General features: G+C 47.1%; 1 protein-coding gene across 1 annotated transcript; it reads right to left on the bottom strand.

The window, feature by feature from the left end:
- Nucleotides 1-21,979: 21,979 nt before the first annotated feature.
- Nucleotides 21,980-95,239, bottom strand: Tmcc3 (transmembrane and coiled-coil domain family 3). The gene is given in 5 exon segments (XM_028880252.2): nucleotides 21,980-26,341; nucleotides 30,271-30,406; nucleotides 33,115-33,580; nucleotides 33,583-34,030; nucleotides 95,017-95,239. Coding segments are annotated over 5 exon segments (1,431 nt in total). The 5' UTR covers nucleotides 95,095-95,239; the 3' UTR covers nucleotides 21,980-26,038.
- Nucleotides 95,240-144,179: the final 48,940 nt, after the last annotated feature.

A 144,179-nucleotide genomic window follows, 5' to 3' on the forward strand; every position in this document is an offset into this window, starting at 1 on the left:
TAACCACCCAACACAGACAATATTAGTCTGTCTTGAAATATCCTCTGCCAACACCATTAATTAAAAAACTCTTTAGTTTTGCCTCAGGCAGATTTTTAGGACAAGGGCAGAAAGCAACCACATTCTTTACCAAAATATCACAAGAATGGTCACGATTCTATTTGCTGTGAGGAGACACCATGACCAAGGCATTTAATTTGGGGTTTGTTTACAGTTTCAGAGGCTTAGTCCATGATCATCATTTGTGGGAAGCATGGGGGCATGCAGGCAGGCACTGGAGCAGTAGCTGAGAGCTACATCCTTACACACACACACACACACACACACACACAGAGAGAGAGAGAGAGAGAGAGAGAGAGAGAGAGAGAGAGAGAGAGCCTGGCATGGGTTTTTAAAGCCTCAGAGCCCATCTTCAATGGTACGATTCTTCCAACAAGGCCACTCCTACTCCAACAATGCCACGTCTCATAATCTTTCTAATCCTTTCAAAGAGCTCCACTCCCTGGGGTCTAGGCATTCAAACATATGAACCTCTTATGCAAACCACCACAGTGTCCTATTCCATGACCCCAGTTAGTGATCCTGCTTGACCAGGGGACTTTGCAAATGTGATTAAGTTAAGATTCTTAGTATGGGAAGATTATTCTGCATTATCTGGGAGGGCCAACGGAATCCCAAGAGTCCATGTAGGGAAGAAGAGGAAGGGGAGTCAGAGAGAGAGGGAAATGTGAGTGAGGCAGATTCAGACTCATGTGGGCTACAAGCCTGGGAATGCTATGGAGCTTCCAGAAGCTGACAGACGTACAGGAATAGACCCAAATCTCCTCACTGCCATACTTGATGTTATGAACTTCTCCCCTGTCGGCTAACCCCTGTGAGGACCCGTGATGGTGGCCACAGGGAATCAACACAGGTACCGAGAAGATAAAACCCACGGCCACTGTGTCCCTCCCGTCCCTCCTGTCCTTCCCATCTGTTGTGAGCTGAATCTCTTCAACAATTCCCATGTTGAAGCCCCAACCATCTGGAGACGGCATCATTCCAGACACAGTTAAGATAAAACAAGGTCCTGTGGGTGGGCCCTCGTCCAACACGACTGCCATCCTGTAAGAAAAGAAGAGTACAGAGGAAGAGGGCATGAGGAGAGAGAGAAGGAGAACCTCTCCAGGCCGGGCAGCCAGGCCTCAGCAGGTAGCCCTGCAGACACCTCCACGTTGGACTCCCAGCCTCCTGAACCGGGAAGCAGTGGACGTCTGTTGGCGAAGCTCAGCCCTGATGGACACATCAGCTTTCACGTCGTAGTGAAATTCTACCTCCTTTTCCAAAACTCCTGATAGGCCCTTGTCTGAGAATACCTCCTGGCTGAGACTGAGGCTGTCTAGCCAGGACCATAGAGCCAGATACCTGGTGCCGGGGCGGGCAGGAAGGGTCGCGGTTAGTGTGAGGAGCGGTGCCTGCCGGTTAAATTTTAAGCGGCATCTCTCGGTGTGTGCTGGCCGCCAGCCTTCCTGTCGGTGCCTGGTTCTCTCCGCTTTCGTGGAGGTTAGGTCTATGAAGCGGCCCTCTTTCTTCCTCACTGTGCGAGGGAAAGCAATATCCTGGCGGGAGAGGCATTGCCCCGGACCCGTGTGCAGGAGCCCATGCGGAGAAGCAGTGAGGCTAGCTGGATGCGCAGACCCTGCCCTGTGCCAGGGACGCAGCTGCTGCTTGGCTCCAGACACTTGTCACCAGGGGCAAGTGCAGGCGGAGGCCCACCAGAAAGAGCTTTAGAATCTCTCAAATGAAGTGGGGGATCTGGATTAGACACAAGAAAACATTAAACCCGATCTGTAAACATTAGCAACTCCATAAAAAAATTTTTTTTTTTTTTACAAACTGCTGGCCACTTTATACTTATTATGATGGCTACTGTCAAAAAAGAAAAAAAAAAGAAGCTAAAAAGTGTTGGCAAGGATGGAGAGCGATTGGAATCTTGCACACTGCTGGTGGGAATATAACACGAGGCAGCCGCTGTGGAAAGCTGTGTGCCGCTTCCTCCAAAAGCTAAAACGAAGGGAAGGTGACTTAGCGACTTCGATTCTGGGTATTTAGCCCCAGATTTCTGAAATCACAGTCTTGAAGACTTATTTGCACACCTGTGTTGCTAACGGCATTAGTCATGAGAGGTGACTATGGGGAAGCAGCCTCCATGTCTACCGCCAGACGAACAGGTAACGAGGGACAATGTCCACAGGCAAAGGCACTACTTAGCCTTAAACGGGAGAAAATTGGGATACAAGCTGCAACACAGACGAGCTCAGAGGACTGCTCAGTGAAGCGTAAGCCACAAGAGGATGCATGCGGTGTGTACAAGGTTCTCAGAGTCACAGGCACAGGGATGATGGAATGATGGCCGCCAGGGCAGGGGAGCAACAGCAGCTGCTGCTGAATGGAGGTAGAATTTTGGTTCTGCAGGATGCAGCAGTCTAGGAACAGGAGGTGGGGATGGTTGCATAGCAACATGGATGCACTTCAAGCCACGGGACTCTGCACTTAAAGACGGTCAAATAATACATGTTATAACACAATTTTAAATTTGAAAAAAAAAAAAACCCAACAACACCTGTGCCAGCCAAGATGCATTTAAGGGCTCAGGCCACCATAGGCTCCGGCTCCCAGCCTCCAGTTTAACCACTTTCTAGTTGCTTCATGTGTTTGTGTCTTACGTAGCCAATTAGAAGGTAAAATTTCATGAAAATGGGAGCTCTGTCTTGAAGCTCTTCAGTGTTCTTCAGGAGAGTCATTCAGAGCTCTGAAGAGGGCAGCAGATTGCAGATATTAGCTAACACACACACACACACACACACACACACACACACGTGCATGATCTCTCACTAACCCATATTCAGTCACTCACATGCACATGCAACCACACACATTTGTGTACACACACACACCTAGTTGTTAGAAAGTGCCATGCAGTCTGCAGAGCTGAGACTAGGTGAGTCTGACATGCAGTCTTAGGCAGGACATTGGAAACCGAGAGAATCCACTCTGGCAAGAACATGGAATCGGGCTCAGGGGAGCAGAGGTGGAAGGGGCCACGTTACAGAATTTCACCTTCATCCAAGGTGATGAAAGTTGCTGAGCACTCTTATGTAGAGAGTGATGGGATTGGATTTGATCTTGAGATTAAATCATAAGAAACCGAGAGCCAGGGAGACGGTTCCCGGTCAAGTGCCTGCCATGTGAGCACGAACACTTGAGTTTAATCCCAGCAGCCATGTTAAATAAATAAACAAGCAATGCAGCCGTGCATGGCTGGTGAGTGGAGACAGGGCCTTCCAGGGCTCTCTGGCCAGATGATCTAGCTGAACTAGCAAGCTCAAGGTTCACGGAGAGACTGTCTCAAAAGAATAAGGTAGAGAGTATGGAAGGAGACACCCAGTATTGACTTCTGAACTCTACATGCCTGTACATATGTGTGCATGTGTATATGTGCATGTGTGTGTGCACGCACACATGTGCATACACACATACATGCAAGTGGAAGGAAGAAAGAAGAAAAAAAGGGAAGAAAAGAAAAAAAAACATCCTGGAATCTGGCAGGCGCTACTGACAGGCACCGGAGAAAGCTGAAACCCCTCACCACATCCCTACAGGGTTCCTGTCGCTGTGTCTGGACACCGACTTGCTTAAGATGAGAGGAGGAGCCGCAGCAGCCTCGGAGACTTCAGGGAGGGAGGTGATGGGAACGAGGACCATCAGGGCAGGTGGCTGTGCGCTTGCTTCATTGTGTGCGCACACACTGAGAATGGGGGCAAATCTTAGCTGCGCTCAGTCAAGACCGTCCACAGGTGAAGCCTGTGCCCCTGACACTTTCTCTAACCAGTCCCAGGCTCCTACCAGCCAACGGTATAGCCTGGCCGAGGTCCCACCATGAGACCCTCTGGGGTCTCTGGAGACACCTGGAGGGGATGTCTAGAACTTCAGCTTGAAAGATCACAGCCGAGGTACCAAGTACTCAGTAACCCATGGCAACCCCTAGAGGCTGCTAGAGCCTCAGCAATGAGGAGCCTCGTCCCAAGGAACCTGCCAGTTCCCCTGAGATTGGCCCAAGCTGGGCGATCTTAGGAGGGCCTTCAACCGTCTACGCATCATGGAACAACACTCATAGCGACCGTGTCTGAAGGGGATAATACCCACCCCTCTAACACCTCCCATGGTGTGAGCCCTAGTAGAAGGAATGACGTGAACAAAAGGTACAACTTCTCTAGCAGCCAACAGCTATGGATACTTCTCTATTTGCTTACCTAGTTCAACCCAGTTCTTTAACATCGAACCCTGACATCTCAAGTTCAGACGTCACTAGCCAGCCATGATGGGCAAAGTCTCTTATGGCCCGGGCAATACTCTCAGTAGGTCTCCCCTGGGGCAACTTGGGTAAAGGTGGCAGTAAGGACGTCTTTGGGTAATCTAGTGATTTTTTTTAACTGGGAGATTCTGGGTGGCTGGTCCTAGGGGTTTGTACTTGGTAATGGGAGCTCAATTCTTCACTCTCAACCTTGACCGTTGGTAAAGACACCAGAATTCTACAGGAACATCGCCAACTGTGCTCAAATCAGCTTGCTCTTCTAAACATAGGTGGGATGCTTTCAAAGGACCCAGGGCCCCCGTACTGTATCTCACTAGCCTCCGGGACCTCTAGTTTCTCCCTTGTCTAGACCTTGTCTTTCTGCTTGCTCTGTGTGACATCATAGGCAGTTCCTGTGGGTGGCAGGCAGCAGCCACCAGAAACATCTCCAGCTTCCAGACAAGGCCAGTCGTCTTTTCCGCCCCGTTCTCACACCTACGCCTGGGCTCTGAACCCCTCAGCCGTGGAGTCCACCATGCTCTCAGGTAATGGGGCGTTCCCAGGCCTCCAGGAGGGCTTCGAGCAGGTCTCTGAAGGCAGGGCTGGATAGAATGGAGGCCATGAAGACACCCGTTGAAGAAGTGCCTCCAGGAGAGAGGAAGGTCCCTAGTCCCACATCCCCTGTGGACTTTATATTTTACTTGTAACTATCAAGTCACCTACCCTCAGAGTCCTGCTGTACTTATATAATTGTTGGAGCCCACTAGGTTTCCTAGTGGCTGCACCCAGCAGGACTGCATGGGAGGGTGACTGGACCACGGGCCTGGGGACCAGGTGACTGTCACTAGCAAGGGGGAGGAGGTCTTTTGCTCCACCCCTTGGCATTGTTATAAGTAGACCTTTGGAATAAAGTTCTGGGCCGGTTTGGATAAGGATCCAGGCCCCCTGGAGTCTATCCTGTGTTCTCTCTCCTCACTCTTTCTAACTAAGTCTCTTATCCCTCATTCCTCAAGAGTTCTGGGGTGAATGAGTGTGGGGGCTGGTTCCCCACATACATCCCACTTAGGATCAAGACAGTGCACACTCGGGCGGACTGGGCTCAGTTCCCTTACCCACCCCACAGAGACCTTCCTCCCACACCTTTACTCAAACAGGTCTGGGGGGGGGTGCAGGGACCCACGTGACTTGGAGGTGTCTGAGGTGACCACCCCAAGACACTTGCCATGTGAAATCACTTGAAGCACTGGTTTATATTACACATTTAAAGCAGTTGGGGGTGAGGTTTTGTGATGGGTACCTGCTTAACATGCCCCAGTACCTAATAAATAATAATAAATAATATCAACCCTAATATGATGATGATAATAGCAGTCTTCATAATAAAAATATAATGTAATATTAATATAATAATAATACAATAGCAGTCCTAAGTTAAAAAAAAAAAAAAACAAAGGAGGATGGATCTTTTTGTACAAACAGATGGGCATAATATCTGTTGAACACGTTATGGGCAGCAACAACAAAAAAAGCTAAATTTTAGTAATTTGTCTTTTCCCCCTAAAATATGTCCCTCACATTAAAATAGCTGCCTCAAGATCGTCACACTAGCCTGTCACAAATTTGTTCCTACTGCGTTCTCCATCATCCATTCAGCAAGGAGTGTCTGGTGGCACCATTAGCAAGGGCTTAGGAAGGACAGACATTTCTGACCTCACGTCACAGGCGGGTGATGCAGCGTTGACGCGTCCGCTCCACGGGGCCGACAGGGAAGCGGCTTGCGTCCACCTTCCCGCTGCCGTCCTTAACACAGCAGCATTTTTAGCCATCACTCTTGTCACCTCTTGGTTGCCAAGTGTCTGGCATGGTCGCAGGCATCATATCCTCCCACAAAGAGGAACAGAAAGGAGAAGGCGATGGTTAGGGACCATTGGAGAGAGAGCGGGAACCAGGCAAACGTAGCTGTGGTTGAGATGGCAGGATGAGGATCCTAGGGTGGAGTTAAGAGGTAGAACTGACCGGCCTGATGTTGGCGATGTGAGGGCGCTAGCTTCCGTTCCAGGAAGGTGGAGGTGGACGGAAAGACCAGATTCGGTGTAAGGGGAAAGGAAGGACCTTGATTACCCTAAGGTCGCACGCGTGCAGAGATGTTATAAAGAAATTTAAAATGTGGAGTTGAGTAACTGGGAGCGGCCGCACGCGCCTTTAATCCCAGCATTCAGGAGGCAGAGGCAGGCGGATCTCTGAGTTTGGGTCCCAGAACCCACATGGCATCACACTCTGTAATCCCAGGACAGGGGCAGCTCCCTGGAGTCCGGGGGACAGTCTCGCCCAATCGGTGGGCTCCACGTTCAGCGAGCGGATTTGTCTAAGAAATAAAAATAAGGTGGAGCATGATATCTGATGCTGATCTCTGGTCTCTTCAAACACACACACCCACACATGAGAATCACACACATATACACAGTCTCACATACACACACACACATACATACATACACACACACACACACAGGGTTCACACAGAGTCACACACCCACACCCATATGCCCACACATACACATCCAGTCTCATACACACAGAGTCACACACACACACACACACACACACACACACACACACACACACACAGAGTCACAGAGTTGACACAGAGTCCCACACCCACACATACACACAGTCTCTCTCTCTCTCTCTCTCTCTCTCTCTCTCTCACACACACACACACACACACACACTCACACAGTCACACACAGAGTTCACACAGAGTCATACACATATATACATACACACAGAGTCACACAGTCAGAATTCACAGAGTCACACACACAGTCTCACACACAGTCTCTCACACACACAGAGTCACATACACACACACACACACACACACACACACACACACACACACACTGTAATGTAGATGAGGGAGTCACAGAACCCTGAAGAGATATGGAGAGCTAGGAGATCTAGAAAAGAAGCTCCCTGTGAAGAGACAAGCAGGGCCTCACAGAGCAGGAAGAGGCCTGCAGTGTCCACAGATTTAGAAATCAAGGAAGACCAAAGCTGTGAAACCTCGCACCCACTTGGGCACTTAGGCCACTGATGACCTCGCTGTGGGATCAGTTCACGGGTGCAGACTCTGCTCTAGTTGATGGTGGCTTCAAGAGTCTTAGGAAATAAGGAAGTGAAGACGTTCAGTAAATGTGTCGGAGGGGTGGTTAGGCGGCCAGCTCTGGCCCCAGGTCACAGGTGGGTCTCGCTCAGGGACTTCCCTCTCTCTGTACCAGGTACAGAGTGAGTAGTGCCCGCAACTATGTGCTTGGGTGAGTGAGCCTGCAAGGCCTGGATCTCTTGAGGCCAGGTCGGGGAAATGTTGCCAGAGTGTGACCAGGTTGGGAAACGCTGCTGCCAGGAGAGAAAAGGACAGGTGCAAAGAAGCTTGGGCCTCACCTTCACTGAGCCAACAGACCGGGCTTGCATCCACGGGACTCCCAACTAGAGTTTAGGAGAGAGAAGCAGATTCCCGTGCTCACTCCATGCTGGCTCTGTGCTGAGAACCACTGACCAGGGCAGCCAACAGCCAACCTCCTGCTGTTTCTCACATCCCCGGAAATTCCTCGGGACCTAAATCTCCCTACACCCGGGTGAAAACTCTCCAGATCCATGACTTCATATTGGGAAATGAAGTCACGTTCCGTCGCCAACACAGACACAATTCTGGAGTTAAAAATTGGCCAAGTCTGGGTACAGTGGTGCAACCTTTTGATCCCAGCAATCTAGAGCCTGAGGCAGACATAGTCCTGTGAGTTCGAGGCCAGGCTGGTCTACATAGTAAGTGCCAAGCCAGTCAGAACCACATAGTGAGACTCTGTCTCAATAAAATAAAATAGCCCAAGACGAATAAAACAAACAAACAGACAGACAACAAAACAAAATCAAATAAATCACGAACCTGATTTTCGCATCCAATCTCCCATCCACCTCCAGTCTGTTGGACTCTGAGGTGGAAAGGGAGCAATGGCTGGCTTCATGTTTGGTAGTATGTTCCTCCTGTTTTCCTTAACTCTTCCCAGACTAGCCTGCTTGGTCAAGGTACACATGATGGGTAGAGTCTTTCTTGCCCATCACTTGTACTTCTGGCGTGGGAACCGCAGTTGCCAGCCTAGGCTTTCTAGCTCCCACTGATGGAAAAGCTGACTTCCCATCGTGCTTCTGGGACTCCTGTGCAACACTGGAGATCCTTTCTTGCAGTCTCTTGGTTGAGGTTCTGGAGCTCTGTCTCAGCCTCATGGAGATGCTGCATCCATCATCTGGCTTCCTGCTGCTGGGATCCCCTTTCCCTGCCTACATTACAGACACTGGATGTCATCCACCGCATCCCACCCACATCCTCTCCTGTGTGGTCCACATCTGCCCAGCAGAGACACTAGGCATCCTAGGGGTGGTCACCAGCACACCTTCTTTCTGCCAAGTCCATGACTATACAAGTGGCTTGAGTTTTCTCACTTGTTAGTCCAGGAACCCCAGCAAAGTACCGACTCATTCCTGCTGGGGGCGGGGGAGGGCAGGAATGCCAGCCAACTCTGTAGAAACCCAAAGAGAAACAAATTCAAGAATCCTTTCTTTCTTTCCTGTCTCTTGATTCTTTCTTGATCCTGAGAAGGATGAGGGGTTCCAGGACCCAGAGGAGAGCCTTAGTCATACTCTGTAGACTCAGGTTCAGAACCTTGGTTTAACCACCCACTTCCAGAAAACGCCTTAGGGAGCAAGCACACTGTTTCAGCCAGTTATACACAGCTGAAGAGTCATTACCAGCCATGAAAATGATTGACCTGCTTTACCACACTGAACACTCCTGGGGTCCCTTGGCATGGTAAGGCCAAGTTTGATCATTTATGGTAGTAAAAATGACGGTCAGGCAACAGTTGGTTGTATAGATCAAACATGTACATGATGGGAAACTATGACATCACTTAAAATGATACTGTGGAAGAACCCAAGGGTAGAAACACATAGGGAGCTCATCTGTTGTGAAACGAAGCAATGTTCATAGGAACTACACAAGACAGGTAAAACTCTGGTTGTGTTGAGAACTAGGGCACACACGTACTACACACACACACACAGGAACTAGCAAGAAAGGCCTGGCAGGCACAGGTGTGGCATCTGGGAAGGGGTGGGAGAGACTGTGACCTCTGAAGTGTTCAGTCACGACAACATAAACTCCTTTTTCAGCAGGAGAAACTAGCGGCTTTCCCTTCTACCCGTTTGATTGTTTATGTTTGACACTTTCTGCAGGGAAAGGGACAGTAATAGTGGAAGACTCTGGAGGCTTTGAGCTATTTCTTTAATCCCTCTGTATTTTCCCCGTGTCTCCTTGTCATTTTATAATACTACCAGGAAAAAATATGCATGGTGAATTTACCCTTCCTGTCCCCATTTCCTTCCTATCCCATCCTGACCAACATTGTTCTAAAGCCATTATTGATTAGTGGAGCAGAGCTAGGTAGGGGCCTATGGAGGGGGAGGGGAGCTGGTAGCCTAGAGAGAGGGGCGGGGCTCAAGGAGTTGGGGGACACACAGAGGGAAGGGATTGGTCGAGGAGCAGAGAAAAGTGCTTCCTTGAATGGAAGGTCCTAGGCATGGGTGAGCCAGGGACAGCCAAGTAAAGTTTTCAGAGGCCCCAGCAAGGTAAGGCGGGTGGCCAAATGCAGCATCGGCCAGGCATTTCATGGGAGTTACCAAATACTACCCTCCTCAGGGAGTTGTGGACAACAGAGGTGGATTGTTACTTACATGGGTGAGCCCAGATGGGCTCTAGTTTCTGAGGTTCCACCTACAATTTGTCAATACTAAATTGGCATGAAAGCAACATGCCTCCAGTGGACCTGATACTCCTGGATCATTCTCAGCCTGGATCTTTTCCTGGGCGCAGGCTGATGTTTTCTAGGTGAGGGGTATGAGACACATTTCAGCTTAGGGTCTTTTTCAGCTCAGTTTGGGTTGATGGGATTAGCATAACACAACTCCTCCATGGAAATCAAGAAGCTCAAAAGTCATTGTACGTTAAAACAGTAGAAGTTAGCAATTGGTTGCAGACATGAGTTTCAAGTCCAGGAATGAAGGAAGAAAGCTGGAATAAAGTTAGAGATGCTGGTTGGTATCGGAAGTGTGCACCCTTGCTTGCCAACATATAATCAGATGCAGCAATAAGTGTAGGCTTAAATGTGCATCTGTGTGAAATTATATATAAACAAATATAGATATTATCTTAGTCATTTCTGGTTTCTATGACAAAAAAAAAAAAAACACCCTGAAGATTATGAGGCTTTAAGGACAGACATGTATTTCCTATAGCTCTGGAGACTTAGGCCATCCAAGATCAGAATATTAGTTAAGTTGGTTTCTGCTGAAGGCCATTTCCTAACACATAGTCTTCTTACTGTGTTCTTACATGGTATAGCATGGTATAGACAAAAAACAAGTTCTGATGTCTGTTCTTATTGTTTTTAAGGTTTAAAAGATTTATTTTATTTATTTATTATGTATACAGTGTTCTGTCTGCATGTCATGCCAGAAGAGGGCATCAGATCTCATTACGTGTGGTTGTGAGCCATCATGTAGTTGCTGGGAATTGAACTCAGAACCTCAGGAAGAGCAGTCAATGCTCTTAACCTCTGAGCCATAACTCCAGCCCCTAAAAGATTTTTAAATGTGTGTGTGTGTGTGTGTGTGTGTGTGTGTGTGTGTATACTCGTGAGTACGGGTGTCTATGAAGTCCAGAAGAAGGTGGCAAATCTCCTGGAGTGAGATCTACAGGCAGTTGTTAGTCATCAGTGTGAGTGCTGGGGATTGTACCTGGGTCCTCTGCAAGAGCAGTATATGATCTTAATCCCCAAGCCATCTCTCCAGTCCCTGCATCTCTTCTTATAAGGCTATTGATGGAGAGACCACCCCAGTGACCAAATTTTTAATCACCTCCTTCAAGGCCTATCTCCAAATACCACCACACTGTTGGTAAGAGGTTCCATGTAGTCACTTTAGGGAGACACATTCAGGCCGTAACAGATGCATTTTTGTACACACATACATACATACATACATACATACATACATACATACATATATATAATATATTATGCACAAATGTATACATCCATACAGACACTGCATGTTCCCCTACCTCCGTCTGCTGGGAAGGTCTGGGAGTGCTGAGAACCAAGAGAAGAACCTAGCACGAGACACTGGCTTTTAAATACTATTTTTCCACTAAAGAGACTCTGAGCTCCTTGCAAGAATGGGCAGCTTGGGGCCAGAGAAGCACATGAGCACGGAGTACTTTGTGTCGGAAAGCAAGGCAATGCTCAAGGTATAATGGTGGCATGCCAAAAAGTCTACTAAAGACTGCCGGAATGAGTCCATGGCTTCATGTTGATCTAAATAAATACACGAATAAACAGAAAACATGAGGAGGAAACACAGGCCCAGAGTCCCTTTCCCAAGACACTTAGGATCATGTAGGTGCAATGTCTCAATACCAAGGGTCATCAGCGATGGGACAGATGGAAACTGCCCCATCAGAGAGAAGGCAATGAGAATATGGGGTCACTTCTGCGATTCTGGACAAAGATAGGCAATCTACAGTTAGTCATGACAAAACATCAGATTGAAGAACCTGATACTGAAGCCTGGCCTAGAATCTTTGAAAATGCCAAGGTCATGACCATCAAGGAAAGGGTGGGGAACTGACCAGAGAGAACTAAGCACAGCTGTAATTCTCAACAGCTTCCTTTTCCTGCAGAGGACACTGTCAGGACAACCAGGGCAATTCGAAAGGGATCTGGGGTCAGTAAGACATCTGGTGTGTGTGTGTGTGTGTGTGTGTGTGTGTGTGTGTACAGAGGTCAGGGAGGATGTCTAGTATCCAGCTCTATCCTGCTGCATCTCATTCCTCTGAGACAAGGTTTGTCTTTGAACTTAGAGCTAGACGAGCAGTGAGCAAGCCTCAGCAATCCTTTGTCTCCATCCCCACGGTCCTGGGGTTGCAGGTGCACCATGACTAGCTTTTTATACGTGTGCTGGGGATTTGAACTCAGGTCCTCACGACTGCATAGCAAACACTCTTACCCACTGAGCCGTCTCCCTGGCCCACAGAAGATGGTCTTTAGTTTTAGGAATTGCACACTGAAGTAATGAATTATACCAGTGAGGTAATGAATTATGCCAGTCAGGTAATAATCATGCCAGTGTATAATCACCTATAAAATATCAGATTGGACAACAGATTGGCAACTTAATCTCAAACAATTGTTTCATAAATTGAGCCTGCCTTGCCCCACCCCCACCCCAAGCAGGAGTTTTCTTTTTTTTTTTCTTTTTCTTTTTTCCCCCCGGAGCTGAAAACCGAACCCAGGGCCTTTACCACTGAGCTAAATCCCCAACCCCAGGATTTTTCTAGTTATGGAAGGTTGACCTCCAACTCACTTTCTCTATGTTTTGGCTGCAGAAATGTGGTCAGCATTTTGATAAGAGTGAAAATTAGCAAAGATGACAATTTTTAGCTACAATATACTTCAAAATAGCTGAGGGATTTGAATGTTTGGAACATAAAAAAAAGATAAATATTTGAGGCAATAGATAAACCATTCCCAACCTGATCACCACCCAATGTATACGTGCCTTGAACCATCACACCAAACCCCAGAAATGTGCCCAATTGTCACGTGTCAGTTAAAAAACAAAACTTCCGGGAAAAGGCCGAGAACACTGGGTGGTTCTGTGCTGTGTCTATTTTAGCCAGTGTGAGATTCCAACTTTGTTTACTGCTTTATGACCCCAAATTTCCTTCTAATTTTGGGGTGAGGAGAGGATGGGAAGGGCAGGGTGAGGGAGAAGTCAGTGTTGGGGGGAGCGGAATTGAGGGGGCGACACTAGTCGGGACCTTTCTCCTCTGCACCAGGAGAGGTTTCTGGCTGGAGGTGTGGGAGACACAATTCAGACCCGCTGTTCTCGAACACCAACCCATGTGCCAGATGAAGAAACAGTCCAGGGCCCACCAAGTCAGTGGTTCTCAACCTGTGGGTCGTGGTCCCTTTGCATGTCAAATGACCTTTACATGGGAGTCGTCTAAGACCATGGGAGATAGCAGATACTTACATTATGATTCATAACAGTAGCAACATTACAGTTATGAAGTAGCAACACAAATAATGTTATGGCTGGGGGTCACCATGACACGAGAAACTGTATTAGAGGGTCACCGCATTAGGAAGGTTGGGGAACCACTGCTCCAAGTGCTCACAATCTAGGGGAGCAGGAAAACAGCTGTGCGGGAGATTTGCTCACACAGTACATGGCTCATTACGTGGATGGAATGCTACCTACATGTCTGGCACTCGTCCAGGTCCCGGGAAAAGCCAGGTGAGTCAGTTGTGACTCTGGCCACTAGGAGCTGGCTATCTATTCCAGGAGCAGACATCCGTCATCTCCAGGCTGGGGAGATTGCTCAGCTGGTAAAGTTCCTTCCATGCAGTCATGCAGACCTGAGTTCAGATCCTCAGTACCTGTGTAAATTCCCACTGGGAGCGAAGCGCTTCAGCTAAAGGCGCCTCACGACAGCTCCCATGCAAAGCATCCGGGAGACAGGAAAATGGACCACTGCGGAGGATATACTAGGGGAGGCGAGGGTACGCTGCTGTTTTTAGTGGATCAAGAAATCCAGAGGTAGGGAATGGAAATTATTTCTTTAAGAAACTTGGTAGTGAAAGGGAGAGGGAGGAGGAGGAAGAGGAGAAGGAAGAAGAGGAGGAAGAAGAAGGAGAGGAAGAGGAGGAAGAGGAGGAAGAGGAGGAAGATGAGGAGGAAGGGAGGAGGAGGTGGAGGAGGAGGAAGGGAGGAGGAGGTGGAGAAGGAGGAGGAAGAGGAGGCAGAGCAGGAGGTGGAGAAGGAGGAAGAGGAGGTGGAGGAGGAGGAAGAAGAGGAGATGGAGGAGGAAGAAGAGGAGGTGGAGGAGGATGAAGAGGAAGGAGGAGGAGGTAGAGGAGGAAGAGGAGGAAGAGGAGGAGGTAGAGAAAGAGGAGGAAGAGGAGGTGGAGGAGGAGGAAGATGAAGAGGAAGGAGAAGGAAGTGGAGGAGGAAGAGGAGGAGGTAGAGAAGGAGGAGGAAGAGGAGGAAGAAGAGGAAGAGGATGATGAAGAGGAGGAGGAAGATGATGATGATGAGAGCAGTGATGTTCTTCCTGGAGAATTGAGCTTCCTTGGCAGTATGTGGGGGGTTCTCTCCTTTTTTCCAGTTCAATTTCACTCCCCGCCGGATGGGTAAGTCCCGCCCGCCCCATGGAAACATTTCTAGGTCAGAAACAGCCCGTCAGTAGGCCTCTGTATGATGTGGGGTGGTTCTCTTTGGAAAGGGGAAGGACACCCCTGGCGGTCTTGCCCCCTAGGGCTTGAAGGGAGTAGCATGCAAATGAGCACCTGCCTCTGAGTCAGCCGTGAGTAACCCCTCGGCAGGATGCTGGGCCCTGCAACCCTGAACACAGACACAGAGGCCGGCCTCTCCCAGCTCCTCTGCAGCCCGAGGAGCTATCTCTGTGCCCTGGTCCCCGTCACCCTGCCCAGTCATAACCCTGGGTGACGCCAGGGGCTCGCTGAGTGATCCCATGGGTGTTTTTGTTTCCTCACAGGGATCCTCGCGGACTTTCTCAGGTGACGGTTTCTGGCTAACAAGGGAGGACAGTACAGATAGCAGGAAGTCACCTCCCTGACACTTTCCACTGTGGAGGCGGGGGCTGGTCATCCTGGGTTTGGCTCCTGCTGGCTTGAGTGTGTGCATGTGTGTGCGTGCGTGCGTGTGCGTGTGCATGCGTGCGTGCGTGCGTGCGTGTGTGTGTGTGTGTGTGTGTGTGTGTGTGTAAAAGTGAGAGAGACAGACAGACAGACAGACACACACACACACACACACACAGGTCTGTCTCTAGCTTTGGGATCTGACTTCAAAGCACAGGGAAGTATGAAGAAGGAAGAGAAGTCAAAACACTGTGGGGAGGGGACGGCTTTGGTGGAAAGCCGGGTAGCATCATTGCTAGGATGCGGACAGTTAAAGAATCAGCGAAGGGTCCAGGCCTCTGATGGTTCCTTTAGCTGAAGGGGGGGCCCCTGGCTGGTCACATGACCACGGCACACCGTGCCTTGCTTTCTATGATCTCTGCTGCTTATTATTATTTTTTTTTTTAAAGCAGAGCTGGGGTGGGAGAATCGTCCAATTCCCAGTGCTAACGCCAGCAGAGAGGAACTGCCACCAAAGCAGCTGTTAACATGGCTGAAGCGTGTTCTTGTTAACTGCTTGAGTCAAGTTAGAGGCCTGGCAGGGATACATTCTGGCTGCTTAGCAGGGAGAGAGATTTCAGAGGTAGCCACCACAGATGGTAGCAGATGTCGAGAAACTCAGCGGAAGCCATCAGGGACTCCACTGTCTTAGAATGAAGCGGGGGGGGGGGAAAAAAACGCCAAGGACGGTTTGACTAAGCCAGCCACCAATTATATACCCTCAAGAACTCTAGGAAGCCAGGGAGGGTACTGGAGTTTCCTTAATTGATGGCTTTTTGCTTTCTTTATGCACAAACCTGTCAGCCCATGCTCCTTAAAGATCCCGCACGTCAACTGTGTGAGCCTGCGTGTGCATAACTGACCCTGACAGCATCGGCTGAGCGAGGCCTTCGGTTTAGAGTGATTCCCTCCATGGTTTCAGGTACCAGGCGTGACAAGTAGTGGGACCCTATAGAGGCTGGAGTCACACGATTGGGGCTGAACAGACAATTCTACCATCACCCACTAGCGGATGCTGCCAGTTACTTAGCCACTGAGAACCTAGTGTCCACATTGCTGACTCGAGAAAACAGCCCTTGTTTCATTGAGCATGGGGATGGTCACAGTTGACACTGTATGGAAAACCCTTGTGCAGTGCACACTGAATGTTGTAAGTATTTAAACAGTGTTGGGCGGCATCCACACCCCAGCTTCTGGAACTGTAGGTGAGGATTCTTCATTAGGGTTTCTATTGCTGTGAAGAGACACCATGACCACAGCAACTCTTATAAAGGAAAACATTTCACTGGAGATGCTTATTATCATCATGGCGGGAAGCATGGCAGCGTGACGACAGATGTGGTGCTGGAGGAGCCGAGAGCTCTACATCTGGATCTGTAGGCAGCGGAAGAGAGGGAGACGCGCACTGGGCCTGGCTTGAGCATTTAAAACCTCAAAGCCAGTGGGGTGGCGTGCGCCTTTAATCCCAACACTCGGGAGGCAGAGCCAGGCGGATCTCTGTGAGTTCGAGGCCAGCCTGGTTTACAGAGTGAGATCCAGGACAGGCACCAAAACTACATGGACAAATCCTGTCTCGAAAAACAAATAAAACCTCAAAGCCCATCCCCAGTGACACGCCTTCTCCAGCAAGGCCACACCTCTTCCAACGATTACCTAATTACCACTCCCTGATGATGACCAAGCACTCAATCTATGGACTTATGTAGCCCTTCCTAGGCAAACCAGCACAGACCCAATGGGGTCATGTGACTGAAGTGTGGGTGTTCCCAAAGACTGGTAACAGTAAAAGGTTTCTGAAAGCGGAACCACCAGAAATAATTCCACTTCAAACGTGTAAGGAATCTGGGGTGTCTGGCAGTGCTTTCCCGTGTTGCAGCTCAGGGGTTCACTGCAGCCTTGGTTCTGAACACTCAACACCCCTGCTTTTCACTATGCCGTCCACTACCTACCAGAAACACCCCTGTTTAGATTCACGGCATTTTGCGTGTTGGGAAGTGCCATGGGTACATGGTACATGTTGGTTAAGCAGTGGGCGCTCTCGAGGTGGCCCTGCCGATGGAGGAAGAGCACTGGATGTTGCGGTGGCGGAAGAATCACAAGCCATGGTTACCTTTCTAGAGCTTTATTGGGAGAGAAGGAGAGAGAGAGAGAGAGAGAGAGAGAGAGAGAGAGAGAGAGAGAGAGAGAGAGAGAAAGACCGCGCAGAGGGGAAGAATACGGAAGGAGAGAACTCGGAAAGAGAGGGCACAGAGAGGGCACTCCCGCTTTTTAGGCCAGGATGCCATCGCAGGCTGGTGACGTAATTAAGGACACAATCCTTGCGGTACACACACAGTTTTCTTCTACAGAAGCACAATGCTTCCATTATGAAAACAACAACCACTGTCTTTCTCCTCTGTCAGTCCTCAGCGTGGATCAAGGGAGCCTGCCTTTGGGTTGTATGGTGATGGAATGTTTGGTTTCAAGAACCGTGTTTTGAGTTGCTGATTATATCGTCTCATAAAACATCATTAAATGAATCTTGGCTTGAGATGAGGACAGAATTTCCAACCATTTCTCAAGTGGCCTTAAATATACTTCCACCGTGTTGTACCAGCATTGGTGATTATAGAATCAAAATATCGATCAACTCTGAAAAACGCTGAAGATGCTCTACATCCTGCCATTTCAAGGACTCAGCCAAGATTTTATCTCCCTGTAAAAACAAGCACATTCATCTCATTAGTATGCAAATTTGCCTTAGTCTTTAGTAAGTGGTGAAATTAAATGTATATAAAAATTGTTTTAAAATAATTTGGGGGGGAGGGTTGGGGAAGTGGCTCCATGGGTAAAGTGTTTGTTGTACAAGTGTGAGGACCTGACTTCAATTCCCAGTACGCGTGTAAAAGCTGGGTGTGGGCAATGGTCGCCTGTAACCCCAGCAATGGGGGTGAGGTAGGCGTGGCAGTGGCAGGGATGGATGGATCCCTGGAGCTCACTGGCCAGGCAACCTAGCCAATCAGTGTGCTCAGGATTCAGCCCATGTTCCAAAGAATAGGGTGAAGAGCAGTGGAGGAAGATGCCCAAAGCCAATCTCTGGCCTCTGTGAGCATCCACCCTTTGCACACAGTGCATAGAACACACACACACACACACACACACACACAACAAACAAAGAGAGAGAGAGAGAGAAGAGAGAAGAGAGAGAGAGGGAGGGAGAGAGAGAGAGAGAGAGAGAGAGAGAGAGAGAGAGAGAGAGGATAAAATAAAAACTATGATTTATTATCAGTCAGTGTTGGGCTTGTATATCTAGCTTATGTGCATATATACCTGGGGGGGGGCGGTAACAGAACAAGTTTTCAGACAAACAGGAATTGCTAGTGTAAAACGTAAGAAACTCTAATCTATACCGTATCTATTTGGTATTGCCACGGTCCTGGTGCATCCCACAATCTTCTGCCTACATTACAGTTACATGTAAAGTAGCTGGATGGGGAGAGGGTGGCAGATACTCTGCCACCTATGATGGCAAACCCAGAGGCTGTTGCACAATGCTGTTAGACTCCATGACTTCACTACACGTGACAGCGGACATTCTCAGATGCTCAGGGCAGTGCTCCTTTTACATCTGAGTGCATGTGTGTGATGGGTGGCTTTTATTGTCAATTTGACACAACTGAGACTCACCTGGGAAGAGAGTCTCAATGAGGGTATGTCTACACTGGGCTGGCTCGTGAGCATGCCTGTAGATATTGTGTACAGTCAATTGGTGGAAGTCTCAGCTCTCTGTGGTCTCACTGTTCCCAAGGCCAGGGCTTCTGAACTGCCTAAGAGTGCAGAGACTGGGCTGGGCACAAGTAGGGAAGCCGATGGGTGTTGTGGGAAATCTGCACACTGTGTGAAGCTGTATTGCTGTGATTGGTGTAATAAAGAGCTGAATGGCCAATGGCTGTAGTAGAATATCTTAAGGTGTGTTACTTTTGTTTATATTGCATTTGTTGAACTCCGTGAAGCTGTGTTACTGTGCCTGTCTAAAACACCTGGTGGTTTAATAAAGAACTGGCCAATAGCAAGGCAGGAGAAAGGATAGGCAGGGCTGGCAGGCAGAGAGAATATATAGAAGGAGAAAAGTGGGAGAAGAGATCTAAGATCTAGGAGCCAGAGAAGGAGGAGGACTCCAGGGACCACCCAGCTACACAGCAAGCCACAGAGGAAGAGGAAGATTTACAGAATAAGAGAATGGGAAAAGCCCAGAGGCAAAAGGTAAATGGAATAAATTAAGGACAGCTGGCAAGAAACAAGCCAAGCTAAGGCCGGGCATTAATAATTAAGAATAAGCTCCCGTGTGTGACTTATTTGGGAGCTGGGTGGCGCCCCCCCAATAAAAGAGTAAAAAACAAACAACAACAAATAGCTAGGCAGGAGAGGATAGGCGGGATTTCCAGGGAGAGAGAGGAAGAGGAGGAAGAATCTAGGCATGTGGATTTCGACAGCGGACTTGGACCAAGTTGGATGTGCCCTACTGAGGAAAGGTGAAAGCCACGTGGCAGAACATAGATACATAGAAGCAAGTTAATCTGAGTTATAAGAGCTAGCTAGGAACAATCCTAAGCTAAAGGCCAAGCTTTCATAATGAATAAGAAGTCTCTGTGTCCTTATTTGGGGACTGGCGATCCAAAGACTGTCCGACAAGAAAGCTTGCTACAGATAAGCATGCACGCATGCATTCGTTGTTCTTTGCTCTTGACTGTGGACGGGATGGGATCAGTTCAAGTTCCTGCCTTGACTTCCCCACATGACGGACTGGAATCTGGAATCATGGGCTAAAACAAACCCTCTCTTCCCTACATCGCTTTTCATTGGAAGTGTTTTATCGAAGCCACAGAAATGTGAAACCTGGACATGTTAAAACCAGAAAATAGTGCTTTAGTCTTTAGCCTGTTCATTATTAGCTAGAAATTGACGACTAAAACTGCCCCCCCACACTTTTTTTTCTAGGAAATGTAGACTAAGAATATGTTGGGCCACACACACCCCATCTTTATAGCATTCTCTATTTCCTACTATATATATATATTATATATATTTATATATTATAAATAGAGTGAATATATATATATTCTCTATTTATATCTTTAGACATCAAGTTGCAACAGTCCCAAAATAATGGTTGTGTCTCTATGATTTCCAGAGACACAGTATTGTCCAGGACAGAGAATGGACTCATCTTTCAAAGCTTTAGCATCACCTGGGAAGTCTAGTGGTTTTGTTTGTACAGGATTCAGGATGGGCAACCAATGGAGAAAATTGCCTGCAAACAGGGAGCTAAAAGGTCAGGGTGGTGGAGAGGTCAAGGCAACATCCTAAATCCTACACTTCCGGGTCATGACCTTGGGAGAAGCGCCTATGACCGAGTTCTAGTCATGCACAGGATGGGGGTAATGAAACCCACATCACTGGTCCAGCTGAGTTCATGCAGCATCAAAGCGATGCCTTGCGAACACTCAAGGCCCATGCCACAGGAAGCCTTCAGAGCAGACTGCTCACAGTAGAGGGATCTGCTCACTCTTGGCCTTCCCGACAGTGTGCACACCTCAGCTGGCATCACCCACATCATTCCCGTCCTCCTTGCTCCAGTTTGTGTGGACTTGGCTTCCCCAACCATCACTTCCTCTCTCCACAAGACTAAGATGTATTTCCTAGCATTCCAGTTACTGACTGAATAACCACCCCTCCCCTTGGGTTCAAGAAACAGGCCACACTTCACACATCACCAACTTGGCTGGTTTTGTGTGTCAACTTGACACAAGCTGTTCATCAGAGAGGAAGGATCCTCAGTTGAGGAAATGCCTCCATGAGATCCAGCTGTAAGGCATTTTCTCATTTAGTGATCAATGATGGCACCAGCCCATAAGTGGTACCATCCCTGGGGTGTTGGTCCTGGATTCAATAAGACAGCAGGCTGAGCAAGCCATGGGAAGCAAGCCAGTAAGCAGCACCCTCCATGGCCTCTGCGATCCTGCCCTGTTTGAGTTCCTGTCCTGACTTCCTTCTGTGTGAACAGCAATGCTGAAATCGTAAGCCTAATAAACCCTTTCCTCCCCAACTTGCTCTTTGGTCATGGTGTTTAGTTACAGCAATAGAAACCCTAACTGAGACACCAACTTTCTACAGAAGACATGAAAACTAGTTTTAAAGTTGACTACAGAGGATAAATAGGTAAGACACATGATGTTTTGAGGAATGAAACCATTTTGTATAATGCTACAATTAATGCATGTCCTTATGTATTTGTCTAAAGCCATAGAATAAAACCAAGAATATCCTAATCTGAATGATGACTCTGGGCAATAATAATGTAACAATGTTGGTTCATCAGCTGTTAACAAAGGTATCACTCTGAGGTCTGGAGGGTTGGTCCAGTGGTTTAAAGCACTTGTTGCTCTTGCAGAGGAGGACCTGGGTTTGATTCCCAGCACCCACATGGTAGCTTACAACCATCTGTAACTCCAGTTTCAGGGAATCAGACATGCTTTTTTGACCTCTGTGTGCACCAGACACACATATGGTATACATATATGTGCAGGCAAAACACTCATTCATACACATTAAAAACCAAAGGTACCACTTTGTGGGGAATGTTGATACTCAGGAGATAGGGTGTGCATGTGGGGGCAGGATATTCAAGAGAAATCTTTATACATTTTTTCTCAGCTTGGCTCTAAATCTAAAGCTGCCTTTAAAAGTCTATTTTACACACACATGCATGTGCACATGCGCGCGCGCGCGCGCACACACACACACACACACACACACACACACACATTACAGAGATGGGCTCTGGCACGTGTGAAAATTTAAGAAATCTAGTTCTTTTATTTAACACCAAAGCAAACATCAAGTGTTTAAAAAAGAATGGCACCTGCTTTGAATTCATTGGTGACACCACCATGGGGAAGATCTACAGAGAAATTACAATTTTAGGCAGATACAAAACTATGTAGCATCCCACAAGATGGGAATTCTGCAACAGAGGTTACAATCAGCATTCCTGACATTGTAGTCAGTGTTGCTGCTACTGACCCAGAGCATCTTAAACACAGCACGTTTAGTTGAAATGTTCCTTTTAGGACAAACACAGTAGACATGCTTTAAATATATGAGAAGGGCAACATGTAAACCACCCTCACACACTCAAGGTGTTATATCACTTCTGGCCTCTTTAAGTGGAGAGTTGAATCCATGGCAGAAAATTGAATTTTTTGCTTTATTTCTAATGAGTTACCCAGTTCCTGTTAAGGACATATTTTTAAAAGCTCTTTATTTTTGATACAAACAGGCCAATCAAATTGTTTTCTGTGATTTATCTTTTTAGACCTGTTAAAAGTTACATGTTAACTTTGAACCACCTCTCTAAATAAGCCCATATTCATTGCCTGGTGCAAGGTCAAAATTAAGGAAACATGCAAAATAGGTTGTTTAACCACACACCTCCTTATCAATAAGCATACGTGTTTTTTTTTCTTCTCTTCCAAACCTCAGACAATCTGGATTCAATACCAAAAACAACAACAAAAAACCCACTATACATTCCCATTCGACACAAAAACAATTTTGGCATTTAAAATTCAACCCAAAAGAACCAAAGTAATTAGTTGCTTGGGGGAAACCAGCTTCCTTACCACATTCTAACCTGTAATTAAGCCTGCTGCTGGGGAAGAGGCAGGGCAGTTAAGTCCACACAGAGGGCCATACTTCAATAAAACAAGAGGGACAGGGTGTTAACATGAACGAAGGCCAAGAACCCTGAAAGCCACAAGGCCACAAGCCAGGAACTTGGGGTGGGGAGTCCCAAAATCAGTGAAAGTTCGTTCAATTACCATTGCATTGTGAGTGGTTGCTTTTTTGGAAGGGGGGGTGGGTGGGGGTGGGATTATTCCAGTTTAATCATATACAAAATATAAGCTGAAAAAAATTCAAAACCCACAGAGAGAACATGTTTAATATTTGCTACTCTTTTATTTTAAAGTTCTGTTCTGTCTTCAATAAACACTCTTCCAGTGATTGATGATGATCATGTCACCAAAGCTCCAGAGTCCAGCATCTAGAATCCCTCACCAGTGTCCCGAAGTGAGCAGGTATTTGCCTACTCACCGACCACTAGTTTTCACCAGGAGAAATGTGCGAGATGTTTACTGCCAATGTAAAGTGCAAAACACGACTGGCCGACCCAAGTGTGCATCAGTGCCAACCCTAAGGTGTGTCACAGTTGTGTCACAGTCTCTAATTGTGCATTTATACAATTCACTTCTTCAGTGTGTACGTTGCGTGTTCCAGAGAACACAATGCGCGCACGCGGGGGTGGGGGGTGGGGGGGTGTTATAGCCCTTAAGAGAATAATGAACTGTAGAATCAAAGTCTCCTTGAACTATGCAATCTTCTTAAAAAATAAAAAAAAAAGCTTCATGGACTTTCCATAAGACTGAAGCAAGGATGCCCCATGGGCTGCGCAAACCCGGGTAAAGAAGGGACTTGACATCTAATGGGAGTCGATGGAAATGCGAGTTCTTTAGAAGGGATTTGTGATTTGGGTGCCACGTTCCCCCCACCCCACCCATTAGTTTAAGACGGCGTCAGTTTCTAACAGATTCTGTCCAAAGCTCAGACTGAAGGGCGTGGTGTGTGCTCTAACTTCTTTCCCTACTCGGTCACCAGGGAGAAGAAACTGAGATCACAGGTCTGAGAAGTGTCCATCAAGAACAGCCTTGCTAGGCTGTGCGGGGGTGGGGGCGAGGGTAGGGGGTGCTGGCATGAGACTAGGCCTGCTCTTCCTGGGTTCTCCTGGAGCCCTAACCGAGCCTCTAAGGCTATATTCATACCCATTCTGTAAACTACCAGCAGCATTCACAGCCAACCTGGCCCTGGCATGTTCTAAGTGCCACGTGGAAATAGTCATAAATGGGAACGGGAGACCAGCTTGCTTCAAGGTGTAGGCAGATGGAGACTGATATCTCCTCCAGGTAAGAGAGCAGGCCATTAAAATAAAACACTAAAGAAAGATCATGGTTCTCTCTTCCTCCCTGCTCAACTAGAAACCTCCATCCGTCCCGTGTGGGGACACACAATCATGGATACACACCCCCACCCTGATTTCAAAGTACTCTGCATTTCATGTGTATTTTTTTTTTTTTTATTTCTAACAAGCTTGACGCTGGAACTGTTTAGGGTAATGGCTCAATACTTTATGCATTTACTAACATTGCTGAATTATTGGTTTAAAAGTTGGGAGTCCAGGGCAGAGGCTGGAGTTGTATGAGTCCCGCTCACAGAAGCTGGACTTTCACTCAATTGCTACTCCCTTTCCCCCATGCCCACCTTCAGAAGTCATCTGCAGGTGATGGTACTTAGATCTTCGAGAGTATCTTCTGGAAGAGAGTAAACATTTAACAGCTGCTTTACACCTTCAGCAGGCGTGGTGCGACCAGGGACTGGCTGGCAGCATCCAATACAACCTTCTCTCTCCCGTTTGTGGTGGACACAGAAAACCAGCCTCATCGGTGAACGGCACCCCGCGAACACAGCGGCGCTGCCTACTGAGTTCTGCTCACTAGCAGTGCGTGTGTTCTGTGACCTCCCCCAGGACTTGTCTTACTGCGTGCCTACAAGATGGGCGACGGCAACTTAGCTTTGGCGCTGGACTCAGTCCATCTTATTCCTGCTGCCCTTCACGTCCCTAAGTGGACCCCCTGATCTCATCTGGGTATAAGGCTCCCACTAACCTAGCCACCATCCATCCTCCGACTAGACCAAACGTCCAATCCCTCTTCGGCCTCCCGTGTCCCGCCTCGGCGCCCATGAAGCTTTATGAAGTTTGATTTTTGTTGTCTTCGAGAAAAATAAAAAAAACCGAGCAACGGGAACATCATTTGTTTGCGTTTCCTGAACAAGCTTCGCAATCTGATCTCCGCAGACCCGAGAGGAAAGTGAATCGCGTGAAAGCGCACCCCATTCTCTAAGGGGATGTATCACAGTTGACAACTGCCAGAGCATAAGCCTCCCCAGGGATGCTGGCAGCACCCCGAGTTTTCAGAGCTACAGGGTGATCAAAGCCTGGCTACGTGCTCCGAGGGCAGGGCACTGCTCACCAGGTAGGATGAGCTCAGGGGTGCGGTTCCCTGGGCATAAGGAGAGCCCGTTAGTAAACTCTAGTGCCTACTGGGTATAAAGGGCAGGCGCTACTGGTTAGGCGGACTTTCGCCGGAGAAGCAGCTATAACATGTCCATGTTACAAGGACAGAACACAGTCGACCCATGTGAACACCACCGGGTACATAACATGACACAGGGTCACCCGGGGGCGAGTGGGATGGATCCCAGGGAGACTGAGCTGCCACAGACCACCCCCCAAGAGCTCAATGCTGCCAAGTCTTGTGTCTGGCTCACTTTCTCTGAACCCTACCACCATCTCCCTGCTGGTTGGGGGGTGGGGGTGGGGCGCTCAGAGAGAACACAGCTGTTAGCAATCACGAAGCTCAGTGTGACAGAGATTCATGGGAAATAGAGGGAGGCGCCTCCCTTTCCTCGGGGTCACCCTTTATGCCCAGCACTCCACGAACGGGGCTTTATCACCCCGGGCTCGCCAGGTGGGCTGGAGATCTGCTCCGATTAAGGCGGTGAGCAATGTGGGGAGAACTCTGGGACAGTTTCACGTTAACCGCGTACGGGGACCCGTGTTGGCAACCGCTACCGGGTTAAGAGATTCTAATTATTTACACCACACAGCTTCAGTCCTCCTCGCCATCTTTGGCACAGCCGTTCATTCAGGAATTTGGTCGTATGCACAGAGTTTTCTCCAAAATAAAAAAAAAAAAAAATTTGAGAGAGACCGTGAAGGCAGGAACCAGCGGGCTCATCTTGGGATTATTGTCCTTTCTATGGCACACAGAATATGGTCCCAGTTTTTACAAAATATCGCAAGGAGAGTCACGGCAAAGAAGGTGCCCAGAATGTGGAAGCGACTCTTCATCATGGGCGAGACGAACTTGGCCAGGGTGGACACGCACACCAGGATGACGGTCATGAAGGCCAGGACCACGTTGATGCATTTCCCCAGCAGCACCTTGGCGTTCACGGCATCCGTCTGCAGGGTCTGCTGCTCCTGCTGGTGCAACTCCAGCTTGGAGATGCGCGTCTGGCAAGATTCCAAGGCTTCCTGTGGGGCGGGGGCGAGAGGAGAGCAAGGATCAGAGGCCGGCGGGAACCACAGGCCTTGTGGGGGAACACATGCCCAGATGTGCCGGAAGCCCCAGCTCAGAACCCCTGGTGCCTGGGCAGCTTCAGATCTCCAAACTGATGGTGAGGGACCAAGCTACAAGGCAGGAAGCCCAAGACTCATTTTACCCTGTCCTGGGTAGTTGTACACATGTGCATGCAACCATAAAACGCCATAAGTGAGCGCTATGGTGATCTACTTTTGTTTGCTTTTGGTGTGAGGTCTCCTGGGAAGTAGTCCAACCTGGCCTTAAACGTCTAATCCTCCTGCCTCAACCTTCCCAAGCGCTGGGACCTGAGATTTGAGCCACATACTATCATTCCCGGCCACATCCACTTCAGAACATTTATTTATACAGGACATACAGTGAGGCAAAACATTGGCATCTGTCAGGAACAAACTGAGAAGAGGTGGAGCCAACTCCGAACCCCACTACGACTCTCAGGACAAAGGCCCAAGAGCACCCCTTGACACGGCGATTGTCCAACCATCGGTCGGCTCCACCAACGCAGCACCCACCATGTATCTTAATCCATTTTTCCTCTCACACAGTCCCCGTTCCACTGGAGGTCACCAGGACCTCTTGCTCGCCGCGATGTGGCATGAATGTCACACCCCATATGCTCCACCATCCACATTCCCTCTAATAGTCCAAGCGACCTTGGAAAGACACACACATCGGACTCCCCTTTTCATCACACTTTCTAAATCCTTGCTAGGCCCGACCTATGCTCAGCCATCTTTTCCTGCCTTCCCACAGTGCTCCGGCCAAACCGATTTCTTCCAGGTTCGGAACCTGCTGGGGGACTCTGTCCACGCAGTGCACACTGCTGGAAACACTGAAGCGCCCCCTTCTCTTCACCCGTGGATCGCCCACGTGGATCTCGGGGGTTTCGTCCTCAGGGACATGGCCGGAGGGAAGCCCTCCGCGACCCAGCGAGTCTCCAGTCAGCCTATCTGCAGGGCTGGGAGGCACTCAAGTTGCAGACAGACAGACAGTCCCACCTTGCCCTCATTGTCCACCTCAGGGCAGAGCGGTGCTGCATTGCGGCAGGTACCACTTACCGGCCGCAGAGCCTGGCGGCCAGTAACAGGATGTCAGTTTCCAGAGGCAAGCCCAACCGAGCCCCTTGGGAACAAAGAGCCTCCCGGGAGGTGGCGCGGCATGCCCGCTCCCCCTCCAGCGCGGTGGCAATCATTTGCCAATGTGCTTGTGCAGCTGGGTACGGTCACCTTTCCAGGCTTTAAGCAAGTATAATGGTTCCAACATTGATTTGCTTTTCTCCTGCTGAATACACTCTCTGGGCCAGAGAACAGGGCTCTCTGTTACTATAGCAACTTTCATTACACTAGGCTACCGACCAAAGGATAAAACTTTTTCAGATCTTCACATTTAAACGGCGCTGGCTGACGGCGCTAACAGGCATGTGCGGGAGGGTGGGTTTGCTTTCAGCGTCGGGGCCAGGATTTTTTTTTTTTTTTTCCATTTTAGGCATGGTATGAAAAGAGTGACAGACCAAGACGGAGGACTGTCATTTTTGGCACTTTGACTCAGTTTAGGGCAGAGAAGTCCACATCTCCTCGGACTAATCTTAGAATTCACCTTAGAACCGCTACCAATTTCTCACTAAAAAAGAAAAATCCAAGAAAACGTAGGCAGTGACTTGCAAGTCAGTTTGCCCACGGCGGGCATCGGGAGATGCTAAGCCCCACGGTGGCCAGGACGTCCTTGGTGTAGTATTTAACTTGTTTTGGATGCAGACAGAGGAAGCGATGATGTCCAGTAGTTCAGACTGGATATTCAGGCTTTTAAAGGGGTGTGTGTGTGTGTGGGGGGGGTCAGCCAGTTAAAATAACAGCAAACATTGTGTGGGTCTGTGGGCACTGGCCACGTGCACCATCGTAGCCCATCCCTGTTGGAAGTCCAGCTTACAAGAACCAAGGACATAAGCAACAGAGGAAATCGGAGAGGTTGGATGCTAAGAGCCTTGAGGAATGTTGCTGCTCAACAGTGAGATAAAAAAGAATAGCAGCAGCGACTTCTTGACTGTTTATTACGCGCCTGGCGAAGACTCTGGCGCAATAAACGCCTGAACACTCTCTTTCATCTTCTGAACTTTTTGAAGACGAGGGATCGGAGGCACACGGCACTGACTTGGCCGGGCTCCCACGGAGACTGAGGAGTAGAGCCTGCTTTGAGGCTCCGTGACCCTTGTCATCTAGCGAGACGCTCTTTCTAGTTCTGACTAGAGACGGGAGCCGGGGCATGTTGAGATGAACTCTTCTGAAGTTAGAGTCCCCTCGGCGGAGCCCCTCCCGAGGTCTGACCTCCTCACTCCCAGAATGGGTTTCTTAAGAAATGAGGACAATGCTAATCCAAGCCATCTCCTAAATGAGGAAACGGCACATCCAGACACCACCCAGAGATATCCCCGACCTGTTCTAAAGTAAGACGGCCTCGCGGCTGGTCAGACGGCCCAGCGGGCGAGAGAACTGGCTGCCAGTTCTGATGAACCGAATTCGATTCCCGAGACCCACAGGTAGAAAGGGGAACTGGCAAGTTCTTCTGTAATCATCATATATGTGCTGTGGGGCGCACACACACACACACACACACACACACACACACACACACGAGTAAATGTAATAAAAAATGTTTTAAATAGAGTGACTTAACAGAGGATGGCTCCATTCCCCACGCCAGTCACTGGGGACGCTGAGGCTCCTCACTCAGAGAACAGCCTACGTCGTCCTCCAGTGTCCCCTGATCTCTTGGGGACCACGTTTCCCGTCAGCTCTGAAGCTCTGCTTCCCAGCACTGTCCGAGCAGACCTCTGGGATCAGCAAACACAACCTCCACCAGGGCAGAATAAAAGCCACAGCCGAACTGCTGCACGCACACCAGGGAGAAACCGCCATCTTTTGTTGGGATTCAGAGGGCCGACGGCCTTCCTTCCGCTCACACACAGACTACAGAGGATCTGACAAGGTGAGACTCTCCCTGGTTGTTCTTACCATCTCTTCAGAAAGGTGATCAAGAAGCGAGGCTTGTTTCATAGCAGCCTGGGGGCTGCGGGAGGAAGCCCTGCAGCTGGCCTTTGCTTATGACACGAACTCTCTGTGGATCTGCTCATCCCTTCCTGTCCACCTTCCGGGTCCCGCCTAGCCCTCTCAGTCCAGCCTTCTTAGCCATTCCCAAGGGACGACCCGTGCGGCCCTGTTCGGGTCACGTCGCCTCTTTGTGCCTCGGTCTCCAGATCTGAGAAATGGGGACAACGATAGGAGCCACCTCCGAGGGCGATTGAGTAAACAGAAAAAGAAAAGCCCTGGACAGCGCTTTGGTGGAGGCTGGCAGTCAAATGCTTGACATCCTTACAGATACAAAACAGTTGCTTTACAGATGAAGAGACTCAAAGCTTGCTCAGAACCACACTGGGTAGATATCAGACCTGGGACTCAAATCCAGTGTTCACCACGGAATGCCTGACTGCCAGCTAGTGGGGTACGGCAGGACTGGATTTCTGCACTATGGAATGCGGCTCTTGGACACTCCCTGCCTACACAGGAAGCTTCCTGAAGGCAGGGCTGCCCAACACTTGAAATTTTGTAAAATTCTGGTGGGGTTGGATTTAGCGATAAACACTTGCCAACTGAGTTAGGCAACAGGAGCGGAGGGTAAAATCTCTCAGTTAACACTGTCAACGTAAGCCAGGAGGGCCAGGAGGTGGATGGGAGACGTCTGTGTAGAGAAAATAAGTGTAGCACCCACATGCATTGATGGCTTAGGGAATCGCACCAAATTAGAATGTCTCATGGGCTAAGGCCTGGCCAAACCCTACCCCAGGGTTCAGTCAGGAGGGGACCCGTACCTGGATGTCCCTCGAGCGCTCATAGGCCTGGTAGGCCACCTTCTCCTCGGCGCTGGCGAGCTCCTGCTTCAGGTTGGCCGTTTCATGCTGGTGAAGCTCCGTCAGGTCATGCAGCTGGTCTTCCAGTCGCTCATACCTGAAAGAGACAGGAGCCCACGCTGAGCACATCCGCACGCGTCCCAACAGCATGTTCTAGAATGACGTCTTTTTTTTTTTTTTCCTTGGGGCCCCTGGCTTGTTTTCATCCCCCTCAAGACATTTTTCTGAAAGAGTGAGTCTATTTGTGGGGAACATGATGTGGGTTACCCGTGAATTCCAATTCTAGAAGGGACCTGTCTCTACAGTGTTAACTGCTATGTCCTCATCTGTGAGGCTTTACCAAGATCAAACCTGTTTTCTTTCTTTCTTTCTTTCTTTCTTTCTTTCTTTCTTTCTTTCTTTCTTTCTTTCTTTCTTTCTTTCTTTCTTTCTTTCTTTCTCTTCTTCCTTCCTTCCTTCCTTCCTTCCTTCCTTCCTTCCTTCCTTCCTTCCTTCTTTCTTTCTTTCTTTCTTTCTTTCTTCCACCCATGCCCGACCAGCACCTAGACTGGCTGCCATGCCTGACAGACAGACTCTGTCAGGGCTGCAGCTGCCCCTAGCTAGGAGATGGCTATGTAGCAAGGACAAGCCAGGACCGGCCACATCTGCAGTGGCTTCTCCCTCTCCTGCCCATCAGTAATTGGGGTCTCACAGCCACACAGCCTGTGAGGAAAAAAAAAAAGTTTTTCACTCCTGTAGTCAACCCCACCATTTCACGCTAAACACCCCAACATGCTTTTCAGCTCTTTTAAGTGCTAATAAATAATCAACCTCAGGGCTGGAGAGATGGCTCAGCGGTTAAGAGCCCAGGCCACTCTTCCAGAGGACCTGGGTTCAAACCCCAGAGCCCACATGGGGGCTCACAACTGTCTGTAACTCCAGTTGTAGGGGATCTGACGCCCTCTTCTGGCCTCATGGGCACTGCACGCACGTGGTGCCCAGATACACACTCGGGCAGAATATTCATATACATAAATAATAAAAAAAATTTAAAAAAACTACTTTAAGCTTAAGCACAACACAAATTATAGAAGGCTTATGGGATAGCATATCCAAAAATCCAAAAGTGAGGGAAAGACAGATCCTTTCCCACACCTACCTCTGAGAAGAGGATTTGGGTCTTATCTGAAACTCTGTCCTGCCTACTTTAAAGAGGGTGCAGTATCTAGGGAGGATGTCTTAACCTGGAATGACTGGCCCACGCCAGTTTTAGACATTTATGTAGGCTATCTGACAGGATCTTTTTTTTTTTTTTTTTTAAGTAGGTGAAAAGTTTAATTCAGATTTTGATTTTGATCTTCAGGCTCAGCTTCATGGGTGGCAAACGTTATCACTGTTCTAAGCAAGCCTTCTGAAGTCTCTCAGGTAATTCACCCAAGGATTATGTCGCCAGGATCACAAACCAGAGGACACATGGTAGCAAGGACAGCCCAAAGCTCACACAAGGGAGGATTTGTGATTTGGGATAAGACATACATCCAAAAGATACCGTCTCTCAAACTAGCTGGATAAAATTAAGGTCAACACATTCTCGGAAAAGCCACGGCTTGGAAAGCAGTTCTCATGGGATGAACACGCTGAAATCCAAGACGCATGCGTAAAGTTAAAAAATGGTTTCAGGGCTGGTGATATGTCTCAGTGGTATAGCACACACTTAAGATACATGAAGCCCTGAGTTCAAATCTTGACATCGCAATAAAGTTTCATAAAAATGAAAAAAGAGCCATATTCTAAATTATGACAAAATTATATATCAAGTATAGAACAGTGTGTAAGTTAAATGTGTAATTAAAATTTAAATGTTTTAGTATGTAATAAACATTCATAATTTACTTTACATCTTAGAAGTTGATCCATTTTGTCTGAAGCACTTTGGGAGGATCTTTTTAATGAGCAAAATGGGGCAAATAATCTCACATTTGGTTATCTATATTCTTTATTAAAAAGCAGTAAACATATAAACGGCAGCTTATAAAACACATACTTTTACAAACGGCTGAGAGACCCCAAAAGATTTGGATTAGTATATTAATCTCAAGATGGTGACTGAGACCCACTCATTTACAGTAAAATGCTTGTGTGTGTGTGTGTGTGTGTGTGTGTGTGTGGTACCTGTGTGTGCATATTAATATCTGTGCTGTGGGTGTGTATAGAGGCCAGAGGCTGATGCCAGGTGCTTTTCTTTGCCATTACTCGACCTTATTTTCTGAGACTGGGGCTCTCACTGAACCTGGCTAAGCTGGCTGGCTGGCATGTTCTAGGGACCCGCCTGTCTCTACTGCCCCCTAGTGCTGGGGTTCCAGACCTGCGCTGCCTTGCTGGGCTTTCACAGTGGGTGCCGAGTATCTGGACTTAACGCCATCATTCCTGCGTAGCAAGCACTACCTCGCTGTCCAATAAATTAGTTCCACTTGACTGGTATTAGGGAGGGAAACAGGTCTCTAAATTAGCGTAATAAGACCATCACAGAAGTCTGATGAATCAATGTCTTAATGTGCACATGAGTCACAGCTTGGATAATGACGTTTTAAGAGACCCACGCATATAACGTCTGCCTCTAATTGTCAGCCATAAGCCAGAAATGATGGAACGTCAGAGGTACGAAGGGTGGAAAGAATTATCAGTTTTTAAATGCCTCTGCACCCACATCCCTATTTACGGCCAACACGTTTGTTAGCACGTGACTTTCTAAGATGCAGACAGCCTCTCCGGCTGGTAACTCGCGTGTCTAAAGGAATCGCAGCGGGGTGCTCCGACGGGACGTACCTGTACCTCTCCTCCTGCAGGGTCTGAGAGATGAAGCCATACTCCCTCTTGAACTGCACCTTCAGCGCCTCGATGTCCTCGGCCAGCTGGGCTTGGGTGTCCTTGATCTCCCTCAGCTCCTCCAGGATCATGGCCAGCTTGCCCTGGCCGTCGAGCGTGCCGGCCCCCCCGGCCCCGAAGGACTGGTTCCCGTTGCTGTCCGCCGAGCCGGAGGTCCCGCTGGAGCACTCGTCATCGCTGCCGTACTTGGGTTTGTTCACGATGGTGGCGCTGCCCCCGTAAGCCCTGGCGCCGGCCTCGGGCCTGAACTCGTCCAGGGAGTTTTTCAAGTGGGCGATGTTGTCGGCGCTGCCGAACTTATTCCGGATCAGGTTGGCAAACTCCCTGGACTTGTTGAAGACAAACACCGGGGGCGTGAGGGACACCCCCGGCATGCTCGACTTACTGCTCTCCAGGCAGTGGGGGCAGTTCGCGACTTCACGTGGGCATCCTTCAGCGAGTGGTGTATCTCCTTCAGGCTGTCCTTGGAAATGTCCTTGGAGCTCCTGGAGGCGCCGTTCTGCTCGATCTCCCTCAGCTTTCTGTGGTACTGCTCCAACTTCTTCTGCAGCTGGGCGATGGAGTGCGCCGACTTCTGGTTCTTCTTTTCGAAGACTTGCTTGATGCGCCCGGCCTGCTGCTTGTCCGCGCTGCTGACCAGCTTCAGGTACTCGGCGACGTTCCCATCGCGGGACGTCTGCTCGATTTTGATCTGCTCCGTCACCTTTAAGATCTTTTGTTTCAGGCTGTCCGTGTTGGGTTTGACCTTGTGGAAGTCCAGGATACCATCTGGGACATCGAAGTTGAGGTTGGTGTCTGAACCCCCTCGGCGTATGTTCAGGGGTAGGCTGAGGGTATTCATGTCATGACGTTCTACCTGCAGGGACACGAGAAACACGTTGACACCTGAAGCAAACGAGACATTCAGTGGGACAGAATTTGTTCACGCACATGGGGCACACACATTGTCCAACGGCCTGTGTCCACAGGATGGGCACTCTGTACTAATCCTCCCAAGCTTAAGAAGGTAGGTCAGCCCAATTCCTTCCTCCATCTGTGTGTGCTGTAACTGCCTGGATGTGAAATCCTATCTCCAGTGTAGCCCATTTGCCATCTGTCGGGGGGCCAGGGTAGAAGGCGCATAATGGAACGAGGAACCCAGTCAGTTCTGGGTTCTCCAGTACTCATGTAATTTGGGAGGCTTGCTTCATTATGAGTGGTGCCTCTAATACAGAACCAAGTCATTTAACAAAAAAGGAAGAAGAAGAAGGAGGAGGAGGAGGAGGAGGAGGAGGAGGAAGGAGGAAGAAGAAGAAGAAGAAGAAGAAGAAGAGGAAGAAACAACTTTAGCAGATACATCCATCGAGAAAATTATTTTTCAAATAGAACCATTAAGCAGATGTGACAGAACTGTATGGTGCATGATTAACTTTGATAATTGCATAATGTAACAGTATCTCTATAAGGAAACAAATAACTCCAAACTACAACCACAATGATTAAAACAAGCGAACAGATGATCATATAGTGGTTCTCAACCTTCCTAGGGCTGTGACCCTTTAATACAGTTCCTCATGCTGTGGTGACCCCCAATCACAAAATTATTTCATTGCTACTTCATAACTGTAATTTTGCTACTGTTATGGACCATAATGTAAATATCTGATATGAAGGATAGCTGATCTGGGCTCCCAGGTTGAGAACCACTGTGATAACACAAAGATAACATGACGCTGCTTTTACATTCGCAGGTTGTCCAGACTAAGAACTATAAAGCAGTATTGGGCATCGTGGTCAGGGTCAGAAGTTTGTGCTCTACAAGGGAAGGTCAAAATCAGACCGCACACTAAGTGTGCAGATGTGTTCACAGGGATTATCTTGTTCGATCCTTATGACCAAGCTAGGCATGGATCATGCCAAAGCCACACACACGTAGAAAAAGTGCTGCAGAGCCAGGGTTTGAATCCAAGCTGCCTCTCACCCTACTAATCTGACACTGTCCTCAGAGGATGAAAAATGAGCCACTGGAGAGGCTGACTGCATCTCCAATTACAATATCTAAACTAGAACATCTCAGTCGTTAACATCCCCTCGATAAGAATAATGCCTTGATGTTACCCAACAGGAGACAAGGCAATATTTGAGGAAGTTACTCCTTCCCACCCTATAAAAGGACCAGTAAGCTAGTAGCAAAAGGTTAGTAAGGAATGAGACAGACAGACCTCACAGTGTCTGAGTGACCCCAGACAGACCACGTTCAACATGAGTATGAAGTCGGCCACCGTCCTAAATCCTGCCCTGGTACCTCATCAGGAAGAAGCAATTCTGACAGGAGGCAAAGGTCAGCATATGAAGTCTCTGACAAAATCTGTACAAATTTATCAGTGTTCCCTCTCGGCCCCTCTTCCTACACACAGGTGCCCTTCCACATTGCTTTTTTCTGGTGGGAGAGCATCATGAAGGGTCACGAAAGTCAGGCTGGAAGGAAGTAAACGCCAAATCACTGTGAGACTCGAAAACAAGATGTGTATAAAAAGAGAACAGAGAAACCTTGGCTTTGGTTGCTCAGGAAGGAGGAGTATCCGGTACACGGTGATCTTCGAGGTGGTCACGGGAGAGCCCTCGGAAGCCATGTACCCATGGCTCATTACCGAACCGGAACAGCGACGGGTCCAAATGAGAACAGCAGCAAAGATGAAACCCAGAACCTGCTGATTTGCCACAGACAGGGCAGTTCACGGGGCTGTACGGCCACGAGGCTGGGAATTGAACGTCACAGGAGATAACAGATCTGATCACACTTCCGAGGCACAGACTTGGACTTCCGAAGACCCTCCAGCGGAAACCACACCTCCCAGCCACTGCGAGGCCCCAGCTCACCTTTGAAGCCTCAGTTGACCTTGAGGGATGCCATGTATCCCAAGTGAGCCAGTCCGCAAAGAGCGGAGAATGTGAGCATCCTATGGACGGTCTTACAGTGTCTGCTGCTCATCTACCTCTGATCAACATCCTACCGTGCTTCTGAGGGCCACTCAAATGCCTTTTCCCTAGCTTCCCCAGGGCCGGGAGAAGCTGATTCATTCTGCCAGCCTTCTTGCTGCCCTTTTATCCTGTGGTCCTACTTAATCCTGCTCTTATTGCTCATCGGCAGGAGAGTGGAGCAGGAGAGATGACGTCACCGCTGTACCCAGCCTTGGCCAGCACTTCCTTTATTCACAAAGGGTTGTCAACAACAGAGCCACTAAAATGACATCATTCTTTATTTCAAGGAGTCTACACTGAAGTCATTCAAGTTACCGATTCATAGAATAAAGAACGTAGCCTCAGGTGTTCTGGCCATGTAGCCCTGACATTTCCAGGTAGAACTGTTTCCCAGAACCCTGGTCGTTCCAAACAGATTCAACTAAAAAGAAACCCGAATATCGCCGTGTGACAATACACACACACATCCAATAAGGGTTTTCAATCTTTAAATGAAGTGTAACTTATACTTAGGTAAGATGCCAGTATGTAAAACATGAACATTTACAATCTGAACATGTTGTGGACTTGTTGTTTAAACTGTTAAAATGAAGTTTAAAGCAAGCAGAAGCACTCCTGGGCCCTGTCAATCAAGGCTACATTACTCTTCCCCCCAGAGGAATCCCAGCAGTGTCCATTGGCTTGGTCTATTTACACGACATTCTTGGTTTTTTTTTTTTTTTTGCCCAACCCTGTTTATGATTCCGTAAGCACTTGCTCTTGCTCTCTTAGAATCCACAGATAAGATCAAATAAAGTTATATAAGTACATAAAACAACTGACATTCTTTTTTGGGGATTCCCTTACTATATCTGAAGAGAAATGTTTGATGGTTTACCTGGAAAAACTCATCAATAAGTCACCACCTGCTCATCCTTCTCCAGCTCTCCACACCCCTGGGCTGGTCAGTCACCGAGGTAGTCCCAAGGCAATGGGCCGGGTTCTTTTAAAGGCTGCAGATCCGGGGCAGCCTTATCTACAGAGACTGTTGTTTACTCCCAGGAGGCGGATCGACTTCTGCCTTACTTTAAATTTGTAACAATGTTTGGCATGTCCTCAAGACTCTGGGTTGGGGAAAGCCAACAACACTTACAGCTCAAATCTGTCAGCCTTAACTGCCTGTCAGCAAATCTCAGTTAAAAAATGTCTGAAGAGGGGCAGAGCTGTTTGGGGGTGCACATTTTGGTCTTTTATATAAAGCCTGACCATTGCGCAGATAACTGAGGGCCAGGTATACATTGCTCATTGCCCACAGATTTCCTGGGGGTCAACTGAGGCAAATCGTATGTGTGAGGAAGAGAGCTGAAGCCGGCCAGCCCTGCATGGCTTATCTTGGAATTGGCCCCGGCCCCTGGATGATGCAACTTGCTTTCAGAATTAGTGGGAGGAGGTCAGAGGTTCCCAGATCACCTGCAGTTAACATGTATATGGGCTGTGTGCATGAGGGAATGTGGGTTTGTTCCAGCACTGATGTGTACTAGCTACATGCTTTTGGGTAAACTAAGTCACACACGTGGGATTCTATCACCCAATCTGCAGAATGGGGCGGCGGATAGAAACAAGGGTGAACGTTGCATCATATGAGGAAATACGGCACACTGCAAATTGAAGTTGGCAATGGTAGAGTCCAGACTGAGGGCCCTGGAGGCAGATTTTACTCCTTCATCTTACCCCTTTTCCTTACAGACTGCACAGCCTCTGAAAACCACTTAACCTCTCCCTGCCTCCATCTCCTCCTCTGCAAAATGGACTTACAGATTCTCTAGAGAAGGGCTGGGGAGATGACTTACTGGGTAAGGGTGGTTGCTGTTCAAGTGTGAGGACCTGAGTTCAAATCCCAAGCACCCATTCAAAAAAAATGCAGGGTAGGGCTGTGCACATGCATATACCCCGTGCCGTGGAGCGTGTGGAGACTAGGAGATACTGGGGCTCCCTGGTGTCTAGCCTAGCGCCGGGTTTAGTGAAAAGCCCCTGTCTCAAGGGAATACAGTGGGGGAATAAATGAGCAGGATAACCAAAGTTCTCCACACATGCACACGCATGCGTGCACATGCACACACGCACACACACACACACACACACACACACATGCACACATGCACACACACACACACACATGCACACGCACATGCACACATGCACACACACACACACACACACACACATGCACACGCACACCCATGTGCACATGCAGTATTTTCCAGGCGCTGTGAAGAATAAATAGCTAGCACACAAAGCACTGCAGAACCCTGGTACACAGAATGTCTTCCATCAGTGTTTTCTGTCCATCTCCCCAATTTCATTTAAAAGCATACTTTTATGTAAAATGTGCAAGAAAAACAAGCACCTTTGTATTAACAACGGCTATTTTTACAACGCGGGGGTAGGAGGGGTCATTCTTTATCATGCTCCTTCTGTGTTATCCCATTAAAAAAAAAAAATTTCAAGCCAATGTAACATTGTTTTGGCAGGAAGAGTGGCTGTTTTTAAAAAGGACGGCTGACTCTTCCCGTCCTCCCACAACGCCCTGGCCGTTATTGCTTGGATAAAAGGCAGACCACCGAGCATCCTCGTGAAATACCATTCCTAATTGTGTTTTCTTCCGGTGGCGGCAGCCGAAACATGTCCACTGTCACCCTCAGCGTTCTGGAACAAAGGCTGAGGAAAAGGCGAAGCCCTGGACAGACGTCAAAACCTGACCCTGAGTCATCTCGGCAGCGAATCAGGCCTCTTGAGCAGCGTCCCAAGGTAACTCACATCCACCCTGACTTCTGGTACAACGTGGTCCTTAGGCGTGAGCTCAGCACTTAGGCTCGCTGCTGCACGTTTACCTCTCTGGTCCCTACAGGAAGAGAACGGATGTGCAAGGACACCCTGGAAACCCAGGCAACAGACCCAGAAGGAGCAGGGCGCTCCTGTGTATCCTCTATAGTTAACATGTAATTTGTCCCAGAGGTCCCCAGGGGTCCATGTCCCGGTGCCGAGGTGGCACAGCCATGAGAGGAAGCCTTTGTGGTTCTGCTGTCATGGACAAAGTCACAGCTATGCTGACTTCTCAGAAGTACGTTTCCTCACTTGGGAGCGAGTTGTTAAAGGCAGGGCCACCCGGAATTCTCGGCCCCTTCTGCACACGTCGGGTTCCCTTTCTGCCCCTCTGCCTGCCACCTTCTGATGCAGCTGGTGGTGGCGGGACTCACCAGCAGGATGCTGGGGCCACGCTATTTGGACTCCTGATTTGCTCCATTATCACGGACCAAGCAACCAACCGACGATGGCCTAAGAGATCCCTAAGAGACATGGACTGAGGCTCAGAATTGCAGATACCTAGTCAGCTCAGAAAAACAGACGGCTAGTAACTGTCTATTTAGTCCCAAGGCCAGGCACAAGAGACCTCTGCCACAGAAAGGTAGCCTGAATTGGGACACACAAGGAAAGGGGCAGGTCCTTCCGACAGGCAGCCACTTCTACAACAATGGGTATTTCAGGGCACCTAAGGGTGCAGATTTACACCCAGGCCACAAGGGGCAGCATGATCAGAACCCAAGAGTTTTGAGGAGCCCCCCGTGGCCAGGTATCTCATCACTCTTAGTGTTCTTGACTGTTTTTAACTTGGCTCAGCTGACTTCCACGTTTCCGGTCTAGAGTAAAGGCTGTTCCTACAGTGTGCCAGCCGGGATATGCAAGCCTTTGCCATGGCAACAGTGTCAAAATCTCAGCGGCTCCCCCCTCCTGCACCCCCCATTTCTTTCTCTCTCTCTCGGTCTATTTCTTGCTCATTCCAGCCGCTCAAGTCAGCTGTAAGACCCAAGCAGTGCTGGAACCTATACCATCTGGGGTGCCATGGAGTTGTTCACCACCAGCTCCTTACGCGTCTCCCAGAGAGACACGCCGTCGGTGTCTTGCTCCACAAATCACGCGTCTCTATGACTCCTGGGGACAAGGAAGCATTATCCCACTTCAAGCCAAAGAAGGACAAAGTCACCTCAGTGACACATACAGGAGCTTATCTGTGAAACACTCTCTGAGGTAGATTCTACCGTTGATACTGATTTCGCAAACGAGGGAACCAGGCACCGAGAAGTTAAGTCAGCACCGAGAAGTTAAGTCAGTAACAAGACAGAAGTCCAAGCCTTCTTCCTCTCGAACTTGTTTCCCTAACAGGACTGAGTACGTCTGTGTGAATTAGGCACAATGCTAAAGCTTCTTAAGCGCCCATATATCTTTCACGCTAGCCCTCTTTTATGAGAACACTGAGGCTTACAAAGAAAATATATGTCGCTTGAAGCCCATGGATAACACACAGTTTAACTGGATCTCAACTTGGATTTATGAAATACTCAAAGCTGATTGTATAAAAAAAATAAAAAACTTACTCTGCAGTGCTGTTAACATGGCTGCCTGAGCTTGTGTGGCTGGGCTTCAGTGAGAATCTCGTCAGAAAATTTTCCTTCATCACCAATTCTGGACCTGTCACTTTCCAGTAAGAGGTCTGCCAGAGCCCTGGTGTGGCTTTCTGGCATGTCCCCATCTCAGGCTGGACCCATGTCATAAAATATGAGCAGTGGTTTAGGCCAAATGATTTTATGAGGACTAAAAGTTTATTGCTTTTATGGCAACAATACCTGAACATTTATAGTCACTGAGAGAAAAGGATGAGAAGTATAAAAGAAAGAAAGGAATGTAAGGGATGTGCTGTGGAATAATGCTCTTGTAAACTGGTTTAATAAAAACGCTGATTGGCCAGTAGCCAGGCAGGAAGTACAGGCAGGGAGAGCAGATGAGGAGAATTCTGCGAAGAGGAAGGCTGAGTCAAGAGACACCAGCCCACCGTCCAGGGAGCAGCATGTAATGGCACACAGGTAAAGCCACAGGACACATGGCAACATATAGATGAATGGAAATGGGTTGAGTTAAGTGTAAGAGCTAGTCAGTGGAAAGCCTGAGCTAATGGCTGAGCAGTTATAATTCATGTAAGCCTCTGTGTGTTTATTTGGGTCTGAGTGGCTGCGGGCCAGGCTGGACACAGGACAACTTCAGCTACAGGAATGGAGGTGGATAGGGAGAAAAGAAGATTTAGGAGTGTCTACATGCCCAGCAAGTGAGGGCCTGGCATCTGGAATGGCACCCAGTGCAGGCCTGGAGGGAGGGCAAGGTTCCTCTCCTGTGCAGAGTGATTCTCCTGAGGGATGGAGGAGCTGTGCCGTGTGGGTGGCCCTGAGCTCTCCCTCCGCTCCACTTGTAAAGCATTCTGTACTAGGTCACCTGGCTTGACATACACTTGAAAACTGTCCAGTGAGGCCGTGAGCGTGGCACTTAGGGAACTTAGTTAGACAAATGCCAAGCACTTGGCCCCCAGTCCCACCCCCAAGACGGATTCTCTGTGTAGCCCTGGCTGTCCTGGAACTCGCTCTGTAGCCCAGGCTGGCCTCGAACTCAGAGATCCACCCGGCTCTGCCTCCTGAGTGCTGGGATTAAAGGCGTGCGTCACCGCGGCTGGCTACACTTGGCTTTCTTGCTAATGGAGCCAATGCACTAAAAAAACAAAACAAAACAAAAAAAAACAAAGCCACCACAACCACAACCACCACACCACCACCATCTCCATTACCACCACCACCACCACCACCACCCCCACCACCATCACAACCACCACCACCCACCACCACAACCACAACCACACCACCCCCACTACCACCATGACAACCACAACCACCACCACCACCACAACCATAACCATCACCAGCAGCAACAACAACAACAAAAACAAAAACAAAACCGACCGAAGCCTTGGCAAGCCTCCCGTCTCCTGTTCCTAGACACATACGGCTGCCTTCACACGGACACCTGCTCAGAGGACCTGATAGCTTCATTCTCTGGAAGCAGGCCAATCTCTCCCCACACGCCCCAAACCAATAATCCGGAGGATCGTCATGTGGCACCCAGAAGGACGTCTTATTAGGGAAGTACCTCTGTCCGGTGTTTGCCTCCAGTTTGCTTGGACAAGGACATTGCTTCTGCTCACCCCCATCTGGCAACCAAGAGCACTGTGTCCAGCACTGGCCCTGCATAAACACTATCACTTAGTCTTTCCTCCTAGCACTTTGCCCTCTCCCTTACATCACTGGGAGGGGACTCTCCCGAGCGTCAGAGTTGCACCTGCCTCGTGCCCGGAAGGAAGGCCCCGTCCGTCACTCTGTAGTGAGGGACCATTTGGAACCACAGCTAGTGGGACACACACCTCCGACGGCCCCAGCCTTTCTCCACAGACGCCACAAACTATCGCTGTGGAGAAGATGTGTGAGGCCGTGTTTAAGGCTCTCGAAGGCAAATTCTTCAAGCATCCTCAAGCACTTACACGCACTTGATACTGTAATTATAAATAATTATCTTCTCATTAAGCCTCTACCAGCCAGCGCTGCTAATCTACTTTGAATTACATGCACAGGAAAATACACATTTCTTCAAAATGGCTCATAACTCACACGTCGAATTCACACAGACCAATCTGTGCAGAGATTCATCCGACCTGGTAAAGATTTACTGTGTGCGAGACGTACACAAGACTGATGTCCGAGTGAGGAAGATGACTGCCCCAGAAGGGTAAGCAGGGAACGTGACAAAAACTCACCACCTTAGACAGAGCACCGAATTCCGGTGAGGACCAGCCTGGGCCTGCCTGCAGAGGCTCATGGACAACACCCACAGAAACTGCTTCTAGGAAGAGCCTCCGGACACCCATGTACCTTGAACTCAAGCAAGTCTGGGAAAGGAAGCGAGTAGAGTACCTGGTGCCTGGCCCTCACCTCCCCAGGCGCTGGCACTCAGAGCCATCCTGAGAGAAAGGCTCACAGCTCCTCTCAGGGGATGGTGGACAGTCAGTTCCCATCAGAGGACGCTGGAGGCCACACTGGGCACAGGACAAATGAGTTCTGAAGCTTTTAGTGCCTGACTCAGCACGAGGGGAAGGATCCGATGAAAGGCCCTGGGCTCTCACTTAAGGCTGGGGGTGGGGGGGGGGGGGGGGGGGGGGGTGGGAGGTCTGGAGCCTTTCCCACCATGGCTGCACATGCGCCCTGGATTGTGGCCGTCAGCAGGGGGAGCCAGTGAGCAAGGGAAGGTGGGAACAATCATGTTCTACTTGTAGACAGGCGCCCCCACGAAGATCGGAGGAAGCAGCTGTTTCAGCCAAGTCCTGCCTTCTGTTAGGTAGAAGTCCTGCCCCTTTCTCCTGTAACATGTATTCACACCCTCCTTTACCCTCAAACACCCTTGGGAGCGATCTGTGCTTAAGCCAAGTTCCTGAATGACAGCAACACAGCGCCTGTCCCCAGTCCTTCAGCATCCAGGACCTCAAGGTCCCGGCAGGGTCTCCATGCCTTACACACACCCCACAGCACAGCCATCCATGGTGTGAGACCCGAGCACACCTCTGTACAACCGCTGGAATAAGGCTGGAGTGGGTGGGACACACACGGCTTGAGTCCTCACCGGTCCATAAGCAGCTGTCACGGGCTCCACTGTATGCATCCGAACGCGGGAGGCATCAGATAACTGTGGCTATGGCTCGAAGACGCAGAGCCGAGATCTTTACCGAGGTCTAGGTGTCCACCTTCACCTTCTTCCATGTATCTGGTGAGCACCCAGCCCTGAACACTTCGTGCACGTTCCCCCTTTCTGTGCTGGCTCCCCAGCATGGCACGGCCTCCCATGCCCCCATCCCAGCTCACCTTCCAAGGCACAAGCCTAACCCGGGCTTGTCCGGCAAGCCCCGCCCACAACTCACAAACAGCTGGAACCGATCACGTCCATGGCGCTGCACCCCGGATTTGCAATCGCCTCCTTCGCGGCGCTTATTCGGCTCTGTGTGCCAGTGTTTGTGTAACATTTGCTCCCTCCACATTGGGAAGCCTCCCTGGAGAGGAGGCTCTTGGCTAATGGGGCCACCTGCCTGCTCACTCAGACCGTTTCCTCAACAGAACCTCCGTGTTTGTCGAATGAATCAGTGCTTGACAAACAGCCAGCTGGGCTGGGGCATCCAGTCGGCCCTCTTGTTGACACCGGTTCAGTTGTTTGCCCTGAAATCAAGAAGAACCTGTGGCTGTGAGGACAACAAGGCTCTCAAGCCAGACTGGAGAATTGCGCATGCTCAGATGTGAAGGAACCCGGCAACTCCCGTGGCTCCAAGCAGCGTCTAGGTAGGTGGTCAACTACCAAATGACACTTTTTAAAATTTTTTTTTTAATTTATATGTATTTATTTATTTTATGTATACGAGTGCCCTATGATTTTATGCCAGAAGAGGGCATCAGTTCGCACTAGAGATGATTGTGAGCATCATGTGGTTGCTGGGAATTGAACTCAGGACCTTTGGAAGAGCAGCCAGTGCTCTTAACCTCTGAGCCATCTCTCCAGCCCCTAAAATAAATTTTTAAGACTTAATCTTAATTCTGGGAATGTAAGTGTGTCTGTGTGTGGGTATGCAGATGTGAATGCAAGGGATCGAGGAAGCCAGGGGCATCGGATTCTGTGAAAGTGAGGTTAGAGGCAACTGAGAGATGCCTAAGTGGCTGAAGCGTCAAATTCAGGTCCTCTGCAAGAGCAGTGTGTGCTCTTAACCTCTGAGCCATCTCTCTGGCCCCAGAAATGCTGACTGTTAAGAGCCACAATGCACAAAACATGCAAATAGGACCCCTCCCTTCCTAAATGGCATTTCCCTGGAGGTACTGTTATAATTAATGCTGAGAACTCAGGTGCCTGCCATATCGAATACATCTATATGTTTTGACTCTGATCTACTCTCTGTAATAAGGAAGCAGTCTTGGATTAACTAGTCAACTTTCAACTTATCTAGTGAACCAGAAAGACTGTCAAATGTGGTAGCAACATGGAAGCACCCAGAGACACTAATGTTATGTGAAATGAGCCAGGCATGGGAAAACAGATGTGTGTGTTCATTCATATACGGAATTCTTTAAAAATCTGAGTTCATAGGATTAGACGAAAGAGGCCAGGAGATGAGAGACTGGGAAGAGACTGCTTACAGATACAATGTTACAGTTAGACAAGAGGAATAGGTTACGTGTTCTATTACACAGAGGGTGATAATAGCAAACAGCAGAGTCCTACAGGGAAGATAACTAGAGAATTTTGAATGTAATCACCGCAAAGAAGTAATACAATTTTCAGATGAAAACCCCATGCATTTTGAGTTATCATTACATAGACTGAAGTTTGAGTTATCATTACATAGACTACATCATACGACTAGACATATCATTACATATCCCCTAAAGACAATTAGTTCTCTGTCAATGAAAATAGAGCCATGTATGGTTTCTAATTTCTTTCTTTTTTAAATAGGATTTATTTATTTATTTAGGTTTTTCGAGACAGGGTTTCTCTGTGTAGCTTTGCACCTTTCCTGGAACTCGCTTTGTAGACCAGGCTGGCCTCGAACTCACAGAGAACCGCCTGGCTCTGCCTCCTGAGTGCTGGGGTTAAAGGCGTGCACCACCAACACCTGGCGGTTTCTTATTTCTTAGTAAGCATAATTCAGTTGAATATGACCTAAAAGACACAGGTATCCTAGGGCTAAGAGTGAAGTTTAGTGCTCAAGTGCTTGCCTATATGTGTGAGGCTTGACAAAGCCCAAGACAGTTTATCGATATCTGTTTATTTATTTAGTGTGTGCACATGCCAGAGCACTGTGGAGGTCAGAGGGCAACCTGTGGCAACCCGGTTTTTCCTCCGATTATGTGGATCTAAAGGACTGAACTCAGGTCATCAGGGTCGGTGGTAAGTGCTTTTGCTCTCTTGCCATACTCCAAATCCCTTAAATTATCAGATTATTTATATCTGTCTGTCTGTCCATCCATCCATGTATCTCTCACAGCCTTCCCCCCTCCTAAATCTAAGACGGCAATGACATGTTTAAAGGAGAAAGGCAGAGCTGGAGAATGGCTGAGAGAGGATGGGATCTTAGAGAATTCAAAGTTATTTTTTAAAAAAAATGAAAGGAAGACAAAAAAAGAGAAAGTTCTGATGTCTTCTAAGAACAAACCAACTTTTTGTTTCAGTTTTGTCCTCAAGGACCTGAGGCTAGACCGTAGACTCCCACTTTCTGGGTGGAGAGAGTGACCAGGGCTCGTGTGGAGTTTGCAAGGTGGCAAGTGGCAGAATCGTGGTTGCCATCCGGATCTGCCTGGCTCTGACCACGGTCGCTGACAGCCAGGGCCTGTGCTGAGCCCCTGGCTGGGCACATACATACACACAGCCCGCCTCAGTTAAGATCGTCCTCGGTGCCACGAGGCAATTACTGGCTCTGTTTTCGATCTGATATTTACAAGGGAAGCTAGCTTAAACCCCAAGATATCTTGCCTAATGAAAAAACGCAGGCGACTTCTGCTAAAAGCCACCGATAATGACTGTCAACACCAGGCAGGAACTCCCTCCACTGGCTGAGTTCAGACAGGAACTTCCACAGTCACTAAATGCTCGCCATCAGCTGCAGATGAGCACAGGCTTCCTGCTCCCACTGTCACTGCAGATTAAAGATACCAGAGACGCTTGTTCCAGAGGGAGGCGAGTGCTCTAGAAACACTTTATAATCCGGGAGAAGAGGATCCGCAAAGAAATAAAAGGCATGGTGAATTGCGGTTTTGAAGATAAACACCCTATCATGACCCATCTTAAAATCCAAGTCTATATTTGGGTTGGACTGTATTTCCAAAACAGGGGAAGCAGCCTGCCCGGGCCAACTCACAGCGCATGCAGCTCGCAGGCAGCTCAGATTTCTTGGGATTCCATAGCCATGTGTCCTACGGAGAGGTCAATGACCAGGTTGGGGCATAAGCGAGGGCGTGAGGCACAGATTTCTGACCCAAACCAGTTTGATTCAAGCTGCAGTTTTGTCATGTTGTGTTACTTTGTATCAGTGATTTCTCTGTGTGCCTAATCTCCTATGTGTAAAATGAGGACAGTGTGTCTATGCCACAGGGTAACTGGAAGGTCATTCTGAGCGGTGCTCGTGAATGCTTTAACTGGCCTCAGACAGAGCAAGGGCTGAAAATGTTGGTTACTACATACTAAACCCAATACACTTTAGGGAGGTAGAAACTTTATGGGTTAATGTCCAAAGCTAAGGGCAACAATAAGAACACCCCACCGCTACATTGCCAACACATGAACATACACCCCACATGAGCACACACACAAACATAGATGCACACAAACACACAAGTATGAAATTTGCCACTATTGACTTGGGGTAAGTAGATGAGTATCTGGTGTGATGTAACTCCCGCTTTTCCACGTGAAAATATAAAATACTACTTGCTATTCATTCCATTAATTCCACGACCAACTGATGGTTTGAATCCCGCGTGAAAGTGCTTTATAATTGGAAAAAGACAAGCTCTCCCACCCCACCCCACCCCAGTTTGCTAACTATATCTATTTTACTTATTGTTATTTCATGTGTTTGACCTGAATGTATGCCTGTGTCAGGATGTCAGATCCCTGGAACTGGAGTTACAGACGGTTGTGAGCTGCCATGTGGGCGTTGGGAATTGAACCAGGAATCTCTGGAAGAGCAGCCAAGGCTCTTAACCACTGAACGATCTCTCCAGCCCTGGCTAAGTATATCTAAAGAGACCCTAACACTCTGGAGAATGCGCTGTGGTTACTCCCTGGCCAGTGGGTCAACAAAGGATTGATTTCCCTTTGCTATAAATCCACCAATCTCTCCCCTTCAGAATTCTTTCTATGAAACTTTCTGTGACTCACTGCTGCCCGGGCAGGAAGGTTTGAGATTAAGGATTTGTTTGTTTTTACATGCAGAGACCACAGAAACAGAATTTATCCTAAGACTTCCCATCCTAAGAATAATTCTGTGGTTTTTGGTGTGTGTGTGTGTGTGTGTTTAATCAGAGCTTAGAAAGGATCACATTCAAGAACACAAAACATTCAAGATAATACCTTGAAACTAAAAATGCTACAGAAACACAGGAATTAGTTAAGTGTTCCCGCTTCTTTAATGACCGGTTTCTCAGACAGTCAGTTACCCTTCATTTCACTGATGCTGAGAGGGAGGTGCGTGTGTTCCAGATGAGAGACCGAAGCCTCTGGATAACTGAAACTTTTGCCAAGTAAGAGTCAACACTGTCAAGTTCGGGCAGTATTGTGTTCCTGTCGACCAGGGCTCTTGTCATGGTTTGGGACCGGAGTGTACTCCAGAGACACAGGAGCTGAATGGCGGCTCCCTAGATGGTGGCACAATTTAAGGACGTGGGGAGATGAGGTTTAGCTGGTGTGTATGGCAAAAGTTTTTTTTATTTATTTATTTATTTTCATTTTATGTGCACTGGTGTTTTGTCTGCATGTATGTCTGTGTGAGGGTGTCAGATCCCCTGGAACTGGAGTTACAGACAGTTGTGAGCTGCCATGTGGGTGCTGGGGATTGAATCTGGGTCCTCTGGAAGAGCAGCCAGTGATCTTAACCACGGAGCCATCTCTCCAGCCCCTATATGGCAAATTAAGGAGCCTCTGCGGGTTATAGCCTGGCCCTGCTTCCAGCTCAACTTTGTGCTTCCTGTCTCTCAAAATGTGAGGCGCAGCGACCTCACACTCAGACCACTGCCCCGCCGCCGTACCTCCCTGCCACGATGGACTGAGCACCCTCTCAAAGCAGGAGCTGCACTAAAGTTCTCTCCTTAAGTTGCTTTCATCACCACAGTGGGCAAAGTGGTCAATACAGTCCTCCACAGACTATAACACGAACTGTGACGCCACACTGTTACCTCGGGAAGACATCGGACCCAGGTGGAATAGGTGTCTGTGCAGGAGCTAACTTCAGGCCTTGGGACCCTTGTGTGAGGGAGCTGGGTGGCTGAACTCTACCGCCCGCAAGGTCTCTGCAGTCCTGGACTGACACCCAATAGCCAGGGTCTTATTAAATACACTGAGTTATTAGCAAGTTGCGTATGTGTCCTTCTGCAGCATCCGTGTGGCCAAAGTGAAACCCACACAAGTGGTTTAAAGGCAAAGGAGCAAACGAGTGCTGATACATAATACCACAGAGCAGCAGTTCTCAACCTGTGGGTCTCCACCCCTTTGGCGGTTAAATGACCCTTTCACAAGGGTCCCCGAGGACCATCTGCATCTCAGATACTTACATTGCCATTCATAACAGTAGCAACATCAGTTATGAAGTGGCGGTGGAAATAATGTTATGGCTGGGGGTCACCACAACATGAGGAACTGTATTAAAGGGTCGCGGCATTGGGAGAGATGAGGAACACTGTTGTAGAGGAAGCTCCTGCATATAATACTTAAAAAAAAAAAAAAAAAAGCATAAAACATTCATGCTGAGACTAAGCACAGTGGTTACCCTTGCAGAATTTGGGAGAGTGAATCACCAGAAGGGGGCGCTGAGGAGCACCAGGCCACCAACAAGACCGACCCAGAGGACAGTTACTCCACCCAGGGTACGAATCATCCAACCATACATCTAAGATATATGCGAGTTACTGTAAGTTATATCTCAAAAAAAAGTAATATAAGAGGTTAAAAAAAAAACTTAAGACCATGAAAACCCAAGAGCTGTCAAAATCATTATTTTACAGTAAGACCATTAATTAGTCTGCAAATGTGTACTGCATTTTAGTTTCCAGCACTCCCGTGATGCTATCTGATAAGTGTGTGTGTGTGTGTGTGTGTGTGTGTGTGTGTGTGTGTGTGTACACGCACATGCGCGCGTGTAAACAGAACATAAAGTATAAAGCAAAAGTATTGGAAGTGGATAAGGTCTACAGCTAGGCACTAATATCTGGGGGGTAAATGAGTTGCATCTGATTTGGACATGGAAATGCTTCATTTTTAAATTCCGAAACACAGCAATCCCTAAATACCACGTTGACATACACTGGGCTGATGTCTTGCCTCATTACATAATGGTTACTTAGAGAGCCAATGTTTCTCCAAGAGGCTGGATTTAACTGAAAAGTACACCGAGTACAATTAGGGCTCACGTACACAGACCGCATTGTTTCTATGATAGCTGACAGAATTGATTAAGTTAGGTTCCAAACCAGCCCACCCAAATTCAGAATTTCTATTTGGAAAATGCCCTCCCCCTTCCCCTCCCCCTCTTCTCTCCCCATCTGCTTCGTGAGCCAAGCAGTATGCTACGAGTTCTGAAGTCACAGACGGAGAGGGACCTGATAAGCTTGGCCCTGGGAGTGTCCGCCGTTTGGGTGGAGAGGCACATGAATTACATGTGTGTAGGAGAATGCAGTACGTGTTTCGGAGAACGGGACAAAGAGGAAGCTGTGAGGAAGCCCGATGACTCAGGGAGGCCCTGGGAACGAGACACCTGATATGGACCTGGGGGCGGAGGCTTGACAAGCTACCCAGATGCGTGCGGCAGCTCACAGCTGTCATCCTAACCCTCAGGAAGTCGAGGCAGGAGGATTGCCGTAAGCTTGAAGGTAGTTTCAAAAGGAAAAGAAAAAAAAAATCCTCAAACCAAAAGCAAGGAAAGAACCCAGCTAAGACAGTCTAAAGACAGTCTACCCAGAGAACACCACATATGTGAAGTCTATTACCAAGTGCAATGGTTAGGAAACAAAAGATTACTTAAGGTATTTAAAGCTGAGTTGACCGATGGGTCATTCTGTGGGTATGAATGCAAGATGAGGCAAAAAAAGTTGTGATTTATTTTTACTCTTATGTTTTGGTTTCAGTTTTTTGTTTGTTTGTTTTGTTTGTTTGCTTGTTTTTTTTTTTTTTTTGTTTTTCTCTGTATAGCTCTGGCTGTCCTGGATCTCACTCTGTAGACCAGGCTGGCCCTCAACTCACAGAGATCCGTCTGCCTCTGCCTCCAGAGTGCTGGGATTAAAGGCATGTGCGGCCACCACGACCCAACTAAAAATCTTTTTTGAGACCAGTCGCCCTCTGTTGCTCAGGCTGGCCTTGAACTAGGGACTTTGCACCAGCTCCTGTTTGCTGGGACTGCAGGTACACTACGATGCTCAGCCTCTGGTGTCAGGGTCCTCAACCTTCCTAATGCTGTGACCCCTTAATACAGTTCTTCATGTTATGTACCCCCCCCCTTTTATTTGTTATGGTGACCCGCCCCCCAACTATACAATTATTTATTTGATTTATCTGAGTGCTCTGCCTACATGTATGCCTTTATGAAATAAGAGGGGCATCAGATCCCACTACAGATGGTTGGGAGCCACCATGTGGGTGCTAGGAGACAAACTCAGGACCTCTGGAAGAGCATCCAGTGCTCTTAACTGCTGAGCCATCTCACCAGCCCCCCATAAAATAATTTTTACTGCTACTTTCATAACTGTCATTTTGCTACTGTTATGAATTGTAATGTAAATATCTGATATGTAGATGGTCTTAGGCAGCCCTTGTGAAAACGTTGTTTGACCCCCCCCCCCAAGGGGCTGTGACACACAGGTTGAGAACCACATGGGTCTACTGTCTTACTAAGTGCACAAAGTTCCAGAGCTGTGACTAGACTGTATTTCAGGGGTTTCATGTTTGGTTCATGTGCTGTGAGGTCACAGAAGACCGCACAAGAACAGATGTGTCTGATTTAGTCAATATTTATGTGTTACTGCATACCAAGGCTAAGTAGGCTTGTGTCTGGGAGTCAGGGATCGTGTAACTAGACCTACTATTAAAATATACACACACACACACACACAGACACACACACACATACACACACACATCACACATATACACACACACTTACACATATATCCCATCACACACATACTTACACACAGACACACTCTCACACACAACACCCACACACACTTACCCACACATACACCACACACACATACTTACACAGACACGATCTCTCACACACAGCACCCACACAGCACCCACACACTTACACACACACTCATTCATACATGCACACACACACACACATACACACACACACACACACACTTGAAGCTAAGGCTAGCTAAGTTCTTATCTAAGAGAATATTATCTATCACGTGACAGACAACCAATCATTTTGCTTCTAAAATGCACAGCTGGTAGTTTAGGGCATTTCCACCAATTTCTCCCCTGGAGACCTTTATCAATACTAGACAAACTCAAGTTATCTTCGGTAGCCGTGGTTCTTTCCATCAGGGGGACGGACAGATTACAAAGGCGCTGTTTTCAGACCAAAAGAAAAGGCAGAAGTTAAAGAAGATTCTCTGGAGGGAACAGGTCATTTCCTTATGGGCTACAAAAAAAGAATCCCGTGGCATATCACATCCTACTTTCCCTACAGTTTATCAGCATGGTAACACTGTGGTCACCTATTTCCTCAACCAACTAGGTACTGAGACAAAAGTTCTGTCCAGAAAAACCAACAAACCCTGATTAGATTACTAAAGGGGGGGGGTCTCTTATGGGGGAGATGTGATGGCTACTGTTACCTGAGCAGGATCTGAAGCCACCCAGGAGACAAGCTTCAGGCACACCTGGAGGGATCAGGCTGGCCTCTGGGGTTAATTAATTAAGTTAATCGATGTGGGAGACCCACTCTAAAAGTGGGTGTGCGTCTTGGCCTGCGAGCTGAGCAATGGACTTATCGCTCTCTCCTTCCCGCCTGCTGGCATGATGGACCGTCCCCCTGACAAGTGAGCTGCTCTGTTCCAGGCATTTTTAGTACAGCATCAAGGAAAAACTACCACCACCTAAGGCACTGGTTGGGGAGGCAGCTCGGGAGTTCCAATGCCAGATAATGTTCTTCCTCGACGAGGACGGTGGATCAAATCATGTGTCTGGAACCCCACTTAGAGCCCTCACGCCCCCTGCCCCGCCCCCAAGACCGTGAGAACTCAGACGGGGCACCTGCTTTGAGCTTATCACAGAACTGCCTTTGTTCAGAACCATGGCTTGAAAACTCACTGACTGTATGCCCAAAGGGTCAAATAGGCTTCTTAATAGACTTTATCCATGCTGGTTCCTTAAGATATTTGAACGGTAGGTTTTTCTTCTTCTTCTTCTTCTTCTTCTTCTTCTTCTTCTTCTTCTTCTTCTTCTTCTTCTTCTTCTTCTTCTTCTTCTTCTTCTTTTTTTTCTTCTTCTTCTTCTTTCTTCTTCTTCTTCTTCTTCTTCTTCTTCTTCTTCTTCTTCTTCTTCTTCTTCCTCTTCTTCTTCTCCTCCTTTCTTTGGCCTTGGGAAAGCTGATGAACTTGACTCCAAGGCTTTGAACAATGTCACTTTATCTACAATATGGTAATGCTTCATTAATTCAGCTCAGTCCACCTACTTTATTCAGCATTTCAAAATGTTAGAGGACCATCTGTTTGATATTCATCAACCAAGAACATTTTGAAACCTCATTCAGCCCGAGATATTAGCCTGAAACTGATTAACTAAGGTTTCTTTGGTCTCTATAATTCAGTGGCTCTGATGCCCTCACTGCTTTGGTCTCTACACTTCAGTGGCTCTGATGCTCACATGTTGTCACACTTGTTTTATTATTAAGGCCATTGTGGATATGCCTGTAAACACCTCAATCCTCTGACAAAGACACCAGGCTTGACTGTTTTCCATCCTGGGTAACCATGAACATGACAATTGGTGAACACATACTTCATATCACAGGACTGACTCCAAGTGTCCAATCACATGTAATCAGAGACAAGGGCATGTTTATTTCACATTATGGGGTCCATCCTTCAAAGGAACTAACTTAATATTCACAAACAGAGGCAAAGTGACTAATTAGTGCATAATTAGGCAAGAACTAAGTGACAAGCAGATTTGGGTACAATCATCAATCTTCCACTCACCCAGCATCTTTCACCAACAATGTCAATAAATCTTTCCAACTGTTCTTGCCCTGACCCAGATACAATTATCTCAAGATCTGACCCATCTATTCTCAGCGTCATGCTATGGAACTAACAGTTCCCTCAGTCTTTGGGGGCTAATCTCTCCTCGCCCTCGACCACCATACCCACCACGTTCTTTTCCCTTACCTTCGTTCAGCTCGCTCTCCCTTCTTTACATGTCTAGCTCAAATCTCTTCTACTGCATGCTGGATTACTGCCATGGTCTTTACTCATGTGTCCCCAGGCTACTCCTTTCAATGGTCACACACTGTCTTCGGGATGGAGTTCAACTTCCTCAAGTTGGACTTTAAAGGCTTCCATGCCCTGACCCAACCCCGTCTTTGAATACATTCTGTACTTTCTCCCTCTTTCCCAGAGCAAACAGCCTGACCCAGTGAACCTTGTCCAGGCTCAGTGCGCCTGCCTGGATCCCTTTCATCTCTTCCTTCGCCTTTGTTTGGAGGCCCCCGCAGACACGCAGCCCCACCACGCCTTCCCTTAGGGTCTACTCCGTGCGGGGATGTTTGCAGACACACTAAGGCAAGGCTAAGCTCCACATCAGGGAATCTCCCACGTCCAGAGAGATCACAAGAAAAGGCTGGTAATGAGGTTACCACAAATAGTTCAGTGGCCACAGGGATGTAGCCACTACAGCCAAGGGAGAAGACAACTGGAACACCCAAATCTCTAGCCACTAGGCTGTAAACACAATTCCACTCTTCACGTTTTTTTTTTTTTTTTTTTTTTTTTTTTTTTTTTTTTTTTTTTTTTTAGCTACACATCACACTTTTCTTCTCCACAATCATGACCACCATGAGGAGAAGGGAAAAATATTCTGCCCACCCCCTCTCTTTGGGGGAAGTATGGAGGATTGAATGTGGGGTCTTGTGCATGTAAGCAAGAACTCCACCAATGAGCCACACTCAGCTCTCAGCCCTTTCTCTTTATTATTGATTGATTGATTGATTGATTTACTTTTTTTTTTTTGAGACAGGGTTTCTCTCTGTATTCACTGGCTGTCCTGAACTTCTTCTGTAGACCAGGCTGTCTTCAAACTCAGAGATCCGCCTGCCTCTGCCTCCCGAGTGCAAGGATCAAAGGCATGCGCCACCACTGCCTGGCTTTACTTTTATTTTGAGATCAAATTGTCCAGGCTGGTCTTGAACTCACTCTGAAATCTAGGTTGACCTTTACACTTGTAATTTCTGCCTTAGTTTCCTAAGTAATTGGAATTACCAGGCCCAGATATCTAGCTCCTTTGAGTGTCCACATAGTTTTTTAAAAAAACAGCTCCTCGGGAGTCAGAGCCAGGTGGATCTCTGTGGGTTTGAGGTTAGCCTGGTCTACAGAGCGAGAGCCAGGACAGGCACCAAAGCTACACAGAGAAACCCTGTCTCGAAAAACCAACAACAACAACAACAACAACAAAAAACAAACAGCTCTAAGAGATGTGAAGACGAGGAATAAAAGTGAAGGCGTGTGTAAGTCTTTGCCTTTTCCAATCCCTCGCTAGTGCTTCTACTACCACAGTCTGATTCCACCTCTGCCGCCGCCACCACCACCACCACCCGCTTCCAGTTTTGGAAACGGCACAGACAACCATCAACAGTGAACCACTTCAAAAAAAAAAAAAAAAATACGCTGCACCAGAAGACGATGCGGTGACTGAAATGGAAACGGAGCTGAATGCCGACCACGGGAAGCTGTCCAAGGCAAACTGTGAAGAGGGAAAGGCAAGATGCTGAGTTATGCCTCTGGTGCATCTCCATCTGCGCTTCAGGAGGGGGTGGAGCGGGCTATTGTAGATGAGTACAAGTGTACTGCATGTGCACTGGGATTTTCTAGAAGGATAACCTAAGAATGTTACCTGTGGGGTAATTGACATTCCTTCTTGCTATTGTTTATATATATATGTATGGTTTTCGAGACAGGGTTTCTCTGTGTAGATTTAGTACCTCCTGGAACTCACTTGGTAGCCCAGGCTGGCCTCAAACTCACAGAGATCCGCCTGGCTCTGCCTCCCGAGTGCTGGGATTAAAGGTGTGCGCCACCACCCTCTGGCTTAGTTTTATATTTTAAAACAAAGTCCACAGTGCCTCTGCTTTCAAGTGAGACTAACAGGCAAATACGCAAGAAACTTCATTAACGTGTGCAAGACCCTCTCTAAAGACTTTTTCTTTTTTTAAAGGTTTTACTTATGTTTATCTTGTGTATGGGGTTCTGTCTGCATGCAGTATGCATGAGTCCTATCAGGCCATAATGAAGCTGGGGGAAAAAAAAACCCTCACCTGGTGACATCATAGCTGTGTTAGTATCACAGAACAACCCATTACTCATGTGTCTGGGCGACACCCATGTAAACAAACCTACTTCACTAGCAGTCATAGAAAAGTGTGACACGTACTTATGTAAGCGTATTTCATGTTTGCACAACGACATCACCACATAGTGAAGCATTTCTCAGAACCTAACCACCCCACCCCCCACTCCCCCAGCCCAGCCATCCCTGGCATCATGACACGTGACAGTGTCACTTGGAAATAAAGGATCATGTCCTAGTGTAGGTACTCAGGGTACTTTCTATCATTACTTTATCTTACCCTCCTTCTACAGGTCATGAAAAGCAAAACAGTTAACTCTTAAGACAGCCACCAAGCCGGTCCTTCAGGAGGCCACTGAGAAGAAGCCACTGTCCCCGTATGGTGGCTCTGTGTGATTTACTGCTCCTGAAGACCTTGTCTGGTGGGACAGGACGTGGGAGAAGTCACCAGTGTGGATAACCTCCATCATGGGAAGGCCCTAGGTGAATGTGTATGTTTCAGCCTCAGCTTTTTTTGTTTGTTTTTTTTTCTTTGTCTTTTTAAAGTTCAAAGAGTATAAAAAACGAAACATTTTAAAACAGAAGAAAGCTTACAGAGTAAGAAAGTATTTTTTATATGGCTCAGTGATTCTCATCCTGGGGGTCACGACCCCCTTGGGGTCAGATATCAGACACCCTGCATATCAGGTATTTACATTGTGATTCACAGCAGTAGAAAAATTACAGTTATGAAGTAGATAATTTTATGGTTGGGGGGGGGGGGTCACCACAACATGAGGAACTGTGTTAAGGGGTCTCAGCATTAGGAAGCTTGAGAATCACTGGTATAACTAGACAACGTCTCTTTGAACTGGAGTAGCTAGACGATGTCTAACTGTTATTGAAAAAGCCACAAAGTTGAAGAACTTAAAGATTTTTAGAAAATAAAAAGTGATATTAAGATCAGTTTACTATTGAAGAAAAATGTTGTTGTTGTTTTGTACGTTTAGTGGTGCCCAAGAGTCCGGTCTCTAAAAATAGCATCTATAGGACTATCCATGAACGCCCCAGGCCCTCACAGTCCCTCACCACTGAGTCACCCACTGAGTCACGCAGGGAGGCGTCAGTCCTGGAAGCGCCATTCACGGTTAAGTGCTCTACACAGGTGCACCATTAAAGCAAAAATCCTTGGCATTTTATTGTTTTCTCCGTGTTTAGAAGCATACACACAAACCCTGCTTATGTTACAGCTGCTCACGGTATTCAGCACAGTGATACGCATTCGGGTTTGTACTCAGGAGCAAAAGGCTGAGCCTTGTACTCTAGCTTTGCGGCAGGCTGGACCCCGCCGCCGCCGCTTAGGTAAGTATATTTCATGATGTTTGTATAACGACAGTACCACACAGTGAAGCATTTCGCAGAAGCTAGCCATCCCCCAGCCATCCCTGGTGTCACGACAGAGGACAGTGTCACTTATCTTGGGATGGCTAAAGAGACAGACTGGTTACACAGAGCTCATGCAACTTCTGAGGGCTCAACTGTTTTGTTTGTGATTCCTAGTCTTTAATGTTTCGTCTGGACTTTCAAAAATGATTTCTGTAACAATAACTACCAAAAAAAAAAAAAAAAAAACCAATAAAGCCATATCCTTAAGGTTGAAGCTACTTTCTCAAAAGCCAAAACAGAACAGAGCTTTGAAAGGAAGCGGTGCTAAAATCAGATTAAGACAAAGTGGACATGTTTACATAGAATTGATTCCTAAAATATTGAAAACTGGCATTTGAACATGCACATGCCTTGAAGATTCAGAAATCTCACTGCTCAGACAGGAGAGTACATTAAAAGTACTCACAACAGCATCAGTCACAAAAGCAGACCCCAGGAAAAAACAAGAAACATCGCACAGATAACCCAAAGGCCTTGGCGAGGGGAGTGTACATTCACGCTCATACGGACGCGCGTGCACAGTGGAGTCACGCGGGCTAGAGCTGTGCTAATTTAGAAGACTGAGTGTGAGATAAAGCAGGTTAAAGAAGAACACACCCAGGGACAGGTGACGCTGAGGCTGGAGCATCATCAGTTCGAGGTAGCCTGAGCTACACAGTGAGAGCCTGGCCATTACAGCTACCTAGTGAAATTCTTCCAAAAAAACAATACTCCCCCCCCACACCAAACCCAAACAAACAAACCAAAACAAGCAAACAGGAACATATTCAGAGTGAAGCTTTATAAAGGTCAGATGCCAGCTCCCCATAGTATAAACATAAAGGTGGTAAAAAGGATGAGGTAAGGCGGGATAATGATTAACAGAAATCTTAAGACAGGGCTGGCATCTCAGGGCTGGGAGGGCTGTGAAATGATCACCTGGTCAAGGAGAGTCACAGGTCACGTCTGTAACTGGCATTGGCTCTTGGGCATTCCACCTCCTTTTTTCTTAGTGCAATATTTCTTCTGCATAATATTTACTACTTTCTGGTCATTTTAAAAAGAAAAACTGTGGAAGAAAGTACTAAACTGTGTGAAGTGATAGAGCAAATAGCATCGCTTCCTAATGCTCTGTCCCTATAACTTTACTTTCATTTTAAGAAAAAAAAATTTTTTTTTTTGAGGCAGGGTCTCATTATGTAGCTCTAGATGGCCGAGAGCGCATACTATGTAATCAGGCTGGTCTTGAACCCACATAGATCCACCTTCCTCTGCCTCCCAAGTGCTGGAATTAAAGGCGTGTGCCACCATACCCACCCCTTAAGGTTTAAAAAGTTACAAGGAAGAAGAGTTTTCACCGTACCCGGCATTGTGTAGCAGAAGACCTTTTCATATCCGTATGCTATAGATCGCTGGCTGAGCATATTCCCTCCACGGCCCCTCCCCCACTTTGTTCCTGGTTTTGCTTTTACTTTCTGTGACATACATACATACACACATGATTTGACATATCTGTATAAAACCCAGGAACTACAAGAAGGCATGGTAACTGCCCTCCTAAGACAGGCTCAATTCACTTAATATGATGATCTCCGCTATAGCTTAACCTCTGTGTAATATTAAAATGTAAACTATGACCTGGATTTAAAGGCCCTTAGGCCGCTCTGCATGCAGTCCTGACTTTCTGATCGTTGTTCTTATCAGGTCACACCCAGGCAAGTGAAGGACACGGTCAGGAGAAAGTCCCTGGCCACGGCGATGGCTAACCCCGATAGTATAACTAACCCACCGGCCCCCACGCTCGTTAGAGAAAATGAAGGGGTTGTAAGGGTGGGAAGGGGTGCCAACATGGACGGGGCACCCCCAGAATGGCCTGTCCACCAATCAATGGCTGGATAAGGCCACACTGGATCTTTGTGAGCAGCCTGGCACGAAGCGGGGGTGGGGGTGGGGGTAGCAGCTGAAACTGTTTTAAAGGCAGTCTGATGTGGGGAGCAACTTCTCTTCCATTCCCACTGACACCCTGCACGCCAAGCTCTGTGACCCATGCCCCTCACAATGCTGAGGCTATGGGATACTCTGCTGGCACAACTGGATCCTCCAGTTTTTGTCCTTCTAAATAACAGAAATTTAACGTGCGAGATTTAAGGGGTCAGCATCTCTAACCTGCCACTCCCTCTGACAACCCCAGTTCTTGTGGTTTCTAAAGACCAGAGGAGGGCTACCAAGAACATACCCTTTTAAAAAGACATTCTAGGAGTAGAGGATTTAGCTCAGTGGTAGAGCGCTTGCCTAGCAAGTGCAAGGCCCTGGGTTCAATCCTAAGATCCACCAAAAAAAAAAAAAAAAAAAAAAAAAAAAAAAAAGACATTCTAGATAAACCTGTGAAGAAGTATCAACCAGAAAAAAAAAAGACTGAAGTAAAATTAAATATTTTAATATCACCAGGCAGTGGTGTCATATATCTTTAAGCCCAGCACTGAGGAGGCAGAGGCAAGCTCTAAATTTGAGGCCAGCCTCGTTACAAAGCGGAGTTCCAGGACAGCCAGGGCTACACAGAGAAACCCTGTCTTAAAAAACAAAAAACCAGCAGGGCGGCAGTGGCGCACACCTTTAATCCCAGCACTTGGGAGGTAGAACCAGGCGGATCTCTCTTGAGTTTGAGACCAACCTGGTCTACAGAGCAAGATCCAGGACAGGCTCCAAAGCTACACAGAGAAACCCTGTTTCGAAAAACCAAAACAAAAAAAAACCAAACAAACAAAAATGGAAATATCTAATGAATAAAAGGCCACTTTTTAAAGCCTTCCGCAACAGCCGCACACAGCCACATGAATGCTGACTTCCTGCGTCATCAGCAGCTCCAGGGGAGGATGCGCATGTTTCAGACCCTGTACTTCTGCAAAGTGCACCACATCCCACCAGAGACGTCCCAGGATGGGCAAGGGAGCCCCGACTCAAAGGCACACTGTACTCCGTCCCCCCAGTCTGCTGCCCCACCCACCCACAGGGCAGTGTCCGCCATGCCACGCCCTTCCTTCTTGCCTGTGGTGGCCCGAGGTGACACAGAGGTGTCATGTGGAAGTTTGAGTCTCCAAGGAAAGTGGAATGATGGATGGACACTGTGGGAAGACGGCATGCCAGAGTGGGAAGTTAGCTGCCAGCTCTGAGCCTGTCAGACCAGGCAAGTGCAGGGGGGAGCCCCCACATTCGACCTCTGGTGTCCACCCCTCTCTTTCACATTCTTCCCGAACTTAACACTTCTCAATAGGGTGAATGGCGAAGGAATTTGGCAACATACTAGGAGTTTGGGTATTTAAAGACCTAGAAATCCACTTGGGAAATCAGAGAGGGATTCGAGAAAGCGCAAAGACAACTAGTTAGAAGAGAGTAATTTGTATTTCTTTCAAGCATCTCGCAGGATATTAACTACAAAAGGCCAGACAATACATATTTGCACGCAGGGGCTTTAAAAGACTTACCAACCACAGGACAAACGGGAGCAGAGCAGCGCGCCTCTCACCATTGTGCCCACGGCAGCAGCCAGCCGACTGTGCACGCAGGCAGGCTGATACTCTCCACAGCACCTACTGATGACTCACCCTGGACTTTGGAGATCAACTCACACTATCTCTGGATATTCCTGTGTTTGTCTCGGGGGAAACTCCACGCCCTGTACTGTGCCCAGAACAACTGTCAGCAATAATGGGATGGATTCAGCCCCCTGCTGTACAAATGGGCTCTTTGTGCTGATGGCCAAGCCATACACTGTCTCGGCAGGGAGGCCCACCAGGGCAGAGGCCTGCCAGCACACAACTCTGGGAGGCAGGACAATGCACAGGCAGCCTGGCTGGTACGCCTGTGTGCCCACGAGGAAAAGACCTCGGTTCAACAAATCCAGGTTGGCAGAGCAAATGCAAAGTAGCAGAATGCACACACACACACACACACACACACACACACACACACACACACACACATATGAGCGCGCGTGCACACACACACACATACACAGCCAGCTGTTACTTCAGTTTAACAAATCCAGGTTGGCAGAGCAAATGCAAAGTAGCAGAATGCACACACACACACATACATACACACACACACACACACACACACACACACACACACACACACACAGCTGTGACCTCAGTTTAACAAATGCAGGTTGGCAGAGCAAATGCAAAGTAGCAGGACACACACACACACACACACACACACACACACAACACACATACACCACATAGAGCCAGCTGTGAAGTGGCCACTCAGGGCCGAGGCTGGAAAGTGAAGTGGTGTGCAGGCCACGTGCAGTCAGGAGATCCCTTCCTCTGTTGATTCCTTCCCAAGGCAGATGCTCCGGGTACCTGAGTGTCAGGCACAACCGGCGAGGCAAAGGCCACATACAGCCCACTTCTTGTCTCGTGGCCACAGAGGAAGGAACAATGACAGCCCCTGATAAGTCAGAGGACAGGCGTACTTGGTGCTGAGGGAGCCCCAGGGAAGAGGCGCCAAAGGAGAGGAGCTGGGCTTCTTTTCTTTCTGCAGCAGAAAGGCGGACTTGTTCGTCTAAAGTTGTTCCAGATTAGCAAGCCGAGAGATACAAATTTGGAGAAATCATGGTCCGAGAAAGAGAAGCATGGAGGCCCGAGGCCGGCAGGGATCAGACCCTGAATGCCTCCACTTAAATCAAGCTGAGCTCATCTGCCAGGCCCCCGGCAGCCTGGAATCCTGGCAGTCAGGATTGAAAATGCTTGGGTAGAGGGGATGCAAGGCCGCATTAGTATAGCAGAGCAGAGGCCAGGGGTGGTCAAAACTGGAGGATGGTACCCCAGCTCCAGGGACAGCATTTGCCTCTAGGAAGAAAAGGTAGAATCAAAAGCCAGCAGCTGAGTTTGGGGGGAGGGGGCGCGTGTAGAGGGCAGAGACAGGAGAACACCATTTCTGTTCCAGTCTCTTGGAGGTTTAAGATCATCCACACAGTAGGCAAGAGGGTCGTGAACAAGAGGGTTCAGCTTCAGACGTGATGAGGTTGAGGTTTTCTAGAGGGTTAAGCATAGGTGTCTTGGTGAGTGCTCTGGACTAGTACCTGGGGCCTTTACTCCAGGTACAGGGCATGGATTGCAAGGGTTAGCCAGAACCACTCAGGCCCCCACCCCGCTCTGCCTCTTGTAACTGTGCGACCCTGGGCAAGTGAATTCACCTTCTCGAGACGACTCTGCTTTCAGCTAAGGAATTTTCTCTCGAGATTTTAACGAGCTCAGGAAAGGACCTAATATCCTGGCTGGTAGAAGATATTTCCTACATTCCTCTTGCCCTTTCTCGATCACGTATTGCTTTGTTTTACCATTTGAGTTCCTAACCCACGCTGTCAGTCACCCCATCTTTAATTCCCTTTTGACCTTCCATGTACGCGCGCGGATTCTCAAATATTTGAATTGCCACAGGTCATAAGAAAGGCTCGGGCCAGGGTGGGCCAAGGGAACCAGGAGTTTCCTGCCCTTTCATGTTAAATAACAAATGCAAAGATTCCAAAATTGCTGTGTGGTTTCAGAGGTATTGATTTAACTGTTTAGGGTGGGGAGAGGAAAGGGCAATGGGGTTTAGAAACAGAGAATTTTGCCAGTATAATAAAGTCTAGCCCGCGTGTAACTGCACTGTAATATTTAGGAAGAAGCGTGTCTCCTGGAGTTAATATTGCATGGTCTCTCTCTGTGTCTTAGTTCAAATCAGGGCATAAAAGTGCTAAATCATAAATGCTAGCAAATGGGTCGCACCTCAAACGAAATGTTAAGTCAATGGAACAGTCCATAAGAAAAGCATGCTTTTTTTGAGGGGGCTGGGCTTATTCTGCTTATTTTCAATACAAATTTAATTTTAAATTCAAATGAGCACATCTAAACTACAGATGGCCCCTGACCTGACATGGGAGGATCACCGTGAAAATTTTAAACTTTACGATAGTATACAAGTAATGTGTGGTCAATAGACACCGTGTCTCCAAATCTCAAGCCTTTTCCTGGGCTAGTGACGCAGGGTTCGAAATGCCCTGGTGGCGACGGCAGAGCGGCCGCTTCCTGTCGGTCATGTGCTCACGAGGGTGAGCCAGAGCGCTCCTCAGCAGCGGGCTGTGTGGTTCCACTCAGGTCAGATGCATTAGACACATTTTCAGTGGATGGTACTTTCGAGTTTATCAGGATGAAAGCCCGTGAGAAGCCGGGAACAGCTGTACGCTGAAACTCTTAACATCACACTGTCCACCAGCAGCCCAAGTTCAGTTCCACTAAACAGGACTCAGGATCTAGGGGCGCTGGGACCTTATGACCTCAAGCCCTCAGTAAATTCAGCTAACTACCTGTCCCTCGAGATTGTTCTCTCTCCTCTTCTCCCTCACAACACTGCAGGGATAGTCTTTTTTCTCACCGAGTGCTCACTTCATTCTTTCAAGCCGGGGGTGGGGGTGGGGGTGAGGGGTGGGGGGTGGGGGTGGTCTTGGGTGAAGAAGTCTCAGGTCACAGACAGGGACCTATTTTCCTGCCTCAGCAGCAGCCAAGCTAGGAGATCAGGCTGCAGATAAAAGATGGCATCAGCACCGGGCGGTGGTGGCGCACGCCTTTAATCCCAGCACTCAGAAAGCAGAGGCAGGCGGATCTCTGTGAGTTCAAGGCCAGCCTGGTCTACATAGCGAATTCCAGGACAGTCAGCCCCTACGTAGGGACCCAGTTGAAAAATCAATCAATAAAACAGACAGATAAAAAAAGATGGTACCAGCTTTGGGAGGACAACGATTTGTATGTATCTTCGGCCCAAACACTTTTACTTTAGTAATACATCTATCTATGTGGGCAGTTGGGGGTTGGGGAGCAGGTGGCGGTGGGGGGGGGTGTGTGGAAGCTGTAGCTTGGTAGGTCAGTATTTTCCTAATATGTACAAAGCCCTGGGTTTGATCTCTCTCTCTTCTCTCTCTCTCTCTCTCTCTCTCTCTCTCTCTCTCTCTCTCTCTCTCTCTCACACACACACACACACACACACACACACACACACACACACACACACACACGAGATTGCTTAATCCCTATGAGGTTTACAGAAAAAAAGGGCAGAGATTTGAAATATAGCAAGTCCAAACAAATACAGGGAAAACAAAGTCTGGCCACATCCTGGAAGGAACTTGGACAGTGTGTATGTCAATGGAGAACGGGTTACATGGCGGATGCGTCTGCACAGAGACTGTGTCTGTGAAGAAGCACAGCAAATATAACCTCGCTATGCGGGGTGCGGGTGGGGGCAGAGGCTTTAGTTCTCACCTCAAGACCTTTGGTACTATGGAATTTATTGTTTCCAATGAACTTTCACTTAAAAATGTTTTTTTTTAAGCTTTATTTTACGTTTATGGGTGTTGTGTGTGTGTGTGTGTGTGTGTGTGTGTGTACACCACTTGCAGGCAGTGCCCATGGAGGCCAGAAGAGGGCGTTGGATCCTTTGGAACTGGTTACAGGTGGTTACGTCACCACGGAGGTGCTGGGGATTGAACCCGGGTCCACCTGGAAGAGCAGCCAGTGCTCTTTCAACCCCTGGGCCATCTTGGCACCTCTGAACTCACACTTTTTAAGTTAAGCTCCGTGGGAAAAAGGCGAGCCTTCATAATCCAGAGGATTCACTTAATGATGCCATTTTATCTTTGCTCAGCAGGAAACACACGACCTAGGCGCGCACAGAGGAGACACACACCGGAATGTGTCTGCGTCAGCAGGTAATGATGCCATCAGTAAACGCAGCTTCTCAGACGAGCCGGCTGCTCACTGACGCCCTGGCGCTGTTACATGTACGTCCATCATTTAAGTGGCCGAATTTGGTCTTCCTCATGCTAAACATGTGTGTCTGAACTTGAAGTTGGTTTTACTCAGGAGGTCTGGGGAGGGGCACTGGTTTCTTTATAGTTTAGTTTCAAATCTTAAAAAAGACGCCCCCCCCCCCTCAAAAAAAAAAAAACCCTTTCATGTTAAAAACAATAAAAAGATGGATGCCCAGGCTCTGGGCAGGTTGGCCCTATGGAATCTTTAGGGCTCAGAGTCACTGTTTTCAATCAACCCCCCCCCCTTCACGCACACTGGAAGTGTGAACACTTCTAACCAACACCACAGCGAGCAGAGGGTGTGTGTGCACACATGTGTTCACGGTTGCACTGCTCCAGACCTCGGTGGGTGCACCAGGTGGACAAATTGGACAGGCTTCTCATCGGCGACGCCCCTTCTGGCTCCTTAGACAGGTTGGGGGCATGCATGGAGGAGAGCCCCAGCTGGGAAAGTGGGGAGCCCTGTTTCTGAGCCTGGCTGCCATCACCTCATCCCGACCAAGGGCAATCTGTATAGAAGAGCGTCCCTTCTCCCGGAAGCTCTCTCTACCCCCGTTCTCTTAATTCCAACTACAGTCTGACATCATTGAGCTGGATGAGTGGTATTTCCAGAACATCCACTTGTAAGATCACCTGGGGCCTTCCCTCCTTGCCCCACCCCAGACAATGAATCAGAATTTCTAATAAGGTTCTGTGTCTTAAGCTGGAGCCCAGGTTGTTAAGCGCCAGCGGGGAAAGTCTGGGAAGCATCAATCCAGGTCAGACCCATTGTGAGAAAGGAACCAGGCCCCGACTGAGTTACATAATTCCCCAAGGACTGATTAACTAGGGCTGGGAGACCCGGGACGTGCGCGGTGAGCTAATTCTTCCCTCACGGACCAATACTACCTGCTTCGTTTAATCATCAGGGTCCGGGTAGCCCGGAAGGTTCTGATTCAGCATGAGGCAGCCGGCCGGTAGGTACGTGACTAATGAAGCCTGCCTTCAAGGGCGCATGTCAGAACGTGTTGAGAGGGTAAGAGACAGGATGACACTGTGGCCTTTCACTGGCCCCCACCCCACCCCCCCATTTCTTTCACTTTCAGTATCAGCGGGAGGCGATGAGGTGGGGGAGGCGGACCGCACCCTGGGGAGAGAGCAACAGCAGCCTGGCAGGGTGCATACAGGTGAGGCGGGAGCTGACTCAGCCTCCTCACCATTTCAGCCCAGCAGCTCCGCTGGCCACACACTGGATCCGGAGATCGCCAGCCAGCCCCTTGCGAATTGATGGCAACTCCCGTGCAGGCTCTGTGTCTGGCGGCCTGGAATCAGCATTTCTGACTGAGGAGCAAGGATGAGAACCACCCCGCCCCCAGCCCACCCCCCAAGCCCCAGCTTGGAAATCACAGAGCCAGCTTTGACTCAGGGAGAGCTAGATCCACTTATAATTGCCTCTAATTGGCCCTCCCACACGGTCACACAACTTACAGCTGTGATCAGTTCCCCCAAAGGATGCCACCGATTCCCTTTCTACCTTAGAAACCAGAATCCTCTCTGGCTAGGTTCTTTACGGAACTGTTCTGATTTTTCTTAACATATTGAGAGATTTAAAAAAAAAAAATGCAAAAAGCAACAGATGCCAATGAGCTTTAAAGAAAGAGGCCCTTGTCTCTGTGACCTCGTGGTAACTACGGGATTCACGCTCACAACAAAGACTGATACCGAACGGGAAATCTTTCCCATTCCAGGGTGTGTGGTCCTTAAGACACACGCGTTTCTTCGGACGTCTTCCATGTCCTGATTTTTATCTTTCTTGGCATGCTCGACTCTCTTTTTTAATAAAGCCACAACCCTTGGTTGCCATGGAACCCAATCAGACATGAAGCCTGTTACTATGACTTCCCTGCAGGGCTAAAAAAAACCCAGTGACCAAAAGACCAGCGTTTTCTTTTAAAAAAACAAAACAAAACAAAAATCAAGGCAAGGAGGCTTCAGAAAGGATCCGACACCTTCCTGTCTACTAACACTTGAGTTTCATATACGGTAGTCTGAACTCTGAAGCTGGTCAATATTTTATTTTAAAAAATTAGGTTGGGACCTTCCAAAGATGATTTTTTTTTTTAAACAAATAAATACCTGGCAAAGAGGCTAAAACCGTTCTTAGGAGTCTTCCAATTCCCCTCTCCTAGGTGAGCTTTCTCAAGACTGACGAACTGTTTAGCAAATACGTGTCACTCAGCAGCCACCAAATTGCAGTATCCATTTCCACTGGCACTAAGTTTTTGTCAAGAGCTTATTATTTCTCTGCGAAGAGAAGATATCTAAACAATACAATCAGTCCTGTGTTCTACCACACAATCTGAAGCTGGACTCGATCCGTGGAGAAAAATATCTGACGCTCACAGCAGAGCTGTATAAGGAAGAAAATGAACATCTGTTGAGTGCCTACCACGAGCCGGGCATCTCACATCTCACTGTGAGACTGAGTACTACCACCAGGGTTCCGAGAGCCCCGAGTAGCTCGCTCAGGCCGCCACGCAGCCACGCAGCCTTGGTGGCTGGTGCCCAGACCAGTCATTCGTTCCTTCCACCTGCCTTTATCTCTGGCTCGGGCAGGGATGAGCATTCTTCATGGGGGAATTCACAGTTGCTCAGCTTTTCTCCAAAGAGGGCATGGATTCATGGATTCGATCTTGACTGCCGGCTGGCTAGGGCGAGAAGATGTTTATCATACCCACGAAGCAGCAGCTACCCCTTGGGGAAATCAGGAGCAAATATCCTGTCCACTGGTCTAGGATGACTCAGGATGAGCATCCATGCTAGGTGTACTGGGCTAGCCACTGCCCCAAGGCTTCCAGTCCTGGACCCCATGGTGGGAAGGACCACAGGGCTCTGTGTGCAGAATCAGCAGCAGAACAGAAGTCACAGGATTAAACCCACAACAGCTATTCTAACCTGGACAACAGCTTCAAGAAGTGACTAGAAGTAACACAGGGAAGCAGAGGTGCTGATGTTGACGTCAGATTGTTGGCCTCTAAGTTAAGGCTATTTTACCTCGTAACGTGTGTAACCAATGTAGCAACAACTTTCATGGAAAAAAACTTAATACAGAACTGCTGTGCCAGACCACTGGGCAGACAAAAGGGATCGCGGGTGATGGTGAGGACACGGGAAACCGGACCCATGTGCACTGCTGGTGGGAATGTATGTTGGAGCAATCGTTCTGGAAGACTCTGGCACTTCCTCCAAAGGTTAAACACCACGTTACCATGAGACCTAGTAGAGATCGCGCTCCTACTATATACCCAAGGGGAAGAGTCGGTAAGTCGCAAACACTCACAAGCCCAGAGTTCACAGCGGCATTATTCCAGCGACTATCAGGTGATAAAACGTGGCCGTAGACTCTCAGAATATTTTTCATCCCTAAAAGCAACACAGTACTGGTTCATGTTACAACATGGATGAACCATGAAAACACGTTAAAGCAGACAGACACACAGGTCACAAAACACGTAGTTTCACTTTGGGAAAACGTATCGACTTGGCAAATCCTAGAGACAGGAAGCGGGCTGCCAGGGCTCGGGGTTTGAGACGGATGGAGAGTGACAAGGACTGGTTATCCTTTTGGGGTGATGCGAACTTTCTAAAATTGATGGCATGGTGACTGCATGGCTCTGTGAACACATGACAACCCATTCAGTTACACACCTTAACTGGGAGGGTTGTACAGGATCATAATTACATATATATGAAAGTTTTGCAAAAAGTAAAAATACAACATACTATTTTTTAAAAAATTTTTGTTGTCTGACAACAAATATCCCAACTTATAAGATGACCAGCCCTGAGTGGGCTTCTGTTGATTTTTTTGTGTGTGTGTATGTGTGTGTGTACATATATGTGTGTAGGTCTACATATATGTAGATGTGTATGTATGTGAGTGTGTATATACACACGTGTGCATATGTATGTATGTATATGTGTATGTATGTGAGTGTGTATATACACACGTGTGCATATGTATGTATGTATATATGTGTACATGTATGTATGTATATATGTATGTGGGTGTGCGCTCCACAGCCCATCTGTGGAGATCACAGGACAACCTGCAGGAATCAGTTCTCTCCTTCCACGTGTGGGTTCTGGGACTTGAACTCGGGCCATCTGGTCGGCAACAGGCACCTTTAAAAAAAGCCACCTCGCCAGCCCTAAGCTGCTTGCTCTCTTATTTCTACACTCGGATGCTGCACACTGGAGCCATCATGGACATTTCCTGGGGTTCCACGGGTTTGCTACCAGCAAATTAAAATGCCGGGTTTGCTTAGATGGTAAATAATGTAACTACCATAGAGGGGCCACAAAGAGCCACGTTCCAACCAAAAACTGCCCAGCCATCGGGCCGCTTACATTTGTACCTGTAGCTGAGCCAGGAAAGCGTTAGTTTACTGGGTCAGCGAAGGTGCCAGCACATACCATGTGACCCAGTTTGAACCCCAGAATCCACATAAAGGTAGGAGAGAACTCACTCCACAAGTGTGCTACAGTAAGAACACCTCCCCAACACACCAATCAAGCACACACAATAATAACAATAAAATTGAAACAAGGAATCACCGTAGCTGGCCACATCCATCTCCTGGAGCTCCTGTAATAAGTTCGACAGACTCAGTGGTTTAAATCAGCAGCAATTCCTTTTCTTGGAGCTCTGGAGCCTGGACCCAAGAGCAGAGAGCAGAGAGGGCTGAGGGCCTCTGGAGACACCAGACCCGGATGATCCCACGCCTCTCTGCGTGTGTCTGAGGCATCATTCCTTGGCTGGCATGTAGACTCATTGCCCAAACCCTTGGTCTTTACGGGCCTGGTCTCTGCATCAGGTCCCTAGGTGCATGCCCGGCAATGTGTCCAAATCACCCTTTTCACAAGGACACAGGTAGGGAACACTGAATTCCAGTCTACTCTACAAACCGCCTTTTAACTCTACAAAGGCTTTGCATCCAAATAAGGTCCCGCTGTGAGACACTGGAGGCCTGGATGTCAACAGATGTTTGGGGGACATTCAACCTATAAAACCCGCTTTAACTATAAAGAACACAGCAGCTCCCACGAAGATCAAATTGTTTCACAGTGAAAAAAGGTGTCACAGGCAGAAATTTTTTGACAGAGGAAAGCTATGCTAGAATTGAGCCTTTCTGTCAATCCAGTGGGCGAAGTCAGCATTTAAATGCACCTGAAGGGGCTGGAGAGAAAGAAGGCTCAGAAGTTAACAACGGCACACGCTGTTCTTCCAGAGGACCCGGGTTCGATTCCTAGCACCCACATTCAGGTCTTGCAGTTGCCTATGACTGCAGGTCCAAGGGATCTGATGCCCTCTTCTGACCTCTGCGGACACTGCATTCACATGCAAAACCCCCATACATACCCATAAATAAAAATAAATCTTAAAAAAAATAAAAATAAATAAGGGTAGCAGACTGTAGAGCAGTCACCACCTTTGTGAGCACTGACCTGGGCTATCAACTTGTGATTTACATCATTACTGTCGTACGTATTTCATTTGCTTGAAAACATCATGACAAAAAAAAAAATTGAGGGAAATTTTCCTTGGAAAGTTAATGAAATCTGCTTTAACAACAAGAAATTCTTAAAGTAGGCCTAAGCAAAAAAAAAAAAAAAAAATGCTAATTAGCATCTTGGAACAAATACTTTCCACAAGCCAAAAGCAGAGAGAAGATAAAATTTAAAATATGGAAATAAGGGTATATGCCTTCCCTAATTGGACGTATTTAAATAAAAACCACAGCCAAGTCCTTAATTAATTGTTTGATGTACTTAAACAGGGAACTCTGAAAAGACAGACCTTTCTGGCTTGTTGGAAGGTGTGAACTCAAATATTATAGTGCTATCTGCTATCTGCGTGTGAAACTCTCAAGGGACGATTTCCTTCCTTCCTTCCTCGCTTCCCCCCATTTTCCATGCAGCACACATCCATTCTGCGTCGGAGGCAGTAATCCCTCCTGCCTGGGGAAAGAAACCACAGGGGGAAAGGGTAGGTTGGCCCAGGTTGGATGGAGGGGCACCCAAGCCAGCTGTGAGTTGAGAGAGGGAGTCAGGGGGAAGGCCCTTGGTGTGCGTGAGCTTACGCAAGCTCCCAACATCCTTATGAGGAAATGGTTATCTCTTACGGGAGGAACCTGATGCTCAAAATGGGCTGATTTCACACAGCTGTAAGAGGCCCCAGGCCAGCGCAGTCCCAGCCCTGTACTGTCCCCTCACTGCATCATGCAGAGCTCGCTGCAGGCTGACAAACAGCTCTGTCTGACCTAGGCTGGATTTAGAGTTGACTGCTCACCACCTCAATATCTGTATTTTAGCCTAAGGCATGTGACCACTCCCCAACGGTCTCCCCCGGGTCCACCTCTCTGCCACCCAGCAGCCAAGGCTGTGCTTGCAAAACCCTGAGTCACGAACTGGCTTCCCCGTAACTTGTCAGGTCCCGAGGCCCTCGGCTCCACTCACTGCCCACCTGGCTCCAGCCACCGCATCTCCTGGTGTGCCTGGACACAGCAGACCCCTGTCTCAGAGCATCCATGCTTGCTATTCCCTAGCCAGGAAGGCTGTTCCTGCACAGCACGTCCACAGGTCTTGTCTAAGAAAAGCTTTCCCGAGTCTCTTTTTTAAACGGCTCCTCTCTGGAGCCTCCCCAACTTCTGCTTTATTTTTAATTAATTAATTAATTGGTTTTTCAAGACAAGGTTTCTCTGTGTTACCACCCTGGCTGTCCTGGAACTCACTCTGTAGACCAGGCTGACCTAGAACTCACAGAGATCCGCCTACCTCTGCCTCCTCAGTGCCATAAGAGACACCTTTCCATGCTACATGTTGGGGACACATGGCTGCCACTAATGTCAACTTAACTGCCAAGGACACACTCTCCATCTTCTCTTCTATTGGAGTCAAGAGTGCTAGAACAAGAAAGCTCCAGGCATGGGTTTGGGGAGGGAATTCCACAGGCCAAGACCCTAGGGGAGGAAACAAAGAGACGGGTCGTGCCTGCTAGTTCTCTCCTCCTTTCCTTGTGGATTGTAGAACATTACTGTATGTCTTCATTACTTTTCTACTGATGTGAAGAGGCACCATGACCAAGGGAACTAGTAGAAGAGTTTATTGGGGGGCTTAGAGTTCCAGAAGGTTAGAACCTATGACCCTCATAGTAGGGACCATGGCAGCAGGCAGGCGGGCATGGCACTGGAGCAGTAGCTGAGAGCTTACATCTTGATCCGCAGGCACTAGGCAGAGACAGAACTGGGAATCACGGTGTGGGTTTCTGAAACCTCAAAGCCCGTCCCCCAGTGCCACGCCTCCTCCATCAAGGCCACACCCACCAATCCTTCCCAAATAGTTCCACCAACTGGGGACCAGATACGCAAATATATGAGTCTATGGGAGCCATTCTCATTAAAACTACCACACTGTATAATAATTGTACAGATTAATGTATTTTACCATGTCATATCCATCCATATATATATAATAAAATAATTTTTTGCTTTCTTTTTATTTATTCTGTGTCTTTTACATCATGCATCTTGATCCCATTCATTTTTCCATCCTTTTGTATCCGCCCTCTGCTCCTGCAACCCCCCTCCCAAATAAAACAAAATTCAAGAGAGAAAAGAGGGGGAAAAAAATCTCATCATGGAAGTTGCAGTGTGTCACCGTGAGTCACGCAGTAAACCTCCTTATCCATACATCTTTACTTTCAAGTGTTCACTGCAAAGATTTACCCCTCCCCGTTATCCTCACTCAACCCGCCTTTCTCAACCTCAGAAGGGTCAGCTTCTCTGTTCCAAGTGTCTGTCAACAAAAGCACGCTCCTTGGGTACCAAAAAACAGTCTCTAGTTCCCCTGGGGAGGCTCTGCCTGTTTGCACGGAGTTTTCTTGCATTACGCATGACCCTAGAAAAACCTCACCAGAGCCTCCAAAGGAACTCACAGGGTTAATTCTTTAGCTGGTCTCAGGCAGCTAACAGTGGTTATGAACTTGCCTACGCAATGCCTGATAGGCACGAGGTGTTCCCGGCATCCCAGCCTCGTGGATGGTGAAGAAGCAAGACGCTGTAAGTTCGGACAGCAAGAACAAACCAACAAAGCCAAACAAAAAGCTACAAAGCGGGAAATGGGACACTTTTCCAGGGAGGAGCCTGTGTCACAGAATACACAGCGTCGCCTGACTCTGATCCCCATTCTGAGTCCCCTGTGGATCAAACTGGGGGTTAAGGGGGATGACATCATCATAACCACAAAGTACCTAACTTTACAAAAATTCTAGGCGTGTAAATGAACGGTGCCTTCCGATTCTGAAATTCTAGGAAGGGACTGACATCATGGTAGGACTGTTCCAAAGAGCAAATAAAATCCCGCTGAGGGATGGTTACTATAATTTCTTGAGTTTGCGTCAGTCTGTTTTCAGTAGTTAGCAAAAAAAAAAAGTGACGGATTTGGGTTACAAAGGCAGTGTTCCACTATAAAAACCTGAGGTTGCCATGACAACAAGCATCCGCATGCCTCCCTTCCCGCAGCATCCTTCTCCCATCTGAGTCAAAGACCGTACCTGTGCACCCATGATTTAGCAATTCCCTTTGCACAAGGCTACAAAAAATTCGTATGTACACATATACAGAACACACACTGAACGTCCGATCCGAGGTAACCAGATCTTTGGAAAATTGGTACCATCTGTCCTCCACCCCCACCCATGTCCTACAAACCGTGAGACACCCCGCAAAGAGGGGTGTGGTAGTACCAAGGGAAGGTGATGCTCCTTCTCTGACCCATGGTCTCTCACGGTGGACCAGGGTCATTTCTTCCCAGAGGAGATCCCGTGAAGCCAGGGCTCCCTGGAGAACAGTCTGAGCCACCACCTACAGCATCCGTATTCTCCCACAGACCTGCTGTCCCAGCTCCAGGAAGGATGACCTCAGGTCTCAGACAGAGCTGGGTGCAGAGTGAAGTACCAAGCACAATACATGGAGTTCAGGGACAATGCAGCCCCTCCTGATGATGTTTTTACTAGGATTGGACTGGACACTGCTTCAAAAACATCCTGTTGGCCGGGCAGCGGTGGCGCACGCCTTTAATCCCAGCACCCGGGAGGCAGAGGCAGGCGGATCTCTGAGTTAGAGGCCAGCCTGGTCTACTGAGTGAGATCCAGGACAGGCACCAAAACTACATGGAGAAACCCTGTCTAGAAAAACCAACTCCCACAAACAAACAAACAAACAAACACCAAAAAACCCATCCTGTCTGGGATGGAGAGATGGTTCCTGGCTGCTCTTCCAGAGGACCTGGGTTTGATTCTCAGCACCCACATGGTGGCTCACAGCCACCTGTAACTCCAGTTCCATGGGATCTAATGCCCTCTTCTGGCCTCTGCAGGCATTAGGCACACAATGTGGAGAACAGACATACATGCAGGCAAAACACCTATTAGCAGAAATATAAACACAAAATGATGATGATGATGATGATGATGATGCCCTGTCTGAGAGCTAACTGAGAATTCTAGAGTTCCACTCAGGGTGTTGGTGGGGGATGAGCCAGGGTTGCCTACAACAGAGAGCTTCCACCTGAGGCTGCCCATCATGAGCACTGACCCACACCTGGAGTCAAAGGAGGGATCGATCAGTCAGGCAGCTGCAGCATTACAGATGTGGCTGCTTCTCAGGACACAGGCTGCCCCTCCAAATGTACACAAAGGTCAGGGGAGACATTCCTGACTCCGCTTTGCTCAAAATTCCATTCAAGTACAAATGCTTTCCTGTTGTGCCGAAGCAGAGCACCTACTTATCTGTGCCAGCTTCACTGAGAATATTCTATTTGCAGGTGTCATTTTAAAAACAAAAGTGATACTGTATAAACTTTTGTCAACTTTGTCAATCTGTAAGCATGATCTTTTGACATATCATTAAATACATGTTTTATATCAATGGCAATAAAAGCTTCCTATGAGGTAAAGCAATTCTGAGAGCAATACCAGACAGACACAGTGGTACTCAGGCAGTGGATGAAGATCTGAGGCTCAAACAGGGGTTAAACGTCACGGCCAAGATCACACTACTAAGTGGAAAGGCTGTAAATGGAGCCTAATTTGATCAGTCTAAGTCTTTGCTTCCAACCAATAGGCAGAACTTCCCACATATCTCAAGAGCACTGACCCAGAAACCTAGTTGTAAGCACCCGATGACTGCTGGGTAGTGGAAATCTGGGTGTTTTGTTTTCTTCCCGAGCCTTTGCACTCATGAGACAGAGGCACATGGACCTCTGTAACTCAAGGCCAATCTGGTCCACAAAGCAAGTTCTAGGCCAGCCAGGGCTACATGGTGAGACCGTCTCAACAAACAAACAAACAAACAAACAAACAAACATCACTTGAAGTCTTAATCCCCAGTACCTCAGAATTTCACTATTTCAAGATAAGGCCTATTGAAGGAATAAAACAGGATGGGTCCTACTCATCCAATACGAAGGCGCCTTTTAAAAGAAGGGAAAATTTAGACTCAGACATAGAGAAGTGTCTTAGTTAGGGTTTCTACTGAAGAGACACCATGACCACAGCAACTCTTATAAAGGAAAACATTTAATGGGGCTGGCTTACAGTTCAGAGAGAGGTTCATTCATTATCATCATGACGAGGAGCATGGCGGCCTGCAGGCAGATGTGTTGGAGCTGAGAGTGCTACATCTTGCAGCCAACAGGAAGTCGACTGAGACACTGGGCGATATCCTGAGCATAGGAAACCTCAAAGCCCGCCCCCACAGTGACACACTTCCTCCTACAAGGCCACACCTACTCCAGCAAAGCCACACCTCTGAATAGTGCCACTCCCTATGAGATTGGGGGGGGAAGCAATTACATTCAAACTACCACAAAAAGGAAAATGATGTAAAGACACGGGGAGGAGGGGGGGTGGCAACCTCATGAGGGAGGCCTCCTCACAGAGTCCTGTTGATACCATGGCCTCTGACTTTCAGCTGAAATATGGTACTGATCTGCTAGAATGTAGCTGGCAAATTAGTAGACTAGATTAAGACAGAACGTGGCTCTCCTCTCAAATAGTACACATAATAATACTTAATGTATGCTTTCTATATGCCGAAGTAACAGAATGAATATGGGGGGTATACTGTATCACTGAATTCTGGAAAGGCTGAAGGGTAAGGTCAAAGGTCAGATCAATGGCTGCCAGGGCTGGGGCAGCAGAAAGAACACTCACTGTTCACTAGGTGCTTCTGGAGGTGTTGGAAGTAAGCCATATCCGACTCTGCATTTATTAGCATTCCCAAACACTTGGACATTTTACTTATGGGAATTATGTCTCAATAAATAAAATACTGACATCAATTTTTATAGATTTTAAGGGGGGTAGAGAAGCTGGTCTTGGCCAGATCTGAAAACTGCCAGTCAGTACACCCAGAACGTCTATATTTGCTTTTTGGCAAAATTGAAATACATAGATTTGAAATAAGTACTATCCAATACCTAGGCACACAATCTGTAAATACAAAAACTTCCTGTTAAAGATATTTAAAAACAGTTTAATAATCGCTGCCTAAGTACCAGCAGTTGGGAAAGCTACTGAAGAACAGACGGCAGAATGGTGGGACGGCTTAGTGAATAAAGAGGCTTGCTGCCAAGCCTGATGATCGGAGTTCAAATCCCGGGACCCACACGATACAGGAAGAGTTGTCCTTTGACCCTCACATGATGCCCCCCATAAATAAATGTCATGATAAAAAGCCCCACAAGAACGGACGGTAGGCTGAAGACGTCATTTTTCTCTTGCCCTAGCTCTGCCTCTCTGAGGCATCTCTCCACAGACACTCTCCCCTAGGGATAAACACCTCAGCACAACCTTACCTGCTCACCGCCAGAACTGCTGTGCACACACTCTGGTCCCTTTTCCTTTGCTCACTGAAGTAATGCATGGCGGCTTATAAGTGGGGAGGGGGTCAAAGTGGGAGAAATCACTCATAAAACCACACTGCTGAGAAAGAGCAAGTTTCAGGAGATACTATGTGTGTGAAAAACAGTACCGTACAAGCATCAGTACACTGTTTATTAATCCATTCAATGAGTAAAGACGTGCATGAGGGCAATGCAGAAGAGCTTGCAGGATGGAGACCTGGGAGGAAGCGGAGAAGGAGACCACACCCACACAGCTGCACCTGGGGCCACAGGTAGCTAGACTCTGTGGGGGAGGTTCAACCAGGAGGTAGGGCATAGGGATCGCATTTTCTTTTCCAAAAAAAAAATTTCCCACATCTGGACGGTTTAGTTACCATGAATAATTCTGCCAACTTCCTATTTAACCAACAGCATTGGGTCAACAATTTGATAGGCTCCTCATCAGATTTAGATCGTCCCCCACCCCCAGGCCCTTGTATTCCTTTTACAATAGCTGCTGTTTCTGATGGGCCACTTCATTACCTTAGAATTCCAGACTCTGACACCACTGCATTTACATCCACAGGGCAGTAACTTCAACCTTAAATTAAATTCAACAAGCAAAGCAATCATAAACACCAGAAAATTAAAGTCCGCTGAGAGTTTAATAAGTTAGCTGCCAAAAAAAAAAAAAAAAAAAAAGAAGAAGAAGAAGAAGAAGAAGAAGAAGTCAGGCTTATCTTAGACTGTTGTGTAAACAGACTAAGCAGCAGCAATTACTTCAGAGTGGTGTCTACAGACAAAATGTCTGAGATTTCTGAAATGCCCCAAGTATGAGAAAACAAAATAGTTCTTGAATTTAGAAGTAGCTGCTTCATCTTTCAATTGTTATTTATCAACCCCTTATGCTCAAAATCACTCCAGATATCTAAATTATTTCAAAATGGGCAACTTAAAGGAAGCACATTTTTAAAGGATCCACATCTGTTGTCATCCATCTCACAGAGTTGGTCCAATTTCTCCACAGTAGGAGAAGGTGTTCCCGCCCGCCCGCCCAGCAGCAGGGCATTTGCAGGTGCTAGAAACTGACAGGGAGTGTGAGAAAGCACCCCCAACTGTTCCTGGGGGCGCCTAAGGGAAGGAAGGCTCTTGCTGTAAATTTGGGGTCCGTGAGCCTAACAAGTACCAATTCAGTGAGTGTCCCTCACCTGCCCAGCACAGGAGGAAGGCTTTGGTTGGCTTTATGCAACAAATACTATATGATGATGATTTATTTGCTTGTAAGGGAGCTTTTGCAAATCCAGGACCTTTCCTACACGAAAGCACGCACAATAAAAACACTCCATCCAGGGCTGGAGAGATGGCTCAGAGGTTAAGAGCACTGACTGCTCTTCCAGAGGACCTGAGTTTAATTCCCAGCAACCACATGGCGGCTCACAACCATCTGTTATAGGAATCTGGTGCCCTCTTATGGCCTGTAGTCATATATGCTGTATACATAATAAATAAATACATCTTTAAAAAAAAACAAAACAAAAAACACTCCGTCCAATCCTGAATATGTTCCTGGTCATCTTATCAGGTTATGAGATGTAAATGTTTGTTTCTGGGCACAGACAACAGTTTTAACCTGTGTGTCAGACACAAAGGCAGGCAGACAGCTCAGAGATGATCACAGGCACACAACCAACCCCTCAATGTTTAGTTATACTGAGCAAGGTGTAGGAGAACAGAACATAAGAACAAAGTAAGAAATAAGTAAGACAATAGCATACTATCTCCAGATCTGAAACCTTGGAGTGTCTTCGAATGCTAAACAAACCTGTTCTTACTGTTTGAGCGTGAGAGGACCTCACAGGCTCACGTTTGAACACAGGGTCACCAGCTGGTGGCACCGTTTGGGGAGGGCGGGGACCATTTAAGGGGTGATGGACCCAGTTTGGGAAGTGGCTGGCTGGCTGGGAGGCAGGCCTGAGACACAGCTACCTCCACTTCCGGCCTAAGCTCTCTGCTTCCTGGGTTGTGACCATAACAAGCTGCTGCCTCAAGCTCCCGCCACAGACCAAGCTGCTCCCGATGCCTCGACTTCCCCGCCATGACAGACTGTGGGCCCTGTCAAACCAGGAGCCACAGTAAACTCTTACACCTTGAAACGGCTTCTATCAGGTGTGCTCTATTTTATAGCCCTGGTGGGACTGAAACTTGTTGTATGGACCAGAATGGCTTCACACTGGCAGGAATCCCCCGGCCTCTGCATCTCCAATGCTGGGTGGGGTGACAGGAATGTGCTACACACCTGGCCCCATCAAGTATTTTATCAAAGCAACCAGAAAAGTATTACACTTGAGAAGTTTTTTATTTTATTCTGTGTAGGTCAGAGGTTGTTGCTTTTTCCCACTGTGGGTTCCAGGGGCTGAATTCAGGTGGTCAGGCTTGCAAGAACTTTGACCCACTGAGCCATCTGACCGGCCCGAGGGGCAATTCACACGTGCGCGTGCACACGCACACACGCACTCACGCGCGCGCACATGCGCGGCACACACGCACATACCCCTTGACTATCCCCACCCCCATTTTTGGCTTCTCACTGTGATACTGGAACTGTGCCTGCCTGAAAACTTCTAAATGGATGAGCTAGAGTTCTCAAAAATGCTCACTTCAACTCCTTGGGGAGGGAGGTGGGAGGATGAAGGTCCAGAAGAAATGCACCAGAAGTACAACCAGCTGAGTTTATTAGTTTTAAAACTCACAGAAAAGGTTTAAAAAAATAAAATAATAAAGCTCAGTCCATATGGGAAGCAGTATATTTTTAAAAACAGGTAACTATGCAAAAAAAAAAATGCTTAAATGTCTGAAAAGCAGCCAAAATCCAAATGCAAGAAAACGAAAATCCTAAGAAGTCCCAGGAGAACATAGGCAACCCCATCGCAAAAAAAGGACAAAGACTGTTTCAAGCCTCCAAGGCTAAGGACCTCCAAATGTCTGCATGGCAAAGCCTGGTACTATTACCTAGTGTTTTCTAGAAGCTCTCTCAATGCTCCCCCGCCCCATACAGAACATAAATTAGCATGACTGGCAGAATTCTAAGACAGTCTCCGAGATATGATCCTGGCCACCCTGGATACCAGCAAGACGAGAGCAGGATGGGATTCCACTCCCATAATCAGGCTATCTTCTACGGCAAAGGCGAAGGAATCATCCACACATAATTAAGACTCCTAATCAGTTGACTTTAATAAAAGTGTAGCACATGTTGGGCCTGGCTTAATCAGGCGAGCTCTCTAAAAGAGGGTCTGGAGGTAGGAGAGACCATGGAATGGAGACTGTGGAGGTCTTAAAAGAAGCAAGCTGCCAGGCTGTGAGGGGGCCATGTGGCAGGGAATGGCGGGCAGCCTCGGAGGGCCTGTCCTACAATTGCAAGAGACATCATTCAGTTAGCAACCAGAGAGCTCGTGAAAGGATCAGAGCAGTCTCCCTTGAGACTTCGGTCCTGGCTGGCACTTGGCTTGCAGACTGATGAAACTCTGGGAGTGGAGGGTGTGGTTGTGGCGCACCTGGCCTTTGAGTCAGAGAAACCATGCCACACTGAACAGGCTTTGTTTCGAAGATGCTCCTTTTCAACTGTGATATAGTAAGAGAAATTAATATGGTCAGGAACAAGAAGACTGGAGATCTACGAGTGCACAGCAACTTCTTTACTAGAAAAAGACTCCTGCCAGTCTAGTCAGAAAATGAGCGTGTACATGACGAGAATAGACAGACAGAGGGCTCACAGACAGACAAACACTTGCTCTGAGTCTATGAAAACACAACCTGTTGTGGTACCTCGTTTTCTGTAAGACTTAACCATGGGGAGAAACTGGCTGAGGGGTACAGGGAGACATCACTACTGTTCCCAGAAACTTCTTGGAAAACCAAACATTTTGCAAAATTCAAAACTTTCCAATAGGATTTGTCTTAGTCAGGGTTTCTGTTGCTGTGAAGAGACACCATGACCACGGCAACTCTTATAAAGGAAAACATTTAATTGGGTGGCTTAGAGTTTCAGAGGTTCAGTCCATTATCATCATGGTGGGACATGGTGGCGTGCAGGCAGACGTGGTGCTGGAGAAGGAGCTGAGAGTTCTTACATCTGGGCCTGCTGGCAACAGGAAGTGGTCTGAACCACTGGGCATGGCTTGAGCATATATGAGACCTCAAAGCCCGCCTTCACAGTGACACACTTCCTCCAAGAAGGCCACACCTACTCTATCAAAGTCACACCTCCTAACAGCAGCACTCTCTCTGGGGGCCATTTTCTTTCAAACCACCACCCTGACCCACCTCATTTGAAACAGAAAAAATTAAAATGAGCTACCAGTTTTTACCTGGTGTTATCAGCAGGAACCAAAACCCCAAGAAGACCGAGTGGTCTCGAGGTATGTGAGCTGAGGGTCACTAATGCCTTCCCTGGTGGGTCTATAAACTGTCGCTGGTTTGTTCTCTGTGCACGTCTAGTGTCTAGTGTTCTACACAGCAAAGGTGCACATTCAGTGTGGTAACATCACAAGCTACAGTGCAGGTGTTCTTTGGCTCAAACCACTTTCTCTCCCAGCCTATGCTTTACGCGTGCCAAAAGAAACATGTGCACGTTGTTGATGTATTTAAATTACCAAGGACTGGAAGCAGTATAGGCCTTCGATACAGCAAAGGTTAAGCGCATCCTGGGATACGCACACACCGGTATCCCATGCAGCAATTAAACCAAGGGCAGTTCGTCTACATGGAGAGGAACTGAGATCAGCACGTGCTTCTCCGCCTTCCCAGTCCCCAACACACCATCTGTACTCCCTCATTCAACACTTACAGTCTCATCCGTGTGCCAGCCTCCGCGCCCAGGTGAAGAGGACACAGCCACATCCCTAGATAGTACGGGATGGGTGTCCACAAGCGTGGGGGAGCTGGCAGGACACTCTGAAAGGAATCAGAGCCAAGTGCAGGACCTGGTGAAGGACTGCAGTGATTTGAGAGACTCTGGGTATCGGGTTAAGAAGCTGGGATTCTGTGCCATACACCGACAAGACACGATGAACACATACTATTGCAGTTTGAATATCCAATGTTCCCTCACTGTTAAATAAATGCTTGGCACCCTAGCTGGTGGGACTATTTGGGGAGAGTCTGGAACCTTTAGGACAGGGGTTCTCAACCTTCCTAATGTTGCGACCCTTCAATACAGTTCCTCATGTTGTGGTGACCCCCAACCATAAAATTATTTTCGTTGCTACGTCACAACTGAAATTTTGCTACTCTTATGAGTCGTAATGTAGATATCTGTGTTTTCCAAAGGTCTTAGGTGACCTGTGAAAGGGTCCTTCGACCCCAAGGGGTCACAACCCACAGGTTGAGAATGGCTGCTTCAGGAGGACCAGTCTGGCTGGCAGAAGTTACTGGAAACATGTTCTGGGAGACGGTCCCTGGTCCCTAGTCCCTCCTTCTGTTTCACTTAATGGCCACCATGAAGTGAGTACTCTCTGCCACATATTCCCACCGACACGATGTTCTGCCTCACAATAAGCCCAGAACCAAATGCATCAGACTGAAACGTCTCAAACTGAGCAAAATCAACCTTCCCATCTTTTAAGTTGTTAATGTCATGCATTTTAGCACGGTGATGCAATGCCTACTACACATCCTTGCTATAAGGATAAAGTTGGAGAACGCCATAATCCCAGGCCATCTCTGCTTTCATTAGAAGTGCCTTAAGAGGTTTCTGCTCGAGCTCCTATAGTAAGGAGAGCCACCCAGGGCCTGCCCCTTCCCTGTGCCTGAAGACGAGCGGGCATGCATCAAAACACAAGGTCCTCCCGAAGCGAGCCAACTCGTCAGGGAGAGTCCAAGGCTGCACAGGAGCACTTCTCCTCATCTTGAGGAACATGTGCGAGCACCCCACGCCAGCACCTGCCCATGCTACGCAGAGCCACGGCCCTCCGAGAGCATGGAGCTTCACATGGAGACCCTGAAGTACACGCAGTAGCGCATGTGGCCGTAGCCTTCTTTCTGTCTCCTCCGAGTCCTCCGCGCTTTTTCACTGGGCCTCGCCAGCACCATGCCCGATGCCAAAACAATCATCAGCTCTTACTGAATGGGCCTCATATTGTCAGATAAATGGAAACCCGTGCCAACCAGTGATTCAGTCGCAAACAGAGGCCACCTGTTCCAATTAGTGAGATTAAAATAGTACATTGCTGCCTCTCTGAAGTCAAGTTGGGGCCTTCACGATGATCAGAATAGTCTTATGAGGCAGACAGAGACTTTTGACCTCAAATACAGTTGCAAACACTGATGTCAAACGTTTTACGTGCTACAGCATGGCTTACAGTTAGAGCATGATTTCTGGACCACACATTTGTCAGGGGCTGCAGCTCTAGGAATCACTTAACTGCCTCACATTCCAACTCAACACACACAGCATAATTATGTTCCATCTTACTTCAAAGGAAAAAAAAAAACCCACACAACTTAGAATTTCCCCATGCCCCACAATCTGAGTGTGCTCTCTGAACATCCTAAAGATATGTATCTCCTGGGAGTTCTGCTCCTTAGCAGAAGGTCTTCCACTGCCTGCCTCCATCTCTCGGGTCACTAGAAGACTAACGAGAACATAATGAAGATGCACACAGCCAGGAGTGGGCACAACATTCCCAGTCTCCTTCAAGGATTCCCACCCAGGCAGACTACCATCCACCTACCACGGTGGAACTGGTTCCCCCCAAGTAACATTTATGCTGAGTTAGAGAAACTGGTCTATACCTTGTTGATACACAAAGGATCTGAAAACTACAGAAAACATACATGTAGAAGCTTCTCACTTATGATGGTTTGATGCAACTTCGAAAGCGATTTGCATGCCCTAGAAACCAACCTTAGGATGCTGACATTTTTCCTCCACGTCCACAGAGGTAATTCACCAACTACACCGCATCGGGTTCCCTCCAGATAACCCCAGTGCAAGCTGAAAACAATGGAAGAAGAAAAATGCACGGGACCTTCCCAAACAGCCAGAAAAAATGCATGGGACCTTCCAAACAGCAGAAAAATGCATGAGACCTTCCAAACAGCTTAGCCTTGGGACATGAACATGCTCATGACCCTCACAGATACCTACGGGGAGGGGAACTCATCTCATGAAGCCTATGCTGAAAGAAACTGCCGAATAGCCCGTGTAATCTACTGGACACTGTGCTAAAAGAGAGACCAGGATGGTTATTTGGGTATGCTTTCATTCCACTGTAAAGCTGAGAAACCTTGTTGAACTACTGATGGTCAGTGTATGTAATACAAACACAAACACACAATCAAACCAAGGCCACAGGAAAAAAGAAACACACACACACACACACACACACAGAGAGAGAGAGAGAGAGAGAGAGAGAGAGAGAGAGAGAGAGAGATTGAGAGAGAGAGAGAGATTGAGAGAGTGAGAGAAAGAGAGAGAGAGAGAACAATCCAACATCTTAGTTCCACTGAAATTTGGATTTGAGTTAAGTTGGGAAAATGCGCTCTAAGATCTACTAGGTCATATGTCCCCTAAATGTTTCAGGCAGGGGTGAGGGGCCAGCTGCAGAGTCTAGAGCTTTCCTTAATGATTCTGAATTCCTTCAGACGGCCTACGACTAAAGCCTTAAATGACAGGGTAGGAGTGAGGAGGTTTCTTTTTTCAAGCCTCACCCCAATCCAGCTGATCCAGTCCAGGATAAAGGCAGGTGGAGTCTCCCCAGAAAAGCCCCAACCCTTGCTCATCACTCACTCTTGGGACCGAGGGCCTCAAGTTCAGGCAGCGTTTAGCTAGCAGAGTCACATTGATATTTTTTAACATAAATGTAAGTTTTTAAAGAGTCAGCCGACTGGGAAATATTAAGTCAATAATAGTGCGGGCGGTATTAAGCTGTGTGGGGGTGGTGTGGGGAGGATGGAAGTCTGGAAACGAGGTGGTAGACCGTGAATGACTGAACGGTACCTGTCAAAGTTCTCTAAGGCCACGCCACTTCTGGGGGCTGCTCACACAGTTGGTAGGTAGGGGTGACATTCCAGTTTAACTCAAGTCCACACTTTCTTTTTTTTTTTTTTTTTGGTTTGGTTTTTCGAGACAGGGTTTCTCTGTGTAGTTTTGGTGCCTGTCCTGGAACTCACTCTGTAGCCCAGGCTGGCCTTGAACTCACAGAGATCCACCTGGCTCTGCCTCCCAAGTGCACCACCACCGCCCAGCTAAAGTCCACACTCTCAACCACCCTTTGAGACCTGCCGGGAGAGCGGTGTCCCAGCCAAAGAAGAAGTAGGTGGGCATTTAAGAAGTGTCCCTCTGATGCTGTGGGGGAAGTAAGGGGCTGAGGAAGTGTGCCAGGAATGTGGCCTGGAGACTGACCGCCTCGGAAAATATTCACTGGGAATGAGAGGAAGTGAGAGAGAATTACATCTGACAAACAGACTTGGAGGTCCATGGAGGTGTGGCACTTAGGTAGAAATGTCTGGCTAGGTTGGGGCCCAGTCAGTGTACATGGCAGAAGTCACCCAGATTCTCCCTCAGAGGGTCACTGTGGGCTGACACTGCATGTGCCAATCTCAACAGGCCATTAGATGCTCTGCCCATCCCCCACTCACCATGGTGCAGGGGATGCATTCCCCAGCCAAGAACCAGATGAAGGTTTCGATTTGGGTTTAGGGCTTGGCTGCGAAAACAGTTAAAATGCAGGTTGAATGTTCCTAATTAAAAAATACTCTAAAAATCTTAATTTTTAATACCAACATGATGCAAGAAGCAGAAAATGCCATACCTAAACATTAAGTGAAGGGTCACTGTCAAAACACAGGAACATCAAACACGACATGAAATGATCTTCGAAGTGTATACAGGTGTGTGGGAAACCTAAACGAATTTCGAGTTTAGACTTGTTTGCCACGCCCAAGGTGTTTTATGTTGTATACACAAATATTCCAGAATCACAAGAAAACCCAAACTCCGGACCACCTTTGGAGCATTTCAGGCACCAGACATTCAGTCTGTGTACTGGAAACAGGAGGCGCTAGAAGGTTCTCTGGATGGGAGGCTCACGGAACCAATGCTTCCGAGGAGACCGTACTCGGACGGGAGGGATCTCCAATGGCATGCCTGCAGAATGCAGGGCACACTAAACGGCCTGTGCATCTGTGCATCATTCCCTACTTCCTGTCCCAGCTGGCTTATGCATCTGTGCATCATTCTCCACTTCCTGTCCCAGCTGGCAGAAGGCCACGATGAGGATGAGCTCATTTCACAGAACTTTATATTGAAAACACAGTGATCCTTGAAAGGGGCCCCAAGAAGGAGGGTTCTTAAGTGGCGAGAATCCAGTGCAGCCACGTGGCTCTTCTCTATGCATTAGCTGCGGCTTCTGCTTCCCCCAGAAACTGCAAGCAAACTCAGCAGGGTACTGATCTAACACTCACTCATTCAAACACTTACTGTCACCTAGAAGAGTCCTGCGGTTTTAAGTCCATTCAACTAATTCTTCACTGAAGAGAACTGTGTTTGTGGTGGGGTCTATGCTCATGTATGGGTGTGGGGGTGGGGGGGGGGGGTGGGGTGTGGGGTGTGTGGAGTATGGGGGTGTGGGGGTGTGGGGTGTGGGGGTGGGGTGTGGGGGTATGGGTATGGGTGTGGGAGTGTGGGGTGTGATAGTGTAGGGTGTGGGGTATGGGGTGTGGGGTGTGGGGGTGTGGGGTGTGGTGGTGTGGGGTGTGTGAGTGTGGTATGTGGGGGTGGGAGTGTGAGGTGTGATAGTGTGGTGGTGTGGGGTGGTGGTGTGGGGGTGTGGGGTGTGGTGGTGTGGGGTGTGTGAGTGTGGTATGTGGGGGTGGGAGTGTGAGTGTGATAGTGTGGTGGTGTGGGTGTGGTGGTGTGGGGGTGTGGGGTGTGTGGGTGTGGGGGTGTGATAGTGGGGTGGTGGTGTGGGGGTGTGGGGTGGGGTGGGGTGGTGTGGGGTGTGGGTGTGGGGTGTGGGGTGTGGGGTGTGGGGTGTGGGGGTGTGGGTGTGAGTGTGGGGGTGTGGGATGTGGTGTGGGGGTGGGAGTGTGAGGTGTGATAGTGTGGTGTGGGTGTGGGGGTGTGGGGTGTGGGGGTGTTTGGTGTGGGGTGTGGGGGTGTGGTGGTGGGGGTGGGGGTGTGGAGTGTGGGGTGGGTGTGTTTGGTGTGGGTGTGGGTGTGTGGGGTGTCGGGGTGTTGGTGTGGGGTGTGGGGGTGCGTTTACAAACAGAGAAAGACCTGTTAAAAATATATATTAATTAATATATTATAATTAATTGTATTGATTATACAATACATTATAAATAATATATAAATATATTAATTACATTTAATTAATATAATTAATTAAAATATATAACTTGAGCCAGGCAATGGTGGATGCCTTTAATCCCAGCACTTGGGAGACAGAAGCAGATGGATCAGATCTCTGTGAGTTCGAGGCCAGCCTGGTCTACAGAGCGAGTTCCAGGACAGGCTCCAAAAGCTACACAGATAAATCCTGTCTCATAAAACCAAAAAATATATATATTTGAAATATATTTGTTTTAAATATACATATACACTTTAAAGCAATTATTTTTTAAGGGATTCCCTATCAAGAAAACAGATGGGAAATGGTAGTGAGTCCCAGTCTGTATTAGTTATATAATTTTACTGGTTATAGTTTGAGTGACATACTTTTCTACTTCTGAGAATGGAATGGTCTGGAATTAATGTCTAAATTCCCTTCCAGGGTCCTGGGTTGTGTATGTCAATGGCAGAGCATACACAAAGCCCTAAATTCAATCCCCAGCACAAAGTTATATATATATATATATATATATATATATATATATATATATATATATATATATATATATATATACACACACATACACACACACATATGTATATTACACACATATATAATTTATATGGGTTCTCTTCAAGCTCTAACATGGTGAACCTTGGAGTCTAAACTCCCAACCTTGCACCATATAAGAAGTATGGGCTACACCAAAGTAAAGGACCCCATAAAGGTCCCAGTGCGGTCACTGGGTCCCAGCTAATCTAAATGGCCCTTCATCAAGCGCCTCACACACCCTTAGAGCTGAGGCATGAGAGGACCGACCCCAAATGCAATGCATTTCCAGGAGCCATCATGGAAAAGATCCGGCCTCTGCAGAGTGTGCAAAGTGCTGGAAATCCCACCTGTGGCCTCCACACAGAGGCGGTTCCCCAAGCCACGGTCAGCTGTAGCTGCTACTGACTGTTTCGTGGCCAGCTCTCTCCACCCTAGCACTCACTGATCACCTAGCGGTTCTTGGACCGGATGCTGCTGGTTCCTGCTGGAGCATCTCATTTACGCCACAGTTCCCAAGGGAAGTACCCCAGCAGCTTCCGTAAAACGGTAACTTGGGGAACACGCCCACGGGGTACACTGTGGAGGTTCCACCAAGGTGGAGACCCCAGAACCAGCAGCCAGAACCACTCTAGTATGCTTCCCCAAAGTGTGGTGAGGAAAACACAAGAGGAGGTGACTCGTTCCGAGGGACTTCCCAGAAGATTGCCTGGCGACCAAATGTACGGCGCAAAGAACAGGGGTGACCATACTCCCCAGTCAGGAACCACAGATTTGCAGGCACCTTCTGAACTCCATGTTCACAGGAACAACCACTTTTCACCAAGCACGTCAGTGGCCACCCTCTGAAGATCAAGTATCAGGCTAAAATGCAGTTCCCTTATTAAATAAATATATATATTTATTTATTTATTTGTGTGTGTGTGTGTGTGTGTGTGTGTGTGTGTGTGTGTGTGTATTCGGTATGGGTGTTTTGCCTGCATGCATGTTTGTGCCACACATGTGTGCAGTGTCCTTGGAAGCCAGAAGAGGGTGTCAAATCCCCTGGAACCGGAGTTACAGGTGGTTGTGAGCTGCCATGAGGGTGCTGGGACTCAGACCAGAGTCCCCGAAAGAGCAGCCAGTGCTCTTAACCTCTGAGGCATCTCTCCAGACCCGCTCTCGTGATCTTAAACCATGATCTTACTTTATGCCCTTTAAGACATCTCCAAACTCCTAAACAAAATTCGTAGCCTCGGCATCATAAGAAGTAGTCTACCAATTTTCGTTCCATATCATTCACTCAAAAGTTTACTTGGAGCTGAGTGGCGGTGGTGGCGCACGCCTTTAATCCAAGCACTCGGGAGGCAGAGCCAGGCGGATCTCTGTGAGTTCGAGGCCAGCCTGGTCTACACAGCGAGTTCCAGGACAGCCAAAAACAGAACAAAAAATGTTTACTTGGAATATAGGACTCGGTACAAAAGACTAAACTAGAAAGGAGTATGTCATAAAATTCTGGAACACACAAGTGAGGAGGCGTCATACACATCTGTCCCAAAGCCGCCAAATAGTCCATCAAGACTGAGCTGCTTAACACATTGATTGGGTTTATCAGGACCAAGCTGCACTCACCCCAGGGGCCACCAGGAAAGTACTTAAGAACAAGCTCCTCCAGTTAGAGGATTAGGGAGAGCTTAAAACTGAAACACTTAGTTCTGGTGTCTATGAAGCCATCAGTAGACACTAGCTATTGTTGTTACTACGTTCTTTTCACGCATGTTTTTTCCTCCTTGAAGAAAAATGCTCAACAAGTCCACTGTTTCCCTTCAACTCGAACCCCTTCCACATCCACGCAGTGGCTAGATGATGCGCCTGGCCTGTATCCTGATGTTCCTTTTAGAGGGAATGAAAAGTCCTAATTCTGATTCACGGTACAGTGATTCATAGCTCTCTCTTCCTTTTCTCTCACCACCCCCTCCACTGAAAACACAAAAACACAATTAAGAAACAGTGAGGCTAAAAACACTGCAGCTTCTCCTGGAGATGTGGGTAATTTTCATCCGAGACTCTGGGCTTTGGCTCCGGGAGGAATTCAGGAAGTGTCTAAAGGAAAACATATTCCGAGATCCAACTTGGTAGCAGCTGTCATGGTGCTGTGCAGCGGATGTGACAGGCATGTGTGAGCTGCTGCTACTGGATGGAGGCTGGCAAGCCTTTCTTCTCTAAGGGCGAGCCAGTGAGCCTGCGGAAAGCATAGCTCAAAAACAAAAACAAAAACAAAAACAAAAACAAAAAACAAAAAACACAGGTGCCATCAACCTGCCCCCTCCTAACGTATACACATCCTGACTCCAGACACTCACCATCCCTCAGTCTCTTTGCTGAACTCGAGAATGAAAGAACTCACTGGTTAAAACAGTCCTCGTAAACTGCTCAGTCTGTCACCTCCCTGGGTCAGTGGCACCTACAAAAGTCTGCTTCTATCTGTCCTACTTCCTGCCCGGGAAGAGCACAGGCAATCAACTCCACTGTGGGAGGGGCCACGACACCCTGGCAGCCTCTGGCCATTACTCATCACCCACTGGGAATGTTTCCAATCTGCAGAGCCCTTCAAAATACGTGACAGGTGGCCTTCAGGCCCCACACAGGTTTCCTTTAGATGTCCGATACCTTTGTGTTTATTAGGACCAATTCCATCTGTGAAAGAGAAGGCTATATCGCCGCGGGCCACGGTATAAGGAAGATATACTCAGGGCAGCAAGCAAGCTACCAGAGAGCCCAGACTGTTAACCGGATGCCCAGGACCACAGCTGGTGGGCACAAAAGATGCTCCGTGAGGGTTTGTCACAAAATTAGGAGTCTTTTTCCATTTCCGAGCTTATGGACCCTCCTGCTAACATTGTATAAGTACACAAATAAATAAGCGAAGTAAGCTTACCACCTACTGGGTTCTTATTATGCGCCTCGCATTTTATAGGCATGACTGCGTCCATGCCTTAGAAGATCCCTACTGTGGCGCAGAATGATTACAGGGTCCAAGTCCCAGAGTAGCCATCCACACCAGAGTGGGGGTAAGCGCAATGAAGGTCAGTCTGGAGGAAAAACATTCTGGTCCTTCCTTGGAGGTCCTAAGTGGCTCACCGGCAACCGCAGAGAAGATAAAGAAAGCCCAGTGGCTGGCAGTGTCACAGGGAACAGAAAGAGAATAACGCCAAATGGCAAGAAAAAGAAAAATCCTTTTACATACAGATGAAAACAGTAACATTTGGATCACATAACTCTTCATGTAAAAAACAAACAAGAAATTCTGTTGTTGTTGTTGTTGTTATTGTTTTTCGAGACAGGGTTTCTCTGTGTAGCTTTGGAGCCTGTCCTGGATCTCACTCTGTAGACCAGGCTGGCCTTGAACTCACAGAGATCCGCTTGCCTCTGCCTCCCGTGTGCTGGGATTAAAGGTGTGCGCCACCACCGTCCGGTGGGAAATTCTTATTTAAGAGTCATAGTCGCTAGGTGAAGAATGGACTGACTGACCTGTTCCATACAGTGGAGACTGGAGTCTCTGAAAGCTGTCAAGGGCCTTGCCCTGGTCATCACCCAGGTGGGAACTGTGTCTGCCCCAGAAGTTCACGGCTGCAGCCAGTGGCTGAAGAGGTGGCATTGGGGAACACTGAAAGTGAGAAGCAACTCACGAAACAAAACAAGAACTGGACTCACTCATAATCGCCGAAAACCAGTTCAGGTGCGGAAGGCAGAACGCCTATAATATTAATATATAGGCTTGGACGATCTAGGACACACACACGGAATACAAATGCAGGCTCTAATTACGCATGCTCTTTCTTTCAAAGTGGAAAGGTGTTAGTTACGTCTGTCAAGTTAAGAAGCATCAGTTTTTGAGTTTTTTTTTTTTTTTTTTTAAAAAAAAGAAGTTTTAAAAATGTGAGTGACTCTGACTTTTTAACTTAGCGACAACCAGAAACGTCATTAGTTATACCACATTTTTGGAAGGGGGGAGGGTTATGTAGCTTAGTCTCCCTGGCTGTAAAAACAGACCTCTGTAGTATTAGTCTCAAAGGCTTAAGAAAGCCCAGTATCAGTGTGTGTATGTTCTTCTAGCCTCGATGGGTAAAAGATTTTGAATCTTTTAAATGACCATTTGTTAATCAACAAGGTGTTCTTGGGAGGAAACTACAGATTCCTGAAGGGTTAGTCACCTCCACACATCCACCCCAGTAATTATCAGCATTTTAAAAGAAAGCTAGTTTGCCAGAGGAGACAGGGCTACAGGGATTCTTTTTAAATCCTAGTTTATTTCCAAGGAGAGAGAGAGAGAGGAACATCAAGAAATTAAGCCCTGATGCCATTTGGTGTTGTCTTTTTGCACAGCTTACTTCTCTGGGTGTTAAGGGGAAGATGCTTTTTTTATAGCTACGTCCAACTGAGTTCCGCAGAGGAGCAGCTAGATCACCTAGTGGGGTGGTACTTTCTGCAACAGCAAAATTGCTTTGGTTGTGCCTTCATTAGAATCAGACTTATTGCAGCCTTGAGGAGGGATGCAAAATTACACCAGCCCCACTAGAGAAAAGTTCTTATATTAGTTCTCCGGATACCTTGATATCGCCACAGGAAAACAAAAACACCAGGCCGGGCAGTGCGGGCCTGTAATTCCAGCACTCAGAAGCCAGACCGGAGGATCACGGATTCAAGGCCAGCCTGGGCTACACAGTGAGACCTTGTTTTAAAAACAACCCCTAAACATCAGCCGCAACAACAATCAAAAACTAAAAGCCAACAGTCTAGAAGGCTAAACTGGGATCTCTGGGATGGGCGTTGAACTGTGTGTGATCTGGGCCTGCTCAGCTCTAGCCCCCTTCCCTCTGATTATCTTCTAGTCCTCACTAGATTTCATCTGCCCAATGGGCTAGTACTGTAGAACAATCAGTACACGCAGCATCGCACTCAGTTTCACTACAGGGTTTCCAAATCGGGCATCTCGTTGATAATGTAACAAGTACGATCCTAAGCACCATTTAAAAGAAAATAAGCAATTCCCCTTCACGCGAGGTCTGGGACACTTCCTGAGAATGGAGTGGTGAGGAAAAGACACTCCAGTCTGCAGTTCAGCTCCTTTCCACTTCCCACCCAAGAATGTGAGCACCCGTGTTCCCATCCATCTGGCTGGCAGCAAAGCTTGAACCTTGGGGAGCTCATCCCATGAGTTCTGTTAAGAAGCTCACCACCCTCCCTGAAACATTACTAACTCTGCTGCTTACGGAGATCACCGAGTTGTGACAATCTAGGCTCTCAAATTATTTTCAGGTTGCAAGTTCTCCTGCCAACTGCAATATTAACTTTACCCCCCACCACCCCCAGGACAAAAGCTTTAGAAAAAGACCTTTCCTTCAGTGGGTTGTGTTCATGAGCAGTCACCCTCCCAAACACACTTCTGGCTGCAAGGTCACCAAAACCCGAATTATTATTTTTTTTTCTCCAAATGGAGTTTTTGGAATACTTGCCTAGTACATTTGTTATGAAACTTTTAAAGAAACTCGGCAAGAGTCGGTCGATGCAGGAGCGATTCCACCAAACACATTAAATTTGTGTAAAAAAGAGAAAATCATTTTCTTACATTGATTAAGAGGCGCTAAAGTGAAGAGAGAAAGGCTAGCGTGCCACTTCTGGGGCAATCGATTGCGCTTTCAAATTATGACTGCACACCCCCATTCTGTATGAGGGACCTCGGCACACGCCTGTCACCTATGGCCGCGATTTTGATCTGGCTGGTCAATAGATCTTGGAGGTGATGGGGTAGAAACTCGACCTACTTTATACAGGGCAGCTGACACTGAAATGCCCACTTCCTTGGACAAGTCAGAAGTTGGGACGCTCAGAGAACAACTCCAGGTATCCCCTGCCAGAGTGGAGGAGATGCCGTTTCAAATGGCACTTGAATCAGCCAAGGGGAGAAGGGATTTGGGAGCCCCCTCTCGCCTGGACACTTGAGCTGCCCAGGAGGGAAAGTGTTCCCCAGGAGGGCCCAGGGCTGGGGCTGCGGCCTCCGTCTTGATACTGAAGCCCTCCAGGGCCGGTCTCCACAGCTTGCTCAGAAGAGCTATTTTCGCTCACAGCCAAAATCAGCAACAGCAAATTACGCTGCAAAGCGCGGCGAAGGCGCCCGCTCTGCACGGCTCCCAACTCCGGAGCGTCCGCGCAGCCGAAACGGACTTTTGATTTTATTATTATTATTATTGGCAGCGTGTCTGGGGCGCACGGTGCAGGGGACTGCTAGGCTGGGGATGCAGCAGCCACGCCGAGCCCCGCAGGTGGCGGTGCCCCAAGCCAGACCCTGGGAGTCCCGGGGGCCGGCAGCGTGCGCTCCCTGGCGGGGAGACGCCGTCGCGGAGCCGGGGTGGCAGTGTCGGCTGGCCAGCCTCCCATTCCAGCGGTGGCCCCCGGGTCCCCGGGCCGTAGGTTTCTTCCGACCTTTCCCGGCCGGGAGAAGCCGGCGATGGGTTCCGCGGCTCGGCGTCTCCCCGGCTCGACCCGCGCCCCCTCCCCACCCACCGGCTCGCACCCCCGCGCGCCCGCCCGCCCCGTGCGCGCCCTCACCCGGCTCTTGCAGCGGTGGTGCCGGCCGGGATCCGAGTAGGTCCGGTCCACGGTGAGCGCCGTGTCGCTGCCCGGCATGTCTGCGCTTTAGACTGGGCAACTTTGCGTTCAGTACGGCGCCGGGTGGCAGCTGCCCGCCGCGCTCGGCTCACCCTCGCTCGCCCGGGAGCCGCGGCCGAGGGGGTGGCGCGGGCGGCTGCAGCTGCTTGCCGACACCCGCGGCCCTGCGCCGCCGCCGCCACCGCCGCCGCCGCTGGGGGGAGGCGGCCGACAGTCTCCGCCCCTTCCCCGCTCCCCGCCCCTGCGCCCCGCGCGGCGCCTAGACCCGCTCCAGGTGCAGCTGCTGCTGCGACCCGGGCCCACGCGCTCCCACGCCACCCCCACCCCCTGCTCAGGGTAGCGACGTCGTCGTGGGCACAGGTTGGGGACCCATTTGAGTGTGATAGAAGATGGCTTTGAGGACAGGAGGTTGGCGGCTGCCTTAAGGGCTTCCTTTTAGTACACTCTTCATGCAACAGGCTCACTTGCTGGGCAGCCGCCCTGGACCTGGACAGTGGGCTGAGGATTGCAGGAGGGAGGGGCGTCTTCCCACCTAGGATTCCACGGAGCCAAACTTCCACCGTGTTGTGTAGCTTAATTGTGCTTGTGTGACTCACTGGGTCGTAAACTACCTTGATGTCCGGACATGTCTTTTCACTTCAGCGTTCTCTGGTCCCAGTGGAATTTGGAATCCAATAGAAAAAAGTACTGATTGGTAATGGATTCGGTATCAGTTGCCTAACCCCAAATTCACCGCACAAGATCTGGTTATGCTGGACAGCACACTGAGACTAGGTTGGCGGGTTTAAATCGCTGATCCGACACAGGCCCAGTGTGCCTCCAGGGAGGGGAGGAGGTGTTTATCCCCTGGGTGGCCAAGAGAAAACTGGAGTGCTCCTTTGGAAAAAAACCTCAAGGCTCAGAGGTATGAGGTAGCAGAATGGAGACTGTGTGGGACTGTACTTTCAACATGAAGGAGTTCAGCTTTGTTCTGTGGGTGTTTGGCAAGCTGCTGGGGTTCCTGAACCAGGAGCAGGATGGAAGTCTAAGAGGTCTGGTTGCCCTGGGAAAGCATTGATGAACTGATAGGTAAGGGACAGGCTCGACCATGTGTGTCATTCACAAAGAGAGCAAGTAACCAAGGCATGTCCACCCGGCAGAGTCATTGGCAAGTCTAACTCACGTGATGACCCCAACCATAGGGTCGTTTCTAGTTAAGTGGGAAAAAAGCTAGGTGCAGAATAATATATGGTGTTCTACCATTCATTAAAAAAAATGCAGTATGTATCTGTGAATAAAGGTACACACACACACACACACACACACACACACACACACACACGGCTTGTTTCTGACAAGATAAACAAGAACTGCAGAAATAATTGACCAAGGAACTGAAGTCAGCAGAGGCCTGGGTAGCTAGAAGACAGGTGGCTTTTTGTTTGTTCATTTTTTTTATTATATACGCATCTTAAATGTGTGTCCCGTGGTCACATATTAACTATGCGAAAAGTAAAGTAAATTCTTAAAACTTAAGAAGAATCAGAAACCTAAAGACATTTTAAAAAACTTACACACATATTCACATACACTCACTCACATCCCTACACCAGGCCCAGAGAAATTTTCAGGTAAATTCTTCCAAGCATAATATAGAAATATTTGTGTGTGTGTGTGTGTGTGTGTGTGTGTGTGTGTGTGTGTGTGATTTTTAGTTACGATGTCCAGAGAAGATTCTGTGATAAGCCAGTATTTGAGCAGAGACTTGGGCAGTGAGGGAGACAGTAACACAGTATAGTTGGTTTGAATGAAAATGACCCATAGGCTCAAAGATTGGAAGGCTTGGCCCCCAGGGAGTGGCACTATTTGAAATAATTAGGGGGTGTGGTCTTCTTAGAGGAAGTGCATCACTGGGGGTGGGCTTTGAGGTTTCTCAAGTCCATTCCAAGCCCAGTGTCTCTCTCTCTCCCTGCTGCCTGTGGATCTAGACATAGAACTCTCAGCTCCTTCTCCAGCACCATGTCTGCCTGCAGGCCGCCATGCTTCCCGCCATGATGGCAATGGACTAAAACTCTGAAACTGTAAGCCAGCCCCAATTAAATCTTTTAGGAGTTTTATAAGCCATGGTCAGTGTGTCTCTTCACAGCGATGGAACACTGACTAAGATAAGTAGGAATTTAGAAATTGACACAGACAACAAACCAGTCAAGAGTCTTACAGCAGGTACATCTGAATGGGGGTTCAAGGAAGAGCAAGGAGGACCACGTTCCCTCAGAAGCATCGGAGATGAGGTGGGAGGGGGCTGTCTGAGAGGATGAGATCCTCCAGGGGCTTCCGGGCCACTTTCAGAACTTGGAGTTTCACCCAGATGAAGACAAAAGATTTGGAAATTCTTGAAGACATTGTGTGGCATGATTTGCCTTTCACAAAAGAGGAAAAGACAGACACCCCCCCACACCCCCACAACATACACAAAAAGTCAGTGCTAGGCAAGATTAAAAAAAAACAAAAACAGCAACAGCAACAAAAACCAAATCAAAACAAAAACATGAGGCTTGGAGAATAAACGCTTATCAACAAGCCAGATGGTCAGAATTCAATGCCTGGAACCCACATGGTGGACAGAGAGAACCATATCTCAAAAGCTGTCCTCTGGCCCTCACACTGTGCACCTTGGCAACTGTGTGTCCATCACGCCGAGGTGGTTTGAATGGGTATGGCCCCCACAGACGCCTGTGTTTGAATGCTTGGCCCATAGGGAGTGGCACTATTAGGAGGTGTGGCCTTGTTGGAGTAGGTGTGGCCTTGTTGGAGTAGGTGTGGCCTTGTTGGAGTGGGTGTGGCCTTGTTGGAGTGGGTGTGGCCTTGTTGGAGTGGGTGTGGCCTTGTTGGAGTGGGTGTGGCGATGCTGGAGGAGGTGTGTCACCGTGGAGCGGGCTTTGAGGTCTCATATGCTCAAGTCTGCCAGTGTAAACACAGTTGCTGCCTGCAGGTCGAGATGCAGAACTCTCAGCTCCCTCTCCAGCACCATGTCTGCCTGAATGAAGATAAAGGACTAAACCTCGGAACCTGTATGCCTGCCTCCATTAAATGTTTTCCTTTCTAAGAGTTGCCACACAGCAGACTTGGTGGCGCATGTCTTTAATGCCAGCACTCAGGAGGCAGAGGCAGGCGGATCTCTGTGAGTTCAAGGCCAGCCTGGTCTACAGAGTGAGTTCCAGGACAGTCTCCAAAGCTACACAGAGAAACCCTGTCTCGAAAAAAACTTTTAAAAAAAAAAAAAGAGTTGCTGTAGTCATGGTGTCTCTTCACAGCAAGAAACACACACACACACACACACACACACACACACACATAAATAAATGTAAAATTATTTTTTAAAGACAAAGGAAAAAACTTCAATCCCTCAAAAGACAATTGGAGATCATTTTTATCTCAAGTCATAAAAAGTAGGTTCCTAAAAGCATAAACCATAAATATTTAACAGCATGAAAAACATGCTTCCATCTATGAAAAGCAATAGTAAAGAGAGGACATGAATCACAAACCAAACCCCTGCTTAAAAAAAAAAAAAAACAATTTGGGTGAATTTCACAAACAATCCTGGGAAACAAAAAAGCAAGGCACAGAATCCTGCAAGCATTCTGTGTTCAACATACAGAGATTAAAAATACTAAAAATTAAAGTATAGGGAAACAAACAACTTATTTCTTTAAGAAAACAAAGTTATTCCATGAAAATCATTGAGAAACACACCAACAATGTAAACCTAACTTTCAGGGTAGTTCCTGATGGGGAGACGAAGAGGTGGTATAACACTCTACTTTCTCTAACAAGTGACTATCTGTATACACACACACACACATACACACACACACATACCACACACACACACACCACACACACACACACACACACACACACACACACACACACACACACTTTCAATATTAAAAATTTAAGGGCAGTAGCCAGGCATTGTGATGCACACCTTTAATCCTAGCACTCAGGAGGCAGAGGCAGGCGGATCTCTGTGAGTTTGAGGCCAGCTTGGTCTATGGAGTGAGATCCAGGACAGTCAGAGCTATGCAGAAAGACCCTCTCAAAAAAAAAAAAAAAAAAAAGTGACAGTTTTATCCCTAAGCTTGGAATTCAAGTCACTAGTACCTTCTCCAATAAGCCTTAGTCACACTTTGCAGATAATAAAGCTTGACTGATGGTCCATTACTGTCAAGTTATTATAAGTCATCATGCCAAACTAATCTTTCAAAGATCCTTCTAAAAAACCTAACGGATCATCTGTGGGTTTTTCTCCTCATCATCATCTGCCATCTGATCCTGGACTTGTCCCCCCAGCTACTTAGAACTATAAGAAGTACGTATGTAGGCTGTGTGTGTGTGTGTGTGTGTGTGTGTGTCTGTCTGTCTGTCTGTCTGTCTGTCTGTTTGTCTCTGTGTGTGTGTGTGTGTGTGTGTGTCTGTGTGTGTGTGTGTGCATTTAGAGAGTCCAGTATACTGTGACAAGCCACAGAGGGGTCTTGGTCTGAGCTCTAGCAGGCATCTAATTTTGATTTCTATGTCCAGGTTGGTGTTCCTCAGAGGTCCATGATGGAATGTTGACTCTTATTGAGAAAGATGAATCAAAACTATCTGGCTCAGCTGGGCAGCGGTGGTGGACGCCTTTAATCCCAGCACTCAGGAGGCAGAGCCAGGCGGATCTCTGTGAGTTCGAGGCCAGCCTGGTCCACAGATTGGGATCCAGGGCAGGCACCAAAATTACACAGAGAAACCCTGTCTCGAAAAAACAAAAACAAAACTATCTGGCTCACTCACATCTCAGTCGACAGAACATGTTATTTATTTATTTGTTTGTTGGTTTGTTTGTTTATTAAGATCCTTTAGGTTTATTTCATAAGCCAGTTGCCCACGAGCTGTTCTGCTGGGCACTCATACAAAATATTTCTTTTTAAATATATAAATTAGATAGCACAATAGCAAGCTCCCCAGGAAAAAAAGAAAGAGGAAAGGAAGAGAACAAGTAGTATTCATTACCATCTGGCTTTCCTCTGGGGGGGAAGACCCAAAGAGAAAATAGACCATCCCTTCCTTTGGAGGCAATACCAGCACCTAAGGAGAGGAATGGTTTAGGTGAGGCAGGCTCCATAGGGTCACATGACTTAGCCACAACCAATCAGAGTCACCCATGAGACTGGCTGGCCCTGGGGAGGCGGGGAGAAACTCACCTTCAGTGGATATGGCTAAACTGGGTAAGTATAAGCCGTTGCCATGATGAACGTTCTTGCTACTTCACAGACACAAGCACCCTCCCTGAACAAGGAGAGCCAGGGCCTGGAAGAAGGCTCCTCATTGGCTTGATGGAGTACCAGAGGCTGCCTTTCCCATCCCCTTCTGCCGGGTGACAAACTGCTCTGGAAGGACTGGCCCGAGATGATAACTGCCTTTCATTGGTTCACAAGTGCGGTTTGGCCAGCCCTCCTGGGGAGGTGGCTTTCCTCAGTTCCCTGTGGCATTGCTGGGACTAGAAGGTTCGAGGTAGCTCCATCTGCATCAGGTGAGTGTGGGGGGAAGCGAGGGCTGGCCAAACCCCTATCCCAGTTTTTACATATATATATATATATATATATATATATATATATATATATATATATACATATACATATACAGTCTCTTACAACAATGACCTCTCTGCATGAGGCTGGTTAGATTCCTTTACATGGTGACTAGGTTCCAAGAGATCCAAATCCAAACTGCCAAATCTCCCAAGACCTTATCGGGAGCTGGTGTAAACACCGCCATCACATCCAGCTGGCCAGCCAGAAGTGGTCTGTTCAGACAGGTGGGTAAGAGGCTGCTGGCGGCCATCCTGACAGTGGCTCCGCCACCCTAGCCATGCCTAGACCTTCTTTCCAGAATTGCGGAGCAGTGCGCTCCTCTTTTTGCTTAGGTCCCTGCCTCATAGAACCTAAAGAATCCTGAACAATACAGCCTTCAGTGTTGAGTGTGGGCAGAAAGAAGGAGAGAAGGGCATCTGCTTGAGAGAAAGCAAGGTCTGTGGGTGGAGGACACGCGGACACAGAACGCAGGTAGGGACATGGAGTAGTCTCAGCTACTCCATTGCTGGGGCTTTTTTGGGTGGCCTGTATGAGGTGGCCTCCCATGACCGGTTTAATTATTGCCTGTACTGATTTGAATTGTGAAAGCTACAGTGTCTTATATTATTTAAATATTTCAGGAGATGACTTCTATTCCCCTCCTCAAGTTCTAGTTTACCAGATGGAAAAGACTATGCCTTCTTCCAGATAAGTGTGTCTACTCCTGACAGTTCTTAACACAGTATTCAAGACATGCTTAGTGGGTAGGTGGGTGGATGGGTGGGTGGGTGGGTGGATGGGTGGATGGATGGATGAATGGATGGATGGATGACAGATGGATGGATGAATCCGACAGTTTTTCAGTATCTACTTATTTTATAGACAGCAGGGTTTTAAGAAACAACCAAGGAATAAGCAAAAAGATCCTCAGAAGGATGAGAAAACAAAATTATCTGAACAAAGAATGTTATTAATTGCAAAATACCAAGTAGTTACTGAAGTTCCGAATTTCTAATTATTTTGTTGAGCACCTTTGTCGTGTGTGACAGGCACTGTTATTGATCTTTGGAGTGTAAAAGGAGAAGGATATCATGAAGGGGCATCCTATCTAGTCTGAGGAGACAGGCTCCTCTCCCCCAGACTCACTGTGGGGGGCCAAGGTTGTCACGTTCTGGACACAGAGGTAGGATCAAGAAAGGATACGGTCTTCTCATGATTCATACCTCTCAGGCTGTCTCAGTCTTGCAGTACCTGAAGTCTGATTTGTTAGAGAAAAAGCAAGCCTCTTATGAAGGAAAATGTTACTCCTTTTCATCTCCCACTTTAATTAAAGTACACAGAAAGTATCCCCTTTGGGGAAGAGATTTATCAAACTAAAACCAGAGCTCGTCCTCCTTAAGGTTTAGAGATAGAGAGAGCAAAAGGAAGAATAACTCAGATTTTAGAAGTTTATTCAAATAGCTCAAAGCAAATACATTGTGATCCTATATATAGCTCATAGGAAAATTTGAAAATGTTTTTTGGGGGCCCCAAACCTGCCTGGCCTATTACAAGCAATAAGCTCCAATTTTAATTACCTGGTTTATTGCCAACTGCAAAGGATCACTCTTACAGTTAGTTTCTGATATAGCATATTCCATATGACTATAAGGAAACAATTTCCGGCATTTATTTGCAATCAGCAATGATCTGGCACAGAAGCCCACAACTTCCACTTGGCAACATCAGGTGGAATAGCAGAAAACAAAAGGAAACACACACAGCAAAGCAGGAAGACTGAAACGAACTCAGCAGGCTAGAGACTCGCCTCCCAATATTCCCAGTGCTTGTTAAAGCAAACACAATGATTTCATGTTGCAGATTCCCAAGAGCCATTACTATCAAAGGAGATTCTACAGGCAGCCTTCAGAGGTTCTGGAGCTCTGCTCCAACTTCTGCCTGCGTGCAGACCTGAGGCTATGTTAACAAGAACAAAAATGCATTTTACCTCATCAGAGTCTGAAACTGTTGCTTTGTGAACGGCCTTGTGAAGATGAAAAGATGGAAAAAATATTAACAGAACCGTGGATCTAACAAGGATGAGAATGAAGAATTCCCCCAAAGAGCTGGGTGTGGTGGTGCATGTCTTTAATCCCAGTACTTGGGAGGCAGAAACAGGAGGATTTCTGTGAGTTTGAGTCCGGCCTGGTTTACATAGTCAGTTCCTGGACAGCCAAGGCCACATAGTGAGACCCTGTCTGAAAACAAAACAAAATAAAGTTTGTTTGTTTGTTTGTTTTAAATAGGGGCTGGAGATGGCCCAGTGAGGAAGAGAACTTGTTGCTCTTTCTAGAGGACCTGAGTTCAGGTCCAAGCACCCACCTTGTGGTTCACAACCTTCTGTTTCAGGGGATCCGACACCTTCTGATGCACTTACAAACATGGAACAAAACACTCCTCTGTAGATAAAAAATAAATATCTAAAAATGTTAGGAAATAAAGAATTCCCAACCAGGCTGTGGTGGCGCACGCCTTTAATCCCAGCACTCGGGAGGCAGAGGCAGGCAGATTTCTGTGAGTTCGAGGCCAGCCTGGTCTACAGAGAGATATCCAGGACAGGCTCCAAAGCTACACAGAGAAACCCTGTCTCGAAAAACCAAAAAAAAAAAAAAAAAAAAAAAAAAAAAAAAAAAAAAAAAAAAAAGAAAGAAAGAAAGAAAGAAAAGAAAAATAAATCCTTTTTTGCAGCCCCCAAATCAGTGTTCAGTGTGCCTTTTGCCACACACACAAATGAATATGATAAACAAGGCAGCTCATATCATCAAAGTAACAATAGCACTAACCATAAAGTTGGTTCAAAGAAGAAGAGCAGGTAATTTAATAATAATTATCAAAACAAAACCATAAGAAAATTAACAATCCAACTAAGAAGAGGTGAAAGATGTGAAGGACATTTCACTGAAGAGGCTACAAGAATGGAAAATGAACGTGTGACATTAAGTTCGACATCATTAGCTCTAAGGGCAATGCAAATTAAAACCACAAGGAGATGTCACTATAGGTTGACCAGATGGCTAAAATAAGAACTATAGACAGGGAATGCTGGTGCAGATGTGGAGAAACCAGGTCACCCACACATCACTGATAAGAACGGAAAGTGGCTTGACCTCTCTAAACAGCAGTTTGCCAGATGTTCTGCTTGCTTGCTTTTGTTTGTGGTACCGGGGGTTGAACAGAGGATCTCACATGGGCTAGGAACTACTCCACCACTGAGGTGTGTCTCCAGCCCTCTTTCTAAAAACATTTTTTTGAAACAAGTTATTATCAAGTTGCCCAGGCTGACCTTGAACTTATGATCCTCCACTTACGAGCCTCCTTGCCTCAAAATCCTTAGTAGGATTACAAGTTTATACCACTAGCCCAAGTAGTGTAGGTTTGATAAAACTAAAATCTGCAAAACCATCTGACCTAGCAATCGCATCCCTGGGCATTGATCCCAGAGAAAAGAAAACATGTTTATACAGATACTGACCCACAAATACTCATGGCAGGTTTATTGATAACAACATAAACCAGAAGTAGCTCAGGTGTCCAAATGGGTGAATAAACATCCATATGATGGAACACACTAGACAATAAAGGAGAGCAAACTACTTCTACGCAACAGCTTGGATGAGTCCCCAAGAAAATTCGTAGTGAAAGAGCCCATCCCCAGAGGCCACATACACCATAGGTCCGTCTGTATAGCATCCTTGAGGTGATAAAATTATAGATATGAAAATGAGTAGGTGCCAGTGGCTAGGACCTGAAAGGATGGTTGTAGGCCAGTGATGGGTATGGTTACTCAAGGGCCACACGAGGGCTCCCATAGTGATGGAACCATTCTGACTCTTAAGAGTGGTGATGAGTAGAATTATGCAGGTAATGAAATAACTCAGAACTAAGTTGCACACACAGTGACATGTACAGATGGTCCCAATTTATGATGGCTTCACTTATGATTTTTCCACTTCACAAAGACACAAAAGCAATGTGCATGCAGTAGAAACAGTGCCTTGAATTTTTAAAAACATTCATTTATTCCTTTTGTGCGGGGGAAGCATATGTCACATGTGTGGGTGTGGAGGGCAGGCGATAACTTGCTGGATGGAGTCCGTTCTCTCTTTCCGTCATGTGGATTTTGGGGGTCAGATGCAGGTTGTCAGGCCTGGCAGCAAGTGCCTTTATCCAGCGAGCCATCTCGTTGGCCCCGATCTGCTCTGAATTTTCATCATTTCCTGAGCTAGCAGTTAACAGTTCAACACTCTCTTGCAATGCTAGGCAGAGGCAGAGCCACACTGCCACATAAGCCACACTGCCACGTAAGCCACACTGCCACGTAAGCCACACTGCCACATAAAAGCCACACTCTCAGATCACGCCCGCACTTCACCATACACTGCGATATTTGATTGTAAACACAGTTTTGACTTAAAATACTTTCTTCTTACCATAAGGGGGATATAATCTCATTGTAAGTAGAGTCAGACTATAAGTAAATTTGGAAAATCTGAACAGATAGTGGATTGCACTAATATATTATATTACTATGCTATTTTATTCATACTAAAGTTTTACAAGATACTACTATGGGGCAAGGTAGAAAAAGGGTACCCGTGATATTCCAATATCATTCCTTACAGCTGTATCTGAACCTATAGTAACCTTACAATAAAGAGTTGAACTAAAAGTTAGATGCAATTGTGACCTTCCTCTGCCCCAGGAAAAACTCCACATGTGGGGAAGAAGGGGTACAACATGGTGGGGGCCTGTGATATATGGATACTTTTCTGGAGCTGTTGTCCCCCCCCCAGAAGACAAAGTTCTGTATGTCCTGCCCCCTTGCCACAGCAGAGAAGCAGGCCTGGTGTAGATCCTCAGGGCAGAGGAGAGGTGGTGTGTGGTGTTCATTAACATAACCAGGAGCATCTCTGTCTGGCCACACTGTACGCTGTGTCACGGCCTGGGCCAGTTATCAACAACCTGAGAGCCAGAGGCAGTGTCCCAAGTCACCAGTGCTGTGCACCGGACCTGGCCCAAAGCAGTAACCCTATAAGGCTTTTATCATATAAATAATCGATAATTAAGTCCTGCTTTGGGTGTTAAGCTTAGAGTTGATTCACAGGACCTTACAAATCCAATTGTTCAGTAAGATTGTATATTACAGGGCTGAATAGACAAGACTCTAAGCTCTCTGTGCCTTCACTGCTTTGGGGCTCTGACCTTGGTCTGCACTTTTGTTTTAGATCACATACACACAGGTTATTTACAAAGTGAGCACACCCACTTCTCACCTCTGTGACCCTGACATTTTAGAAGCGAAGCGTTCAGCTGTCTGGTCATGGCGTCTGACTCTTGGCTATCTCCGACTGCACTTTCCTAGAAGTTCACGACCATGTTATGAAAACAGATGAACAATGCTTTTCTTTGCACCGGGCACAGAACGTTCCATCCTGTTACATGTGCAGCTGTGGCTGAGACACTGGCTTCCCACTTCCCACGGCCACAGAGACAGCAGCTCTCTGGGGATGGCTGGTTGACTACGTTCTCTACCCAGGAGAAGCCTTTCTTATAAACCCCACACTGGATCTGAAGGACACAGTAGTGAGGTGCCAGGAACACAGTGCCAGCCAGGGATCTCACTTTGGGCTCTACCAGCTCCTGTTGCAAGATAAGGAGGGTGGGCTATAAGAAGCCCCGTGGAGCCCTCCCTGTCTGCCTCCATCCTGGCCCATCCCAGTCTTCCCTGAATTCTGTCAACATCTGTTCCTTAACCACCCAGGCATTGGTATGTAACTGATCTTTCCAGGAGCCGGGATTGGCTACTGGAGACACTCAGCCTGGATCCCAGTCTCGCTGTCGCTGCTCACTGACTATAAAGCTTTGGTCCCAGCACCATAAGCTGAGGTGACAACTCTCCCTCCACACGCTGCTGATGAAGATGAGATGGCATACATAAATCACGGAACACACCACGCCCAAAGCCTGTCTCCACGCGACACCTCTGCTCCTTCCGGTGAGAGCACCAGGATTTATGCTGCAACCCTGGCAAGTCTTCTATGAAGGAGGGTTCCTGTCAGTACTGAACCTCATCTTCAGAACTGTCAGGGAACCAGGAAGAAGACCACAGCCCCTGGATCTGGACCCTTCACCTCGGCCCACGCTGTTGCTGTCACTTCAGAGCCCACAAACTGACGGAAATGAGGAAGGCAAACTTCCCCCTCCCTGACTCTCTTCAGTTCCCTTCCACCACAAGCCACGACTCCCACACACAGAAAATTTCTTTCCCCTGTACACTTTTATCAAATAATTCCATTCCTGGGAATCTGTCCCAGAATAAGACACTACAGAAAAAAAATTATACCCAAGTTCATCCACTCGTTTTTATCATTCTGAAAGGTTGGGGTGATTCTAAAGATTTATTATTTATGGAAGAAATAAGGGGTGCTTATATAAATTACAAAATAGCTGTGTAAACTATAGTGTATCCAGTACAGATTATATTTAGGAAGGATGTGCAATTGTGTAAGGAAACATTGGCAGAATGATGTTATAAACTTTATAACAACCGGCAGGATAATCCTTCCAGACCGATAAAATCTGAACAGTATTAGGACCTTTGGTGCTGGTCATGACCACAGCACCCTGGATTCTCATATCTGGCAGCTTCCCTCCCTGGTGTCCTCCTAGAGGGCCGACACCAATAGGATGCACACATCGAGATGTTCCCAGTGGCCACAGTCAAGGAGGGAGTGAAGTACAATTATTGTCCCATCTTACTGAGCCACCACTGGGGTCTCAGAGCAGATTTGACCAAAGGTGTCCACCAAGGATGACAAAAGTATGAGGATCGCAGGTCAAGTGACTCCAAAGCTCTCAAAGGTGTCTGCGCATGGATGACTTATTTCACTTTTACAAGCCTCAGTTTCCCTACCAGGAGAACTGTCGGTCTATGGTGATGAGAGTTTCCACAGGGAGCAGGCCACCCTACAGGTCAGTAAATCTGCACGGGCGAGACCTGTCTCTGTCTACCCACTTTTCCATGCTTCTCTCATGGTGTTTAATGAATATCCACTATGCACAAAAACTTCAGGAGGAATATTTCAATATGCTAACTTTTGTTTTCTGTTTTTCCTTTGGGGGAAAAAATCTGATTAGGGCTTTAAAACAGTCAAGATGACATGATTTTGATGTTAGCCTTCATCTGAAGGCTTCTTCTATGTCTTTTCTGATATTTCTAAGCACTTTTAGGTTTTTTGGTTCAGCATTTCTGATTTCACAAAATGAGAAGTCAACTCTCCCATGACATTGGAATTGGAGATCCACTTTTGTGCAAGTATTTCCAAGTGCTCCCACCTCGCTGTCAGTTTTGAAGGGTATTCCATGGCTCTGTTATTTCTCACGGTTTCTTTGCAGATCAGCTGCAGCTCATGCACACCCAGTTAATATTTCTGACAGACCATTGATTTTCTTCCCAGTAAAAGCAATGTCTTTCACAAGAGGAGAGAAATGCTAAACCAACACAAGATTTGGGGCACTGCATAGCCAAACGCCCTGGATCACATGTGTGCCCACAACACACATAGGAGGGAACTGTCAGAAATTACCAGAAATGCAAAACATAGCTAGAGTTGAACTCAACAACAACATTCTTTTCCGTTCCCCAAAAATGACCCTTGGAGGTAATAAAAGAAGAAATAAGTGAGAGATCCACGAAGATACCACTTAATGTAGGTAGCTTGATTTTTGAATTTCTGCTCCCCTCAAAGAAGCAGAAATCTATAAATTTCCCTGAAGCCTCTTGACACAGATTACAGACTACAGAACTATTTTCTGGACAGTGTGCTGCTGAGATAAGGCTTTCTCCAGTCCTCATTGTTTCCATGGGATCGTTTTGTAAATGGTATCACACTGCAATCCAAAAATATCAGAATGTTTTAGATCCAGCTCATTAAAATACAGATTACCAGTTGGCATTTATATAGTCCACCAAATTCAGGTTCAGGATTATCTACTCAAAGTATAATGTTTGAATATTTCTGTCATTCAGATAACAAGATTAATTATATAACCAATTATTGTCCAAAGCTCTGATACCCAGTAGAATAGATGAGTCCCACGAGGCCATAGAGCATGTGAGATGTGCCTACTGTGAATGAGGGTTGAGTTTAAATTTTATTTAATTTACACCCTGAAGGGCACTACCAAAAATGAATATAAAATATCATTAATACAGGTTCAATATTCCTTATCCAAAAGGCTCACAATCAGAAGATTTTACACTGTGCATTTTTAATTGCTGAAATTTTAGAATGCTTGCATAGGCAAAATGAGATACCTTCCAAGTCTAAACATGAAATTCACCACATAGCCTGGAGGTTGATTTTGAGCAATGTTTTTAATACATCCGCATTCTGATTGTGCCCTGTCATGTAATGTCAGGTGTGGGATTTCTCACTTGCAGTATCATACACTATTTGAGAAGTTTCAGATTTTGGAACATGCTGGATTTTTCATTTGGAATAATTTCATTTTTATAGGACTACACAACAAAATAAACAGCAAATTCCGCTGTGAGTTACCTATTGAAATATGGAAACATAATTGACCAGTTTCTCTACACCCATATAAAATATGAAATAGTTTAGAGTCATAAGCATGTTAAAGTTATTAGCATCCATACTTCTTTACCCCAAGTGATTCAGGCTAAAACTAATATCCCTTCTTGTGATGGTTAGTGACAATCTCCTGGGGGATAGACCTCTGGGACTGTCTATGGGGTTATCTTCACTACATGAAATGAGGTGGGAAGCTCCGCCCACTGTGGGTGGAGCCATCCCCTATGTAGGGAACCCAGACTCTGTGAAGTGCAGAGGGAGTAAGCTAAGCACTGATGTGCAGACATGCATTGCTCTCCACTCTTGACTGTGGGTACAAACTCCTGCCTTGTGACATCCTTGCCGTCACGGACTATAAGCTAGAATTGTAAGCTCAAAGAACCTTCCTCATCCCTTACACTGATTTGTCAGGCATTTCACGACAGCAATAGAAAAAAAACAGAGACATGTCCCAGACATTCTATATAAACTATTTGCCATGGCCTAGTTCATATTAAACAGTGTACATATCTACCGAATTTCCTTCTGCTAGATTACTTTTTTTTTTTTTTTTTTTTTTTTTTTTTTTGAGCCAGAGGACTCACACATTTTAAAACCTGTCCATTCCCAGTACACTTCTTGTGGTGGAAATCCTTCTATAAATGTTTGAGGATTTGAATACTGTGTATACTGATGTGTTTTAAACATTTATTTTTTTTTCTATAAAAGAAAGCCTAAAACTAATATTGAGGTATTCTGTACTCAGGGAAGGAAAGAAGCATTATAAAGCAGATGGCACTTTCCCCTAAATCAGTCAATAGATAAAATAGAACTCTGTCAAAGAGGCTTTTCCTAAAAGCTGACAAGCTTATTTTAAACTTCAGTGGAAGAAAAAGACAACTGGGGCGGGTGGGGGGAGAAGCATGATGAATAGAAGCTGGCAGGCTGCACTGTCCTTATCAGATGGCTGGATGCTTTATCAGAAACAATAATGAAGGTCACATGACCAGGAATGGGGACTGTGGACCAATGAGGACACAGCTCACAGGGGTCCCGTGCAAATCTGGAAGCACATTATGATCGATGGGGGAGGGAAACAATCAGCAAATCATAAAGAAAGTTGGAGAACACAGTAGACCGCTGAAAATGAAATCAAAGTCAAAGTCCAAGGTGTACACCCGCCTTTCTATTATGGAGAATCCACTGTCATTCCAACTGGATTATATTATACATAATTATATATTGACACCCTTTATTCCTACCCAACAATAGACATAAACAGGACTAAGTCAACAGAAATAAAAAGAAACAGAAGCTGTGTACTTTAAAGACCTCACCTGAAAGATGCCTATGCAACTGGGTCTATAAACCCGACTTTTTCCTTTTGCAACATACTGAAGAGAGACTAAGTGATATGTGGCTTTGTAAGGGTCACAGATTTACAGCTGAGGTAGAGGCCACCAAATACATGGACGGACTCAACAAATGCACCAAGTATTTCAGATTTTTTTTTTCCAGCTAACTGCAAGAAGCTGAAACTGTCGCTTCATGAATAGCGTCTGACAAGTCCGAGCCGCACTCAGAACTATCTCCGTTTACCTCACCTCTAGCAGAACCCCATAGGCCAGCCACTCGGAGCATTTAGCATCCTCAACGTGGTGACAGGCGTCTCTGGATGCCTTACAGTGTGATACCTTTCTGCATGCCACGCCTCTGGCGGCCTTTCTTCTTCTGTTGGGAAAAGACTGGAACCACGTGGTCACACATGTTTCACGTCACAGCTCTGTTAATTCACTTTCTGCATGGGTGTGGTTTTTCCCGTTTCCTAGAATTCCTGCCTCGTGTCCCCCTGACTGGTCCTATGTGGATCTCATGACAGTGACCTCTGCTGATACTGCTGTGGGTAACACTGCTGTGGGCAGCCGTCTGTGTGAGCCCCAGACTGGCAGGCTCACACCGCAGAAGTGTATTGTCTGCCCTCACAGGGCTGTTCCTCCATACACACGGTGGTAGCCTGGTGTCTCACTGTGCTTAACTTCCCCTCTTAGAAGAAGAGCAGTCAGAACAGATTTAGGTATGCTTAGATGAACTGGTCTGTTTTAACTTAATTACCTCTGTAGGGACCCTAACTCCGAATGCAGTTGCGTTTCAGGTCGTGGCTTTGAAAGTGGGAATATTGGGACGACACAACTCAGTGAGTAACAGCACTTTGGCGATGACTTACCCAGCAGGTGTATGTAACCAGCCACGCTGTAAGATGAGGAACAGTGGCAGCCTGGAGGTGAAAAAGAAGGAGCCCTAAACCTTCAGGAACCTCCACAGCCCCAGGGAAATAAAACCCTGATTTCTTGCGTCGCAAACGTTTCCTTTTGATTAGGCGTTCTCGCAATCACTCCATCTCGTTTTACATAAAGACAGTTACATAAAGAATCTCACCCCAAAAGAGATAGCTGGAGAGGTAATGATCCATTAAGTATCTCTGACAGCTCCAGCTGAATCCCTAGGTATGAGCTACAGTTCTCACGGCGCCCTCCCCCTACATCAAACACCCCTGCAGAGTGGACAGGCAGAGAGAGTGGGAGCCGCGGAGCTGGGGAGGTGGGGACAGGGGAAGCCAGCGGATGGATTGCTGAAGGATGAAGTCCACTCAGGGAGAGATGCCCGCTCAAATGAAAAGTGAGAAAATGAACTCCACAGCAAAGCTGCTGCAGAGGAGAGGCAGGGCAGGATGCCGGCATGGAGGAGGGAAGAAGGAAGAAAAGAAACATCAGGTTTTTATGAGATCATTTCTTTGGAAGTGAAATATAATCTTCCTGACAGGACTTGGGAGATAAACGTGAGTGCAGAATCACAGGAGACAGGGAGGCAGCCACTGGCGGGCCGGCGGCGGCGGCATCCTTACACTTGCTGTAGGTTTTTCAGGCTGAATGAATGGTGCCTTCCCTCCTCTCCCAAGACCCACATCTCAGTTAGCAGAGAACGTGACAATTCCAGGCTCGGGTGCTACTCTGTATCGTGCCTAAATAAATATATTTAAGGAACCGTGGCCAAAGATGGAATTTTATAATTACATATTGATTTATATTGGATTTCTCAGTCTGCTTCAGAGTCTGCATCACTCCCGGATTGCTTTCCTGCCAATTCTAGGTAGTTTATAGCAGTTTCAGAGTACCTCCAAAAATGCATCTCCAACAGATGGGATTATTAAATGCTTCATGCAAACAATGATCCATAGATATTGTCGCCGCCCACTGACAGACAGAGCAGAGTGTCTCTCGGAGCCACTCCGAGTCCAATAAATATTTACATCCTTCCATGCACTCATTTCAAAACGGCAGGATATTGAATGTTATTGCTCTTTTAAGACAATGCAAGAAACTGTAATGCTCTCTGGATTTCCTAATTAACTTGTTCTCGGAATAGTTTATTGATAGCGTGACAAACAGGCCCAGCTTATGGTTGGGGGTGAGCCATCAATTTACATATCAAATATAATTATAAGTTTGGTTCTCATTTCCTTTCCCAAGTTGGAAAAAATTATTTGCTTATATCTTTTTTAAGATTTATTTTTTATTCATGTGAGTGTGTGTGTGTGTGTGTGTGTGTGTGTGTGTGTGTGTGTGCTGGTGCCTGAGGAGACCAAAACATGTTGGATTTCCTAGATCTGGAGTTACAGGCAGTTGTGAGCCACCATTAGCAACCAAAATGGGGTCTCCCGGAAGGGCAGGAAGCTGTCTTAACTGCTGAGCCATCTTTCCTCCCCTTATTTACTTAATCATACTTTTTAAAGTCTCGACTTATAGAACTTTCTAGAATGAATGATGTGGACAGTGTACTTTATTTTTTTTTAACATGGAGAAACCGAGGGCCAGATATGCAAAAAGATGCTACCAAGTGGCAGAACTTGGGGAGGAGGTAGGAGAGTGGAGACGATGCTGTTATTGTGGACATGGTTATGTAGCCAGTTAGGCTATGTACCGTCACAAATGCAGACTTGCACCAAGCCCTCTTATCACCATTGAGGGAAAGGCTGATTGGGGTTAATAATCTTGCCCGTTTAAACATTTAAAAAAAAAAAAACAGATTTGTTCATTTTATTGTACGTGTGTTTTGCCTAGATGTATGTATGTGTACCAAGTGCATGCTTGGTACTCCCCTAAGAGGGTACCAGATCCCCCTAGAACTGAAGTTATGGATGGTTGTGAACCACCATGTGGGCGCTGGAAATCAAACCTGAGTTCTCTGTAAGAGAAGCAAGTGCTCTTAACTGTTGAACCATCTGTCCAGCCCCAAACTTGTCCATCTTTGCTGAGAGACTATAGACCAACCCTTTTCTATTCCCCCCATACTATCTAAGAAAACACATAAAACCAAGTTATGTTATTATGTTCAAAAGTGATGTTTATAACAGCATTACACAAAATTAGACCCGATAGCTTCTTGAAAAATCCCTGGTTTATTTCCTAATATTCAAACTGAATTGCTTTCTGTCTTGGTGGCACAGCTGGCATTTAATTAAGAAGGTATGAATGAATAGGTGACTGGGTGTGAGCCAATGGAATCCTAGCTGCCTGACCCCACGGGGGATGAGAATTCCACCAACTTCTGCCTCTTTCCTCCTGAAGGCAATCTTCAAGTGAAAACATAACATCTACTCTTCCGCTTACCTGACCTGAACAAACACTGTTCTGAGTACAGCTTATGTGTCTCTTCCACTCCAAAGCTCACGGAGATCCCCCAAAGGTGGCAGAATCAGCTGCTGATGGCATTCAGAGTAAAGACCGTCTGACATTAGATAGCAAGGTCTTCCATTGCACGACACGCCCCGGGCGAAAGTAGAAATGCATACAAACACACACACACACACACACACACACACACACACACACACACACAAAAACAACCCAAAAAACAAGGTAACACGTCACAAACACATAAGCACACTGAGACAGATTCCCAGAATCTTATCGCCGTTTCATAGAACTCGGACGTCTTGGTTGAGAAACATCTCATTGAACCGAGCACTAGTTCCTGATTTCTGTGGTCCTGCGAACTCGAAACTGTTTTCCTTGGCAGGCAGAAGACACAGTGTGCCTGAGACGGTTGGGGAGCTTACTTATCTACCACCATTAAAGACGGTGGACCACAGAGCAAATGAGACCTCATATTTCACACACACTGACCCAAGGTGCTGTGGACACAAAGGTCACCCCCAAGACCCCCATCCGGTAAAGTCTGAATTGCATGGGGGTTTAGGCACGAGTCTGACCTATTACCACGGACACAGAAGTAGTTTAAAGGGCCAGCATCGCGCCTATTCCAAGCAGCCAGTGGAGTGAATAACAATAGTTTTCAAAAGGCAGCAGGCAACACCCATCAGGAGACTCCAAGCCCCACTCACATTTAATGAACAGTTTCAGAGTCTAAGATTAAAGCTGTTTTCCCTTAATAATGCTCAATTTTCTTTTGAATCAGTGAGAAAAATCTAAGGCAGGCTTGGGTCACCCTCACCAGAATGAAAATTGGAAAAGCATTGAGCTTCCTTTGTTTTTTTATGTCATTATGTCCATAATTAGGCAGTGGTACTGCTTTTTTTTTTTTTTTTTTTTTTTTTTTTTTTTTTTTTTTTTTTTTTTTAAAGAGAACACAAAAGTCAGGCACAGAAATCTTGCCGTAGTTGGGCAATTTAGAAGCTGGCAGAGCCTCTTATTCTTCTTTTGTGATCTCAGATAACCTCTCTCAGGTGCCAAGGGTATATTCGGTAAGCTACACCTACTTCCTTCAGCATCCTAGCAGATCGCTTCTGTACCCCGGGAGAAATACGCATTTCCTGAAGCAGAGGAGCCCCATGATTCAAAAGGAAGAAACTTGGCAAGGTCGAACACACCCTTCCCTGCCCCCCCCCCCCGGGGAAACTGCGAACTCGTCCTTCGTTTTGTGGACATGATTATAAAGGCACAGAATATCCAGGGACTACCTCAATGGACTCCACGGAATGTCTTTGCAGCTTCAGATAGCAACCTCAGGAGCGGGGAATGAATTTTAGACTTGCAGGTTTTCACCCAGGCTGTCCCCATTCAGGGAGAGCTCAGTACACATGGCTGTGCTGTAAGAAACCCTGTTTGCCATGTACCTAATGGCTTATGACATTAGTGCTTTACTGAACAGGACCACGTAAGAGAAGGCTACAAACAGGACCAATATCTGGTCAGGAGGCCACGTCATCACTCCCATCCTCTTATCTCACAACCCTGTTTAGATGTCTAATATTTTTCCAGTCCAGACAACTACTGCCTGTTTGCCTGCTCATCATCAAATGGGTCACCCAACCAATGAGAACAGTAGTTTCACTCTTCATCTTGTAAGCACTTATGAAACACCTGGATATTTGCATCAAAACCCGAACCAAGCGACCAAACACTGATGACTGAAGGCGTCCTGTGTCTGAATGCAGTCAGGATGCAGCGCTTGGTGAGACCATCAGCGAAGCTGGCTGACCAGCATTGGCCAGGATTATCCACCAAACAGCTAGCTGCAGGGGTCAACTGAACTTGGGGAGAAAATAAAGAGTGTGAGCTGGGCACAAGATAGGGAGAGCTAACTAGATTTAGGAGTTGGGAAGGGTTTCCCAATGCTGTGGTTTAGATCTGAGCTGTCTGCTGAAGTCTCATGCTCTAGAAGACTGGTCTCCAATGTGACAGTATTACAAGGTGACGAAATAAGCTTAGTAAGAGGAGACTGGGTTATGTTGTTAATGCTGGTCTCTAGGACTGGGTTAATTCCCATGAGATCAGAGTGTTATAAATGAATGGGCCAAACTCTGTCCATACTTCTCTTCCCATGGGATGCATCTGTCATATTGTGATGCCACCCAGAAACCCTTGCCAAAGCGGGTACTTTGTGATTTAGACTTTCCAGTTACCCACTAACTTCACAACCCAGATAAGCTGTCTTTCCTTTTTACAATTTTCTTAGCACATAACAATTTTATTTTGAGTGCATGACGTTTTGCCTAAATGTAGGTATGTGTACCACATGTGCACCTGGTACCTATGAAGGTCATAAAAGGGCATCAGATCCCCTGGAACTGGTGTTACAGACAGTTGCAAGCTGCCGTGTGGGTGCTGGGGACCCAACTCTGGTTCTCTGCGGGAGCAGCAAGGGCTCTCAACTGCTTAGCTATCTCTCCAGCTCCCATTTTCTTTTCATTATATACTACTTTAGCAGCAGGCATTTTGTTATAGCAACAAAGAACACTCCGAGGCGTGCGGTATGTGATAACGAGACATTTCAGTCACGGTCTAAGAGGAGAATAGTTTATAAATCCATGTGGAAGAGACAGAGAAAGATAACGGGGTGTGAGGGCACATGCCTAGTGTACCTGGAAAGGGTCAGGGGGTGAGGCTGGGAGAAACAGAGTGCCAGAGAGCCTAGCAGCCAGGCCAGTGAGGGTACCTACAGAGCGTGACACGGCCAAGGCCACGAGAACGCCCTGAGAGGTTCTACGCAAAGGACTGCTCTGTCAGACTGCCATCGTTCGTTGTGGCTGTTTTAGATCACGCTGGCTGTGGTTGGGGTAGAAATAGATAACCCGTTAGTTTTCTGTCTGGTAGAAATAAAGGACCAGGCACACCTATGTTCTACATACACCCAGTCCTCTTCCTTTCCAACTGATGAAGCTCCCATCTGGGTAGTGATCTGTGGTGCTCCGAGAAGCAGGATGTCCAGAGGAAACAGACAGCAGCAGGGTTTTCTGTGACCAAGGGATGCTGGAATTTGCTTCGTGGGAGGGAGGGGCGTTCTTTGTTGTGTGGTTGTGTGTGTGTGTGTGTGTGTGTGTGTGTGTGTGTGTGTGTGTTGCTCTGGCTGTAAATGCTGGCAGGAAGCCAGCTGTCTCTGGCTACTTCTCCACGCCGGCCCTGCAACCCCAAAGCACACCATTCAGATGCTCTCAAGTGCCCACCCCCCACCCCCCCATTTTTTTAAGCAACAGACAAGGCTGCCCAACTGGGAGCAAAGCACATCTTGAGGCTTTCTTTCCGCTGGCCCCACACAGTTCTCCTTGGTGCAGAAGATCACGAGGAACCCGAGCTGCATCAGGGAAAGGCAGAGAGGCTGGGGCAGAGGCCGGAAGTGAGGGTGGGGCGGCTCAGGCAGAGGGCTGCGGGAGGCACCTATGACAGGCTGTGGCCAGAGACAACTTGGCGACTCCATGGATATGAGGTGTTAAAAGAGACACCCAAACACTGGTTTGGTCTACTGAAAGGTGGGTCCTAGAGGATCCATGGCGGGGTGGGGGTGGGGTGGGTCCAGTGAGGGGGAGGAGCGTGGGCATGTGTGGCCACATGGGTACACACGCATATGTATGTGGTCGGAAGCAGACAAGTAAGGCTGGTGGTCAAGAGAGACACAGGAACAAGGGATTTAGTTTGTGAGTTACAGAAACGTATAGGCTATTCCATATTCCAAGACTCAGCTACGACACGGAACAAGATGAAAAGTGGGATGGATGCAGAGAAGGGGTTCTGTGCTCCCACACCTTCAGGGTCTTGTCTGGGAAGATCAACTTCTAGGCGTCTGACACGAATTACCCCCTCATTTCCATTGGTCTTTCGTTAAATATCATAGCCAATTGGTGACGCCTCTTATGGTTGGATTCTAAATTACCCTCATCTACCCCTCGCGCCCCCTCACCCCCACTTTCTAAAATCTAATAACATCTTGTATGCTATATATTTTGCTACAGGGTACATATTATTATAAATACACATTTCTACAATATATAATACAAACACAACAATTTTGTAAATTGGAAACATGCAATAGTTTATGTTGTGACATGTATTACATGCGGTATATAAATGGTGTGTACGGCAGACACCATCTACCTGTGGTCTCACTTTCATCAATTTCAGTTTCCCACGGCTAACCATAGCCCGTTTGTAAGTTTTAAACTGTGTGCCACTCTTAAAGTGGTAAAATCTTCGCACCATCCCGCCCCGCCAGCCAAACACACAAACGGTCTCTCTGTTCATCGCAACCATTCTGTATATGCAACTTGCCTGTTAATCACTTGGTAATTGTCTCAACCATAGACTGTTCTTATCAAGTAACCCTTATTTGATTGAATAATGCCCCCCAAGCACAAGAGCGATAATGCTGGTAATTTTTTTATTAATTTTATCACAGTGTTTCGATATAATTCTAGTGTTATGGTAACTGTTGTTCATCTCTTACTGCCCCTGATTTATAAATTGAGCCTTACCACAGGTATATACGTAGAGGCAGAACCAGAGTCCAGCATCATTTACAGTGTCAGGAATCCAGAAGCATACTGGAACAAATCCCCATGGGTAAGGGGCTCTGCTGTGTATATATCAACATCTGGGATATCTATACAGCCATTATCTAAATTTCAAACCCATAAATGAAGCCAACAGATTAATTCTAATTGTGCTTATTTTTATATTCTTAGAGCCAAGAACATTTTCTGGCATGATATGCCAATATACTTGTGGGATGAAAAATTTTTAAACATTTCCTCTTTTTTTAAAAAAATTCATTTTTAAAATTAATTCCTTTAGGTCCACATACAAAGTAGTGAATGTTATCGTGACATGTTCATCTCTACACATCATTATACTTTGTTCTCATTTAGTCCCTGCCCCCACTGTCCTCCTCTGTGTTTAAATATTTCATGATAGCAGTATGGCAAAGGAAATGGAGAGGTAGAATAAGACACAAGAAGAAAACACCGTGTCCTGGAACCAAAGGCGTAGTAGGTGTTTGTAAAAGTGGGGCTAGCATGTCTTCTGCTCATCACCACAGCCAGTACTGTGCTCTCTGCCTCCTACAGACCACCTCATTGAGACCGTCCCACCATCCTATGAGGAAGGCACTAATCCCACTTGGTAAATAATTTAGAGATACTTTCCAATGTGTACAAAATCTTGCTAAAGAGAGAAACAGCAAAGTGTGTCTAAAAACTGTTTCTGGGGCCAGAGAGAGGGCTCAGTGATTCAGAGTGCGTACTGCTTTTGCACAGGACCTGAATCCGATCCCTGCTTTTGCACAGGACCTGAATCCGATCCCGGGCACCCACATCAGGTAGCTCCAGAAGATGGGACACTTGTGACTCTCATAGGCACCTGCACTCACATACACCCACGCTCAAGCGCACACCTGCCCACATGCATACGTATCATTTTAAGAAATGAACATCAGTCTTTAAAAACTGTTCACCCACTTGCTACTCTCACAGGGACCATGGGTGACCATATTCTAAACTCCCAGATTGGAGAAGAGTGAAAAACAAGGAGGTGAGGAAATGCCACCTCTTTCCACAGCTGCTGGGCACGAAGTGGGAGAGGAGGAAGCTGGAGGGAGCAGGTCTGAGGAGGAGCAAGGGGAGATGCCTAACCAAGGGTCTATTTTATGTGACGACAAAAATGATCTGACTCTTTGAAACCCGACCTTTGAAATGTCTTTGCCTTAGGTGAGCACTTGGCACAGAGAGGATATTCATCTTTCTTGCTTCCCCATTCCAAAGAAATATGGATTTTGCTTAGAACTTTTGTTTTTAAGATCTTGGTTATGTATAGAATTTGCTCTCTACATCCTGGAAGATGGCTAAATCTACAGGAAGGAATGTAACTGGGTCAACATAGCAAGAAATAAAAGACGACCTATTTGTGTGAAACTGAGAAATCTGGGCTTCAGAAAATGAATCAAAAGCCAGGTGTCGTCACACAAGCTTATAAATCCCAGCAGTGCGGAGGCTGAGGCAGGAGAGTTATGAGTTTGAGGCTAGTCTGGGCTATAAAGCATAGCTCAAAACAGACAGCGGTGTAGTAAAGAGGCCCGCTCACAGAGGCCCACGGTAGCTGGCTGCTTGGTTTTGCCACCTTGTAGAGTTAACCTATCCTTTGTGCCAGCATCCCTTATGGATAACAGTCATCTCGTCTCTCTTGGCTCTGGGAAGATTCAGATGTTACTGTGCAAGCTGAACTGGTTTATATAGATGCAAGGTACTTCAAGTGTTGGCTGTGACTGGAGGTAGTGTCAGAAGACTTTCGTGATACAATGCACAGCCTGGAAGGGTCTTGAATAGCTACACACATGCTCAACAATTGAGTCAAGATTATAAAAAGGGCTCAACCCTAGCTTAACAACGCCGAAGCCTCAAATATGTATATACACCTGTCATTCCAGCGTGGGGGGGGGCTTAAAGCAGGAGCAGGCATTCACCGACAGCCTAGATTACAAAGTAAGATTTTGTCCAAAAGAAATCGTATGTTTACAAGAGCTGCGTATTTAACTTTCCTTATTACAGCTGGTGCTGCTGAAGCAGATGTACTGGAAATCAGGTTAATCCAGGCCTAAGCCCCGGGCCACATCTGCCCTCTGAAAAATACTCAAATGGTGATACACTTCCAATTTGTGCTGGATCTGGCAGTGAACCAATTCTACGCCCAAGTCCTGCCCCACAAGCGTTTCTGGTCCATGCCTTCATTAAGCAAAGCAAACCCAGCATTGCCTGTCTCATCCCAGGCCAGCCAAGCTTCAAGACCCTCCTTGATCTACTGTCCACGCTGGGCCTCACTGAGGCAAACACACACAGGGCTGCGGCCCGGACCTGGTTCCCTAACTAACTGTCCATTCGGCGTGGAAACACGGATACGCTTTCTCTAGCTAGGGAGACAAAGTCAGGAAGGAACCGTTAAGACTTGGCTCTTTTAACCCCTTTTAATTTTAAAACAGCCCAGTCTTGTCTTTCAGCGATCACTGTTCATTATAGACATGGGAAATGTTGAATGGGGGTGGAGGGGATGAATGAAGTGTCACAGAGACCAAATGCAGCAGGCGGTTCAGTTACATAACCTTCTGGGCTCGGACCTCTGAGTGGGAGCGTATCGATCCTATTTCCAAGCAGGTAACAGAGAAAACCCTCTATTTCGCATACGTCTTGGGGTATCCTCACTTATCCCTCTACAGGAGACTGGCTGTTTTCCTCTTCCCGTTCCCTACCTCATCCTAGACTTAGGGTCCTGGGCTTCCCCAGTCACACCCAAACCCGCTTGAAAGGCCTATGGGACTCCTACGAGGCTCCAGTCAAACTCAGATTTGGGCACTGAAGCCAACTAAAGCAACATGGTGGTGTCATGTCTGTTGTGTTGTGTGTGTTCGTCCTCCCACCCCACCCCCCACCCGGAGGCACCATTCCATTTGTGATCCTTCTGTTCCCAGCCTGGGTGACTTCGTTCTGGATGACTGTGATGATCCTTACCTGGCCCCCTTCCTGGAGGCCCCTCCATGCTGGGAAAATTGAGGCCGGATAAAGGTAAATACAGGAAGTGGGTTTGGGCCAGGCAGTTGCCTTATATGGCAAGGGTTAAATCATGTATCCCATCTGCTCTACGGATTTCTGAGCCTATATATCCTTTAATACCCTGTTAAACTAGTTCACAGACTGGCCTGAATTGTTGCCTGAATTTGAGCAAAAGTGTGTTGGTGTGGTTCTGTGCATTTACAGACAGGGTGCCGTGGCCGATTCTTCCAGGCATGTTCATTCTCTCTGCTTTACCCAGCAAAAGGACTTCCAAGGCAGGGTGGCAATAAAACTGCCCTTACAGCATCATGGATCTGAGAACAAAGATCCAGGCGAGGTAGTGCAGGCCTGTAACCCTATGAAATGAGCCTGAAAAATGTAAACACATCTGTTTCTGGATTTAGGCGGCCAGTACCTGAGCCATAGAAGCCTGACTCGGAACAGCTGCTAGATCTCATGGGGTGGCAAGACCTGGGCCTCTTTCCAGGAGCTTGGGTTTGCTCCAGCCATTGGTTTGGGGGCTTTGATTTCAATCTTGTGGAGAATAAATTCTAATTGAGAGACTGAGACATGGTACGAAGGCTAAGGCGGGCTTGAATGTGAAATACACCTGGACTGCTGAGCCTCAACTCTGCTCCACATTTGTGACCTGGGACAAGTTGCATAACAATGCATCTCAGTCTCCCGTGTGAAATGGAGATCCTGTCAGCCCCCAGGCGTCCTGAGGTGACTAGGAGAACAGAATGGGACCATGCCAGTAGAGAGCATTGGAAGAACACCAGGTAAAAGCCAACTCTTGCTGATTACTGATCCCATTAGCAGATATCAGCTGTTAGTCACAGCTTAGAGCTCATGGGAGCAAGTTTTTCATGTGCACTCCTTTTTAGGGAAACTCAGGAGTCAGCACCCTTCATTCTGCTCTTTAGAGCTAATGAGAACATAGGCACAGTGCTGTTCTTTTGTCAATTTGACACAAGCTGAAGTCACCTGGGAAAATGGAACCTCAGCGGAGAAAAGGCCTCCCTCCATCAGAGGGGCCTCCGCGCAAGTCTATGGCGGCATTTTCTTGACTAACGGTTGATGTGGGAGGGCTCAGGTCATCGTGAGAGGTACAACTCCTGGGCAGGTGCGGTTCTGGGGTCTATAAAAAAGCAAGTGAGCCTTGTGGAGAACAAGCCAGTAAACAAGACTCTTCCACGGCCTCTGCTTGCGTTCCTGCCTCCAGCTTGTTGCCTGGAGTTCCTGGCCTGACTTCCCTTCATGACTGGGAAGTGTAAACTGAATAAGCCCTTTCTTCCCCAAGCTGGTTTGGGTCAGTGGTTTTGTTTTTTTTTTTAATCACAGCAACAGAGAAACAAACCATAACAGGCACAAACATCTCATGAGAATGAGCAGGTGCAAACCCAAGAGAGGACGCCACAACATGAGAGTCACGTGAACTTAGCAACATCTAGGGTTTCCGAGTATCTCAGGACAGAAGTTGTCCTTTGCCTCCTGTTAACACCCTGAAGGTCCCTTGTCATTTAAGACCCTAGCCAATTCCCAGCAGCCACCACAGTGACGATTTTCAAACGTCAGTGAAAAGAAGAATGAACGAGTTGTGTGTTATCAGATGCAGGTACTTGGGATTTGTCACATGGGGCTGTGATTTACCAAAGAGCCAGGCATGGTGTGTCATGCCTTTAATCCCAGCCCTAGGGAGGCAGAGGCAGGGGGATCTCGGAGAGTCCAAACCCAGCCTTGGCCACATTGTGAATTCCATGACAGTCAGAGCGACAGACTCTGTTTTAAAAAGCACAGGGAGGAGAGGGGAGGAAAAGAAGAAAGAAAGGACACCATGGGTGATCCTTGTTGTTTGTGCTCTGTGAACCACACTTAAAAAAAAAAATATGACCAGAAACTGCCTGGTTTTGTTTTATCCACGCAGGTTTGTTTCAGCATCAACAAAACTACCAACCCCCTTTTTTCTTCTCCAAACCTACCTCTTCCTTTTCTGAGATGCATGCACACATTAGGCTCCATCCCTGGGTTCCGCAGCATTGGGCATGGTATACTTGTTTCCTGTAACTTATTCTAGAGCTAATTCGAAGCCTCCCTTTACTCGTTCAGTTGCTGATGAAACGGATAAGTTACTGCGATGTCCCTTCTCCTAGTTGGCTTGGAAAGATTTCCTTTAAAACAGGGCAGTATCTTAACACGGTGCTGCCCACTCTAGGACCCAGGAGCCTGGCTCCTAATATTCCTGGCAAACCCTGAGGCTGCTTTTCCAAACGACTGTGGTCAGAGTGATGTGCAATCAAGGAGAATCTACTGCAGAAATAGCTGTAGTGTCTGAAGCTGAAGGTGGCCACAGACCTGCTTCTAGGGGTCATTAATATTTGAGGTGATGTGCATAAATCTGACATACATTTTATATTAGTGTTGTATAAATGTGTGAAACCTTTCCCCCCACACACACATAGTCTGTCCTTGAGGATCTGAAAGAATAGAGTTGCAGATACTAAATCGGCTCCAGTAATGGCTAATCTGAGCAGTCCTTTCCTGAGTTCTGAAAACAGCAACATAGCATTAAGGTCAAGACCATAAAGTAACCAAACTACCCAAATTTTAAATCCCAGCTCTGCTACTGCTGTGTGACTCTGGGCTAGTCACCCAACTTCTGGGTGCCTCAATTTCTTCCTTTCTCAATAGTATTGGTAGAGGACAGAAGACAACTCCTCCACCCCCCCCCACTTTTTTGGTACCCATTTTTGGTACATTGGCTGGAGCTCCTGTCATACAGGTTAATAAAAGTGTATAATATTAAATATGAGTTGTACAGAACGTCTCCCTCAGGAAAAAACAATCAGACCTGAGTGGGTTCTTTTTTTTTTTTTTTAAGTAGTTGCTAAATTGTGAGTGGTTGTGTGGAAATAAGACAAAAGGCAAAGGATCTGAGATAAGCCCAAGAGAATGCCACAAGGCCTGTCCGTCAGGATTCTTCCATGTCAAACCTTATCTTTTGCAATAGGATGCTCAGCTTATGACCTACTTCGGGCGAAGAGTGGAGGAAAGGTCATTCTGGCCTCCATGCGCTTGTGATTCTTTCAGCGAAGCTGTCATGGGTTAGAATCTCCTTAGTCCGATCTTGAAGAACCAGGAAGGCATGGCACACAGGAAGTAGTGTATGAGCGTTTACTGCTATTGCCAGCCAGGTGACCAAGCCAGAAACACTCAGTCGCAGGCTTCTGTTGGGACTATCGAGAAAGCTGCTTCTGTGCATGGTGATAAGCGGGTAAATATGCAGGCTGGACACCACCAGAGGCCACCTGAGGAACAAGTAAGTGTTCCTGAGGGAAGCCATCACCGAGAGGCAGGAGCTGAGGAGACCACACAGGTGGGCTCCACGTCATCGTGTGAGACATGATCCCATCATTCCTGTTCCTCTGGTATGGCAGTTGGCAGTGACGTGGGGTACTACCTTCCCTTTTTGGCTTGAGCTGGTTTTATCTTCTGCAAACCAAAGAATTCCGACCTCACGTTATGAATGCCCGGCACACATACTATCCACCCGCCCAGCCAGAGTGTGCAGTTCATTGTCGAAGGCTCTGAGGCCATCACCACGGGGTGATGGGGTTTTTGATCCAGAGGTCCTCAGTGACGGCCCAAGAGACATAGGAGAGGGCAAGGATGGAGAGCATGAGCAGATCTGCCTCCAAAGTCCCCGCCCGTTTCAAAGGTCTTTTCAAATTACAGCCTAGTTTGTAAGTGGCTTACAGCTCAGCACGGTGCAGTGGAAGAGGAAATGAACCAGGATTTATAAGCCCTGATGGCCCCGTCGGACTTTAATAACCATTCGGTTTCAGTGCAGTTCTCTTATACTTCTAAAGATAAAACCGAAGCCACGGAGGCACTTACCTTTAGACACACTCAAGGATGTAACCCAGTCTGTGCTGCTTCTAAGCAGCTGCTGTGTCCTACAGTATTTCATGCTCACAACCCAGATCAGTGTCTTAAAATGTGTGGTGGTCAAGAGACTCTCTGCAATACTAACCACCCACCCACCCACTTAACGATCGCACAATAAGCAAGAATACCTACACATAGGCTCAAACCAGTGGTTGTGTGTTTCAGAGAAGCAAGAGCTGGACCTATAACCCCGAAGGACATCAACACACCTTTCTTAAAGCAAGGTTTGATCGTGAGTGAAAACAAACCACCACTGAAATCCAGATTACATGTTGTGTAGTCAATAACAGCCTAGTGAGTTTCTTTTATGTTGTTAAGACACGGTCTTGCTCTGTAGACCAGACTGGCCTTCAACTCAAAGTTTTCGTACCTCACCCTCCTGGATACTGGGATTATGGGTGTGTACCATCTTGCTGGATTGATTAATTCTGAGAAAATCATTTGAGAAAAACCTCGCAGTTTACAGGATCAGGAGACTGAGTTATAAAGTTGTTTTTCTGGGAATAAAGTATATGATGGGGGTGAGAATAGCTTTTCTTTTTGTCTAATGAAAACAGACTTAATAACCAAAGAGAGACGTAGAATAATTTAGCTTCTAACAACCATGGGGGCATCATGGTCATAGCAGGAACACAAAGGACAACCAGTTAGCTGTGCAAGAAGGTACCTAAGAGCTCACTGCAAAGGCTCTGGCAAGTTTTTGAAGATACATATCCTGGAAGAGCCTGAGAATTTTGGATCTGGCCAGAAAACCATAATTCAGTCTGTGGCGGATATGCTGGACTGAGATGCATTCAACGCCAAAAAATCATTAGCTTTAATGTGGGATATATCCTGTGAAAACACATTAAAAACACTCAGGGAAATATCATTAGCTGAAAAGTTTAGCCATTGTTTTTAATGTGTTTTTTCCCGTGGCAAACTCAAGTCATTCAAATGCTATACAAAATGTACTCGAGGTCTAATTCAAATGACAAGAATTGGTACAATATTTAAACCGAGGTCATTGGGTCTATCATAGGAGAAAAACACCCAGGAGAAGAAAAACTGTACTTAAACTAACATTTTGATAGAAAGATTCTGAGGACATTGATGCTTTTTCCCCTTTATTCATGGTGTATAATTGTGACTATAAAAGGGCAAAGTTCTAAGAAGTTCTTGGAAGACCCCATCCCCTTTTCCGCTTCTCTCACAAAACACACACATCAGCCGCCAAAGCCATGACCATATCCTATCATGACCATGGCTTCCGTGAAGGTTTCTCATTGCCAGAATCTCCACCAGGGATGCAGGCAATCAGACATCATGGCCAGATTCCCACTTCCACATAGTTCTGAGCAGCCCAATGTCCCAATGTCCAGTCTGCCACGGGGTCCCATATTCATCTTCAACGAAGCCCTCTCTATCCTCAAATGTAGGGAACTTTATTTTCCTATTCTAAGCGAAGCCTTCTCTGTAGACACCACCTCCTCTGTTCCTCCTCGTTGTCAATGGTTTCCCTGATCTCCTCGCACACTGACTTTGAAGTCAGTGGTAAATCAGATCACTGGCTACTGATTCTTCCTGGATGCATTTTCAAGGGACCCCCTCCTCCACCACGCTCACCCACCCACTCCCTCCCTCCCTTACTTCCCCACACTCACCCCACACACTCACCCACACACTCATGCCCCCACACACACCCTCACCCACCCCACACTCACCCCCCCACATTCACCCACACCTTCATCCCCCCACTCTCCCACAACTCACCCCCCCACACACACCCACTTATTGTCCCCCCTACACGCCTATCACTTTATAGTTATCTTTAGTGAGTTTAGAACCCGACTCTATCACCCTTGGTAGCATTCATATCTCAAAACACTTGGTGATTAGAAAACCCACAGAGGAGCCCCCAATAACCCTGCTTCTGAGTCCCTTGCTAGTCCCTTATCAGCTGTCACGCTTTCTATCGTACCTCGGTTTCCTCCACAGCCACACTATGTTGTTATCCTAAACCACACTGTAGCCATCATAAATTCCAAGCCTCCCGATCATTGCTTCCCAGATCTCTAGGTGTCCTTCCTTCCTTCCCAATGCGGGTGGGCAAGCCAGGAGCACACCAATCTCATGGTGCTTGCACTATTACCAATACCCTCAGGCAGTTCACCATCGTTCATTTACTCAGCCCTTCAGCTCCCTGTCTCCCCGCCCTCCCCCAATGTGCACCAAAGAAACCCTCCTAGACTAGGCCTGATTATCCAGCTCGCCTCTTCTTCTGGGTTGCGTCCACGCAGCTCAGCACACTAGGGAAAAAACACACACCGATGTGGCTCCTTTTAAATCCGGAACCAGAAGCCAGGAGTGCCAAAGGCGATCATGCCACATCCCAGGGTAATTCAGTCTCCCGCCCTCCTGGGTGGTTAATTCATATTTATGTTAATTCGCACTGTGTTACTATAGCAAACGCTGAGATCACGAGCCTATTAAAAAAAAAAAAGGAGGGTTTACTTTCGCTTGTGGTTTCGATTCACAACCAAATGGTTCCACGGCTTTGTACCTGTGGCACCAATATGTGGCAGGCAGGTCCATTCACTTGGTAGGTAATGTAGAAATGAAAGAGACCAGAATCCCCTTTGAGGGCACACTTGCAGTGACCTAATCCCCCCCACAAGTCTCAGCCCATACAAGTTCAACCACCTCTCACTAGCACCATGGATTGGGGGCCCGGCCTTCCACGCTAGGGCCTTTGGGAATATTTCAGGTCCAGCCTACAGCAATCTCTTTTCTCCTGAAGTATCTAATACTTCCTTCTATCCATCTTTATTCTTGGCTCATGATTTCTTTTGTCTACTTTTCTGGAAAAAGAAACTAAACATTGGAAGAGGCATCTGACAACAATCCACCACACATGCCTACCTGCCTGTGTCCCCGCCTTCCCTCCTGGTCCATGGACACAAGGTGACACTGGCCTCTCTCCTTTTTTCCCATGTCCCACAGTATAGACCCTCTTCACTGCTCAAGGGCATCACACCAGCAATGTCCCCCCATCATGGTGTTTTATGAGTTATTTCCAACAACACACAAACATGCTGTTATTTTCCTCACTTGTGGTGGTTTAAATGAAAAATGTGACCCCCACTGGCTCACGGATTAAATATTCGATGATGCCCAGTGGATGGTGCTGTTTAGGGACACTATGGAACCTTGAGGGGGTGTGGCCTGGCTGGAGGAAGTGTGTCATTGGAGGTGGGCTTTGAGGTTTGTAGCCTTGCCCCACTTCCTGTTCTCGCTCTGGTTCCTGTGTGTGGATAAAATGTGACCAGTCTGTTCCTGCTGCCATGCAAACCCACTATGATAAAACTATAAGCCAAAATAAACGCTTTCTTCCCAAAATTGCTTTCTGTCAGGGTAATTTATCGCAGTAACAGAAAAGTAACTAATACACTCTTTAAAAACTCTCCTATTGCTAGGTGGTGGTGGCGCACACCTTTAATCCCAGCACTCGGGAGGCAGAGGCAGGCGGATCTCTATGAGTTCAAGGCTGGTCTGGTCTACAAAGCCAGTTCCAGGACAGCCTAGGGCTGTTACACAGAGAAATCCTGTCTCAAAAAAAAAAAAAAAAAAAAAAATAAAAAATAAAAAGTCTAAATAAATAAATAAAATCCCTCCTATCAGCCCTTGAACATCTAAGACAAATCTTGTTCCCCCTTCTCATACCTCTGAGTAGCTCCCATCTCACTTAGAAAATAGCCAAAGCCCTGAAGTCTGATCAGACCTACTATGTGACCCTTTGTGCTCCAGCCACGCTGGTGTCTACTTTTCCTGGAACATCCATCAGGCACTCATTCTCCTGGCTCAAGGCTTCTTTCTGTATGTGCTGTTCTTTGTAACGATCTCCTCAGCACATCTGAATGCTCACTTCCTGCTGCACCTCCTTGGGCAAGGCTGCAACCCACCCTGATACTCTCTTAACTCCTTGCTTTCTTTTTCTTCTTAGCACTTACGGTGGCCTAACTGGACATTATACTTGCTTGTGGGTTCATTGACTGTTTCCCTCATTAGAACAGCAGCCTTTACCAGAACAAGAGGAGTTTTTATTTTCTTGGTTTGTTGGTTGTTTTTCAAGAGAAGATTGATGCAATCAAGCCTGGCCTTGAATTCCCTATGTAGCTAAGGATGGCATTGAACTCCTGATCCACCTGCCTCTCATCTCCCCAGTGCTGGATTACAGGTGTGCATCACCATGCACATCGGAGACGACTTCATTTCTAGCACTGTAGTGAGCTGCAAGAGTTAGTGCTTGATAAAGGTCAGCTGAGTGAATGATACAAATTCAAGAAAGACACAATGCTATGTCACCCAGAGCTTTCGCAGGCATGAACATTTATGTTTTTCCTATGACCTCAGCATTAGCGTCTCTGAATCAAACACGTGGGCCTTCATTTTATCCTGTTCTGCTATAAATAATGTCTTTTGCCTTTCAAGTACAGTTTGACTTCAGAATGAGAAAAGTCAAGAGCTGGATGCTGTTAGCAGGTCCCTGGGTCTCTTTCCTGCCTTTCAGTCTGGCTTACACTACATTTGGTTTGGAAGGAGGCCTTAGTGTCTGCCGCAGGGGGAAGGCAGAGATCTTCAGGGGAGATTTCAGGATGACGGCTTGGCACCAGAGAGAATGAATCAGAGTTTGAACAGGAGCCCACACAGGACTAAGGAGAAAGTGGGGACCGGGAAGGGAAGGCCAAAGTGGCTTTCCAGATCTGAAGGACATTTTGGCCCAAAGCAGGTTCTCAAGATCAAAGGAGAAGTGGCATTCCGTGAGAGGATAAAGATGTTCGTTAAGATTAAAAGTAAGAACAAAACAAAAGAACAACAGGATGGCGGTTTGGAAACAGCAGGAGGCAGTGGACTCTGGAGCCAGAGGGACTTCCCTGTGGCTTCCTGTACGGACGATCTTAAATGGTGGGAGTCCACAGACGGCCACTCCTTCCCACACTCCGAGCTCTCTCCAGAGCCCAGAGCCCAGCCCCATGCAGGATACATGTGCTCAGCTAAAGCTGCTTCAGTGAATGGATGAGTAAGGCAGATGGAGTGACTTCCCGCTCCAGCTGCCCCTTCTACAGGAATGCAGAATTTGCTTGCTTTTTCTCACTTTACTGTACCCCTCTTAACCCCCAAACACCTTCCTATTTGTTGCTGGTCCTCACTGTCCGGTGGAACCAGCGTTTTGCTACGTCAGCCCCTGAGGTTCCAAGTCTTCTTTTCTATTTTAAAACTTTGCCTTTCATCAGAGAAACAAGGGCCAAGGAGCGCCCCCCTCCTCCATGTATTACCACAGACGGCTGGCTTTATTGTTTTTCGCACGGAGAGGACGTCCCCTTTGTGTGTTCGTTACCCATTCACAGTTCCAGTGTTTGCTTCTGTTGTATCTTTGTGTAGTCTTTGCTGTTCCAAGAATTGGAAAAGACCAGAATCTAAAAACGGCTAGGATCCTCCATCTTCCTTGCAAATGACTCTGGCTCATGCCAAGAGGGACTGACACATTTCCCTGGTCTTTCTCACGTGTCTTTGTCATGTGAAAGGTCGCTGGGAAATCACACGAACAAGCCTCAGATAACCTGAGACCTTTGCCACAAGTTCCCCAGCCAAGATTCTGTGGGACAATAAGTGCATTTTAATGTGATTCCTGGAAAGAGGGTTCCAGTTCCTTATGCGCCGGGTAACCTCTGACCTAGCTGGAAGGCAAGCAAGGTTAGGGAGGCGGAGGAAGGCCAGGAAGGTGCTCAGAGGGTAGCTGTGCCCTCTGCAAGCGGACCGCTTCTGGGCCTACCTAATAAGCAATGGCGCCGGGCGGGGGGCGGGGAGTGAGTATGAAGAAACCCCCAGCAGATACAATCCCCCTGGATGAAGAAGTTGGGGGCTGCTTTCTGGTTTGCTCTCTGTGTTCTAGCAATGAGCCAAGTGTGCCGCGCAGGATGGGTGTTCAGTAAACATTTATGCACTGGACAATAGATGAGCTAGAAAAACAGGACACCACAAGACTTCCCTTAAATAAAGAGAGGAATTTTAACTCTTCTAAGACCACACAGTACATCTCCTTTTTATATATGTAGAAGCTGAGGCTCTGAGAAGGGAGGATAAAACAGCTCAAATAAGCTGGGCAGTGGGTGTGGCGCACGCCTTTATTCCCAGCACTCGGGAGGCAGAGGCAGGCCGATCTCTGTGAGTTCGAGGCCAGCCTGGTCTACAGGGTGAGTTCCAGGACAGCCAGGGCTGTTACACAGAGAAGCCCTGTCTCGATAAACAAAACAAAACCAAACAAACAGCAACAATCAAAACCACAGCTCAATATAAGTCAGCCTTGAAAGAAGGAAGTCCTTCATTTTTTTCCCCAATGAAAAAGTAATATTGGCTCACTTGAGTTAAATAAAAACCTCTTACAGATGACAGTACAAAATCTCTTCTACAAACTGTTCCAAACAAGGAGTCTATCAAGGTCATGGATTTGATTTTTTTTCTTTTGGCCAAAAGAAGAAACAAAAATAATTTTTAAAAATGTCTTTCTCAGAGAACAGCTGTGCCTACTGACTACATTTTACATAATCCTTGGGAGTCACAATCCCCAGTGGTGACCATTGCTCCATGACAACTGACTAGCATGTGCTGGCATTTCCATCTGAAACTACACATTGTAGAACATCTCCAGGTGGGCTTCAAGATAACTTCTTTGAAAGGATACATACACACACACACACACACACACACACACACACACACATACACATTGCCAAAGCCTCCGGGAAAACTATGTGAATGTGACTATACAATAGGGTAAAAATTCATCTGCGTTTTCCTGGTATCCTGGTATTATCACCCTTGCTGGGGTTAGATTACAGCAATGGATGAACATTCAAAGGAACACCTTTTATAGAAATATGTAAGAAATGGAGTCATCTAAGGTATAAAGTGTGGTGAATGTTTGCTTGGGCATACACCTGTAACACTAATCCATAGCAGACTGGAGATGATTTCAAGACTTCATGTGTTTAGTGTGACTCTTCCAACACAGCCCCGCTCAGTCTGGCACAAAAGGGATGTGCTTTCACATCTTCCTATAACCATTAACTAGCTTTACCTCTTTCTCAACACTACCACGTTTTTCTCTACTCACTAGTGTCTGGTTCTTCAACTCAACATAGTATCCCTGAAAATCATCCATACTTCTGTATGCTGCATTAGTTCATTACTTTATAATTAGTTCATTATTTTTACGGCTAGGGAGTACTTCGCTGCTGGAAAGTAGCACATTTTATTTTACTCATTTCTCTGTTGATGTCCATTTTAGGTTATTCGTTTAGGGAAATGGGGAATAAGACTGCTAGGAATACCCCTTGCATGTTTCGGGGGCAATGAATGCACATATTTCTCTCGGGCATGGGCATGTCTACATCGACTGAGAACCGAGCCCCTGTGTGCCACAAATCCAAACGCCCGTCATTTTCTGACACCAACATTACATTCCAAGTGGAAATCCCACACTTGACCTTGTATGATGTGTCTTAATCAAAACACAGTCTCACTGAAATTACCAGGCTATGTGTGTGAGAAATGAGTATGTGTATGTCAATGAGATATAAATGAATTTCATGCTTAAACATGGGTCTCATCCATTTCATTATGTATATGAAAATATTCCAAAATTAAAAAACAAAATCCAAGAATATTTCTGGTCCTGAGTATTTTTGGTAAGAACACTCAACATATAGTAGAATTGTTGTTGATGGGTAGGAATATATTTAATTCAAATTTAGTGGAAGAATGAGTTTTTTGAAATGGCTGCACCAGTTTATATTCCCACAGATAATGTGTGAGAATTTCAGCCGGCCCTGGGCACAGAAGGGCTGTCCCACATGCACAGACCAAACCGCCAAGCCCTTGGCACATCTAGAGTATGACAGGAACTCTACTTGGTTTTCTGATTTTTTTTAAAAATTCTTTTGGGATTGGGTCTCACCATGTAGCCTAAGCTGGCCTCAAGTTTGTGATCCCCCAGCCTCAGCTCCCTGAGTGCTAGAATTACAAGGGTGTGCCACTAGCCTGACTTTCATGTACTCACTTTTAAAAAGATGATTTTGTGGTGTGGGTATAGGAACGAGGCATGCCACAATGGGCGTGTGGAGGTCAGAGGTCAGTTGTGGGAGTCACTTCTCTCTTCCTGCCGTGTGGGCTCTGGGGATAGACTCAGGTCATCAGGCTTGGCTGCAAATGCCTCTACCCGCTGAGTCGTCTCATGGGCCCCGTGTTGACTCTTTAATTTCAGCAGTTTATGTAGGTGTCAACTGCATGCGCAGACTATGATAATACAGGGAAAAAAAAAACTTCCACACTTGATTCCAGTAGTTGATCCTTGGTGGAAATCCCAATCATTACCTGGTCTTTATTCCGAGACTGTCGACATAGAAGAGTATCAGAAACAACCTCACTGACCTTTCAAGTCAAATTGTTCATCTCAAATATGAATCTCTAAGGTGAGGCAGCCCCCCAGATACCACAGAGTCAGCAACAGACAGGTATGGACGCTTGTATCTCGGATCTAAGTTAGACGATTAGATCACTCATCACTAATGCGTCTGATGCTCAATGAACTAAGACTTCGCGTCTCCACCAGAAATCCCCAAAACCGATGAACTTTAGCAGTTGAGGCCTCATATGTCCCAGGGAGGATGCATCAGCACGTGTCATTTTTTTTTTTTATAAGCAAACTGGGCTTTTTAAATCAAGAGTTGCAAAGCCTCCATCCAATGGAGGTGTACCAACTCTAACTCTTTGTCAGCCAGCAGCTATACGTTGCCAGAAACTTTTTCCAAGCGCACGTTAGACACAGTCATTTGTAACTGTCTACCTGGTGGAAGGGCGGCCATCTGTTAAAACAGCTGGGGCCGACAATGTTTGAATCTGCACAAATACAAAGAAATACGAGGAACTGAACTTGCAGTCACCTCACTGTCCCCAGCATGTCCCGGGAAGTGGTGCAGAGCGTGCCTCCAGTTGCTCTTCTAGGAGCCCAACACACAGGGGCAGCATCTGGGGTCTTCAGGACGGACTCACCCCTGGGAACAGCCGAAGGAATGAGGGAAGAGAAGGATGAAGCGAGGGGGGATGAGGGGGTGGGGGGAAGTGGGGGCGGAGGGGAGACGTGGGGGCAGAGGGGGGATGTGGGGGTGGAGGGAGGATGTGGGGGTGGAGGGGGAATGTGGGGGGGTGGAGGGCAGATGTGTGGGGCTGATTTGCTCTGGCTCATTCTCTGAGTCATGCTCAAGGCAGCCCCATCCACACAGCCTTTTGGTTCCCAGATCTGGGTATGCCCTCCAGGGTCCAGGCTGGCATCGACCCTTCTGTTACTAGTCTGAAGCAGCCCTGTGACGTCTCCTGCATTCGCTCGCCACCTCTGTAAGAAGTTCCTTTACCGATTCTCTTTGTACGATCGGATTTGGGTGCATCATCTATTTGCTGTTGCTATGTAGTCCCACCAGGGACCCAAGCATGTACTTATCATACATGCAGAAGAAGGGCATTACCAGAGTACAGTGAGGCACACATCTCGTCTGAGAAGGCCTGGAGACAGAAAAGGGAATGAATGGGCTTTCTCTCTACTGACCTATAGACAAGTCCCTCGGAGACCTTACAATCTTTTGTTTGTTTGTTTGCTTTTGTTTTCGTTTTTCAAGACAGGTTTCTCTGTGTAGCTTTTCACCTTTCCTGGATCTCACTCTGTAGACCAGGCTGACCTCGAATTCACAGAGATCTGCCTGGCTCTGCCTCCCAAGTGCTGGGATTAAAGGCGTGCGCCGCCACCACCTGGCTGAAACTTTACAATCTTATCAACACTTCTGCAACATAGCAAAGGGTGAGGAGGTGAATGGGAGGTGAGGAGCGGCAAAGGGATCCAGTGAGTCGCTACCGTGTGCCAGGTCTGGTGTGGGACTGTGACACCTAGAGTATTACGATGTGCTGTGCTCCCTTGAAACGCTCAAGGTTTTTTGTGTGTAAAGTGGGACTAGTCAACTAATCATAGCATCTGTCCTCTGGTATCAGACTGGCTTGTAAGGCTTTGGTCATATTAATCCAAGTTACATTAAAGAGGAGAGTCAACACAGAGAGACAGATGACCTATGCTTTCCAGGAAAGCCATAGTCAAGCAAGGCCCCGATTCATTCTCAAGATGGAACAATCGGGGACAGAGAGATGGTTCACTGGTTAAGAGGGCATACTGCTCTTTCAGAGGACTCGAGATCAGTCCCCAGCATCTGCATCAGGTGGCTCACAACCACCTGTAACTCTAGTTCCAGGGCATCCAATGCCTCTGGCCTCCAAGACCAGCTGCACTCACATGCATCCCCAGCACACATAGTTAAAAACATAAAGGATGGAACAACTGTTAAAAGAAAGACTAATGGTGTGAGAGACTCCTTCCAAGCCCAGGAGATCCCCGAGGACCAGACCCTCAACTGGCCTGGACAGCAGGAAGAGAGCAATTTCTTTCGGCCACTTGCCTAGTCTTCAGCACCCAATGGAAAAGTATAACCGAAGTAAAAGTAGCTGATGAAAATATTCTTAAAAATGGGCCAGGCTTTACAGAGCTCCATACGGATTGCAGACGGGTCAGATGCAGTAATCACAGCCACCGCAGCTGTGGTCAGATTAAAGGGACTCTCAAGCTAACCACGGACACCCCGCTGTCCAAGGTAAAGCAAACAGACTACACCCACACCAACCCAACGCCACCATCCCATTGCTGAACAGCTCTCTTGATTTCAGGATCTCCACAGCAAACATGAGGTGCCTCTGGCTAACAGCAATCTGCATGGAATTACACCTGGTTCCAGGCAAAAAGCTGAGAAGTAATGATTAAGAAAATGAAGCAAAATGATGATCCATGTAAAGACAGAACAAGGCACATGGTCAACAAAAATCAGCTCTTAATGACAGTGACCACACGATGATGACATCATTCACGGCAAGAGTAAACAGCCCTTACACAATCTGCCCATTTTAAAGATGGTAAAATGCAGCCACTGATGGGCTATGAGACCAAAAGGGGGCAGAGAGAAAGTTAACTCGAACCCCGACTAACACACACAATCAGCTTCTTCCTTCTTTCGGTTTCTCTTCCTTGAGAAAGGGTCCCGTACATCCCAGGCGGCCTTGAGCTCAATGTGTAGCTGAAGACGATCTCAGACTTTGGATCCTCCCGTCTCCACCTCCTGAGTGCCAGAAATATAGGCATTTGCCACCACACTCAGTTTATGGGGTGCTGGGGTTCGAATCCCAGCTATAAGCCTGCCAGGCAAGCACTCTCCGACTGAGCCTCGGCCCTCGCTCCTGGCATACAAAATCTGTATGTATTCCACCATTGCCATGTCACATCTACCCTCAGTTGTGTCCTAACTTCCAATCTGTGCAGATGGCATAGATGCCGCCATCCTCTTCTCCCAGATGAATGACAGATGAGGAGCCTCTTTCTAGCTGATGCTCAGAATGTGTCTAAACACACTACTTCAAGCACACACTAACAATTGATCAGAGTTGCCTGAACACACTACTTCAAACACACACTAACAATCCATCAGAATTGACTGAACACACTATGAGCATGCACTAAAAATCGATCAGAGCTGACTGAACACACTACTTCAAACACACTAACAATCCATCAGAGTTGACTGAACACACTATGAGCATGAACTAAAAATCAATTAGAGTTGCCTGAACACACTACTTCAAACACACACTAACAATTGATCAGAGTTGACTGAACACACTATGAGCATGCACTAACAATTGATCAGAGTTGACTGAACACACTAGTTTGAGTACACACTTGTCAGGGAAAACTTTCTATTCCTGAAAGAAAACATTAATTCAGAGACCAGGACAAAGTCATATTCAACAAACAATGCCTATGAGCCATCTATCAGGAATGTGGCTTTCTTCACTCCATATTCCCAGAGTGCTAAGCAACGCCTGCTAAGTAGAAAGCACTTAGCATCTGTAGAGCCAATGAAGCCGCCGTGTGTAAGCCCCATCCCTGCCTTCCGAGAATTTACAGAGAATGAAGACAGACAACGAGGAGGACATAACAGAGCTCACCCGGGGATAGGCACCATAAAAGTGTAACATCGCAAAGCAAGAAGAGAGCATCCGAATCCACTGGTCAACACAGCAGTTAAAAAGAAATACAGCACGGCTTGTGTGTCTTACTCTATGTGTACTCCCTTAGTGAGCTGATATTCTAAATCGCCTGCTTTAATACACAGAAGGAAATGACTTATAATTACTAATACCATTTGCCTTTAACTGTTGATAATTGATGTCCATTAGTCTCTGCCTTAGAGAGATAGCAACTGGAACTCCATCCTGAACTGGGTCAATAAATCCAAATGACTTTTGAATTACGGGAACGGGAGCCCCAGTGTTCTGTTTTTATCCTTGTCTACTGGAGCCCTTGACTTAAAGTTGGAAGCATCTTTCGTTATTTTTATTGTATATGCTTGTTCTAAAAAGTTCCCCAAAGCGCGCAAGTTAAGAGGGTAAGAAGCAAAAGCACGCGATCGCCCCTCTCATCCTGATCAGTGTGAAGCTGGAGAGATGAACAAAGGCCTCAGACAAGGTACCAACAGCAGACCAAGGAACTGCTCCTACCCAAGTCCTATTTGGCGAACCAGAGAACTGGGTGACTTACAGAAGCATGGGTAAGGAGTTGTTCACCGTATAGACAACTTAACGGCTGCATTGCTGAAGAACAGGTTTTTCTCCCAGCAACCATTATCTGCCTAAGCACCCAGGAGTGAGGCTTCATAAGAATTCTCCCCTATTCCAGCCACGACAGAACATCACTGGGGCTGCTCTTCTGTAGTTCTTCAGGGTCTAGCCACAGCTGCTGGGAGCGCCCTGATCACGTCACGCCTGGAGGACGGTGTTCCTCATACCAACCCAACCTCTGCTCCTCCCCCTAAGCCTCACAGACCAGACACGCCCCGCACCTGCTTTCCTAGAAATGGTCTGACATGGTTGGAAAGAGTATTTTTTGTGAGGTGAAAATTATACAAATCTTCAACAGGTGTGGTGGCTCACGTCTGCAATTCCTGCATCTGGGGAGGCCGAGGCAAGGAGGACTGCCACAGGTTTGAGGCCAGCCTGGGCTGCAGGCCATCTCCTGTCTCAGAAAAACGAAGAAGACAGAAATGATGTAAAACTGAATTTTCAGCATTTGTGAGTGAAAGCTTGTTAGGACATATCTCTGTCAAGCCCATTTCTTTATCATCTGTGGCCACTTCTGGCCCAGAGCTATAGAGTTGAGCAGGACCCCTGGATCTAATAGAGAAATCCTCGGCTTCTCTTTCTAGCTAGCCATGTCTACCGAGATGTCTACATATAATACTGTTTGATACAATTCCTGTTTGTCAGCCTGGTTTTTTTTTTTTTTTTTAATTTCAACTATATATTATGGTTGTCTAAGTTTACTAGGGACTCTGTAATAATTGCTCAGCTATAACCTTGATTTCTCGGAGTCTGTAGAGTCCAAGGTCAAGGAACTGGCAGAGTCACTATGTGATGGGAGGCTGCTTTATCACCGATGGCACCTTCTTGGTGCATTGCCACGTGCTGGGAGCAGTCAACAAGCTCTATCCACATCTTCTGTAAGGACAATAATCTATTCATGAGGCTGGAGCCCACATGACTTACTCACCTACCGAAGGTCCCACCTAAGATTCTCACATTGAGGATTCAGTTTCAACAGGGGTGTGGGGGAAATAGTGGAGAGCCACATCGCTGTGGCCATGGTACCCATCTTACCCTAAGTTCGCATAGACTCAGCAGCTTTCTGAACGATCTTCACTGCCGGTCACCGTCCTGTGAAGTTTCTCAGAGGCTTTTCATCACAGCCATAGACTCAAAGCCACTTTACTTGTCTCGTTGGAAATACTGAACATGGGAACTGCATATTGGGAAGGACTCGCAAGAAAGAGGAGCTTCCCCCTGCCATAAACAAATCACCCTGTAGTCTCCAGCGTAGGTGATCAGGTCTGTGGAACACACCCTGTGTCATTGTACGGGCCGGCCCAGAAAAATATTTGCCAAGCAAATGTGTAAGTCAGGAACCCCAAGCAGCAAGTGTTACATGTCAGCCCCGTGATCTTTTAGCTAATAAGAGGAACTAACTTCAGACTACACTCCGCACGCCTAGTTCTCAGGATGTAGAGATTTTTTTTAAATGGAAGATATTTTATGTGTATGCATATATATGTGTCTTCTTGTCTGTCTGTGCGCCATGTGCATGCAGGAGCCCTCGAAGGTCAGAAGAGGACGACAGACCCCTTGGTACTGCAATTACGGGATGTTCTAAGCCACCAGGTGGGTGCTGGGAACCAAACCCATGGCCTCTACCAGAGTGGGACGTGGCTTTAAGATTTGCACAGATTCAAGCCAGCCAGGAACCCAGCACTGAGAGGAGGAAGCGGACACAGGTTCCCACCTCTAACCAAGAAACTTTCTGCAATTGACACCTGCAGGGGAAGGGAAAATCCGTTTTCTCCAACAGGGCGTGGCTGGGTATATCAACCACACCCCAGGGCAGGCCCTCTGCCCAGGATTGATACAAAACAAAATCTGTGTTTTTCTGTGGGCCTTATTGTTTGGATTTGGCTTTTTATGGGGTGGCGGGCATCTTATTAGTTTTGTTTTGATTTTTGTTTGTTTTGATTTTTGTTTTTTGTTTTTTTTTTTTTTTGAGAGAGAGAACATAAAGGTGGGTGAATAAAAGCGTGATCAAATACATTGCACAGAAAATATTTTAAATAATCTTTAATAGAAAAATAGAGGAGTAAGTGCCCAGCCATCTCTTCAGCCCCAACTTACAGATTCTTAAGGAATTGATTTTTTTACATTGATTTAGTTCCTATAATTATTTTGCTAGCACATGGCTAACATTTTACTAGCAAATGTTTTTGCTCAGGTTTCAATTGTCAATAAATTTGTTCCTGATTTGGGTGATCACTGGAATTTGCATTAATGAAGAGAGAGAAAAATACTTTGGCTAGGCAAAAACTTTATGGGCTGATTCTCAGGGATGATTTGAGAAGACTTGAGAATCTCCAAAAAGAGATACCAACCTTAAAGAATATGCAGGTATTTCCAGTCAAATATGATTGTGACTTATATTGGTTAAGCAAAGCTGGTGGGCACTTTACTAGCTACAGTTATAGAACATGCCATCCTCAAATTAACTTATCATATATCATGTTGTTTCTCTCATAAACGCTGCATAGTGGGCAGCGCTCTGTGTGGTATTGACTGGGGTCACGTGGTTGAGGCTGGAGGACCCACCCTCAGGAATCTCTGATCCACATGGGACAGACTGTCTGTGTCGCTCCTTGGCCTTCCTCATAGCAATAACAACTGGGTTCTAAAATTCAGTGTTAAAAAAAGGATGAAAAAGTTGGGCTGGGGTATGGCTGGGTAGTAGAGCCCTTGCCCAGAATGTATAAGCCCTGGGCTTAACTCCACGCATTGCCAAAAAAAGCCCACCAAAACAAAAAAGCAGAGGTAGAAGCTACAGGCCTCCTGATTCTCGAACTCATCAGTGAGTAGTGTCCTTCTCTCTGTATGCTGTCAGTTACGAGAACCTTTAAGGCCTTCCCAAACTCAAGGGGAGGGGAATTAGAGCTCGCATCTCAATGGAACTGCCTGCAAAGGATTTATGACTATCTTTTAGCAGCCACAGCACATGGGTCTCTGACAACCACGGTGTGGATAAGGCAGTGGAAACAGAGAAGCTAGGAAGAGAACCAGAGCACTCTGTGTCTACACCTGCTCTCCTGGGAGAAAGCAAAGAGTGTCCAAGTACATGACCGCCTGCGGTGATTCCTAGCTCTGCCGCATCCAGCTGGGCCACTCTGGACAAACTGCCTTCCCACAGCTTGAGCTACCAGAAAATGAACATATCCTCATATGTCCATCTACAAAATGGAAGAAAGAGACAATGATGTCTACGGCAGAGATGTTTTCTGGGGGAAATCAAGATTCTGGTTTTGAAGTGGCTGTTAAAACTTTTCAAAATGTATATAATATATGCAGAGGAAAAAAATTGCAAAATAGTGACTACTCTGAGTCCAGTTACAAACTGGAAGGATTCATTTGACCACCAATATCCGGACCATGAAATAGCATAGCCATGAGATTCAGAGCCAGTAGGGTGTGCTGGGCACTTGGGCAAAGAGAAGACAGAGCCTTTGTATTTTGGCCAGTAGCTGCCATGGAGTCATAAAGGAGGATATGTGGGTTGATAACTGTATCACTCAGGCTTATTGTTGCTGTGATGAAACACCATGACTAAGGCAACTTGGGCATGAAAGGGTTTATTTGGTTTATGTTTCCATGTTACTGTTCATCAGTGAAAAAAGTCAGGACAGGAACTCAAACAGAGCAGGAACCGGGAGGCAGGAACTGATGCAGAGGCCATGGAGGGCTGCTGCTTACTGGCTTGCTCTTCATGGCTTGCTCAGTCTGCTTTCTTATAGACTCTAGGACCATCAGCCCAAGGATGACCCCACCCACAATGTTCAGGGGCCTCCCTCATCAATTACTAATTAAGAAAATGCCCTGTAGACTTGCCTTCAGCCCATTTTTTTTTTTTTTGAGGCATGTTCTCAATTGAGGCTCCCTCCTCTCCTGTGACTCTAGTTTGTATCAAGTTGACATAAATCTAGCCAACACAATATGCATGGCAGAGGCCCAGCTGGAGGCCACAGGCCTTTCTTTGGAACACTGGAAACAGGAGCTGTTGACAGAGTACATGGTGTGAAGAACAATGCATGGGATTGAGAACAGTGGTGAGGGACAGGGAGACAGAAAGGAAGAACAGAAGGGATGCCATAAGAGAGGTTGGCATCTTATGAACAGTTCAACATAAGGGACATTGGGTATGGACTCAATGAGACTCAAGTTTCTGGAAGGACCGTTGTCTTCAAGGTCATCAGAACACACGAAGATGGCTTCCAGATGCTGGGAAGGACTACAGGGGACCCCTAGCCAGAAAGCCAGGTACACATGGTTCCTGTGCTCCCCGTTTTAATTACTAGGGAGTAACTTAAGGGGCTCCCAGAATTTTCTCCTTCTGTGTGATAGTTCTAAGGTTTCCTCCACTCATGAAAAGTCTTATAACACATGTACTATCAGATGATTTGGGCACTTCAAATCCTTTTTTGGAATGATGCAGAATAAAAAAAAAAATACAGCCCTCTACACAAGTCTGTGAAGCCCAGGCTCCGACAGATCCCTTCAGCTAACCCCATGATTGCCTCGCTGGCGCCACATGGCTGCTCTAAGCAGTAGAGACGGGAATGCTCAACAACAGCAAGAGAAGAGGAGTCTGGACCATTCACAAGTAACCGGGAACCAGGCGGGTTTAGAGATAGTCGTGCCCAGGGAAGATGGTGAGAGCAACATCAGGAGGAAGATGGATTGTTCAGAAATGTTTAAATGAACTGCTGTCTGCACATGAGGCTGGCAGCTTACATGAGACAGGACAGGAAAAGCAGGTAAGTTCAGTACCAGGTCCAAAACAGAGATCTCTTGACTTTTCTCCCTCTCTCTACCTCATCTTATCAGTCTATATCAGTGGTTCTCAAGCTTCCTAATGCTGTGACCCTTTAATACAGTTCCTCATGGTGTGGTGACCGCCAACCATAAAGTTATTTTCATTGCTACTCCATAGCTGTCATTTTGTTCCTGTTATGAACTGTAACATAATTATCTGTGCTTTCTGATGGTCTTAGGTGATCCTTGTGAAAGGGTTGTTTGTGCCCCCACAGGGGTCATGACCCACAGGTTGAGAACCACTGGTCTATCAGAAGACATACATGTAGCTTCATTGACTTAAGGACCCTGAGGGTGACTGAGGGTCCCTCTCTGGTTCTACCTCTTGCCTGATTCAAATCACTGATGACCAACAGCAGGTTTTCTGTTGACCTTAGAGCAACAACGCTTTTGAATCATTTTATTCATGCAATGAAGGTCAAATGTCTAGTGTAGAGATCTTAAGAGTTCCCCAGAAATACATTGTCTTTAACAGATCACCATTTCCTGGGGTGGGGGAGAGGGAAACCCACCCATTTCCTGGTGTGGGGGAGGGCAGCTATGATACAGTTGGCTTATGTGTGTGTGAATCCTAAACTTACGCTTGGTCCAATTCTCTTGCAAGAGCGTGGTAATGTCAAATGTGTCTAAAAAGTTCAGGCAAGGTGTAAATTAATGAAGGAAAAGGTGACTATTCTTCCCCATGAAATTTTGTTTTTCACCCTGCATTATTAAGGTTTTTCCCCCTTAGGCATAATCATGAGTATTTTAACTATGATAGCATAGACCAGAATGAAGAAAAGATAGCCATTTATTCTCTTTGGTTAAGACCACTGGATTTTGTTCTCAATGAAAGAATGAAACTTCTTAATAAGTTAGGGTGTCACTTAAAGTTGGAATTATCTGGGCATGGAGACACGTGCCAGCTACCCGGGAGGTAGAAGCAGGAGGATTGCTTGAGTCAAAGACCTTGAGACCTTCTGGGACCACACAGCTTCATCT

The sequence above is a fragment of the Peromyscus leucopus genome, chromosome 18, assembly GCF_004664715.2.
Source record: "Peromyscus leucopus breed LL Stock chromosome 18, UCI_PerLeu_2.1, whole genome shotgun sequence".
Classification (NCBI taxonomy): Eukaryota; Metazoa; Chordata; class Mammalia; order Rodentia; family Cricetidae; genus Peromyscus; species Peromyscus leucopus.